Below are 144,179 nucleotides of genomic sequence, written 5' to 3'. Positions count from 1 at the left end.
CTCTTTTGATATTTAAAGAATTTCGGCATTGCTTTTTTACAGCCGCTGTGTAGTCAGGGTATAATGTCACGTTACTTTTGTCTACCCTCAAGGGGGGCGCAATCCGGGCTGCCTGCAGAATCGCATCTCGGTCCCTAAAGTTGAATATTCGGGCCAGAATAGGTCGTGGGGGGCTCCCGGTCTAGGTCTCCCTCCTGGTACTCGGTGGGCTCTCTCCACCTTACTGAGCTCTTTTAATGATGAAGACTATATAACAAAGCAGGAATATTTTTATTCCATTCCAACACAGTCCTCAAAGGTTACAAAAGAAAGAGCAACGGATGCGCAGGCCATTGCATTAACAAAGGACTTAGAATCACATGGCCTAAGAATTCAAAACGGGAGGTACCAACAAGACTCCCTGCCTCAATGAACATATTATTCTTCAAACTCAACCTCGATTTTAAATTATACTGCAGTCACTCTTACACTTGTGAATCAAGTTGACGTTCAAAGTTCCTTTCACAGGAAAACTCCCCCATTATCTGGGGAAATCACCACAACAAACTATTGAAGGCTGAGATGGTCAGAAGAGGCAAACGGAAACATTCAAACCTTGGTGCAAGATATTCATTATATCCAACTGCCAAAAGGTCTCTATTTATTGATAAGTTATCAGATAACCAACAATTAATGAGAAGGCCGCAGGGAAAGAAAAAGGAAATAAATGCGGAAGAGCAAAGAGAATAAGGTCTCAGTAGCTTGCTGAATAATAAGAAATTAGCGTAATCTTCTGTGGAGGAGGATCAAGAAGAACCCGATCAATGCAGAATTACGTAGGTCCTTCAATATATTAAACAGAAACTTCAAGATAGCAGTATGGGAAGAGGTGTGCAATGGAAAACAAGCTTATTGGACAAAGGCTTTTTATCTTGGCAAAAAGAAAAACTCAAGATATTTTCAGCAACTAATCAATGGTATGAACCAATCAAATGTCCCAGTGACTAGTTCAAATCTAACAAAATCCCCCAGGATGAATAATCAGTCTGAGCATCACCAGTCCTCTCTCACTCAGCTCACAGTATATCCGTATAAACAAACACAGACCAGAGGAGCAGAGCCATATTTGCAGGTGTCTTTAGTCAATACTTTTTTGGAGGATCAAGGCCAGCAAGTGACTTAAAAATGCAAGAAAGACGGGCCCCAGGACCAAATGGGCTCGCTCAGGCTTTATTTAAAGTAGATGCAGCATTTTGGGCCGGCAGGTTAACACAGATATATAATTGTGCAATGCAACAGCAGTCTATTCCTGACTCTTGGAGGGGATCAATAATAAACCCTATCTTTAAGGAGGGTAATGGACTTCAACCAGGTAATTATTGATTTATTACCCTCCAAGATATTGAGGCTGAACATTTTGCCAGCCTGCTGCTCTTAGATCTTTTAAAATGGGCAGACGAAAACAAAATTGTCCCCCCAAACCAGAAAGGATTTATCCAGGGTGCAGGAACGGATACCAATCTGCAATGCTTGACCCTAGCAATGGACAAACAGAAGTATAAGAAACAGCCACTGTACTTATGTTAAGTGGATTACAAGTCAGCTTTTGACTGTAAATCGCAACTTGCTATGGCAAAAACTATCATTCTGGGGTATCCCGGCCTATTTACTAAAATAAATCCAGTAACTTTATTCAAAAACCTGGGCAAGGGTGTGAATTGGGGATGGATCTGGGCTTTCAAGAAAAATACAAATAGACCAGGGGCTAAAGCAGTGGTTCCCAAACCTTTTCAACCCGTGGCTCCATTGCCCATGGCTCCCCACTGTTACTTTTTTTGGAGGGTGGGGGGATGAAAGCCCGCCCTCGGGAGCACTTGCATTTTTCGCCCTGAAAATAATTGGGATGAAGCTGATGAAGGTATTATAATCATGTAAACAGGGTGTTTTGTATCACTAAGGCGCCGCCTCCAATAAAATATTCCTAGTTACACTCCTTTGCCCATGTCTTTTTTTAGAGTACCCTCTCCAACTTTTTTATCCCACTTACAGTGCTAGATAGCACCCATATGCATGTTGGCCCCATTGCCAGTGTTTCTGCACGAACAATATTTGCATGCACTTCCATTTCTAACCATGTCTTGTGTGCCAATACACCTGTCTCAGCAGGGTGCCTCGTGATTTTTTAAACCACATAAAGCTTTATTTTTACCGTCTCCTCCCTAAAATTGCCTCCAAATCAATGCAAGTAAAATAAATTCTGCTGGTTTTGTGATTTTCTTTTTTAACGTCCCTCTTTCTTGCTTCCAAATGTTGGCATTATGCTGTATATGGTGTTTTTCTTCCCTGTGCTTAAGGAGAGAGCAGACCTGTCTGCAAATGTGTGTGCACTGAAAGAAATGTGTACTGGAAGTACCTATGATTCAAGTACAAATGTCAATACCTAATAATACTTAGTGTGTTTAATAGACAGGACAACTGTACTTTCCTGATAACTTGCATTGGTGTAAAATGCATTTGGAAAAATACAAAACTACTGACGAGTCTAAGAAAATAAATCAGGCATCTCCCACTTACTGTGGGAGTGTTGGAACACGGGGATCCAGTGAAATATGGAGGTCATCTCCCTCAACATGCCATCAATCAAGCACAACATTTACAGCTTTAGGCATGTCACTTACAAATCATCAACATCATGCGTTTAAGTCTAATTAGTTTAACTGAAGCCAACAGACCCTTCAACAAAGGTGACTGGGTTTGTCAGTCCTACTGTGACAGGATTGCATGGCACTTTAGGTTGTAAAATTGATCAAATCTTTGACCACTCTTGCAATTTTATCTTGCCAGTCTGTCATGGCACAAGGGCTGGTCATCCTGTCAACGATACAGCATTGGCCGTCTTTGACACTTTTCTCCCAGTGACTACAGCTCAAATCAAAGACATTGTATTAACCACTAAGTCAGGCTCCCCAAATGATCCTTGTCCACCTTCAATGTTTAAGCTTGTTCCTGAAATCACTGGATCCAACCTCACCAACATCTTTAACACCGTGTTCAGAACAGGCATCTTTCCATCGATCCGGAAACAAGCTTCCATTCTGCCGCTTTTAAAAAAACACAAAGTTGGACACGGTAGACCCAGCCAACTACCACCCCATCTCCAGACTTCCTCTCCCCGCCAAAATAATCGAAAAGGTTATGAATACCTAATAAAACCAGTTCATCAAAAATAACAACTGCCTTGATCCCACTCAATTTTGGGTTCAGATCGGAACACAGCACCGAGATGGACCTGATCAAGGCTACTGATGAACTTAAGTCTATCTTGGACGACGAAGGATCAGCCGCTTTGATCCTGTTAGATCTATCAGCGGGATTTGACACAGTGGATCACTCTTCTTGATGCATCGTTTGGAAGCAATAGGTATAAAAAAATCTTGCCTTAAAATGACTATCATCCTTCCTTTCTGACCGCGGAAACGCATTTAAAATATCCTCTTTTTCCCCGCATTTTTTTGCCTGCCTTGTTGTGTCTCGCAGGGGTCTTCGCTCAGCCCCACTCTTTTTAACGTGTATGTGGCAGAATTGGGCTGGCTTGTCCAATCCTTCGGCTTTTCACTCACCTCGTATGCGGATGACATGTAAATCGTGCTTTCTGCTTCAAACAATGCTAACGACACCAGTCATCACATCCAGAGCTGTATGAGACACAATAACTCTTGGATGAGCAAGCATTGTCTTAAGCTCAACGCCGGGAAAACCGAGGTGAGCATGTTTGGCAATAACCCTCATTTCTGGTCAGCATCTTGCTGGGCTGCAGAAATGGGACCTCTTCCTGGCCCTACAAATAAGGCCAAGAGTCTGGGGGGTCATTATTGATGACAGTCTAGATCTAGGTAAACAAATAACTTCGGTGGTCTCTTCACCTTACAACACCTTAAGAATACTTAAGACAATACTAATTGTTCTTCCCACCACTGTCAGGAAGACAGTCCCATCTACTTTAATACTTGCCAAAATAGACTATTGCAATGGCTTTTTTTACTGTCTCCAGGCCCAATGTGTTAACAAACTGCAAGTGCTTCAGAACTCAGCAGCCAGACTTCTACTGGGACTGCCTAAGCATCACTCGGTCGGCGTTGAAAGATCTCCACTGGCTGAAGGTAAAGAATAGAATTAACTTTAAGTCTCTCTACATATTAACCCTCCATGGCTCTGTACCTCCCTTCTTGAAGAAAGCCCTCTCGGTATACCCCTACTAGGAACTTAAGATCATCAGGCTCGTTCAAAATAAACACCATTAGATTCAGGAAATCTAAATGGGGAGGAAGCAGTTTCTTGGCTGGAGCCTCCAAATCATGAAATCTCCTCCCATTACACATTAGGTCACCTCCCTCTCTTCTTCAATTCAGGAAGCTCCCGAAAACAAGCATTTGCAATGCAATAGGTCATTTACACAAGTTTAAACTATTGGCATTGTAAATGACAATGCCTTTAATTTATGTTTTAAAAACGAAAACAAAAATAAAAGGCATTGTTTTTGCAATGTCAATAGCTCAAACTCGCGTTAATGCGATACCTATTGCATTGCAAGTGCTTGTTCGATTAGTGAATAGAAACTCTCCCTTTCGGCCTGGGCGATAAATTATTTTTAAAAAAAAATAGTGCTTACCGACTTATGAAGGAGACCATGTAACGCCACAAGTAAAAGATCCAGTCCTCATGCGAGGTAACAAATGGCGACTAACAAGCCTCATTATCAATCGGAAGCCAGCATTTACCAAGGACGATGACACCAGCCAATCAAAAATATGGGAGGAGTGTAGGCGAGGCTTCAACAGCATACTCGACTACTGCATGCCTCGCAGAGCGAGCAGCACATGCACGCTGCCGCTAGGCTCAACCTAAAACAATCGACTCCCATGGGCTGACTCACACTTCAGAATAAACCATATAATGAAAATATGCTATATCGCAATATCACAACACACACAACCAAAGCTTTTTATAAACAGTCAAAGCACACACGAGTAAGGGTACTGTGCTGCAGATTGCTTTCAAGGACAACAAAAAGCATTGGCATAGCCAATAGGTCTCGCCTTTGGAACCTTATAAGTGTTTAGTTATGCAGCCCAATATCCTTGGTGCAACAACATCAACTGTTGCATGACTAAACATTTATAAGGTCCCAAAGGCGAGACCTATTTGCTATTCCATTGCTGGTTTCTTTTGCCCTCTGCATGGCTGATATAAGTTCAGTAAACTGTGTTATTAAAAAAAGAAACCTATTCCTCCCAATTTCATTTTCTAACAGACCTCCTGTACGGAGGCTCAGACTATTATCCGAAAACCATTTCATTTTATTGAGACAAAAAAGAACACAACCTGTTTGAAAAACATGTAGAGACTCGTAGACAAAGAGAGAGAAAGAGAGAACATTAATAACTCTCTGTGTGGCAGACATTTCCGTTCAGGTCCCTGTTAATTGATTTCCTTGTAGCATTCAACGACTCTTCTGCAAGTCTCTACCATCGTATTACCCAGCAGATCAAATGCACTCTGTACCTGATGGGAAAACAGCCTTTACATTTCCATGGAGCTGAAATTGCGATTAAGTTCCCGCGGCGCATCAGCAAACTAGTAGAAAAAGAAAACAAACCGCACTGTAGGATGCCAGAAGAAAACGGAGATTTGATGCCCCAGCAACTGAACTAGAGTACTAAAAACTAAACAATTTCTGGAATTTCCTCACTGCTATATTTTAAAGCCATGTTCATTTTTTAATTCCATATGCTCTCCTTGTATTTTTAGCACTTAAAAGGTTACTGAGGAGTCTGAACAACAAATAAATGACAAGCACGGCCACGAATGCAGCTGCAGCGTCCCACTAGTGGTGAGCGCGTACTCACGAGCCGGTGCGCGTAACAGCAAGCCATAGGCCGGAAGTCAGTCCAGAGCGATTCCAAGAGGTCTTCTTTTCTAGAGCAACGCATGGACGCTGCCTAGGCGAGACCTAAAAAGGTGCTGAAAACATTGCTTTTCAGATTGTAGTCGTGTCAGCATTGTTTTGGTTCTCTGGTTCCATCCTGACTTTTACCCAAAGCGCCGGGACACTCTTTGTGAGTAGCTGTGCACTATTAGAAGTAATTTCATTCATTCATATTGGAGAAAAATCCTTCCCCATTCTTAAAAAGCACATTTATGCTGGATTTCCACTGGAACTTTACTTAGCTCTTTGCTTTACTCCTTATAATTTGTATGCATAGTGAACTAATTGATTGATCGCCCCGCCTATGCACTGCTCAAACTGATATTCTTAGGTAAATCTTTAAATTTTAGAATTGCCTTCTATTCAATATCCATTTGTAAGACTTGACTAATAGAGAGACAAACGCAGCAAGAAGCATCCAAAGTCCAATAAGGACTACACTATTCCCGGTCCAGTTGTCAGCGCATAGAAAAGAGTAAATGAGACACAGGTTTGCCCGCCGACAGATCCATGTGGCACTAGCGGATGGTGCTGGAGAGTTTATGATGGGGGAAACGTTTTTTTGCACACCAGTCTAAAGCCAGGAAGGTGTATTCCTAATGAGTAAAATGTAAAAAAAATTAAAATTAAAATAAATATCAATCAAAATTAAGGTGTTCCGCAATATAAACAAGATGGGCATTAGGCAGTCAAGACAATGGGCACTGAGTTGGAAGTTTGGCTTATGAAAATGTGTGTGCGAGAGAGCCATACAGCAAGATTTGTGTAGCTAACAGTTATCCCTCCTTCTAGAATATACAGTACGTACTTCAAATACACAATATTGGCACTTTGAGGTTCGTGCGAGCCAGTAAGGTAATATAAAAGAATATCTTGCATATTAAAGACTCGTCCAAGCAAGCGCCATGGCTTTATTGGCTTTATTTTGTGTTGTATTAAGATTTTGCTACATAACAGATTGTGATGCATCTCTATAAATGCGAACAAACAAAACTCGCTCTTTCAAATACGTGGGATAATGATTATCACCTGGAAAGGGAAGGAAAAGGGTGCAGTAAAAGTGCTCTACAATTTACTTAGTTATCATTTATGTTAAAAAAACGTGCAGGCACAGTGCAATAATAACAAATGCTTCTGAAGCGATAAAGATCAAGAACTCCAAATCGGAGATGTTTCAGTAGTGCAATGTGACATTTTGGAAACGGCAAATCTTTAAGGCTTTATTTTCATCTCTACAAAAGTTACAAGAACTGCTCGCTGAGTTTTACAAATCATTCTTAAAGCAGTTGGAGATTTTTTTTTAATAAAGCTTTTTGTTCAAACTGGCCATCTGAGGATGTCATGAAGCAAAGTCAGAAACGAGGAGTCTGAACAACAAACTGTTGTGTTGCGCTTTTCCTCCCAACCCCTCTTGTCCCCTGTAGGTTCCCGTACCCCTCCACGCACATCACTGCCCTCGCACTTGCATTGTTTGTCATCAGCTGGCATTCTAGAATGCCAGCTGATTGCCCGTTTTTACAGTTGACAGGCAATTCTGTTCTGGCCGGCAACCTGTTCCTGTTGTGATGAAGGTTATTCTCAAGTCTACTATAGCTTCGGAGTCTACTTAACAATTATGGCGACGAGCTGAACAGAACAGCACACCAAGAAGCCCACGTGTGTACATAGAAAATGCAAAAAGAAGAAGGAGCAAGCTGAAACCTGACCTTAAGAGCAAGCGCGTAGCAGTAAGAGAGAAGGAAGCATCCTCGGAGTTAGAAGCATCTTTAAAGTAGCTGTGGCTGAAAGAAAAAAATACTTAAACTATCTCTGGTGTTGCCGGGTTTTCATCGAAGGAACCCAATGCGAGAAGGACGTCTGCTGTGCAGTGATCTCAACACGACAGGAGAGAATTAGCGTAATGATGGAGAAGTGAGTTGCGCTTCATACCGCGAATGTAAGACACTAAATTTAATGAGGGAAGCCGCAACCGCATTATATTTGCAATCGGAAAATTTCTCCTCTCAACCTGCAGGGCGCTCACAAGCCCTGCATCGTGCTGACGTAGCACGTTGATGAGCGCCATCTTGTAAGTGGATTCTCAGCGGTCAAGTCTTTATCTAGATGCACAGGAAGCGTGCGTGCGACCATTTAAAAACAAGCGCGTCTCAGAAGCGCGTCCACAGATCCCGATCGCTGCACGTGCCCGGTCTGTCTCCCTTGAGAGGCATCACGGCAACAATAGTTCTCGTTGGCAGCAGCGCTTCACGCTGCAACGCCAGCGAGACCTAAAAATGGCTATTTAATCTGTAGGCTTACGATTGCTGAACTAGCGCCAAGACACCTCCAGGTATACACTGCGCTTTATAAGTTCTGTTAACATAACATAACATTAAATGTATTAAAGTGCTTGGTGAGCGGCTCCTCTGGCTAGGCTTGACGGCTCCCCAGGGAGCCACGGCGCACAGTTTGGGAACCACTGGGCTAAAGCAAGGATGTGTGTTGGCCCCATATCTATTTCATTTGTTTTTGGCCGATCTCTCAATCTTGAACTAAATAAAATAACTTCCCACGCACCAAAAATAGGTACTATGCAGATTTTGTATGCTGACGATGTCATCCTGATGAGTCAGACCAAAATTTGGCCTACAATGACTAATCGATAAGTTGTATTCTTACTCTATAATAAATGGCATGACAGTCAACCTAAAGAAATCAATGGTGATGGAAGTTAGCGGTTGAATAAAAAAAAACGGAAGAGTTGGTTCCTATGTGGAAACAACTGGAGCTGACTTCTACCTACAGGTGTCTGGGTGTATTATTCAATGATAGGGCCACATTCCAACAGCACAAGAAATATCTGCAGAGAAAAGCTACTACCTTGACCTTTCAATCTCTACAAAGAACTTTAGCTGGACCAAGCATCACCTCTTTACTGAAAGTCATCTCAGCTACACCGATACACGGCATTACATGTGAAAGTAAGTTTTTCGAGGGAGAGATGCCGTCCGGATTAATACTGGATCGGCAAGAGTGTTTAGATCATTATTTCATCTTCCTCTAAATGCATCTCCAGCTCAGATAAGATTGGAATTCGGATTAGTTAATCAAGTATTGCAAGAAAAGGGGCCTAAATAAAAACGTTGTACAGAATAAAGTAATCTTCCAAAAACCAACAATGCCAAGCCGTGTGGCAGGAATTACAACAGAATAAGGATGCGCCCACCTGTACTTATCTTAATCAATCAATTGAAGACCTAGAAATCCAATCTCTCTGGTAAAATACATTTTCACAATGATGAATACAGGCCCCAGCTAGGCCCGCAAGACACAAGGGTTCGCTCTCCTGTAATGGAATCTATAAGGAAGTTGGCACGGAAACTGCAAAGTACAAAAACAGCATTTATTAACCCTTAAGGGTGGTCCTACAATCCACACAACACTCTTCAGTATTGCATAGAGTAGCACAAAGAACTTGCGTACATGGTCCCCTTTTATACACAATAGAGGGGCTCATAAGTGGGTGGATACAACATGAGGCCGAGGAACATTACCATTTATGGTCATTTTCGATACTGAATCAATACATGGGCGGAGCTAACACACTCCTTGAGCCCGCGAACACATGGTCAAGCAAGGCTAACTGATAACAGATGTGGTCAAGTCTGGGCATGCGCCAGATGGACAAAAGAGCTATTTATAGACTGTTACTGGGCAGATTACAAGAGCAACTAACACAGAGGTTGGACTCTTCTCGTGGTGAACACGTGGCAGCATGACAATACAAAATGGAGCCCAAACTTCGGTCAACATAACGGAGAAAACATGATCTAAAGGGAAGGGATTAATGTCTTTAGTAAATGCTTAATCACATTGCTGTTTCAATTTACAACAGACGACCCTTTCAGCATTTACTGAAGACATCCGGCTTGACAGGATAATCATCATATATGTCAATTGTCATCATTCCTTCGACTTCTTTAGCTAAACGCTTCTGGTGAGCAACATCGGCAATAGCTTTCTTATCTGGGATGCAGAATGAGACGCATACGGAACAGAGCAATGGACCACATTGAACACAGATACAGAAAAGGAACAGAATTGCTATAATGATACAGAGACCAGTTAAGACCTTCCATCCCCAGGCAGTAACCAATGCCCAAAACCATCCAGAAAAGGACCAAGTGCCGTTTTCTGTATGGATTTCAGCTGCAATTTTATGTAGCTTATTAATAGCGTTATAAACTGATGGCGTATGATCAGGGATGAACACACAGCAGCTACTTCCAATAATTTTACAAGCTCCACCTCGATCAGCTAACATGACATCTAATACCATACGATTCTGCAATGCAACAATTCTAGTAATTTGCAATTCTTCCGTAAGATTCCCAAGAGCAGCAGCAGTTTGGTTTGTCACAGCTTCTACCACTCTTGTTAATCTTCGGATCTTCCTACTGTTCAAAGCGGCTCCAACAAAGAAAAACAATCCTAAATTAAAATCAATATACTGTTGCAAACTGGTATCAGTCTGATCCACATCATCAATTGATAGAGTACGCTTATACCTATTTACAGTCACATTATTCAACAATTTCAAATCTTTATGATAAGATGCGGGTGCTAGGAATACAGGAGGTAATAGGAATGATACATAGCATACCCCAGACCACCCAGCCGGCAAACGGTAATAACCTTTATTTCCACACACAAAGTAGGTATTATGGGACGCTAGGAAGGTACTATTATTCAATCCATCAATGTTCAGGACAGTGATGCAATCACTGACACCAACAGGAATAAAACCCACACTCTGGACACACAGGTCCGCTTGAGCTTGTGCCACTTGGATCACAAATTTGTCCTTCCCCACAGTGTCTCTGGTGTTCGTGAAGATATAGGGAATGGATTCATTGTCTGGCCGGTACTCTTCCCATTCCCAAATTGTCCCATTCGCTTGCGGATACCCATTTTTATCCTGATGACATTCTTTATTGAGTCTGAAAAGCAATCGTCCCACTGTCGGTTTCCGAGTGGCAAACAGCAAAGTGTACCATGCTCTACAAGAGCCATTATGAGAGAAAGGTAGTGGTATGAATGGCGTACCTCCTTTCTTCTGATGGGCTGGCATCATCCCACATATCCAACAGTTCGTAGCGTTCGTAGCAATGTGGGTATGATGCAGCATCTGAATGAAAGTGTTATTCAAATAAGACTGTCGATGCTTCAACTCTTGATACGGTAATGTATAAAAGTAGTGCTCCGCAGGCACCGGAGTCGTCAACACAAGTGTTTTCCGAGCAGGAGTTACCTCCTCCACAAACCATGTGGTTATCCCAACAATAGCTACTGTCAGCATGAACCCCGATGCACAAAGGATTGTCTTCTTCTCCATGTCAAAAAGAACAATACCCTGATATCTTCCTGAAACTAAAAGGTCTGTCAGAACTCTTCCCCTTGGGCAGCGGTCGATTTCTTCACCAGCGGGCCAAGACGGGTGTCACTACACTAATGCAGGGCTGATCCCCCCCCCTTGCCTCATCGGCTCTCCGTTTCACTAACCCAAGGGCCGTTCTGACAGTATGTCCCGGTACTGGAAAACTCACTTCCTTGGTCGAAGATGATATCGCCTTCCTCCAGGAGTCACGTGGTCCGGAAAGAGCTCCTCAGTGACGTTTGGCTCCGCAGCACGGCCTCTCTCTGCAGTCAGGATTTCTCGCTGGTCGGTCAGCACGGCAGGCTCCACCAATCCGGGCGGTACCTTTCGACAGTGCAAGGAATGGATCCAATTCTTTCTGTTCGAGACTCGCACAGCCGTCCTCGTCGCGAGGAGGACCTGCTCAGGGCCCACCCATCTCGGCTCCAAACTGTTTGTTCTGTCGAAGACTTTCACCATGACATGGTCACCAGGCCGGAGACCATGTCCTTCACCGGTAGACCGATCAGGGAGCGCCTCTCGGACCTGTTGATGAATAGAAACCAAGTTATCCGTTAACTGTGCCAGATAATCATTCATCATTACACAAGGTACATCATACACAGCCTTAGGTTTTGGTGGACCCCAAATATTCATTGGGCGCCCGAAGACGATTTCATACGGTGTGAGGCCAGTTCGAGAGTGTGGCACTGATCTAATTGACAATAACGCCAGCGGTAGAGCATCTGGCCAAGTCAAAGATGTCGAAGCTTGAATTTTAGCGATCTTAAGCTTCAGTGTACCATTATACTTCTCGACTAGTCCTGCAGACTGAGGGTGAAACACGGCGTGGAACTTCTGAGTGATGCCTAGGCCCTTCAAGACGTACTTTATAACATCCGCTACAAAGTGAGGCCCATTATCACTCCACAGAAGTCTACAGACGCCGTTTCGAGGAAAAAACTCTTTCAGCAGCAGCTTCGCTGTAGTCATTGCAGTATTGTCTTTCGTAGGGTACGCCTCAACCCATTTACTGAAGGCGCAAACCACTACTAGAACATACTTCAAATTGTTACAGCGCTCAAGCTGGATGTAATCCATCTGCAGAACCTCAAAGGGTGCAGTGGGTGTCACAAATCCTCCTGCTGGAGTTCGAGTACCCTTTCCTGGGTTATACCTCAAGCAGATCATACAGGTCTGCACCACCCTCTTTGCCGTGCTAGCAATCTCTGGATGCTCCCAGACTTGGGTAAGCAATTTCACAATTGCGGAAGCTCCAACATGTGCTAGCCCATGTGCCATCTGAACCATAGGTTGTACAAAAGCCGTAGGTAATTTCCATCTATCCATCTGCTTATTTCTCCAGCAGCCTTCATCATCCAATTCCCCCTCTCTAGCCCATTGCTCCCGCTCTTTGTCAGAAGCGGTCCTTTGCATTTCTCGCACTTCCTCCTTCGCATCACGCCATCTTTCCACCTGTGACTTTACTACATACATGGCAGTAGCACCGGGCTGCATCGCAGTCTCCCGTGCTACTCGGTCTGCTAACGCATTCCCTTCTCCAACTTTATCAACTACTTTCCTATGGGCGCTACACTTAACGATGGCAATTTTCTTTGGGTATGTCAATGCGGTTAAAAGATTGTGAACTAACTCTCCATGCATTATCTGTACCCCATGTGACGTTAAAAACCCTCTCTCCTTCCAGAGTAGGCCGAAGTCGTGCGCTACTCCGAAGGCATAGCGACTATCTGTATAAACATTCACACACAATCCTGTACTGAGCTCACATGCTCGTGTTAATGCTATCAGTTCCGCTGCTTGAGCTGATTTCTGTGGTATGCGTGCTGTCTCCACTATCGTTTGTAACGTGGTAATTGCATACGCTGCTGAAGTCGTACCATCTGGTAGCTTCAGGCATGATCCGTCCACCCACAGTTCTCCATCTACATCTGGAAAGGGCGTATCCTGGAGATCAATACGACCCTTTGTTTGTTCCTCAGTCACAAGAATACAATCATGCACTTTCCGCGCCTCAGGCTGGGTCTCGGGGTATGGCAACAATGTGGCCGGGTTTAACGTTACACACCTTTTCAACGTAATATGAGGAGCCAAAAGCGTCAACTCATATCCCGTTAAACGGGCACTATTCAAATGCTGCGTCTTTGTTTGATTAAGCAGGGCATCGACGGCATGGGGGACTAATACCAACAGCTTATGGGATAACACAATTCCTTCACTCTGCCGTATTGACACAGCTGTCGCCGCAACCGAGCGAAAACACCCTGGTAATGCTCGGGCGACAGGGTCAAGTACAGCCGAAAAGTATGCACAAGGGCGCTGCTTATCGCCATGCATCTGCACTAAAACTGATAATGCACATCCATCTTTCTCATGCACATACAACGAAAAGGGTTTTGCATAATCAGGGGTCCCTAACACTGGTGCTGAACAAAGGGCCTGTCGTAGTTGCTGAAAAGCAGCATCACACTCATCTGACCAAGGGATTGGGATAGGCGTGTCCTTTGTCAAGAGAGCTAGCAATGGCTTAGCTATGTGTGAAAACCCCAATATCCACTGTCTACAAAAAGAAACAAGACCCAAAAATGCACGCACATCCTTCTGCGTGGATGGTCTCGGTGTGTCCAAAATTACTTGAATACGATCCGGTGTGAGTGCACGTCCCTCCTTAGACAAAAGGTGACCCAAATAAGTCCCCTTTGGTCTACAGAATTGCAATTTCTTCCTAGATACCTTATGATTGTGGGATGCTAAAAAGGAAAGTAAGGATAACGTGCTTTTTTCACACAACTCCAGGGTGTCAGCCGCCAGCAAGATGTCATCGACATATTGAATGAGGGCGACCCCCTCGAGCAGAACAAAAGAATCCAACTGTCGTTTCAAAGCCTGACTGTAAATACTAGGGCTTTCTGTGTAGCCCTGGGGGATCCTACAAAAACGATAAGATCTATTATTTAAAGTGAACCCAAAAAGATATCGACTATCGGGGTGAATGGGAATGGAAAAGAAGGCATTTTTCAAATCAATCACTGAGAACATGGTCGCCGTAGGCGGGACCAAGGTAAGCAACGTCGTGATATCGGAAACCACTGGGTACTGAGGTATCACGATCTTGTTTACTTCTCTCAAATCAATTATGAACCGATAAACCTTAGCATCCGTGTCCTTTTTCAGAATGGGGAGAATCGGACTGTTACAGATATTATAGGGAACTTCCTCCACTACTCCTACTGCAATCAAATCTTGCACAATCTGTATGAGAGCCTCCTCGCCTTCCTGGGAAATACGGTACTGTGGGAGGCGTGGTAACACCGCCCCCTCCTGGACACTAATGTGGACCGGAGGAATCACCATTTGTCCCACATCTGTGTCCGAAGTTGCCCACAAAGCACGAGGGAGGGTAGCTAACAACGCATCCTCTGATATCGCACACATCCGCTCAGACCGGGGGTAGTTGTCATTTAATATCACCCGCACACCATCAGGGGAGCAGCGGATCGTAGCCCTAAAATGCTTTAACATATCAAGGCCCATAATGTTATCCGGTGTGTACGGGGCAAGCAGAAACGGACAGGGCGCAGAAAAAGAATCAACCTTAAATGTGAGGGGCTGTGAAAGAGGGCTTCGGGAGAGTGTACCGTCAAACCCTACCGATGTAACCATTAAGCCGGATGGGGGAGCCCCCGGAACCAATTGCTTAGACAACGCACTACGTGTCGCTCCTGTATCCACTAGGAACTGATCGGTAGAGCCTAAAACCTCAGCCGATACATAAGGACCCTTCTGATCGACCGGCACCTCAACTGATTCGAACCCCCATCCAACGCATTCCTATGCATGCTGAGAATCATGATATCCCGATCGGTCAATCTCCGACACGTGATACTGATGCTGGCGATCGAAAACATTTGATCTATCTCGGTGCTGCCCAGCAGTGTCGAAACGGACATTATCGTTAGAATTCCCTCTAAAGCTCGAGAAACCCCCTCTACCTCTCGGGCCACCCGGAGTATGCCCCTGACGCGAAGCACGCAACACTGGGCAATCCCTGGCCCAATGGCCCGATTGCTTACAATACGCACACTGGTTCCTATTCAAATCAGAGCGGCCCGAGGGAGGACCATAAGATCCTCCCCTACCTCTGTTAACACCCCGTCGGGGCGGGCCATATACTTGTGCCAACATCACCTTCGTCTTGAGATCTTTCGATTTCTTATCCTCCTGACCCTTTGCTTCTTGCTCCTGACGCTCATAATACTGAGCGATAGTCAGGAGAGCCGTCGGGGTCGCGGAGGACCAAGAACTCTCACTCGCTTTTAAACGGGCCGCAACCGCCGGCAGCAAATTGGCCACATATTTATCCGCGAAAAGGTGGCGGCCCGTTTCGTCAGTAAGCGACTGGCCACTAAAGTCATGAAACGTTTCCTCAAAGCGCGTGAAGAAATCTGCAACTGACTCGTCAGCTGTCTGTTTACATGCAGTTAACATATTCCAGTCAATCTTTTTAGGGGGGATAATTGTCTTCAACTTAGCCACAATAGCAGCAGGGAGATCTAAAATACTCTGAGGTGGTTTCTGTGCGGGCTTCCGTTCCCTATCCTCATCCTCAAGGTCAGACCATCGAGCCTTAAAGGCAACTATATCATCTACCTTTCGGACAGATCGCCACGTATCCGGTGGTAGAATAAGGCCAAAGAACAGGTCTATATCCGCTAAGGTCATAATGCAAGAATTCAAGGCCCCCTCGACTTCTTCGTAGAAGGCCGCTGGATTCTTGCGGGGGTCAGGCAATGCATTCTTTAATGCCATAACATCAGCCCTATGCCACGGAGTATAAACCCAATTATACACAAAATATCCCTTAGCATCGGCGGAGTTAATGTCCGAGCTAGTCCCCGCTCCTTTAGGAGGAACATACAAAGGCGCCGCCTCTCGCATTGGTTTAACATGCACTACGACATCCTTATCTGACTGGGAGGTGGATGGGTGGCCTTCCGCGGTACACGAATCCGACTGCTTCTCTTCCCCTGCTCGGTGGCGCGCTTTTTCTTTAAGGGCCAGCACCTCGTCCCGCAAGGCGAACAGCCGCCGAGCCATATCAGGAGCCTTAGAAGAAGAGAAAACACCATTACGCAATGCTTTAGTATCCGATGACACTTCGTCAGGCTCAAAAACACCAGAACGTTTCCGGAAAGCATCAATCACTTCCTCCGCGAAATGACCCAGAAAATACAATTTATCTCTCTCCTGCCACGACCCCCAAGTATGGAATAATTCCTCTATGGACATCTTGCCCTTAAGTGCACGGAAGGAAGATTGCCGAAGCTCAGCCATTTGCTCGGCCGACAGCATGGACCGGGTATCCACCTTACCCGAAGCCGGGTCGGAATCTTGTGGCCGTGGAGCAGATGCGCCAACATAAGGGGGCGGAGATCGGTCTAGTAAATAAAAATCATCATCAAGATTATTAAGGACAGGATAAAGTGGCTGTCGAACAACATATTGACCCGAAACTTGTAGCCTACGCTCTTTCTCTTGTATGTCCGTCTGCTCTCTGTCCTCCCGACGCTTCGCTTCCTGTGCTCGCACATGATCATTCTTCCGCTGTTCTTTATCAAACAGCGCTTTCTCACTCTTCTCTCGCTCACGCACTTCCTTCACCCATAACCGCACACACTCAAACATATCCTGCCGAGCACGCCGCTTACACATACACTGTTCCACATACTCAATCTTACGTATATCAAACGATCCATACAAAGGCCATCGTAACTCAGGATCTTTTTTCATATATTTCCTCCATACTGTGCTGTACATTATGGAAGAAAGACCATGCTTCACATACATATCCCTATTAGGAGTCCCCTCTGGGGGAGCCGGAGCAGATTCCTCGAGGTTCAACCGGTTTCCAAAGCAGCAACACCACTTACGGAGCGCACTAAAAGCAGGCATGCTCAGGAATAATGCAAAATATGCAATATTATAGAGAAAATGGCACTTAATCGTTGCGCCGTTCAAAGTTACACAGCTCCGGAGAAATCTCTCCACATTACCTGCCTATATGTGTTGCAACGCATATATTTTCACAAAGACAAATACAAAATATGACTAGTCATCACAAATCAAACTCAAATAGCCAGACCAGGCTTCAAAAACTCGGAGCAACGGTTCTTACCAATCAAGAGTCCAGATTCCAACTGCCAAGCTCCAAAATCGCCCAAACGGCTCTCACGGCAGGACCGACAGAAGAGGTCTCAGTCGATGACCGGCGCCACCCAGACGGTCAGCTCGGAAGGGAAGGAAGAAAAACCTCGGGATGCCAGGGCTAAGACGCCGCTGGCAGTGATCACGTCCCCGGCCAAACTCCTCACCTTCGTCGCGACCAGTCCTTCGAGCATCCGAGTCGCCGATGAGCCCCACGTGACGGGCGCCAATTGATGAATACAGGCCCCAGCTAGGCCCGCAAGACACAAGGGTTCGCTCTCCTGTAATGGAATCTATAAGGAAGTTGGCACGGAAACTGCAAAGTACAAAAACAGCATTTATTAACCCTTAAGGGTGGTCCTACAATCCACACAACACTCTTCAGTATTGCATAGAGTAGCACAAAGAACTTGCGTACATGGTCCCCTTTTATACACAATAGAGGGGCTCATAAGTGGGTGGATACAACATGAGGCCGAGGAACATTACCATTTATGGTCATTTTCGATACTGAATCAATACATGGGCGGAGCTAACACACTCCTTGAGCCCGCGAACACATGGTCAAGCAAGGCTAACTGATAACAGATGTGGTCAAGTCTGGGCATGCGCCAGATGGACAAAAGAGCTATTTATAGACTGTTACTGGGCAGATTACAAGAGCAACTAACACAGAGGTTGGACTCTTCTCGTGGTGAACACGTGGCAGCATGACAATACAAAATGGAGCCCAAACTTCGGTCAACATAACGGAGAAAACATGATCTAAAGGGAAGGGATTAATGTCTTTAGTAAATGCTTAATCACATTGCTGTTTCAATTTACAACAACAAGCAATCTTCAAAAGAAAGTGTAAACATCTCTGTAAAGAAATTACCGCTCCTTAAAGATAAAGAAATGTTGGCTTCTAGATCTCACGTCCGGTCTTTGATTAACGGATATAAGACACATAAGCAACAAATGTATTTAGAGGCAGAATGGTCGCGGTTCTTCAAAAATTGATTTTATGCATTACCCTCTTGGTCGCACCCCAGGAGAATGTATTGGAATAAGATGGAATAAGTTAAAATCGGACTTGATCTGCAGACTGTGTAAATCAGGAAATGAAAATATTATACATATTGTACGCCTGGCCTTAACGCAAGAACGACAATCAATGCTGAAAGTTTTATTCAATGAACGGGGTGTACGAACTTGAAGACATGTAATAATATCGACTCCATCAGACTCTATCCTGAACTGAAAGACATAGAAAAAGGCTATGATTTGCTGACAACAAATTATTATTAGCTATACATAACATGAGAAATTGCATAGTATGGCATATTTCTGCACATCAAGTCTAAATATTGGCACATTTGCTTTTTATCTTTTTATTATTTTATATTAAACACTTCTTTTTTAGAATGATGTATTTATATATATATATATATATATATATATATATATATACACACGTAATGAAATTATGCATAAATGAAAATTACTTTACCCCTGTCTGTCTGTGCAATTGTCTTCATCTTCAGACCCATCCGCAACCCCTCAAACCCCATATCTGTACCTGCCCCACTCCAGGCCCGGACGGAGGAGAGAGCCTGGACATGTCTGCACAGGTTTCTACTCTGGTGGGAGATTGTCAGCACCTTCTGCTGTGATTGTAGAAATGGACTGAATAATCTGCGGCGGTTAGTGACATGTAGAAATGGTGCGGCGTCATGCGAACATACATAAAAACGCACTCTACATGTGCACCCTTCTTTTATTGCCGCCTCTGTACAGTCGCCCGATGTACTTGCAATGTAGAAAGTTCTCGGTGACCTGGAGCTCTTAAAGTGTCCTGTGTGCACCATGTGTGTTATTAAGGCGGGATGGGGTGTTGTGCCATACATCGTGTGGGGTAAAGCTTCTGTGCTAGTGCCTTCATACGAGTGCGAAGGAGTCTGAAAACAAGTGCTCAGAGACTCCCCTTCTTCCTGTCTGTGCCCGCCATCTTACAGATTCATTTAATGGATTGGGGGAGAGGCAGTCACTGCTACCGCGGCCCCCACTCAGAGGTTTGCGAGGGGCGCCTCTCAGTGTGGGGCTGAGATAAAGATTTGAGGGATTGGTGGTGTTATATATCCTAGTCCCGCATGAAAGCCTCCCACCACAACACCGGCTGCTCACGCTCCCCAAAACCCTTGCCCATATGTGATGATGGCCAAGCTACTGGTGGCTTAAAAAGAAGAGCTTCCTGGAATATTTTACTTCGTACAAAAACCGCCTCGTCATGATCACAGACAATCAAGGCACACTGGTGGCGACTTCCAGGAGCTCACCTCAAACATGTACCGTGATAGAGGCGACTTGCTGCCTAAACCGTCCCCTATCGCTGTGTACTTCTCTTTGAAAATTTGGTGTTTCTGTGATTTATTGCGTCCATTTCATTTGGAAGTGTCTAAAAGTAAAACTGGATATGGTCTGTGCAGTCTGGTACTCAGCTGCCCAAAATGAATCCACTGTAGACAGTAAACCCACCAGTGGCAAAGACCTTCCAATGACTTGTGACATCATTAGTAACTAAGAATGACGATTCTCCAATTCTTATGCAGAGAGAATTTTGATTTCATTAAAGACATACGGAGGCTAACATTATGCAAATACTTTTATTTGCTGCCCAACATGCAGCCCTTTAAAGAATGTAAGTACATCACAAAGAGTAGAACATTCATAACATAACTAGTAGCCACTGTATATTCCAATCTTCCTCTTGGGCTGCGATGACACAGGCGTAAAAGGAGGAGAAAGAAGTATTCTTAAGCGTTGTTATCTGAGGAGATAAAACCAAAAAACGCACTGTATAGTGAATGAAGTATGAGCAGATGAAACACAAAAGATAATGAGTAATACATCAGAATTGTTATAATATATTTAATAACATTATATTGATGATATACAACAAAATAGACCCGAACCCCTCAGGGAGAGGAGGGTGGGATAATGTTAGCCTCCGTATGTCTTTAATGAAATAAGGATTCTCTCTGCATAAGAATTGGAGAATCGTCATTTCATTACAAGACCGCGGAGGCTACCATTATGCATGTTTAAAGCCATGTAAGACTACATTGCTAACATGCTCTATCGGTCTCAAATAGAATTTTGAGAATGTAGAAGCATTAGACCAATCTGCGGCTCTAAGTATTTCAGGAAGGGAGCCTCCGCCCCAAAATACTTTACTAGTCATAGCTCCTCGAGAGGAGTGAGCTCCCAATCTAGAGAGATCTACACCAGCTTCATGCATAATCAGACATACCCACCTGGCTAAAGTGGCTGAAGAGACAGGTCTAAAGGGTTTAACATAAGACAGGAGAAGTTGATCGCTGTTAGCGGGTCTAAAAGTAGAAATTTTATTATCGTAACATTTCATACAGTTTACAACACAGAGTCTTTCACATTCACGAAAGAAAGGATAAAAGACAGATTCTGACATTGTTTTAGTTCTTCTCCAGATGTCAAAATGAACACCTTCGCACAAATAGAATCTATTAGAAATTTCCAGAGCTTTAATGTCTGATATTCTTCTAAAGGAGATGAGGGTCGCTAATTTCATGGAGGTTCTTTAAAGAGAAAGTAGGTCGTTGGAAGGCCAGGAAATAAATAAATTAAAGATGAGGTTAACATCCCATAGGGATTTGTAACGGGCTTTAGGAGGTCTCCTCAATCTAATACCTTTCATAACTCTCTTGATTAAAGGGTTGCTTCCAATAGCAAGGTTATTTATCAAGGAGTGTCCTGAAGAAATTGCTGATCTGTAGCAATTGATCGTTCTATATGAGAGCCCTGAATCAAAAAGATAAGCAATGTAGTTGGCTATCTGCTGTAAAGAGGCTTGTTCGGGATCCAGATCCCTTTCCAAGCACCAGCAAGACCACTTTCTCAATACACCTGAATACCTCTTCCTTGTTCCAGGTGCCCATGAGTCTTCCAAAAGGCTCTTAGCTTCTCCTGAAAGTTCAGATTATCTTCCTGAATTCCTGATATCTTCCAGACAAGAAGGTTCAATTTTCCTTCTAGAACCAAAGGATGTTCTTCTCCGTCTGGGCCCTGGAGGAGGCCGAGTGATGATGGGATTAAACGTGGGAAATCCACTGTTAACTCCATAACCCCTGGAAACCAAACTTGTGATTTCCAAAACGGTGTTACAAGGATGATTGAGGAGCGCTCGAGTCTTACTTTCCATAATAATCTCTGGATCAATGAGAAAGGGGGAAAAGCGTAAGCATTTATTCCGGTCCAGGATTGGAGAAAGGCATCTACCCCTGATGCATTTGGGTCCGGTCTCCAACTGAAATAAGTCTGAAGTTGATGGGTTAATCTGTTGGCGAAAAGATCTATCTGGAAGGGACCCCACAATTCTTGAATCAAAGAGAAAATCTCTGGATTCAGTTTCCAATAGCTGGAGTCGTGGAGATAACGAGAATTCCAGTCTGCTCTCAGGTTCTGAGTTCCCGGAATGAATTCTGCTCTGAGAATAATTTTGTGATCCCAGCAAAAATACCAGATCTTTTGGGCAATACCTGAAAGATTCTTGGACCTCGATCCCCCTAGGCGATTTATATAAGAGACTGCAGAAAAAATGTCTAGATGGATTAATGTGTTGGAATTCTTTAGAAGTTCTTTGAAGCTCATAAGAGCATTCAGAGCTGCTAACATTTCCAGAGTGTTTATGTGAAGGGATTGTTCTAGTAAGGACCACCTCCCTCCGGTCTCCAAATTGTTTAGGCGAGCACCCCATCCCCGAGTGCTCGCGTCCGATTCTAGAGTGAAGTCTGGAACGTTCACAAAAATCGCTTTTCCGTTCCATGCTTGAAGATTTTTTAACCACCAATGAAGATCCTCTCGAGCGTCCTCCGAGAGGGGAACGGAGTCTTCGTACCAAAGACCTTTTCTTAAGGCTAGAGCTTTTAGTCTTTGTAAACCCCTGTAGTGGAGAGGACCGGGTGAAATAGCTTGGATGGAGGAGGAAAGGAGACCTAGAACCCTGGCTAGGTCTTTGAGATGAATTAAGTCCTTCAAAAGGATAACGGAAATATATTTCTTTATTTTCGTCACCTTCTCCTGTGGAAGTATTAGGGTTGAAAGGAGGGTATTTACTTGAAAACCCAGGAATTCTAACTCCTGTGTAGGTGTCATGATGGATTTCTCTAGATTTATGATGAAGCCCAGGTTCTGAAGTAGGTCTACTGTCATTTTTAGATGTTCTTGGGTAGTCAAAGGATTTTGAGACATAATGAGGATGTCGTCTAGGTAAATTATCAGGCGAACTCCTTTCTCTGAGATAAGAGACCACTGGACGAAGGACCTTCGTGAAACACGAAGGTGCTGAGGAAAGCCCGAAGGGAAGACATTGGAACTGATAAAGAGTCCCTTTCCATGTAAAACGGAGGTACTTGCTAAAGTCCTCGTCCATGGGAATCGTAAAATATGCGTCCTTGAGGTCTAGTTTTACTAGCCAATCCTTTGCTTGTAATATGTCTCTTAATAGATGGATACCTTCCATCTTGAAGTGCCTGTATGTCAGAAAGTTGTTCAAATATTTTAGGTTTATAACGGGACGCCAACCTTTGTCCTTCTTTTTGACTAGGAATATGGTACTTATGAAGCTTTCCTGCATTTCTGATAGAGGGATCCTTACAATGGCACCCTTCTCTAACATTTGGGAAATCTCCAGCTCTATAAGTTTTGAGTTCTCCATGTCTAGAGTCATTTCACTTGGGATTTTTTCCTGAAAGGGTACTTCCCAAAAATCTGTTTTGAACCCAACAATTGTTTCTAATACCCAAGGATCTTGAGTAATTTGCGCCCAATTGTGTGCAAAATATCTCAGTCTCCGTGCCACCTTTAAGGATGAAAGATATTTCTGGCTTACATTGATAAGATTGATTGGTGGATCTGGGTCTGCCACTCCTGGATCTTGATCCCCTTCCTCTTGAGGGGTAAAAATTTGAGTACGAGCGGTAGCCTCTATTGGAGCGGAAGGAGCCTCTTTCGTCTTGGGGATAGAAATGGGACCTGTAGAAACCTCGGCTGATAGACTGTCCCCTCCTATCAGCCCTTCCAAAAACTGCACGGCCACCAAACACTCTTCGCATGTTAGATTGCGCTCTACTGAATGCGTTAAAGTTGAATACGTACTTTCCAAGTGAATGTGCGAAATTTTCCCCAAACAATAACCCTTTAGCATCACATATGTCTTCTTTGGTAGAAAGATCTGCGATATTCGGGTTTATTCTTAAGAGGACAACCTTTCTTCTTTCGCTAATGAGGTTAGAATTAGCGTTGCCAACAAAGCAGATTGCTCGTTGGGACCAACCTCTTAGCAGTTCAACATTTATGGGTGTATTGTTGATCCTAGCCTCTTCCGTCATATCAAGAATCTTTGTTAATGGGCCAAGCACGTCAAGTAGTTTATCTTGACACGGTTTGAGGCATTTTTCTATACCCTTCCTAGGATCTTTTCCAGATTTAAATAGAAAGGTGATGATCTCGGTGTCCAAATTAGGGGTGTTGCAAATCTTGTCCTCTGAGGAGGGACGAGGGCACTCGTTATGCATGTGATTGCGTGCATCTCTGTCTAAAGGTTTCCTTACTCTCTGAGAGAGGTATTTCCCGACGTGGTCCATTGGCCACCATTCTGAACTCCGGGGGTGATGAATACCATTTGGATTAAACATTTCCCCACCAATGGGGTCTTTGACAATGCATGATGAGGTGGAGGGATTATTAACATCCTCATCAAGATCCTCCAAGCTGTCCTGGGGATCAAAAAAGAATTAATCTATATTTTGATTCTCATAGATATGAGATTCCGGATCGTCATCAATTTCATTTGTACCGTAAAGGTTACCTTCATTTTTCATGTCGCTATGGACAACTCTTCTCTCTGTCCCAAGGTAATGGGATCTTTCTTTTGTGCTGCTATGAGCACCAAAATCTATTGTAGCGCGAGGGCTACCAATAACAAATGCACGGGTAGGTGCCTCATTCGTATGCTTCTTTTTTTCGGTAACTTTCCCTCTTTTCTTAGGGTCTGATATAGAAGGGGAGTCTCCATCCGAAAGTGAGAAATAGGTTTCCTCAGTGGGAGGCGTTCTCTTTCTTTTGGTTAGAGCGGCATCGACCGCATCTCTGAGTGAAGACTTGAGTTCTTCACCAATCAGTCTTTTTAAATTATCACCCAGCAATTCCTGAGGGGATTGCATTGGGTTATTGTTTTCATTATTCATTGTAATGATTTTATAAATAAACAATTCTATATCAAATTAAAAATTCTTGAAAGGATTACTTACAGAAGTCTTCCTAATGAAATCTTTCTCTTTCAATAATATAATATTGACTTTTCCTCGTTTTAACAAAGATATATTTGAACTCTCGTAATGAAGAGAGTAAATCAGGTGAAACCCAGGATTAAAGTTAATAAATTAGGCCACAAGGTGGCACTAGCGGTTCAAAGAAGAGGATATCAATCGTCTTTCCGCTATTTTAAAAGAAGAAAAAGGCTTCGTGTGAGGCTCCGGCTCGTAAGTTTACCGTTTTGAAATTCGTAACCAGGGTAACCAATGAGGGGAAATGACGAATTAGTAGGCACGCTCCCGCGTCTCCCAGCGCGTTGCTAAGAGACGCGGGAGTCGAATGCCAACAGAGGTGTTGTAAATGCGGGTTTCTTCTTTCCTTTACTTATTATGATACCGCATCGCGTATTGAGCAATTTTAAGATCGCGGAGTAGGTGCCCCGCCAAGCGGGAGTTGTGGGATTAATGGCAAGACTTACCTGAGGCAAATGCCACGATCGCGAGGCGATCGATGTACATAAAGTGAATTAAACATTGTTCCCCACCATAAATTGGAAAGGGGAAGGCTGAAAAACAAAGTTTGGGTTATAACACATAACACCTGTCTAATTACTGTAAGAAAAAACGTTACAAATAAACAGTATAAGCATAAATGTAAGCATAGGCATAAAGAGGGGTCAATAAATAATACCCTAGACATAAAGGTTACAATAATTTAAACCATTAGATAATTAACATGTCAAGTAATTATATATAGTCAATAAGAAAGGCCATAAATGAAGAGAGTACTTAGCTGTGTCAGAGCAGCGAACAAAAGAGGAAGATTGGAATATACAGTGGCTACTAGTTATGTTATGAGTGTTCTACTCTTTGTGATGTATTTACATTCTTTAAAGGGCTGCATGTTGGGCAGCAAATAAAAGTATTTGCATAATGGTAGCCTCTGGTCTTGTAATGAAATCAAGATTCTCTCTGCATAAGAATTGGAGAATCGTCATTCTTAGTTACTAATGATGTCACAAGTCATTGGAAACTGGATATGGTCTGTGCAGCCTGTTACTCAGCTGCCCAAAATGAATCCACTGTAGACAGTAAACCCACCAGTGGCAAAGACCTTCCAATGACTTGTGACATCATTAGTAACTAAGAATTCACCACTGACGATGACCTCACTAGTTATTTACCTAATTAATTACAGTGAAATCGTCTTTACCACTGAATTCCCTAATCACTGTGATGTCACTAGTGACCGTGATCTCAGCAATTGCTGTGACCTCAAGAACAACTGTGACTTCACCAGTGACTGACATCACTAGTGCATTTGACCTAATTTGTGGCAGCAGCCTCATGGCTGTTACTTCACAAATAACCCTGACTTTAAAATGATTCTAACCTCATCAGGCACTGTGACCTCAGGTACATACATAAGAACAGTAGCAAACTATTAAGAGCTCGCAATAGTCAGCTCACAAAACGTATATAAATCATCAATTTTACCAAACAAACATGATGTGCAAGACAAAATTATGTTATATTACAAAATATTTATTTGATGAGTAAAAGACAAAAACATTTTAAACAAAACTTAGAGGGTCATGGAAAGCAGAGGAGAAAATTGTTCAAGGGAACGTGTAGAAGAGGGGTGCTAAAAAAAGTTAGGAGTCAAGAGGACTCACAGTTTTCAAAACAGAAGATAAGTGGCATATATTTACACAAATGTACAAAAACTGATAATGAATTAACAGTTCAATGCTACCTGGCCATATTTAAAAATCATTTGAATTTTTAAGCTGGAACAGGGGAATTGGGGAGGATGGTCCAGGTGCGAGAAGGGATAGCGTCGACGTTTCGATCTGACTTAATGGCAACCGAGGGAATTTGGTGCCTCAGCCATGCGGATCTTCCTCAGGACAGAGGAAGGAAGGGAGAGTAGACCCTATAGAGTGAAAACAAGGGAACTTAAAATGGGTACCTATGAGGGTTACCATTACTTAATGTCTGCACATCAAGGGAAAAGGACCCACCTCAACAAGAATCATGTGGTGCTCAAGGGGTCCAATGAATGGCACACCGATACCTGAAAATTAAATAATGACATTGGTTCCCAAAAATGTATAGCAAAGGGTCCTTAATTCTAAAGGAAGGGTATGGCGACTTGTCCAGGTTGATGACAATATCCAACTCTGTTTGGGATTCAGTTTGTGGTTGGCGAAGAGATGGCGCTATTGAGATTGAGTTCGTAGTAACCGCGCATATAGCGCGGGTCACATGATTGATTTAAACAATCCAGGACACAGCCTATTTTAATACAGCTAAAAAAGGGGAGAAGAGTGAACTAAGTTAAGGATTCTGTCCTGAATACGTTGTCAAGCTCTTTAACCGAGCCGGTTAGAAGGGTAATTACCTTGTGGTGCTGGGAAGAGTCTCCGTTCGAAAGAGTAAAAATTAAAATAGTGATAAACTGATTTTATTACCATTTTATTTTACATGCTTTCTGCAGCAGTGCATGGGAGTGGTGTAACACTCCTCTGCTCTTATGTACGAACTGCTGCAGTGACTAAGATGCAACACTTTATCACGAGTAGTGCAAATCAGTTTTGTGTTATGGCCACACCATCTTTTTCCACTGGTGTGAACTGTGCCTCCTCCTCCAGGTCTGCCCCCTCCTAACAGCCAGATTCATTCTCCTGTACAAAGGAGGTTTCACGATGACTCCTCTACTCTGCGGCCCGCATTGTACTGTTCCACTCTGTGACTGGCCAAGAGGGCTCTCCTGGGCTGACCTGTCTCTATCCTGTTGCTGCCCATGGGGATCTCTGGGTGACTGAGATTCTAGGCGCTTGATAAGAAATTACACGGCTGAGCCAGATATAACAACTGTGCAGGTTAAGTCCGGGGTCTAAAAGACAAGCCTCTTTCACAATGCTACTCTCTCAAAATTGTCACTAAATGTCCGGGATCCTCTCCTCACGCCAAGAGCTCTCAGTAAGGTCCAGGGCGCTAAATGTATGTGTTTAGTTAAAAAACACTTCACATTGGAGAAGTTGGGACGAAGGAGCCAGAATGATAAAAAAATTATGTACTAAAAGAAGGTGAAATGCTTTTGCAGCCCTAGAAATGTTGCTGAAACCTCACGTTTCTTGATCATTCAAACACTGCAGTGCTGGTTTCATGTGGCAGGTGCTGGGCTCGGTTCCACATGTTCACATGAAGCCTAGCTTCAATGCTGATGGCTGTTGAGGGGCAGGTGGGCTGCGCAGAGCAAGGGGCAGTAACATGGCTGTGGCAGGGGATCTGTGCAGCACAAGGGGGCAGTTACATAGCAGGGGAAGGTGGGCTGTGCAGCACAAGGGGGCAGTAACATGGCAGGAGCAGGTGGGCTGCATAGCACAAGGGGCAATAACATGGCAGAATCAGGTGGGCTTCACAGCACAAGGGGCAGTGATATGGTAGGGGCAAGCGGGCTGTCACATATTGCAAATCTATGTATAGGGAGCAACCTGTGTAGATCACACACTAACAGCGCAGGAGAAGAGCATCATTCCTGTCTGAATTCCTCCGTGTTAGAGCACACGTGCTTTGAATAAAGCTTTTTTCACACTTGTTGCACAGAAAGAACATACTTGAGTGCAGCACTTTTGAGTGCAGCATTTCTCGTACTAAAGAAAACTCTTTTTACAGCCAGGCCCTGAGAGAGCTGCAACCTCCTTGGGGAATGCTCTAGCGATTCTGTAAATACATTTTTTATAAAAGTATTTTCCCATCAGATCAGATAATCTTTATTCTGTATACATTAAATAGTATAACCATAAAAGCATACAATAATATATATTTGAAAAATCCATACAAATTCATAGGAAATTCAAACAAAAAAGTTAAGTATCATATCCCAAGATATGATTAGCAATTAGGGGTGGGCGAAAAATTCCACTACACCGGCGGAGTTTTGCCCAATCCACGTTCTGCACGGACTTCCGAAACACTCTGTGAGGTGACACAGAGCGGAGTTTTCTCTTTGGAGCGTGTCAACACTAAGTTGGTAGGCGCTTATGAGAAAAAAATTGGGCGCTATACCTCCTCTCGGCAAGATTCCTCAACGCAGGTGTTAGCAGCTGGTGGCGGCCGCTCACGTTGAGAAATCTGCCACTCGAGTAGAATGTCTGTTCGAGAGGCAGAAAGCAGCAGCGCCCGCTGCTGTGATGCCTAGGGCCATTCGTGCTGATTTTACAGCGCAGGACAAACTCCCAGCACAAAAAAATCAGTGGTAGCAGTGCGACTCAATAGACTTTGCCGCTTATGGAACTCCGCACAGCGCGGCAGAGTTCTTCTAGCACTTCGCTGACTTCTGCGGAGTGAAACTCCACCCAGGTCTACTAAGCATGGCCTAAAAGAGATGTTCACAGTCCAAATTCATCCTTTTGTGGAAAGATAAGGTTCATATATTTACTGCTGACCACCATAGAAATGACATTAAGTAAGACCCAGGCTAAAAGAAATAACAAAAATATAGAGAAGCACTTAGTTCAGATAAAAACAACAAAGAGTGGACTTTCCTCAATAAGCAAAGTGCAGCCGATCCCTATTGAACAGTTCCAACTACAGGAAATACCAGATGCAGTTATTCCCTTCCACACTAGCTTTCTCAGATAGGTGGCAGTAGGTGAGAATTTATAAACGATCAGGCAAATAAACGTCAACTGAAGAAGCAGTAAATAACACAATGCAGATCTACAACTTATTTTCCCATCACTGGTGTAGGGATTAAACTGTCAATTGATATGAATACTCATTTGAAGTTCAGAATACGTTTTAAAAGTTCAGGCCTCGTGAAAATTCTCTTGTGATGTTGAAGATATCTTTTGTGAAACGATCTTTCAACTTCTAGGGTTCCAACCTGTGTAGACAATCTAGGGTCATAGAATGTCCTTTTTAACAAACTTCTTATTGCATTCTGTGAATGCAAATGGCTTATCACCCATGGAACGTCTGGTGACAGTGAAGATCATTTATTCACCAAGCTCTTCTTGTACTGAGTGCAAGAAAATAGCTTCTCATCCATGTAAACTCTACGATGATACTAAAGGTCTGTTTCATAGATAAAACTCTTCACACATTCAATGCATGAAAATTGTTTCTCACCTGTGTGGATTATATGGCTATGTTTAAAACATGTGCACTGATGAAACATCTTTTCATAATGATTGCATGAAAGTGGCTTCTTCGTGGGTTATCAGGTGATGTCCAAGATTTGACCTTTGAATAAAGCTTTTTCCACACACAGTGCACACAAAGGGCTTCTCACCAGTGTGGATTCTTCGGTGACGTTCTAAATCTGACTTGTAGAGAAATCTCTTCTCACACTCGCTGCAGATAAAGGGTTTCTCAATTGCACCCCTGTGGATTTGCAGGTGGCGTTCAAGTGTTGATTTGAGAGTAAAGCTCTTCCCACATTCAGTGCAGGCAAATGGCTTTTCATCATTTTGAATTCTCTGGTCTTGTTGAAAGTCTAATTTAAACTCAAAGCTCTTCTTAATATGGCTTCTCTGGTGACGCTGAAAATCTGACTTGTACACAAAGCACTCTCCACATTCAGAGCAAGGAAATGGTTTTTTAAACTCACCCTTGTGTATTTTCTGGTGACATATAAGCCCTCCCTGCTGAGTAAAACCTTTCCCACATTCAGTGCAGAGAAAGGGTTTCTCACCTGTGTGAATTCTCTGGTGACGCCGAAGAATTGACGACTGAGTAAAACTCTTCAGACATTCAGTACAGGAAAAGGGCTTCTCACCAGTATGGATTCTCTGGTGACGAAGAAGATAGGACTTGTGAGCAAAACCCTTTCCACAATAGGTACAGGGAAAGCGCTTCTTTAGTCCATGATATTTCTGATAGTGTAGATGATTCTCAATTCTTTTAAATGTATTTTTACCATCAATGGAGAAGGTGTGCTTGTCCTCACTTTGGAGTATTCGATATTGGTTAAGGAGTGTCTTTGGAATAGAGGTCTTGTTTTCATAGCATGTAGTGGACTCCTTCACAAGCATACTTGACATACCTGACATAGAATGAAAAAATAAATTAGGAAGAATATTTTCTTAATTAAACAAAAAACATCTCAGTTGTCCCCTGTGAAAGAGGGACAGTCATAACACAGACAAACAATCAATGATAGTCAAGAAGCAGAAAGATGTCACATTGTTCTCGGATAAGCATGTGCACTGAATGACAAATGTTATTCTGCCCTATTACTGACAAAACTCCATAAGTCCAATGAAAACAAGTGTTGGATACCTTGAGTGACAAACATGTACCAGTCCGAACAATGGCTGGTGTATGCTCAATGGTGCAAAATGGGCATGATTTTAAGCAGGCTAGAGCTGAAAAACCGCCAATCGATTACACAACAACTGAGAACTTCGATCAATCAGATTCTTCAGAGTAGATTACATCTTGGTTGTTAATTTGGGAAAGCCATTGTGTAGTTAATATGTTCTGTTAGTCAGGAGTCTTTTGAATGTTTTAAAACAGGATCGACCTGTATATTTTAAGTGTCTCCCCGGACAGCTTTAGTCCTCTGCCTGATAATAGATTATCAATTTAAAAAAAAGACGACTTTGGTTCAGACACTTCAACTTTGGTTGCTTGCACCAACCACAGTCACCTTCAGCCATAGCTTGTGGAAAAGGTCATTCATACGTAGGGCATTTTTTATGTTTTGGTGGTGATTAGAAAAATAGTCTCTCTCCCAGATAAGGAAGCAGCTTCCCCAAATCACTAGTCTGCAATTACACAAGTCAGACGCTGCAGGAGAGTGTCAGAGTAAGTGGGTTTTTCTTCAATGTATGTGTTAGAGTGAGTGTACTTCTAACCTTAAGGCGTTACAGTGAGATTTATATTAAGTGGTGAACGGGATGGCCAAACTCCTAGATGGCCAACAAGAAGTGTTGCAAGGCTGCCTGGGAGGAGAGTCAAGAGAGCCTGGAGCATGGAAGAAGGGTCCAGGCAGCTGCAAAGAAAGGGAACAGCAGATGGCGTGAGAAACCAGCCTTGGAACGTCCTGCGGTACTGGTAGATGAGGTGCAGGAGGAGGCGGCCGTGGACCTAACCAGGACACTGCCTTTGTAGGAGACCTGCCTGAGCCTGCTGGATGGCAAGTTGAGGGTGGACCTACCGATTGCCTAACCCCAGAGAGGCTGAGGTGGCAGGCCGAAACCCAGGCAACTGATGGCACCTCTGGAGATCACCTTATTTAATGGGAGCCTCCTCTACAGTGAGCCTAAATAGCCTGTGCATGGGGCAACATGTGCTGGTGGTTCACCAATGTTACAGGGCCTTGCTACTGGGTTTGGCTCATGGGATTCCCCGGCAGGACATCTGGGACAGGACAAGGAGCTTTGACAGGTTTGTCACCCACTTTTATTGGCCCTCGATGAGGACAGTCTCAGATGCTTTCTGTAAGACTCGTCTCACATACCAAGCCAGTGGGAAGACAGGGAAGAAGCTCAAGGTTTCCCTGACTCCCATTCCTGTTGGCATTTCCTTTGAGAGGGTGGGCATCAACATTGTTGGTCTCTGGACCCCAAAATTGCCCTGGGCAACAGGTTTACCCAGGAGTTGGTGGACCATGCCACATGCTTTCCATAGATCATCCCTCTGAAAATCATAACTACACCTGCAGTGGCTAGGGCCTTGATGAGTTTCCCCAAGCAAGTGGTGTCAGACAGTGGCATCAACTTCATGCCCATGTACATGAAGTTCATGTGGAAGGAATGTGGGGTAACCTAGATGTTCTTCACAACTTATCACCCCTAGACTAATGGGATTGATGAGAGATTCAACAAGACCCTCAAGGACATGAGTATGGACCTACCGGAGGCCATGTGGTGGAAGTGGGACGTCCTCTTGCCGTGCCTACTCTTTGCATACATAGAATAGTGTAGAAAGGAGTAGGACGGAGCCTTCTTGAACTCCTCCATGGTCACCCAGTAATGGCGCCTCTCAGTTTAGTGAAGAGGAGGTGGGAGCAAGCTCCAGAGAAGCCCTCTCAGGATGTGGTTAGCTACATGCTAACCTGCCGCAACCAAATGCAGACGTTCTGGAAAAAGGCTTCTGATAACTTAGAAGCTAGCCAGAAGTTGACAAAGCAACAATATGACCAGAAGGTCACTCTGGTTGAGTTTTAGCCAGACCAGAAGGTGAGAGTGATGGCGCCAGTTGAGCACAGGGCCCTCCAAGATCATTGGACAGCGCCCTATGAGGTGATTGAAAGGAAGGAGTAGGCTTCATACCTGGTGGATCTCAAGACACTCAGACACCCCCTATGGGTCCTCCTCCTCAATTGCCTGTAGCCCCACCATGGGGCATCTCGAGTGGGCTGCTGCTGCTGAAATTGTAGCGATGGTCTGAAACCAATGGTTGGATATTTGAAGCGGGTTTGTCCCAGTGGGGCCACAGAGCTTTGCAGAAGAGGCCTGGACCTGCCATCTGTGACCTGAGAGGAGCCCTGAAGAAGTGCATCTCCTTTCTCTTCTATCATGGACAAAGAGTTGCACTCTTTCAAGGGCCATTTAGCGGACCTCCTGTGTGGCTTCAGAGACTCGACAGAATTCAAGAGGCCTTTTCTTGGAAGTACCCAGCTCAGCAGAGGCAGCTTACTAAAATTACATTTTCAATATATTCAATAAAAATTCTGACATAGTCATTAGATTTCATTGTTAATAAATATAAAATAGGTGCTTGAAATGTGTCTGTAGCTGGTACAGGGCAAAAGTCACCACGTTTTTAGTGACGGATGATGGAGTAGAGGGAACCTCTCCCTGATCTTATGTCGTCCAAGGAGAGAGATGGGTCAGTGGATGGTGTCAACCTCTCCCCTACTCTGACCCCAGAGCAGCAGAGGGACTGTCGCCAGCTATTGGGACAGTTTCAATCTCTGTTCTCCCTCAGCCCTGGGCTTACTGACTTGTGTACCCACGATACGGACACTGGTGACAGTTCCTCTGTCAAAAACAAATCTAAAGAGGGTCAGACAAGGTGAGGGACAGCACCAAGGAGTGGGTCTCCAAGATGCTGGAGTTGGGACCACTGCAGTAGTCCCTGGTCCAGCCCAGTGATGCTGGTTCCAAAGGCTGCCCCACCGGGCACCAGACCATAACTCCAGTTCTGTCTGGAATACAAGGGGCTCGATTAAGTGACCCATCCCTTCAGATAATGAGCTCATTGATGGGAACTGCCAAGTTCCTGAGAACTTTTGTACTGACTTGAGGCTCCTGGCAGATTGCCCTTACTGAGGTGGCTAAATTGGGTATAGCGTTTTTCCACACCAGAGGCCACTTCGAATTCAAGGTAATGCCCTTTGACCAGAAAAATGCCCCTGCCACCTTCAAGAGGCTGGTGAACCAGGATGTGGCTTTAAGTGGAGGTCTTCAGAGCTCCTTACCTGGATGCCACAGCAGTAGCAGTTGGTAAGACACCCGTTTCAGCTCCAGGAAGTGCTTCAGGTTCTGCAACACGCAGGCCTTAATATCAAGGCCAGTAAGATTCAGATAAGGCAGGGGTCTATAGTGTACTTGGAATGCCTGATGGGCAGGGGTAAGGAGCAGTCCCTCCAGGCCATGATAGAAACCATTATGGCCTGGAAGCCCCCCAAAAGGCAGACAAAAGTGAAGGCATTCCTGGGCCTCACTGGTTACTGCAGGAGGTTTGTCAAGGGGTACGGTACCACTGTTGCACCTTTGAGTGAGTTGACTTTGAAGAAGGAGCCAAGAAAGGTGATCTGGACAGAGGAATGCCAGAAAGCCTTTGACTTCCTCAAACAGGCCATGTGTACATCCCCTGTAATCAAGGCCCCGGACTTTCCCAAAGAATTTATTGTGCAAACTGATGCCTCACAGTATGGCATTGGGGCAGTATTGTCCCAGTTAAATGAGGCAGCCCTAGACTAACTTGTAGACTTCATCAGTAGGGGGATACTTCCCCAGGAACAAAGATGGGATTGCCATTGAGAGAGAAACCTTTGCTGTGATCTGGGTGCTGAAGAAGCTGTGACCATACCTGTTTGCCACTCACTTCCGGGTTTAGACAGATCAGAGGCTCCTCAGATGGTTGATGCAGATGATGAAATTGTTGAGGCAGTCCATCTTCCTACAGGGAATAGAAGTTACGATGGAACACCGTCCCGGGTGAGACCACGTAAATGTGATGGTATCTTTAGGTATTTCTACCTTATTGATGAGATCTCCTGGGAGATTGGGTAGTTCTCTTCGCTTTCAGCTGGGGAATATGTTCAACACTTACATATTATGCACCCAACCTTCTGAGTAACAACACTTAGAGGTGAGTTATTTAATATTTAAAATCGGGTTTTATTACAGGTCAAAACAGTGATTTTGACATGGGTTCATGAGGCGTTTGGTAACCCGCAGGGGATAGTGTGCAGGGCCTGCAGGCAACACCACACCGACACACAGCAAAAGGATTTGTACAGCATGGGTCTTGGCACCCACAGGGTTGGCTGCAGCAGCCAACCCCCGCTGTGCATAGGCAACATTTTTTTAAAGATAAATATGTAAAGTGTGGGGTGGTCGTCCACTAGGGGTTAGGAGCCCATGGGGGGAGTTGGTTGCTGGGCCTGGCCAGAGGCCAGGCCCTGCCGCCATCCCACAACTGCACACGACCAAAAGCTGTGTCCATTAGGGAAGCCGGGAGTATATGATTAAAAAAAAAAACACAGAATTGTATTTGGTTCCGTTGTGGGTGACCCAGAAGACAAGCTAGTGACTCATCTGGCACCTTATATTTCTTGTCCAGTTTAGGAACCACTACTGCAACTGTAGCTGGGGTCTGCCTCAGCTTACTTGTCTCTTTGCATGCCGTCATAGTCATATAGACGGTCATTTTGTCTGACTGCCATAGGAAGCTCAAATCTTTTTACAGTGCTTTCAACCAGGGTATGAGTTACTAATGTTGTCCGGTGTTGAGTCAATCGGTGGAGGTGTTGTTGCATCTAGCACCAGCAGAAACAATCATCCTACTCCTCTCCTCTCTGTATATTTGAGCTAGGCAATTATCCTAACTCGTTCACTCGCCATCCATTGCTAATTACTTCCCGTATTACGTCACGCATGACGTCCTATGACATCATTGATGACAAAACTGTGCATGGCAGGACGCAAGTTATAGTTACTTTAGGGTACGAGTTAGAGTTATTTGTATATTTCAGTGGTTTTGTTTCTTTAAAACGGTACGTCTTAACTGACATTATCAACTAACTGTAACTTCCCTTTAACCATTGTTTTTTCATTGAAAGAAATATAAATATAATATCAAGTCAAAAAAACTTTATTTCGGCTATACAGCCATAAAAGCACAATACATATTACAATCCATAAAATATAATTGATTATTCTTACAGAAGTGATGGAGTCAGCAGAAATATTCAAAACATCATTGAGTTAATAAAGAATAGTATAATGCATTCTTATTATAATATTGGCTCTCGCCACATAATCTATCCGACCCCCCAAGATTGGCATACATAATTATCAGAATATTTCAGGTCACCTTAGTGGGAATTATAAAAGTATTAAAACCTGTTTTTTACAAAAAAATAAGTTAAAAGAAAAACATTAAAATTGTTTCACCTAAACAAAAATGTTATTACAATTCTCTGGATGAAGCTATATAGAAACATAGGACAGTTACTTTATTAGCGAATAAGCAGCATCTAGTTACGCCCCAGCTCTTTCCCCTTTAAGATACCTCCACGTATGCACCACCGCAAATAGAAATTTCGAGGTAGCGACTACAAATAAAGGAAGTGTTTCATATTTAAGTAACCTAAAGACCTCAACATAGTTTCTAAGCCAAAGGTTCCTACAAAGTTGGAGGATCCCCTTCGATCTGGGCCTAATATAAGCAGGACAAACAAGCGTCACGTGGAGTTCTGTTTCTTCGGAGTCAGAGCAGCCAGGGCAATCAGCCTTGGTTGCACCCTTCCATCTATTCGTAAATGCACGGAGCGGTAACGTACCGTGCCGAAATTGTAAATACAATGTTTTAGCCATGAATGGTTGGATGCTATCCAGGGCCAATTCTAATTTGTACTGCTGCTTAAGGTCCAAAAACCTTGATGTCAAACAGCATGAATTTGTACTTTGTGTTCTTTAAAAGCAAGATCTAGGGACTTTTTCGGGATACTGGGGCATGTCTCCTTCGGAGTAAGCCACATATTTGCCCACCCCATAGAGTGGCATAGATTCCTAACATAAAATAGCCATGGTAAATTGGCTGCTCCCAGTATGGACATAACATCCCTCAATTCCTCCCTATAGCTGACCAACTCCAGCGTACTCCATATGCGACGCCAAAAGAGGAGAGGACGCAGGGCAATTAAATCAGCTATAGGGCCAATACCCAGGTCCATCCTCAATGGGATTAGGGGCGTACTTCTTGGTAATCCCAACAACTGCCTTATAAAAATATTCTCTGTAGCCGACAGAGTATAAAATGGGCTATGTCCCCAGAGTTGAGCTCCGTATAAAGAGGCTCCCCTCGCTTGGATTTTATAGATTTCTGCCGGGGGACCAACCACTTTCTGGGTGCAGTTTTTGTGAACTTTCAATATACCACCCATTGACTGTGTTAATTTCAGATTGGCCTTCTTAATTTGAGTCCCCCAATCCATCTTGTCATTAAGTGTAATACACAGGTAATCAAATATGGATACTCTCTCTAGGGACCTACCCTCCATTTGGGGATGCGGACAATTAATGGTTTTGGCGTGGAAAACCATATATTTAGTTTTCTGAACATTTATCTCCAAATTTCTATTCCTGCAGAATGCGCTAAACTCATCCAATACACGCTCCATACCCATTGTTCATTTAGACAGGAGCAGCGTGTAATCAGCAAACATTAAAGCCGGTATTTTACGATTAGCTAGCCTTGGTGAGTCTATGTCCTTTAAAGCCAAGAGGGTCTCAATTAAGCCATTAAAAAAGAGGGAAAAAAAGGGTTGGCGCTAACACGCATCCCTGCCTTACCCCCTTCGCCACAGGAAAAGGAGCAGTCAATTCTCCTTTCTTACCGTATCTTACCATCGCATAGGTGCCTTCATGTAGGCGCTTCAATAATTGGCAAAGATAGACCGGTGCTCCCATATCGGGGAGAAGACCCCATAACTTGTCGCGCTGAACCATATCAAAGGCGGACTTAAGGTCCACGCAAGTTAAATTAAGGCTACCCCCATCCAAAGTTACTGTTTTCCAGTGGATTAATTGCAATCTAAAAATCTGGTCGATGGTCAAAGTTTTAGGCCTAAATCCGGCTTGTAGCGGGGTTAAGACATTCATCTCGTCCATCCAAGATTGAATCGCCCCAGGAGAACACAAGCAAATATCTTTTGTGAAACATCAATAAGGCTTATTGGCCGGTAATTTGCTGGGTTTAGGTGGAGCCTTTTTTTTTTTTAAATTGGGAAAATTTCCGCACCAGCCCAAGTCAAAGGGAGTGCCATACCCTGAATGATAGCATTGAATAGTATCTGTAGATAAGGAGCCCACACCACCTGTTCGTTTCTGAACAGGTCACCAGGAATTCTGTCCAAACCCGGTGCCTTATTAGGAAGTAGTTTGCCCAGCGCCATGTTAACGCCCAAAATTGTACAAAGTGGTGGGTCGCTATTTAGGGGAATTTGATCTATGTCTACTGACCCATGTACTACAGCTTCATCCAGAGGCATAGAATATAAAACTTCAAAATGTGATCTCCACGCTTCTTTCCCCAGATTTGGTTCAATAGCTGAGTTGCCTTCGGAGTGGCCAGTTTTAACCAAATTCCAAAAGCCTCTCCTATCTCTAGTGTCCAAAGCTATCTTAATTGCTTCCCATTTTTCTTTCTCCCAAGCTGCTTTTGCTTCAGTAATGGTATTTTTATAGTGTGACCTGTCAATTCTGGTACGTATAGGGTCCTTATTCTTAACCCCAAGTACTAGTGTACGTTTTGCTTCCCTACACGCTTTATTAAACCAAGGGTGTTTAGGTTTGGGATCGTAATTGTTATTATTTCCATGATTATAAAAGAACTCTGCCAACTTTGAAATCATGTCCCGCTGATTCATAGTTATCATCAACAATGATTCCTGGCCTTGATGATTTTCGGACACACAAAAATCAGTTTCTAAATAAGGAATAGATTGTGTGTACAAAGAAGCCATTTTTTCATTAGATGTAGCAAAACTCCCCCAGCGCACTTTTCTACCCCCTTCTATTGCAATTAGGTTTGGGGGAGGTTGAATTAGCAACCCCTGATCTCTCATGAGTTCGGGGTAGGCTATCACAAGTACCAACGGATTGTGATCACTTTCACATCGAGGATGGACCACAAAACCCTTTTTTTTTTCTTCAAACTTTATTTATTCAGTTACCAATAAACATACACAACTTTCATCATAGGCGTACATTACAAGGAGCAAATAGGCAAAACAGTGTTCACAGCGTTTACAGTGGCATATAATCATCATGTTAGTCCGGATGGGTCTAGAATAGTGTTCCGGCTCTGTATTCACAGGTTGGGGAGGAAACATAACAATACTGAGGCAGTGCATACGTATCTTAACCTTGACTTGTATGGCGCACCCGGGTACCCACATCAGCAGCGCCAGAGCACACCCTCAGCTGTAATTCACCAGACAATGACCTTATTCGAGAAGATTACCATGTCACAAGTAATGGAAAGACGGTTGCAACCCAGGCCCCAAGACACCAGGAGTGCTAATTTCCACCTCCCATAGTCTCCACAAATTATGTTGCGGACTCCATGGTGGCAGCGACGGTGGCGGCGTTCGTATCCAAAGGGTGTGCAAGAAGATACATTTTTAGGGGCTCCCATATATCAGCGGGTTTAGAAGCAGTAGGAAGAAGTTATGCATATCTGAGCAACGTGTTCTGACAGTATAGCATATCCTGTACCCATTCTTTAAACTTTGGAGCTCTGCCCCTCCCCCAACGACAAGCCACACACCTCTTTGCCAAAAGGAGAGCGACAGTTCTGAATTTACGGTAAGGCCTTCCTATTAGTTTGGTATATCCCAATAGCGCTTCGAGTGGAGATGGAGTTAGGGGGGTATCAATCATCTCAGAAAGGGCCGAGTATACCAGCAGCCAGTATCGCGCAACGTCAGGGCACTCCCAAGCCAGATGCAGAAAATCTGCTGTTGGAGCACGACAGTGCTCGCAGAGATCATCCACTCGGAGGCCGAATCTATGCATTTGAACGGGGGTGCAGTAAAGTCTACGAAGAAATTTATAATGAATAATCCTGAATCTACTGCTGGACGAGATCTGCTCAGTTTGCTGGCAGCAAAAAATCCAGTGTGCATCTTCTATGAGTGCGCCCAGCTCTTCCTCCCACATAGCGCGTGCTTTGCAAGGCCCGGAGTCGAGTGAGGTGTGCATAGAGTGATACAATTTAGAGACCGCGTGTGCTGGAGAATCAGCCTTTAGCAGCTGGTGCAGGGGATCCAATGTAGGTGGTTCATCAGGGAACGTCTCAGTCACTGCCTGAATCCCACTTCGGAGACGGATATATAGAAAGGTGTCCAAGGAGGTAGGTGTCTGGTCCCCAAACATATGCGCTAATGAGCGAAATCGACCACCGTTATAAAGATCCCCCCAGGTCTTCACTTTTAATTTGGTCATGACATTTTTAAACAATTGTTCCTGCAGCAGAGGCATGGAAGGGTGGTACACTAGAGGGAGCAGTGGGGAGTAGGCAAATGTCGTCAGGGCTTTTAGTGCAATATAACGCCAAGCTAATATGGAGCAGGATACAGGGGTGTGATATGTAACCTGTGCCTCGGGTTTACTAAATAGTGCCCCTTCAAGCGGGACGGGATCTGCCAGCCAGTGTTCGACCGCACCCTGGGGCATAAGGGGGGGGGGGATGGATCCAGTAGTAGACGAAGTGGGCCTGCGCGCTTCGATAATATAGCTCAAAATCCGGTAAATCAATACCTCTCTGAGCAAATGGGCGGGTCAGGGTGTCCCAACTCAAACGAGGGCGTTTACCTCCCCAAACTAGCCTGATGAGCTCAGTATGTAAGGTTTTAAAGAAAGACTTGCCCGGGTGAAAGGGAACATTTAAAAATAAATAAAGGAGTTTCGGGAAACTGACCATCTTAATGAGGGACGCTCGTCCCGCCATGGAGAGAGGGAGCGTGATCCATCTCGCCACGCTAGTCTGGATATGGCCCATTGCACGTCCATAGTTCAATTGCATTAATTCTTCGCGATCCCGGGAGATCATTATTCCTAGATATCTGACTTCACTGTCACACCATTGCAATGGGTAATCGAGTGGGAAGATTTTTGCCGCCTCAGTAAGAGGTAATATAGTGGATTTACCCCAATTAATATGAACACCAGACAGGGCAGCAAATCGTATTAAATCCCTCAAGAGTGGGTTGAGATTATTGGATGGGTTTCTTACGTAGAGCGTAATGTCATCCGCGTATAGGGATATCAGGACTTGTCTCTGGAAACAGCGCAGAGCTTTATCCCGGTGGTGCTGACGGAGCCTGGCCGCCAGAGGCCCCATGGCCAGGGCGAATAAGAGGGGAGACAGGGGGCAACCCTGACGCGTGCCTTGTGATATTGAAAAGGCCTCAGATACCCTGCCGTTAATACTCACCCTGGCTACTGGTTTATGATAGAGGATTGTGATCCACTGCAGAAACACTGTGGGGAGTCCCATATTGCATAATATACAAAGGAGGTAGTCCCACTCCAGTGAATCAAAGGCTTTGGTGGCGTCTAAAAAGACTGCCGCCATTGGTAATCCAGAGTCGACATTTTGCAGGATCGAGAAGAGGGTACGTAGGTTGTGTGAGGTAGCTCTACTAGGAATAAACCCCGCCTGGTCGGACAACACCAATCCCTCTACCAATAACTTCAGGCGATTAGCCAATACTTTTGCCAAAATCTTGGCATCGCAGTTGATAAGGGAGAGGGGCCGATATGAGTCGCAGGCTTGGGGCGGTTTCCCCGGCTTCAGCAGGGAGGTGATTAGGGCCTCCTGCATCGACGGTGGAAGTGTCCCGGTCTCATGTGCCTCCACAAAAACCTCTCTAAGCACAGGAGCCAATAGATCCACATAAACCTTGTAAAAATCTATGGGCAGGCCGTCTAGGCCAGGCGCCTTCCCGGATGCCATCTGCCCTATTGCATCCCGGATCTCTTCCAGGCCAATGGGCGCTGACAAGAATTCTTGTTGATTGTCTGGTAGCCATCCGAAAGTAATCTCTCTCAGATACTCATCCATTTCCAGGGGAACGTTTCTGGTAGTTGTATAGAGTGATGCATAGTGAGCTGTAAAGGCAGTTATGATCGAGTGTGTGTTGCGCCACGGTGTCCCTCCCTCACCTTCCAGCTCCAAGACATAGTTAGATTGCCTAGGGGGCCTCACAACTCCCGCCAGCATCCTTCCCGGGCGCTCGCCCTCTCCGTATGCCCTAGCCATGAAGTATTTACTCCGGAAGTGAACCTCCCTACCGGCAGTGGATTTGTAATCAGTCAATGCGGTTCTGAACTGGTGTTGTGCATCTGCGTTAGCAGCAAAGTCCGGAAGAGTTTCCAGTGAGCGCAGTGTTTGCCCCAGTTTGTGTAACGTGTCTCGCAGCGCACGTAGTACTCCTGAGCTCTTGGAAATACAAATACCCCGCACGGTGACCTTCAGTGCCTCCCACATAGTTGCCATACAATCCACCGACCCCTTATTATGCATTAAAAATTCTTCAAGCTCTTGACCCAGTTCCTTTCGGAAGAGCTCATCAAGTAGTATGTTGGGTTGCAGTCTCCATGGTGGTGGTCCCCCCACTGTGTCTATTAGCCTGAGCTGAGCCAGGACCGGGGAATGATCGGAAAATGTACGTCCAACATGTTGCGCCGCCACTAAAGAGGGGGCGAGCCCCCGAGAGATCATAATGTAGTCTAGTCTAGCCCAAGAAGCGTGTGCGGCATTCCAATGTGTGCCTTCCGTCAACGTCGGGTGTAAGTGCCGCCATGTGTCTATAATATCCTGGTGATCGCATAGATCACGCTGATATCTGTGCGTGTTAGTGTAATGATGGGCGGAGGGGTTAGATCTATCTACTACTGGGTTAATGACTGCATTAAAATCTCCTCCCCATACCAAATGAGTCGAATCGATATCTTTTATCTTGTTCCAGAGGGCGATGAAACTGCTAGGGTCATCACTGTTAGGGCCGTAGGAGCAGGCCAAAGTAAGAGTTTCATTACCAATCCTGCCCCATGTTAAACAATACCGCCCCTCACGGTCCACAGCATCCCCCAAAGGAATGTATGGGGTATGTTTTTTTATCAGGATGGCAGTACCTCTAGCATAAGAAGAATAAGGAGCAAAAACAGAGTACGCAGCCCATCTAGAAGCAAAACTACCTTTGCGAAGTGGGTCCATGTGGGTCTCTTGTAAGAATACAATGTGCACCTTTAGTCTATCTAGAGCATTAACTATCTGTCTGAGCTTCCTGGGGTCGCCCAGCCCCCTAACGTTCCATGTAAAAGTGGAGATCACTCCCCCCAAGTTAGTATCTGTGTTACCGTCACACATCCTGTCCCCCCAAGGAATTCAAATGACCAATGAGAGCACTGTCAACAGCCAATTCTATTGTGTCTTTTTCACTGACCAATTTGGGTACTAACTCAAAGTTGTGCTTTATATCGCCATCTTCAACATTCACAACAATAACATTTACTGTACCAAAAGTACGCCCTCCCCCACCCACGACGACATCCCAATCATGTCGGGAATGCATCCCCACCCGTCCAAATCCAAGAAACCAAATCGCAACCATAGAGGGGAACACCCATTGTGGGGGACGAAAGGGGTCCAGACCCGCCCTCCATCTCCCCGATATTTCACCCGCTGCACGCCAGTCTCGTCGACTAGCAGCGACTGCGGGATGGGGGGCGGGGTGGGGGGGGAGTGCCAGTGCGAACAGTAAAGGGAGATCAGTGGCAACCCTTAAACAGCCGGAACATTACAATGCTTGGGGGTGCACCTTAAACCAGCATGTACCATAGTCTCCGCCCAGCGGACAGAGTACAGACAGTCGAATGAGGCTAGGGACAGAGCCAACAAAGAAAGACAAAGAGAGGTCCACCCATCAGTCCAATGCAGAGGTAGGAGAGCGGGACCTAGCCCGCCCCGACGGGGACCGGGTAGTTCCAGGGGATCGCCCATTTTCTTTTAAAAAGTTTTCCACTTGCGATGGGTTGTGAAATAGGATCTGTTTGCCCTGGTGGACTATACGCAGCTTGGCAGGATACAGCATCGTGTATTGGATATCATGCTGGAGAAGCCTCTTTTTTACCGCTGCAAACTTTCACCGTGCATCCTGCACCGATCGTGGCGTTTTCAAACTGTACCGGTTGTTTTTCACGGGCTAGTCGTAGTAGAGTGTCCCGGTCCCTGTAATTCAGAAATCTGATGATGACTGGTCTAGGGGGTGCACCAGGTATGGGCCGAGGGCCGAGAGAGCGGTGGGCCCGCTCGACAACCAGTTGCTTAGAGAATGCCTCCAGGCCAAAGATATCAGATAGTAGCTGCTCAATAAAGGTTTCCATTCTGCCCACATTGGTGGATTCGGCCAACCCAATAAGGCGAACATTGTTTCGGCGCGAGCGCGCTTCTAAATCTTCGTTTTTATCTGCGATCACCTTTAGGAGCCTCTCCATTTGCGACATTTTGGTGGTGCTGGCCGTGGCCCCATCCTCCAACCCAGAAACCCTCTGCTCTGCTTCCTTCAATCTCTCTTCTTGTTGATCGAGTCGGTGCACCACGGAGTCAAGGCGTGTGGACATGGTGTCTATCTTAGGTGAGACACCATGAGTGAGTAAGAGCGCCTTCCAGTCTACCTCAGCGTCATCCCCGCCGATTTTTTCTTTTGAGACTCAAACGGGAGCTTAGATTGCACGGTGTCGGTTTTACCCATGTTGGCGGCAGGAGGAGGGCAGGCCGCGGCGACAGGACAGCAAGTTGGGGGCCTTCAGTTCGCCGCACCACCCAGCAGAACCAGCAATTGCACCTCCGCAGACAGCACTATTGGGTACCTCGAGGCACCCACCCCAAACCCCAGTAGGTGGGCGGATTTAATGCAGGGTCGTGTATGCCTCCGATGTACTACAGGCTGGCCCCTGGCAGGTGAAGGGATATGTATAGTGCACGTGTGGCCTCCACGCAAACAGTCTCCTCCTCCCTTACAATCGGTAGGAAATAGCAACCACGATGGCCCAAGCAGCAGCCCCTCAGGTGAGCCAGAATCAAATATTAAATGGGGCGCATGGGATTCAGCACGACAGAGTCTTTGGAGGCATCACCGATTCTCCACCCGCATATGTATCTCTCAGTAATGGCGGATCTCGTCCTCCGTTCCAGTGTCAGGGGGCCGTCGGGTTCTGAGTGTGAATGTTCTCGCCCGCTTGCATCCTCCTCACCTCATTCAAGTCGCGGATCCCGCAGCTCCGTACCTCCGTCACCAAGGCCTCAGGCGACCGCTCCGCGGCCTACTCTGTCCCCGCCTGTGCCTTGCGGCCCGTCGGCTCCAGCAAGTCCACAGTCTTGCGTGCCCGCGCACGCCGTGTCCACAGAGTCCCTGCAGCCCTTCCGGCAAAGAATGCAGCGCTCCGCGCTAAGGATCGGAAGCACGAATCTGTTCAAGCCTTTAACCGATTATGCCTGCACCCAATCCGCTCCAGATTCCCGGACAGAAAGCAGATTTTGGTGCCACAGGATGGAATTAAGGGTATTTTATTCGCCCGGCTGGCGAGAGCCTCACAGGTGTGCGGCCATGTTGGTCTGGCGCCACCTAGCGCCCCCCCATGGACCACAAAATCCTTGATTTTAACCCAATTCTCAACATCTACCAGAATATAAACAATTGTAGAAGCCTGCCCCAATTTATTAAAAGTTGGGCTTCCCAGACTGTCTGAAGAAAATCTACCATTACAAGCCCTTAGCAAATAAGTACGGGTAAGTGAAGTCACTTGAAGAAAAAGCAGGGTCCACCCCCTTGTTGGGTAGATTTTACAGTCTGGAATTGACCACACAGAGTCTTCTTCACTTGCAACGTTGACATTTAAGCCATTAAGAGGTTTGAAGTGGCAATTGAAATCCCCCCCAACTATTGTATGGACAGATTCTGGTATAGTAAGAAGAAAAGAGGCCAATGAATCTATGGTCTGTGAAGTTTGCCCCATCCTCACAGGGCGAGAATATACATTGATAACAGCCAACTTAAATATATCATCAAAGAAAAGGAGAATGCACTGGATATCCAGAGATTCTGTATCTAGAACTTTAATTGTACAACCCAAATGAGTAGCCACCCAGATGCAGAGGCTCCCCGAGGGTGTCCCTCTAGGCCCCTGCAAGGCTGGAATACAATATGCAGCATAACCTATTCTATACAGTGGTTCAATGGACCACGTCTCTTGAAAGAGACAAATCTCATGAGTGTCAATGTATTTCCCCCAATCAGGGAGTTCCAGCTTGGAAGTAAGACCTGCTATATTCCAAGATAGAAGCCTTGTATTCTGCGAATCTTTTTTTTTTTTTTATCAATCTGTATGTGCGGGGATTCCAGCTCCTGCTGTAGCACCTGGCACGGAGTCCTCTCCCATTCCTGTTCTGTTCCCACAACCTCCCCAGATGTTTTTAGCGGAGCACCCGAGCTTCCAGGGGCCACTGCAAGCTCAAGAGTATTCCTAAGAGAGTAGTCCCCAGCCTCAGGACTATCACAATTTTGGGGCACAACTGGCTGGGTGTCTATGTCTTCAATTAATACAGCTGAAAGATCCAGTCATTCGACTAGACCTAAACTGCTGTATCTATTACTGACTGGAATATTAAAGGACGGGGTTGTTTCAGAGTCTCGGCCCATATTTTGCAGGTTACCAGTCTGGGCTCTCATTTCCCACTTTTTATAGACTCCTCCCATTCTTTCAGTCAGGGGACTAGGGGGATAAAAATAACCCAGAGAGAGCGTCTGAATGCCGCTAATCTCCCCGGATTGACCCCAATTCAAAATATATTGGACCACCCTAGTGACCCTAAAATTATTCAGGAAACAATCCCTCGGAATATCTTTCCGCCTCTGTCCCAGCCAACTAACCCGCCTAACAAAGAGAATTTCACACTGTATTAGGGGTGGGAGCGGTCTATGTTTATTTAGCCAAAAAGTAACTTTATTTTTTAATTCTGAATGAGTCTCCCTTCTACCTTTTACTAACTCTGGTACTCCAGATAAAATAACAGTGTAGGGGGTCGAGGCCGGGGGTAGATTGATGCACGTCAGGCTAGGTTTTATTAAACTTCTATTGGATTGCCGATTATTCCCAGGATCACTTCTACAATTACTGGAAAGATTTTGTTCCACTTGCGGTCCTAAGATTGTTGGCAAGGTCATAGGGCCACGAGCAAAGTCCCCCTCCTTATATGCCCCATGATGTAACACAACTGGATCTACAGTTTGTTGAGTAGGGGGCTAGGTTCCATTAAGATTTTAGAGGCTGGAGGGGCAGTGGAGGCAGGTACAATCGCATGATTGCTTTGGTATGTGGGAGCCTGGTCAGAAATTTTAAAGTTATCCAAGATGTTATAAATACTAGCTATTTTGCTCCCCCATATAGCAACCAGCGATGTAATCTTCTCAATTTGGCTCTTAACCACCTCTAACTCAGATCGTATAAGAATTTCAAAATGAGTTTTAAGCTCTTTAGCCAAATTTGAAGCCCACATTGGAGGATCCACTGCAGCCAAGCCATTTCCACCAGTAATATGGCCCTCTGTCTGGGTCTTTGATGTTATTCTCGAAGGGCTATTCACTTGCTTTTCCCCTTATGAGCTTTTTGTTTCTTCTGGCCACCTATCCTGATTCCCCCCCCACCCCCCATGTCATGTTTATTTGAATTTCCAGAAATTACTTTTTCAGGTGAGGGCCTTAAATCAGGAGTGGTCGAAGGATTTGCTATTTGAGAGTAATCAAGATCGTCGATTTCCAAGGTTATTAGGGAGTTTGGAATCCTAGGCGTTAGAGACAGGCGTCTTTCAGTGCGTTCGATCGCATTAGAGACCGCCCCAATTGCCTGCCGTAACATTTTATCAATGGCATGGTTTCCCAATGGGCGTGCGCAGTGGCTTTCTGGCGAGTGTTAGGCCTTGTAGGTGGAGAAGTACTGTCCCCCATACTAAATTATAGCTATACCTCCTTTATATGGGAGTAGTACAAGAATGATTATTTAAGTGAGTCAAAATAACACACTCCCTACAGTTATATGAGTACCAAAAACCCAGACCTTCACTCTTTCCAAAACCCCTCGGCAAAACTCCAAAGTTCAACAACAATAACCCGATGCCCAAACTTTTATCATGTAAACTCACGTAACACAACTTATCAGGGGAATGGCCCAGCCCAGCCTCGATCAGTCTTGGACGGGCTCAGACGGCCCCGCCCTTGGCCCGGGCTTCGCCCGGCACGACCCACGCTGCGGGTGAGGAGGCTGCGCTTTATGCGCTGAGGTGGAGCGGTTCCTCCCCCTCATCAGCTGGTCCCAGAGCAGCTGTGCGAGGCCACGTTGCACCCTGGGAGACGGAGTTCATAGGGTGGTTTGAATGGTCATACAGCGAGCAGCAGCAAAGGGCACGTCCAGGAGAAACGTTGGCAGGTATCAGAACCCGCAGCCAGAGTCCACTCAAACACCGGTAGGAGGGCAGAAAAAGGGTTACAGGGACCCACGCTGCGGGGGTAGAGGCTGCGCTTTATGCGCTGAGGTGGAGCGGTGCCTCCCCCTCGTCAGCGGGTCCCAGAGCAGCTGGGTGAGGCCGCGTTGCAACCTGGGAGATGGAGTTCATAGGGTGGTTTGAACGGTCATACACCGAGCAGCAGCAAAGGGCACGTCCAGGAGAAACGTTGGCAGGTATCAGAACCCGCAGCCAGAGTCCACTCAAACACCGGTAGGAGGGCAGAAAAAGGGTTACAGGGACCCACGCTGCGGGGGTAGAGGCTGCGCTTTATGCGCTGAGGTGGAGCGGTGCCTCCCCCTCGTCAGCGGGTCCCAGAGCAGCTGTGCGAGGCCACGTTGCACCCTGGGAGATGGAGTTCATAGGGTGGTTTGAATGGTCATACAGCGAGCAGCAGCAAAGGGCACATCCAGGAAAAACGTTGGCAGGTATCAGAACCCGCAGCCAGAGTCCACTCAAACACCGGTAGGAGGGCAGAAAAAGGGTTACAGGGACCCGCGCTGCGGGGGTAGAGGCTGCGCTTTATGCGCTGAGGTGGAGCGGTGCCTCCCCCTCGTCAGCGGGTCCCAGAGCAGCTGTGCGAGGCCACGTTGCACCCTGGGAGATGGAGTTCATAGGGTGGTTTGAACGGTCATACAGCGAGCAGCAGCAAAGGGCACGTCCAGGAGAAACGTTGGCAGGTATCAGAACCCGCAGCCAGAGTCCACTCAAACACCGGTAGGAGGGCAGAAAAAGGGTTACAGGGACCCGCGCTGCGGGGGTAGAGGCTGCGCTTTATGCGCTGAGGTGGAGCGGTGCCTCCCCCTCGTCAGCGGGTCCCAGAGCAGCTGTGTGAGGCCGCGTTGCAACCTGGGAGATGGAGTTCATAGGGTGGTTTGAACGGTCATACACCGAGCAGCAGCAAAGGGCACGTCCAGGAGAAACGTTGGCAGGTATCAGAACCCGCAGCCAGATTATAATATCTTACATATCTCTACACATCTACATCTACATATTTGTATATTTTTGTTTTCATCCATTGAAACTTATGTCAAATTTCCGTAAAATCTGCTATGATAATTGCTGTAACAAGCCTCCTTTAAATCCACCCCTTAAGTTTCCATGGATCTGTACAAGGATGCATTAATTCTCAGACACACAAAGCGTGTTACATTCTCTACTAACTTGTAACTAACCACATCTTATCATGCTCACCTGAACTCCTTATTTCAGGTTTTGTTGTCTCCTGAACACATGATTCTTCCTTTGGTCTTGTGCTCAGTGAAAACACTGCTGTTATAAGTGGATCCCCTGAAAAGAGGAGACATACCATATATAATTGCATGATAGAATGACTGAATAAACACAATGAGTTGAGAAATCCATGAAGTATAACCAAAAAGCAACTATCTGAAAAGAGGCCTTAAAAGATGAGCGGTAGAACAGACACACAGGTGAGTGACGCCACGGTGTATACAGTACAAAAAATCCCAAACTCTCTAAGCTAAACTGCACAAACTGCATATACATCGCTGGCAGCCATGGTGGAAACATCATCAGTTTCTTAGAATCATACAAAAATCTGCAAAGGCAATTAATACAAACAAGTAAAATAAACTTACTTTTTGGTAAATGAAGGAAAATTACTTTATTCTTTGGTAATCTATGAAACCCTTTTTCAGAAGCAGGTCATTGGTTATGTGACATTTAGGCCAGGGGGAGAAAGGAGGAACTTAAATTGTGCAGCAAACGTTAGAAGAACTTGAACTTCTGAACACCGTGTTACTGATGCTAGCTAGGAATGCTCTCATTTTTAAGATGACTACTCATGTGGTAAAAGTTGTGGCTTTTACCTTCGCATTTTATTCTTGTACGAGTAAAGCACAACATCTGGGAAACTTCTTTTAAAATGACTAAAGAAATTAGAGGGTTAAAAGATGATCTGCTTGTACGATAACCACAGTGGTAAAACCGTTACCTCCAACTTTGAATTCAGTAGGATTTTTGTTTGCTTTAGTTATGGTATATTTGAACCCTCTCTGAGCCTGAGGTGCAGCAACACACCGTCTAAGACAAGGCTAGACTCAAACTCTCTCTGAGCCCGAGGTGCAGTGACACACTGCCAAACACAAGGGTAGACCTGAACCTTCTCTGAGGTGCAATGACACACTGCCCAACCCAAGGGTAGACCTGAACACTCTCAGAGCCTGAGGTGCAGTTACACACTGTCCAACCCAAATGGAGCACTGGTCTGATACAACAAGTAGGCTGATCCTGACAAAAGTCTGGAGGTCAAAAAGTTCAGAAGGGACTGCCACTTTTGGGAAGAAAAATCCCTTTCGAGTGGGCTGCTGCTGCTGAAATTGCAGCCGTGGTGTGAAACCGAAGGTCGTATACTTGAAGCAGGTTGGTCCCGGTGGTGCCCTGGAGCTATGGAGAAGAGGACTGGACCTGCCATCTGTGACCTGAGAGGAGCACAGAAGAAGTGCATCTCCTTTCTCTTCTATCATGGACAAAGAGTTGCACTCTTTCAAGGGCCATTTAGCGGACCTCTTGTGTGACTTCAGAGACTCGACAGAATTCAAGAGGCCTTTTATGGGAAGTACCCAGCTCAGCAGTGGCAGCTTCCTAAAATTACATTTACAATAGATTTAATAAAAATTCTGACTTAGTCATTAGATTTTATTGTTAATAAATAAAAAAATAGGTGCTTGAAATGTGTCTATGGCTGGTACAGGGCAAAAGTTATAAAGTATGTACGTTTGTTATACCTTGACTTTTCCTATTTACTAGTTATAGTCTGATCAGTGACAATGTTGTTTGGGCCCAGTCACTGGGTGAACATGGCATTTCTAATGTCACACATGTTCAACTCTTACATATTATTCGCCCTACACTGTGAGCTGCAGTCAAGCTACACAGGGCAGGCCTAAAGCTACTTTTCACTTCCACTGTAGCGGATGGCACAACAAGTGCCGTAGTTCAGAGGTGACATGTAACTTTCTTTGCTATTAATGTGCATTTCTGCACCATATACTGGGATCTTATAGGACAGTTAAAAGTGCCAATCAAGTTTTCAGCCACTTTTTACATCTTTTATGGCCTCGGGTGCGTACACTGGGCACCAGGTAGTAGTGTCCCAGAGTTAAAGTGCAAGGTTACCAGGAGGCGAGTCCCAAACAAATGAAATACTGGGAGTGACCACATATTGTCCAACACAAGAAGTGCAACAATGTAGGACTTACCCGCCTCTGGGTCTGCACTGATTTCTTCAATTTCCTGACCAAGATGATCAATAAAAGTTGAAGCTGGCTCTTCTTTTTTCCTCATAAAAATAGCAGAATGACGAAAAGAAAATTAGGTAGAACAAGTTATTGACAGTTACAGATTTATACAAACTGAGTTTCATCTATTACAAACATACAATTTTAGACCAATAATATTCTTTCTATAAGGTTAGGACCATTACCTTTTACAAGTTCAGAAGATCTTGCCATTGCATTTTGTGTTAACTATGTAAACATGGGGGCGTGGCTTGGCAGCCGACGGGCATGGACGCGTGAGCGACGAGCTCCGCACCCAGCCCAGCCATTAATCCTGAATTGAGTGTCCCCCAGACGGCTTGACGCTCCCGGAGGGCTCCCCCTGCCACCTCGGGACCCCAGGAGCAGCCGGATGGTGCAGACCGCGATGTAGGGGGCGGCCACCGCGACGAAAAGGTGACGAAGGCGGGCGACCGTCGGCCATCTTGGGCGGCCTCTGAGGGGACGGGAAGCAGCGGCCCACAGTGCTGGCGGAGCGGGCCGGAAGTGAGGCTGCCTCGGCCGCGACCACCGGAAGTGCCGGCCTGACCCTTCTGGAGAGAGTGGCGGCGGGGACCACCCTCGGGGCGACGATTGGGGCTGAGGTGCCAGCGGTGGAGGGCAGCCTGGAGGCGGTGGCTGCACGACGGAGCAGTGGCAGCGCAGCGGAAGGCCCTGGGCTGGTGTTGGCGAAGGAGGGCCTGGCCTTGGGGCGCCCACAGTGAGACGCCACGTGCGAGGTGGGCCAACACGGTGGGTGCAGTGACCCCTTGGTGGTAGCGGCTTGCTTGCCCGCGAATTGCGGACGGGCGGTTCTGGATCCTGGACGGGGCGACGACCCCGACGCCTCTCGGAGGACGGTGGAGAGGGCCGGACGAGGCCCCGACATCAGCGGCACTAGAGGCAACTGGTGGCCCCTCCGCTGAGAAGCCTGGTGAACGGAGGAAGGGCGCTGGTCTCCCGGGGAACTGCAGGAGCGGTGTGCTGCCCGCTGGACCGGGGAGCGGCCCGGAGGCCGCCTGGGGAGAGCCGCACGGACGGGCCATCTGGTCGGGAGCATGGTCAAGCCACGACTCAAGCCGGGCGGGCAGCCGGTGGAGTCGGTGGGGGACCCTACTGGAGGCGGCAGGGGTGGCGCTGGAGCCGACTCTGCGGCGGGACTACAGCAGCGACAGCTTGACCAGATCTTGCAGGCCATAGCAGACACAAAAACGGCGCTGCAGAATGATATCGCCCAGGTATCCTCGGACCTGGGGCTGCTCCGGGCGGACCATAGGAAGCTGGTGGACAGGGTCAAGATCACGGAGGACAGGATGGACCTGGTGGAGCCAGCGCAGAAGGTATTGGAGGGTCAGACAGCGGATCTCCTCCGGCGAGTGGTGACTCTGGAAAAGAGGGCCGAGGATGCTGAAGGGCGCAACCGCCGCAATAACATTCGCGTAGTTGGACTGCCGGAGAAGATCGAAGGGGGAGACATGATGACCTACCTGGAGACCTGGCTGCAGGAGGTGGTGGTGCCCGAGGGACTTACGCGGTTCTTTACTTTGGAGAGGGCGCATAGGGTACCGGCCCGCCCCCCGGACCCGGGCAGGCCGCCCCGGCCGGTGGTGGCCCGACTGCTGCATTACAAGGACCGGGACATTATCCTACAGAGGGCCAGAACTTCGGGACCCTATCAGGTCGAGAGTGCTCGGGTCTCTATTTACCCGGACTACCCCATGGAGGTTCAGCGCAGACGCACCTCATTCCTGGCGGTGAAGAAAGCACTGCGGGAAGAGGGGCTGCAATATTCCTTGTTGTTCCCGGCCCGTCTCCGAGTGGTGATGGATGGGGAAGCTGTCTTCTTCACTGACCCTGCAGCAGCCTGGAGTTGGTTGGAGTCGGCCAGGCCCCGAGCGACGGCGCATGCTGATGGAGAGGGGCCACGGGGTACTCCGACGAAGAACCGTCGCACCAGACGTAACAGGGCGAGGGCGGCGGGGGCCCGATCTCCGGGTGCATCCCAGACAGCATTGGAGAGGCGAGCCGCGTTGCGGGCGGTCTCTGTGATCTCCGGGGCCACGGCCTCCCAGCCCAGCGTGGATTCGGGATCTAGAAAAGGCACGGAGGACTCCCATTCGGATGGCGCTGTCGACGAAGTGGAGGAGCTGCCAGATGTTACCCCGGGGACAGCGGATGGCATGTTGGACGCTTGAAGGTTTGGGGAGCGCTTGGGGCCCTGAACTAAGGGACCTGGGTTGGGAGGCCTGGGGGCGTGTGGAGCGGGACAATGCTTCGGGCTCGCTGGGGCCCACGGAGAGCCGCACAGCGGGATGCGCCCATGGCTGGCAGGTCTGGAGATTCTGGGGGATCCCGGGGGTGGGGGTGGGGGAGCCCACGGGGGATGGACTGCTGGGGGGGGTGACATTGATGGAGCCTGGGCATGGATGCTTTGAGGAGGACCTTTGTCAACCCGCCTGGCGTAGAGTCACCACCTCAACCTCACGGACATAGTGAGACTCTGGTGGCTACCAGAGTATTTGGTTTCTGTTTGGGGGAGTATTTGGATGGGTGACTGTGGTTTAGAACCTGTTCTGGGGAGGGGTGGGGAATCGGGGAGTTGGGGAGTTTTAGGGAGTCAAGGGACTGTCAGTGTGCCTCGGAGGGATAGGATGGGATGGTTGATCAGACGATGGGATGGGGACCCCCCTTGAATTGAAAATTGTGACTTGGAATGTGAGAGGGCTCACCTCTATGGTGAAGAGACATAAAATCCATGCATACCTAGTGCGGAGAGGGGTCCAGGTAGCCTTCCTTCAGGAGACCCACTTAGACAAAGAGGAGGGGAAGGCATTGCAGCGGCGCTGGCGGGGCCAACTATACTACACCACCTTCTCGAGGTTTGCCCGGGGGGCCCTGATCTGGGTGAGAGCGGGGGTTCCTTTCCAGCCCCAGATGACATTGGTGGACCCGGAGGGTAGGTTTGTGGCAGTGCAGGGGCGACTGGATGGGAGGGACTTGAGCATGTGTAGCATATATGCCCCTAATGTGGACCAGGCGGCGTTTTTCTCTCGGCTGTCAGGGCAGCTGGCGGCGTATCTGGCGGGGCCGGTGGTCTTGGGAGGGGACTTTAATTCTGTAACGGACGTGGAGTTGGATAGGTCCCACCCCCCCCTGGCACAGTCGGCAGTGCGTCGGGTGGCCACTGCTCGGAGTGGCTGGCAGGACACCTGGGGCCTGGTGGATACCTGGCGTGTTCATCACCCGCTGGACAGGGATTACTCATTCTATTCTGCCCCCCATGAGTTGTACGTCAGATTGGATAGTATACTGTGCTCCTCGGACGTCCAGTCGCTGATGCGCCATAGTGAGTATTTAGCGAAAACTCTCTCGGACCATAACCCCTGTCTGGGGGTGTTGCAGTGGACCAGGCAGCGGCAAGCTATTCCGACGTGGCGTCTCAACCCACTGCTCCTGGAGGACCCGGTATTCCGGGCGGAGGTTAGCGACTGCTTAACCCAATATTTCGAGCGAAACTCGGGCTCGACGGCAAGCCGGGCGACGGAATGGGACGCGCTCAAGGCGGTGGTCCGGGGGGTTTGCATCTCATCCACGGCCGGGGTGAGGAAGTCGCTGCTGAAGGAGGTGGCGGGGGCGGAGGCCCTGCTGCGGGCGGCGGAACAGGCGCATCAGTCGGGGGCCGGGGAGCTGGCTGCGGTAGCTGAGGCACGCGAGGCGGTAGCGGTCCAGGTGGAGAGGCTCCGCTGCTTTGACCATAAAGGCTACCTAATGAGAGCGCACGCGGAGCGTGATAAGGTGGGATCCCTTTTGGCTTGGTTGGCGAACCCGGCGGCCCGAGGAGAACCGATACTGGCCCTCGCTGACGCGGGGGGCGCCCCGGTATATTCCCAGAAGGGGATAAATCAGCAGTTCGCTGGCTATTATGCTGGGTTATACGACAGCACCATGGCGGGGGAGCAGGAGGGCCTAGCGGACTTCTTGTTGGAGGCCCACCTGCCTCGCCTAGACCCGGAGGTGGGGAAGGAACTTGGCGGTGCCATCTCGCTGAGCGAAATTCGGGCGGCGATCCGACATATGGCGCGCCGGAAAACCCCGGGGGCGGATGGGCTGCCTGTTGAGTTTTATGCGGCGTTTTCGGACCTGTTGGCCCCGCAGCTGCAGGCCCTCTATGGCGAAGCTTGGCGCCGTGGGTGCCTGCCCGCCTCGGCTCGGGAGGCGATTGTGATTCCCTTGTTAAAGCCTGGAGGGAAGGCCGACGCGCACACGGCCTATCGGCCGCTCTCCATGTTGACGGTGGACTACAAGATATTGAGCAAGGTACTGGCGTCGCGCCTCCTGGGTCACATGGCCGCCTTAGTCCACCCAGACCAGGCGGGCTTCATTCCTCGACGCAGCACTGCCACCTCGGTGAGGAGGTTGCTGCGGGTGATGGAACTGAACCGGGAGGACTTCCCGGAGGCCTGCACGCTGTCGGTCGACATAGAAAAGGCCTTCGACAGTGTGGAATGGCCTTACTTGTACCGAGTGTTGCGGGAGTTCGGTCTGGGGGAGGACTTCGTGCGCTGGACCTCGTTGCTTTATAGCGAAGCCACAGCCCGGGTGAAGACGGGAGTCACCATATCGGCCTCCTACCATGTCCGGAGGGGGACGAGACAGGGGTGTTCCCTCTCCCCCCTGCTATTCGCGCTGGCCATTGAACCGTTGGCGGCTCATGCCCGACGAGGGGGCGCGTATGTAGGGGTGGCCTTGCGGGAGGATACGCATTATATCTCCCTCTATGCGGACGATCTACTGATGTTCTTGGAGGACGCGGCGGGTGCGTTGGAGGGAGCGGTTGCCCTATTGGAGATGTTTGGTCGGTTGTCTGGACTTAAGGTCAATTGGCGTAAAACCTGTTTGTTCCCGCTGTCGCGAGGGGGACAGCCCCCGCAGGCGTTGGGCCAAATCCGCTGGGAGGGCAGCTGTCTCCGTTACCTGGGGGTTAACATCTACCACACCCAGGCGGATCTGTTGGACGGTAATGTAGGTAGGGCGCTTCGTGGCCTAAGGGGCAGCATGGGATTTTGGAGAACGCTCCCGCTCTCGTGTGCAGGGAGGGTGGCGCTGCTGAAAATGGTGGCGCTGCCGCGGCTCCTTTACTACTTCCGCACCCTTCCGATGTGGATCCCGGCGTCGTTCTTTGCGGCGCTGCGGGTACTCTCCACGGGCTTCATTTGGGGTTCGGGTAGGCGTCGAGTGGCGCTGACCACCTTGCGGCGGCCGCGGGCGGAGGGAGGCTTAGCGGCTCCGGACTTCGAATGGTATTATCTGGCGGCCCAGCTCCAGTGGCTCACACAGGCGGTGGCCAGGGAGTACAGGGGCCCGGATGGCCCACAGGGCAGGCTAATCCCGCGCCACGTGCTGGCCTTTATTGTCCTTCACCAGAGGCTGGACCTCGCCCAGCTCACCATGGAGGAGCGGACCCTCCGGTTATGCTGGAATAGATGCCAGAAAAAGGCCGCCATAGTTCACCCCTATGCCCCTGAGATACCCCTGGGGATGTGCACGGCGTTTCCGCATGGCGGAGACTGGTCGGGGTTGGCGGTCTGGGAGGAATTGGGGGTCCAGATGGTGGGGGATCTATTTCGAGAAGGAGTACTGCTGCCTTTCCAAGACTTGCAGGACTCATATGGGCTTCCGCGGGGAGACTTCCTGCTTCATGCGGCCTTGGTGGCGAGCCTCCAAAGGCACTGGAACATGGGGCTGTCGGAGCCCCCGACGGCCACAGGTTGCCAATATGTAGTGATGGCGGCGGGGACGACCAAGGCCATCACATGCCTTTATCGTAGGTTGTCGACTGAGAGCCTCCCTCCATTAGGCGCCTTGAGGGGAAAATGGGAGGCAGACTTGGGGAAGGAGATCCCTGAATCTACATGGTCCACGCTGGTGCGGAGGGCTTGGAAGGGGACGAGGAACGCCAGGTTCCAGCTAGTCCAGTTTTTTACGCTACACAGAGCGTACCTGACGCCGGCTAAGGTCTTACAATATTACGGGGGAGCGCACTCTCAGTGTCCGCGGTGCGGGGTGGACGGAGCAGACTTCAGGCACATGTTTTGGGCCTGTAGGCAGTTGGGGGACTACTGGGAGGCGGTGGTGGAGTGCCTGAACCAGGTTACGGATCGCTCCATTGCCCCGGAGATGGGCACCTGCTTGCTGCTTTGGTTCCCACATACCCGTCGCACAAAGGTCACGAGCAAGTTCTATGATTTAGGGCTGATATTGGCCAAGAGGGAGCTGACGCTGCACTGGAAGTCCCGGGGGGGACCCAGTTTCCTGCGCTGGAGATCAGCCCTGGAGCGCTGGGCGGGGGCTGAGGGCACGCTCCGGGTGCAGCTGGCCCTCCGGCAAGATGACGAAAAAGCGCTAGCGACAGCCCGGGCGTGGGAAGCGTTGGTGGTAGAACTCCAGGGACTGCTGGCCGCGCCGGAGGAGGAAGGGAGCGGGCCGGAGGAGGGAGTGGCAGTGGGGAGCGGGGAGTAGTGGAGGCGACTGGCGGGCTCTGACCGCCTGTACTCTGGATAGGGCTGAGGGGGGAAGGCACTGAGGCTGTGGGGAGAGGTGGGGCTCCTGTATTGCATTGACCGAGGAGTGGGGAAGCATCGAGTGTGGGACAGGGGTAGTAAAAGGGGGCACACTGACAGAGGGTGGGGGGCGGGGGGGGAGGGGGCCGGGCGGGACGGCTGAGTGGAAATGCTGGTATCTGAGGGGTATTTCCGGGCTGGGGCGGGGATTGAGCGTTGGTTGTTGTATTGCTGTGTATGAAAACAATAAAAAATGTTTCAACAAAAAAAAAAAAACTATGTAAACATGGACTTTTCTGCAAGTAGGTGAAACTACTAAAAGAAAGGACATGATGTTCAGAGAATAGATCTTCTCTAAACACCTATTCTGTGAGGTGCCTTACTTTGATTGAATGGCAAGTCTCCTAGAGGCAGTTTTGCAAATCAAAGCTGATTGTTGTGTTTAAACTAACACCCACTAAGACGCAATACAAAACACCCTAGTCTTTTGTTCAATCTTGCCTATCTCTACAAAAGATTTACGCCAGACATTTCAGTTGTTAAATTGTTTTCTGCTGAACTAAATTTGATATGGGTATGGGCTTATATACTAACTTTAATGTTGTTTTGGTGCAACACTACATATGCCAAATGAACTTTTGTTAGAGGAATGCAATTTCTTTTCTCAGACTACAAAAAGAAAGCATAGAATTCTTCACAGTAACCTTGTTTTATGTTTATGCACAAGATTGTTTTCCCCATGCTCGTGTTCAGCCACACCTTATATCAAGAACGGAGGCCCGATAGTCTAACAATCCAGTTTCCTGCAGAGGCACAACCATTTCTGGACAGGTGAATCGGACAAAGGCTTCCTGAATGTCAGAGGTTTGTGGCAGTACAACATCCCAGTGATGGACACTATTCCACATTCTTTGCTAATCTTGCAATTGGAGCGGGCTACAATGGGCAATTTCCCATTACAAGGGTTCGGAAGGGAAGAGATATTTCAATATTTCCAATATTCTTAATTCTGCGAAGACAATCTTTTCTTTCGTCTGCTTCCTAGGGGCTGCTCAGTTGGACATTTCCTCCTCTATGTATGTGCCTCTCAGTGTGTGCTCAATGCTGTGATTGATAATCATAGCCTTGTCTAGTGTGGACATACACCTTATGTGTGCCTCCATGAGTGTGTGGTCACTGCTGAGAAAGGTAAGCAGTGCCTTGTCTACGGAGGACAAGCACCTTATGTGCGCCTCCATGAGTGTGTGGTCACTGCTGAGAAAGGTAAGCAGTACCTTGTCTAAGGAGGACAAGCACCTTATGTGCGCCTCCATGAGTGTGCGGTCCCTGCTGTGATTGGTAAGCAGTGCCTTGTCTAAGGAGGACAAGCACCTTATGTGCGCCTCCATGAGTGTGCGGTCCCTGCTGTGATTGGTAAGCAGTGCCTTGTCTAGTAAGGACATGCAGTTTATGTGTCCCTCCGTGAGTGTATATTCAATGCTGCAGTCAATAAGAAGTGCACTGTCTAGTTGAAACGTACACCTTGTGTGTGCCTCCATGAGTGTGTGGTCACTGCTGCGATGGGTGAGTAGTGCCTGGTCTAGTAAGGCATGCACCTTATGTGTTCCTCCATGAGGGTGGTCACTGCTGTGATGGGTAGGCACGCCTTGTCTGGTAAAGACATAAACGTTGTGTGTGCCTTCGCGAGTGTGCGGTCACTGCTGTGATGGTTAAGCAGTGCCTTGTCTAATGAAGACATACACCTTCTGTGTGCCTCCATGAGTTCGTGGTCATTGCTATGAACGGTAAGCAGTGCCTTGTCTAGTGAGGACATACACCACGTTTGTGCCTTAGTGAGTGTGTGTTCAATGCTGCAGTCAATAAGTAGTGCCTTGTCTAGTGAGAATACACCTTGTGTGTGCCTCCATGAGTGTGCGGTCACTGCTGTGATCGGTAAGCAGTGCCTTGTCTAATGAAGACATACACCTTGTGTGTGCCTCCATGAGTGTGCGGTCCCTGCTGTGATCGGTACGCAGTGCCTTGTCTAAGGAGGACAAGCACCTTATGTGTGCCTCCATGAGTGTGTGGTCACTGCTGTGATCGGTAAGCAGTGCCTTGTCTAATGAAGACATACACCTTGTGTGTGCCTCCATGAGTGTGCGGTCCCTGCTGTGATCGGTAAGCAGTGCCTTGTCTAGTGACAATACACCTTGTGTGTGCCTCCATGAATGTGCGGTCCCTGCTGTGATCGGTAAGCAGTGCCTTGTCTAGTGACAATACACCTTGTGTGTGCCTCCATGAGTGTGCGGTCACTGCTGTGATCGGTAAGCAGTGCCTTGTCTAGTGAGAATACACCTTGTGTGTGCCTCCACGAGTGTGTGGTCATTGCTATGAACGGTAAGCAGTGCCTTGTCTAGTGAGGACATACACCACGTTTGTGCCTTAGTGAGTGTGTGTTCAATGCTGCAGTCAATAAGTAGTGCCTTGTCTAGTGAGAATACACCTTGTGTGTGCCTCCATGAGTGTGTGGTCCCTGCTGTGATCGGTTAGCAGTGCCTTGTCTAGTGAGGATACACCTTGTGTGTGCCTCCATGAGTGTGTGGTCCCTGCTGTGATCGGTTAGCAGTGCTTTGTCTAGTGAGGATACACCTTGTGTGTGCCTCCATGAGTGTGCGGTCCCTGCTGTGATCGGTAAGCAGTGCCTTGTCTAGTGACAATACACCTTGTGTGTGCCTCCATGAGTGTGTGGTCTCTGCTGTGATCGGTTAGCAGTGCCTTGTCTAGAGAGCACACGTGTCCCATATGGACAAGGCCATCTCTCTCATATCCTGGCTAAAGCACCGCTTGCTTACTTGGGGCGCTGACACGGTCTCTTCTCTCGGACTCATCGTTGTCCATAGGATGGAGCAGTTGTGTTTCTTTCGTTGTCAATGAAAAGACAGTACTGGCAATGAGAGGGCCTGTTAAAGAAAGAAATCACAAATAATTAAGTCTGCAAAGGGCAATTTACAATATTGAGCAGTATCTGCTGTTTGAGTCACACCACAGACGTTCATTGGTGGAGCGGATATTGAGCACAGCACGTCAGGCTTAGTCCAGAAATTCAAAGACAAACAAAGTGAAAGATGTGCACACCCATCCAAGGGAGACAATGTGAGAGAAGGACTCATTCCCCTCACAAAACACAATGTGGAAGATGAGCTTCTCTTCAGGAGGGAAAGAGTGAGAGATAGGCATGTGCTTCAAGAGAGACCGCGTGGGAGATGTCATCGCCCTTCAAGAGAGACAATGTGAGACACATCCTCCCCAACATAAGAATCAATGATACGGCTTAAACCCTGAGCAGAGAGAATGTGAGAGATGCCTCCCTCAGGATACACTGTGAGAGATGCATTGTGTCTTGCATGCTTGCATTCTTGGGGTAGGTAAACTGATGCACGATGGGTTAGTGTGGCCTAGAGAATGTGATGATGTCATGGAATGTCAGCCTGTGTAAGCAGATTCTAGATAGGCAGGTTTTGGACAGTTGATGAGAGGATGGAGCCTCGAGAGAAGTTACCAGAGTGTGGTTGTAACATGGAATAAAGAACCTACCTGTACCGAATTGTGATTGTAACATGAAACAAACCTATATGTACCAGAATGCGATTGTAACATGGAATAAACAACCTATATGTATCAGATCATAATTGTAATATGGAATAAAGAAACTACCAGTACCAGATCGCCAGCTTTTGATATATTTGGGGAGTCTCTCCCAAAGAATCAAACTTGATTTTACCCAGAAAATAATTCACCAGATGTTTGCAGCACTCCTTGGAAGGAGGGGCACCTATTCCTGCAACATCTGGGTTCAAAAATGTGCTGACATACATATACATTTCTTTGGCAGGGTATTTTGCCTGGCTAATCTCGTCAGCAAAGTCACTCAATTTGGCACTTCATTTTCCGTACTGTTTTATTGATATCTTATACAACTTTTTATTTTCATCATCATAATGGTGCCTCCATTTCCTTTCTTGTTTTTTACATTCCTTCTTAAAATCCCTTAACCCGGGCGAGAACCAACTGGCCCTTGTTTTGGTGCTGGACGATCTAACGGCACTTATCGGGTCCAGGCTTTCCACCGTATAGTCTATCCAATCCCTTAAAATAAGATAGGATGCACCATCTTCCTCATCGGTCCTATGAGTGGACCTACTCAACGTTGCTGCCAGATTAAAATGTCCAATTTGGACCACTGCCTTGAAGGTCTTCCAAACGCTTTATCAACATTAGGTGATTTCATTTTTAGGATGGTGAATTGTATCAACAGATAATCCGACCATAATATTGGCCAGAGAGTGGATGTCTACGTAGATTTAAGATTTGAAAATAGAGGATCCTGGAGATGGCCCTTGGAGTGCGTAGGGTGGATCACCTACTGTTTGAAATGTAGTCCTAAAAGATCTTGTATAAGATTGTTAGCCGACGTGCAAAGATTATCCTTCAGGTGAATATGTAAGTCCCCTAGTACTGTGAAGGTGGATGATGCAAGACTATGAGCTGCCACAGTTCCAGGCCATTCCTGTACAAATTGGGCTGCAAGCCCTGGAGGGTGGTACAGAGGCATGCCTGAGAAGGGGCAGGCCCTGGAGGGTGGTATAGAGGCATACCTGAGAAGGGGCAGGCCCTGGAGGGTGGTATAGAGGCATACCTGAGAAGGGGCAGGCCCTGGAGGGTGGTATAGAGGCATGCCTGGGAAGGGGCAGACCCTGGAGGGTGGTATAGAGGCATACCTGAGAAGGGGCAGGCCCTGGAGGGTGGTATAGAGGCATACCTGAGAAGGGGCAGGCCCTGGAGGGTGGTATAGAGGCATACCTGAGAAGGGGCAGGCCCTGGAGGGTGGTACAGAGGCATACCTGAGAAGGGGCAGGCCCTGGAGGGTGGTATAGAGGCATGCCTGAGAAGGGGCAGGCCCCGGAGGGTGGTATAGAGGCATGCCTGAGAAGGGGCAGGCCCTGGAGGGTGGTATAGAGGCATACCTGAGAAGGGGCAGGCCCTGGAGGGTGGTATAGAGGCATACCTGAGAAGGGGCAGGCCCTGGAGGGTGGTATAGAGGCATACCTGAGAAGGGGCAGGCCCTGGAGGGTGGTATAGAGGCATGCCTGAGAAGGGGCAGGCCCTGGAGGGTGGTATAGAGGCATACCTGAGAAGGGGCAGGCCCTGGAGGGTGGTATAGAGGCATGCCTGAGAAGGGGCAGGCCCTGGAGGGTGGTATAGAGGCATACCTGAGAAGGGGCAGGCCCTGGAGGGTGGTATAGAGGCATGCCTGAGAAGGGGCAGGCCCTGGAGTGTGGTATAGAGGCATGCCTGAGAAGGGGCAGGCCCCGGAGGGTGGTATAGAGGCATGCCTGAGAAGGGGCAGGCCCCGGAGGGTGGTATAGAGGCATGCCTGAGAAGGGGCAGGCCCCGGAGGGTGGTATAGAGGCATGCCTGAGAAGGGGCAGGCCCCGGAGGGTGGTATAGAGGCATGCCTGAGAAGGGGCAGGCCCTGGAGGGTGGTATAGAGGCATACCTGAGAAGGGGCAGGCCCTGGAGGGTGGTATAGAGGCATGCCTGAGAAGGGGCAGGCCCTGGAGTGTGGTATAGAGGCATGCCTGAGAAGGGGCAGGCCCCGGAGGGTGGTATAGAGGCATGCCTGAGAAGGGGCAGGCCCCGGAGGGTGGTATAGAGGCATGCCTGAGAAGGGGCAGGCCCCGGAGGGTGGTATAGAGGCATGCCTGAGAAGGGGCAGGCCCCGGAGGGTGGTATAGAGGCATGCCTGAGAAGGGGCAGGCCCTGGAGGGTGGTATAGAGGCATACCTGAGAAGGGGCAGGCCCTGGAGGGTGGTATAGAGGCATACCTGAGAAGGGGCAGGCCCTGGAGGGTGGTATAGAGGCATACCTGAGAAGGGGCAGGCCCTGGAGGGTGGTATAGAGGCATACCTGAGAAGGGGCAGACCCTGGAGGGTGGTATAGAGGCATACCTGAGAAGGGGCAGGCCCTGGAGGGTGGTATAGAGGCATACCTGAGAAGGGGCAGGCCCTGGAGGGTGGTATAGAGGCATACCTGAGAAGGTGAATATGGGGGAAAGTTTTCATGAAAACACAAAAGACTTTGGCAGCCTGTAATGGTGATGGGATATGATTTACACTGAAAGTGCTCTTTGAAAATAATAGCTTTGCCTACCCCATTTCTTCCCAGATCGGTCATTTTTGTGATTGCGTAGCCGGGTGGAAGAGCTAATGCAATATCTGACTAGCTGTCCTGCCGTAGCCACGTTTCCGTTAAGAAGAGGGCGTCTGGACTTTGTTCTCCCAGTAGAGTGATATTTCAAACTTATTTTTAGGGAGAGACTGACTGTTTACTAGAAACATTCACCATTCCTGTGTGGACTGAATGGAGGCTGCAAAGTTTGGTAAATTCCTTCCGCCATGAGCTTCCTGGAGTATCATGGTGGGGGTACATTTAAATGAATAATTACAATATGAGCACTTACCTGGCAGTGACATTGGGTTCAGGGAATGAGAGCACACTTCCTTGGATATCAACATAAGGACCTTCCATTCCTTTGAAGTATAATGTGTCCAATTCACCTGCGAAGGATGAGGGTTTCTAGCCCCTTTCCCCTGCCAGGCGCAGGTGGGCTTGCCTTGGGAGCGTGTCCGCTGTGCATCGTTCTTCATTAAATAGAGACCGAGTTCTAAGTGACAAAAAAAAGCTAGACTGCCAATAAAGATGGCGTCCACTCAAGTGCTATTGAGGCGAACTGACACTGCACACGGCCAGGGAGTCCCAATCTCCAACACACCCTAGAGCACTAAATCGAAGCAACAATGCCCAGGTAAGTCTGGACAGAATGCTGATCAATGTCAAACATTCACCCCAGTACAGAGATCCAGGCCCAAATCCATCCATGGTTTGTCTCCCATGCCATTCCAGTTTTAAGCCAGCCATATGTAAATCAGTCTTGACCCTGTTCCCCATGGGAACAGTCTAGCCCGAACTGCCAGAGCAGGTCCTCCCTGGAAAGGAAACAAGCATTTTGGGACTGGTTTCGGGGCTTCGCACCTCATCAGCCAGGCTAGCTTTACTTCAGTAGCATGGAGAGCACGGGTCTGAAAAGTTTCAGCGCTCTGTCCATCATCACCTTGTATTTGCGTTATTCGCCCCAAGTTGGCAGGGTATGCCCAGACGTGGACCCCATGCTCATTTTGCGACTGGATTCAAGCTAGCCTGGCTGATGAGGGGTGTTACCCCGAAGCAGGTCTCAGGATGCTTGTTTCCGGTTCACGAAAGACCTGGCTTGGCTGTTCGGGCTGGACCGTTACCATGAGGCACACGGTCAAGACTGATTTGTATATAGCTGGGTCTAAACTGAGGTGGCGAAGTGAGCTAAAGAACGATGATGGATTCAACCCAGATCTGTGACTGGGGGAGAGTGTCTGAAAAGTTTCAGCGCTCCGACCATTATCTCCTTGTGTTTGCACTGCATCTAACATCATCAAACAATTAGAGCAAAAAATCATTTAAAATACAATAAAAGTACCCCCGGAAAGCATCTAAAAGAGTGAGAGTTCACTTCTAGTGTGTGACTGTAACATGGAATAAAGAACCTACATCATATGGAGTAAAGAACATACCTGTACCAGATTGGGATTGTAATATGGAATACAGAACCTCCCTGTAGCAGAGTCGGATTGTAACCTTAGAATAAAGAACCCACATGTACCAGATTGGGATTGTAACATGGAACAAGGAACCTACCTGTACCAGATTGTGATTGTAACATGGAACAAGGAACCTACCTGTACCAGATTGTGATTGTAACATGGAACAAGGAACCTACCTGTACCAGATTGTGATTGTAACATGGAACAAGGAACCTACCTGTACCAGATTGTGATTGTAACACGGAATAAAGAACATACCTGTATCAGATTATGATTTCAACATAGAATAAACAACCCAGCTGTACCAGATTGCAATTGTAACATGGAATAAAGAACATACCTGTACCAGAGAGTGACTAACATGGAATAAAGAACCGACCTGTACCAGAGTCTGATTGTAACATGGAACAAAATCTACCAGACTGTGATTGTATCATGAAATTGTGGTAAATATTTTAATTACCTGTACTATTTTTTATGCGGTAAAGTCTAGTAAGAATAACTCAGTAAAAATAAGAGGCAGAATCCGCGGTATTAGAGGTTCTGAAAGGCTTTATTCCTTACAAAGGAATTATGGTTCGAACCATGGCATCAAATTCCATCACCACGAAGGTTCAGGAAGGGAAGGCAATACATTATTGACAGGTAAAGATATTTATATGAAAAGCATTACATTAAGACAGATGCAGGAGGCGTACCAGCTGATAATACAGATAAGAATACACATACGTAATGAAAAGAGGCGTAATAGTAGGTGTAGACTAGAAACGTCATTAATCATGATGTCACAAGTGGGTGGATCCATAAGAGAATCCTGCAGTGTCAGCAGAAATACTTGGCAGAGATGCGCGCGCAGCCGCATGACGTGTGATTGACGTGCAACTAGAGGGTGAAGGGGACTTGACATTTAGCTCTACATGTGGAGACAGAAGTCTGGGGGGTCAGGTCAACCTAATCCCAAATCATATCTAATATCTTATGTTTAAAGAACTGTATTATCCAAAAGGAAAGGTCTCTCGGACGGAATCTATTCTATACTGACTGTTAGTGTGTGTACAAGCGTCTAAGTGTCTACATGAGATGCGAGGGGGCAGGAATCTTTCATGGTAACAGGGGCTATGAATTACTTGCATGAGGACAGTGAGACCGGGCCCTTTGCTCGGTAGCTGGAAGAATGTTTACCTAAACTACTAGACAGGAATGCATTGGATGAGGAGCGGAGCAGATAACTTGAAGGTGAAATACAGTTTTTGGCAGACAACAGGCCGGATCAGGCACCGATAGCCGCGCAGGGAGTAGGACAAAGTTCATGGATACAGATGCGAGCTCAGACTGGAGTTTTCAGAGGCAGAAGGCAGGAAAAGGCTTGATGGCAGAATTCAGGGCCTACTCGCCTGAACTGTAAAACGTGGAAAGTGAACCACATAAAGTCGGTGGCCTTTCATACTTAGGAACGGAATATCCGACCCATTCATGGCGGATCTGAAAGAGGACATGTTGCCGGTGGACGCATATGTATTTGCGTCTTTATAACTGGAACTGGAGGGAACATACATGTACTTGTAGCATGTACATGGAGCCCTTGGGGTCTAAGATAGGGGACATAACTGATCATAAAATTCATATTTCCTCATTCCCTCCTTGTCCCCTACGGACCCTTCATGAGATATCGATCTTCATCAATCCATCAATCTGTTCATATAGCATCATTTGTTCTTCTTTCTTCTTCCGGGATTTTGAGCGAAAACTTGAAGGCGGGATACACGATGTGGCACACAGACCACAAATCGCTGGCCCACATTGTAGACATAAGCAGCAACTGAATAGTATGAGAAAGCCAATACCTAGGAAGGATAGAATCCTCCATCCCCAGGCTGACAACACGCTCCAGAACCAACCGGACCAAGTCCAGGTGCCTGGATTCTGGTGTATCTGGCTTACAATCTTGTGAAGGCGAGTTATGGCTTTATATACTGACGGCGAGTTTTCTGGAATTAAAACACAGCAACTTGATCCGATGACCCTACAAGCTCCGCCCCTATCGGCCCGGATGACGTCAAGGACAAGACGATTTTGAAGGACGACAATCCGCATCGCAGACTGCTCCTCTGTTAAGTTGCCTAAGGCGGAAGTAGTTTCATTTACTACTGCTTCAAGGGTTCTAGTTAATCTACGTATCAGCTTACTATTAGTGACTGTACCTATATAGGGAAAGAAACCTTTATTGAAATCTGTGTATTGCTCCCATGCCGTTTCGGTGTAATCGACAATCGGGAGATCTCTCTGTTGTCTATTGTGTACTAAATGGGTATTTCTGTGATAATCAGGAGGGGCTAGGAAAACAGGTGGCAGAAGGAATGCAATGTAACAGGTACCATCCCAATCTAGAGGTAAACGTATATATGCGGTCTGGCCACATATGAAGTAGGAATGACGATAAGCTCTGAATGTAGATTTGCCTTGATCACTGAATACTATTACCGTGGTACATTTACTATGGCCCATGTGTATTGAACCATTCTTTCTTACGCATAATTCACCTTTAACTGGAAATACTGACATAGCTGGCAAGATTGGTGTAGCTTCGGATTCAACATTCAGAATCATGAGGTTAAGTGTAAAGTTACCTAATCCATATACTTCATTTTCTAGATCAGTTCCTGTTCTTTTGGGAAGTCCCTCCTTGTTAGGGTAGCAGACTTTAAGTAAAACTAGGTTCAGGTTTCCCCATACCCAGTTGTCTTGATAAACTACTGAAATTGAATCTAAGGAATTAATCAAACTAAACCATGCTCCACAGGAGCCATTGTGTGTGAACGGATACGGAAAGAGAGGCAGAACTCCCTTGTAGTTCTGATAGGGAGGGAGTCGGCCACATATCCAACAATTTGTAGCATTGCTGGTCTGATGGGAATGATGTAACATACTAATAAAAGTGTTGTTGCGCAGCGCAAATCTATAAGACAACTCATGCGGAGGTAATTCGCTAAAAGAATGTTCAGCAGTAGCATTGTAAGCACGTTTAGAAATAGGGTAATACATGTGTAGCAATATACTAACAGCAATTATCAGAAGACTTAGGAAAAACATAATTAATAATGTCACTATGCAGTGACTACGAAGTGATTTACAGTACGCATGTTTCTTAAGCTTTTTCTGTCTTTTTCTCTCTCTATTTCGGTCTAGAGGATACATGTCAGAGACAAATTCAGCCGATTCACCTTGGAGAGGACTTAAACAATCAAATTGTCTGACTTGCTAGACCTTAGTTTCAGTTTATAAATGTCACTCTCGGTCTTTTCAACCAAAGGAAGTTTTGAATCAGTCTGTGAGGGAATGCAGGGCTGAGTATTCACGTCTGACGGTAGTCCATAAAATTTCTTTATATGGCTCGAGTGCAACCACCCTTTACGTCCCTCAACCTTCACGGCTGTCCTTGTGGTCAATAAGACGAGTTTCGGCGACTGCCACCGAGGCTCCAGCTGGCTCCTTCTGTCAAAGTTCCTCACTAGCACAAGATCCCCTGGAACCACGTCATGGGGCTTCACCTCAGTGTTATCGGGAAAAGCTGCAGCTACCTGTGAACGACAAGATTGTAGTGCAGACATCAAGGAAGCCAGGTAATCTGTCAGCATATTACAGTCAACATCAGTGATTTTACGAGGTATAGGCGTCCCCCACATATTTGGTGGTCTACCAAAGATCACCTCATACGGGGATAGCCCTGTTCGAGAATGTGCTACCATTCTCATGTAAAAGAGCGCAACTGGTAAGGCTACTATCCAATCAACACCTTTTTCTCTACATACTTTGGACAATCTAATTTTCAGAGTTTGATTATGGCGTTCCACGAGACCTGCTGCCTCGGGATGTCGGACACAGTGGAATTTCCATTGGTAACCTAACAGAAGTGAAACGTGTTTCATTAGCTCGGATGAGAATGGCTGGCCGTTATCTGAGTATACAACACGTGGTAAACCATACCGTGGGAAGAATTCTCGAACTAACTGTTTGGCAGTAGTCGGGGCAGTGTAATCTGAAACCGGGTAGGCTTCTGTCCAACGGGAAAGAGCACAGACAACTACGAGAACATATTTGAATCCTCGACATCGTTCCATCTGGATATAATCCATCTGGAGGACTTCAAAAGGATGATCAGGAGGTTGAAATCCACCTTGCTCTACAGGGATGCTTTTACCTGGGTTGAACTGACAACATATCATACAGGTACGTACTTTTTGTTTAGCTGCTGCTCGCAAATGTTTGTTGAACCAGATGTGTTGAATGCTATCTAGCATAGCTTTTTCTCCTAGGTGCGCTGGACTATGTATTGTGTTAATGATGACTTGAACCATGGAGTCGGGGAGAAACCATATAGATTTTCCCTTCGTCATCCATCCTTGATCCGTTTGGATCCCTCCTAATTCAGTCCATTTCTTTATTTCTTCTGGTGTAGCATGTGTCTGTATGTCAATTACATCAAGGGCGGGATCCTTAACTGTCATGCAGTGTGTCGGTGTCGGAACTATTGTCTTTGTCAAGTCAGTTGTATGAGTCTGGTTCTGAGCAGTCTGTTTAGCTGTTCTGTCAGCTAGGTCGTTACCCTGAGAAATGATATCGGTAACTTTCGTATGGGCTTTGCATTTCATAATAGATATTGCAGTAGGTAGATGAATTGCGTCTAATAGAGCTTGAATGAGGGGTCCGTGTTGGATATGGGTACCGTGAGAAGTTAAATAACCTCTCTCTCGCCACAGCACGCCGAAGTCATGGACGACTCCGAATGCATAACGTGAATCTGTGTATATGTTGACTTTCTTATTTGTGGCTTGAATACAGGCTTGTGTCAGAGCGATGAGCTCTGCTGCTTGAGCTGACAAAGTGTTAATACAATTTGTTTCAATGACTTCAGTGTCTGTTGTGACTGCATAAGCGGCCACTAACTCTCCTGTACTTGTTCTCATGCATGAACCATCTACATACAATGTCAGATCTGGATCTGGTAAGGGAATATCTGTCAAGTCTTGTCTGGGTTTCGTCGTGATAGTAATGACTTCAATACAATCATGTGCTAATGGGTCTGTTCCATTTACTGGCAAAAGTGTGGCAGGATTTAGTGTACTACAACGTCTGATTTCTATGTGTGGCTGGAACAATGTCAATTCATAACCGGTAAGTCTTGCTATAGTCAAGTGTTGTGTTTGTGTTCGGTTCAAGAGAACCTCTACTGCGTGTGGTACTTGTACTGTCAATTGATGTCCTAATACTATGGCATCGCTTTGTCTGATTGCTAAAGCTGTTGCTGCCACTGATTTCAGGCACGCAGGGAGAGCCTGAGCTACGGGATCTAATGTACTAGAAAAATAAGCACATGGTTTGTGTGATCCTGCTTGTTCCTGAGTGAGTACTGACAAGGCAGTACCTTCGTGTTCTGTAACAAAAAGTGTAAAATGTTTACTGTAACATGGTGTTGCTAAAACAGGTGCTTGACATAAAGCTTTCTTTAAGCTTTCAAAGGCATGTGTATGTTCTTGAGTCCAAGGGAGGACAGTCGATGTGGCTGCCTCCTGTGTTGTCAACTGAATGAGTGGTTTTGCTAGAAATGCGTATTGAGGGATCCACTGCCTACAGTACGAAGTGAGGCCTATAAAAGCCCGCACCTCCTTTTGCGTCTTGGGTGGTGGCATGTTAGCAATTAACCGGATGCGGTCGGGTGTAAGCTGTCTTCCCTCCTTGGACAGCAAGTGCCCAAGGTAAACAACTTGCTGGACACAGAATTGCAGCTTAGAAGGGGACACCTTGTGCCCCTTGTCGGCTAGAAATTGTAAAACCGTCAGTGATGCTTTTTCACATTCAGGTTCGCTTCGAGCGGTGATCAGCAGATCATCGACATACTGAAGCAAGGCAGTGTTAGCTGGCATGTGGATACTGTCAAGTTCTCGTTTCAGTGCTTGGCTATAGATGCTGGGGCTTTCTGTGAATCCTTGAGGTGCGCGTGTGAATTTAAAACTTCGTCCATTTAAACTGAATCCGAACAAGTATTGACTTTCCGGATCGATTGGGACGCTAAAAAAGGCGTTCTTGAGATCAATTACAGTAAAGAACGTTGCTTCTGAATCAATGGCTGTTAGTAATGAAGAGATATCAGGTACCACGGGGTATTGTGGCACAATACATTTATTCAATTCGCGCAAATCAATGACTAATCGATATACTGGCGGTGCTTTTGGATCCGTTCTTTTAAGAATAGGAATTATCGGGGAATTACATACATTGGAGTCCGTTTCCACGACCACTCCTTGGGCAATAAGCTCGTCAATGATTTGCAGCAAAGCCACTACAGCATCTGGTGGTAACTTGTATTGTCGCATTCGTGGTAGTACCACTCCTGTTTTGAGTGTGACTCGATATGGTGTAATGTGCATGCAACCAACATCAGTAGGGCCTTGTGCCCATAAATGTGTAGGTAAATTCTGTAACCGGTGATCCAGGTCTCTGGACACATAGTGACCTTTGAAGTCACGTAAAAATAATCGTACTCCTTCCGGAGAACAACATATAATGGCTCCTAGAGCTTTCAGTGTTTTTATGCCTAACAAGTTTTCTGGACATGTTTTAGTAAGCAATAAATCTGTAGTTCGTGTCAATGGACCAACCGTAAGTGGAAGAGGTAGTGATACTTCATTAATAATAGGCTTTCCTGAGAATCCAAGGGAAATATTCTGTGAGCCTGAGAGGGGTGCCCCTGGAACTTCACTGCGTCGTATAGTTGTTCTGCTTGCCCCTGTATCAAGTAAAAACTTTCTGTCTTCCCCTAATAGTTCACTATGTACATAAGGTCCCTCTTGATCTACAGGAACCTCGATAAGGGGTAAGCCAACTTCCCTCTCTAGGCTATTTCATGTGTATCGCTGATAATCGGGATAATCTGCTTGTGCATACTGGTACATCTGTTGTGTCGTTGCTTGTGTGGCAGCAATAGGCTGCGGCTGTGATGTTGCTACGGTCTGTTGTTGTGGAACTGGCATAGATTGAGCATGTTGAGGTACTTGTTGTGGGATCTGATCCTGTCTAGGCGGACGTGGTCTCTCCTTGGTCTTACCCGTAGAGATATTATGTTTCAGAACTGCACAATCGTGTATATAATGACCTGGCTGTTTGCAATAGTTGCATGTCCCTTTTACGGGACCTGCTGAATCACTGGACTGTGTCGTACCCTTTCTATGACCGTCAGCTGGAACTGACTGAGCAACAAGCATTTTCATTTTCGTGTCTTTCATACGTCTTTGTTCATGTTCTTGTTCTTCTCTAATTCTATTGTGGTGATATTGTAACATTTGTAACATCTGTGACGGGGTGTTACCTTGCCAGGGACTCTCGAATTTTAATACCCTATTCTTGACTTGGGGCAGGGAATTTTCAACTAATTTTGTCACAAACAGATGTGGATACGACTCACTATTTGCTTTTATGCCACTATTAATACCAAAACATTTTTCAAATCGGGAATAAAAATCACTAGTGTCTTCGTCTTGTTTTTGTTTACAGGCCGAAATTGCACCCCAATCTTCCTTTTTCGTAGTTAACAAGCGTGGCAATACTTGCACTAGTAATCCTGGTAATGCTGTAGTCTTTTCCCCAAGCCCTGAACCTGCAGCTCGGGCCTTTTCTTCGGTTTCTAACGCTGTCCAATCTATCTTCTGATCTCCCACTTCCCAATCCTTTTCTTTGAGTTTCTCGTAAATACCGGCAGGCATTAATACTTTTAATATTTTCATAATGTCAGGGTAGGTATACTCTCCCATGAGTAACATGTATTTTATCTCACGGTGGAAACCTGCTGGATCTTTATCATGGCTAGGTACTACTTTCTTCATTTCTAATAATTCAATTTTAGTTATGGGCGTGTACACAAACACGCGTTTAAAAGTATTGTCGTCACCCTTTATTGGGTGCACTTCGCGTAAGGGATTCTGTCTATCTATGTGATACATTTTTCTTCCCATAGTGGGAACTGGAACATGTTCTGGGCATACGAAGACAATGTACTGGTTCCGATATTCTAGAATTTCTTTAATTAAATCAGTACCTGAACCTCTCCATTTATTCGTGAGTAATTCTATCAATATGTCAGGTAGGGGACTAGGATCGGAGTGTTGGCTTTGATATAATATAATGAGGTGTTGAATCATGTATATACCAGCTAATCGCTGTTCGTCTGGGTTAAGATTCAAAAACGTGTGTGCTAGCGCATCATCACTGTATTTTCCGGGACTGTCAGCTCATTGTACTGCTGACCTGGCTAATTCTTGTTCATCCATAGAATCGAGCATATGATACCCCCTTCGGTCTCGGAGTAATTTATCAGCAGCTTGAAATAGGTGTTCAGGAGACCTTGTATTTAACATAGGGGCTTGAAAATTTCTGTTACATTCTGGACGTATCGGACGTATTGGATCATTGAAGCATCTGGTATTATTAAAAGATCTTCCTTTACCTACATAAGCCATCGTTTCTAATTGTCCTGCAGCCATTTCTGATTCTTCCTCCTCCTCTCCCTCCGATTCAGTTTTGTCTGCTTCTAATCTTTCTTTATGTATTCGTTCTACTTCTTTGCGGATCTTTCGGCACATAGCTACTATACACGTCTGTTTATCATGTCTCCCCTCTGATATATTCTGACCCCATCTGGTAAGTACTTGCATTTCCTCCTGATCTTTCTCAGCCCTGTCTTCGTTCCTGATCACGCAGTTTATGAAAAAGCGTAACAGTTGCCTCTGTACATCCGCTTTCTGGTATTCCATGGCTTCGTTAATACTTTCAGGGCCTCGCCCCGATTGGACAAAGTGATATATATTGTCTAAATGTGCCGTCATTCCTGGTAGCGTCGCTAAATACCTTGAAGCTCGTCGTATACGTAATGATGACAGCAGCATTCCGTCCCGTCTACCGGGCACAGGATCATATCTACAATCCACTAGATGTTCTTTAAAAATGTCGGAAGTTGCTAGTTGGGGTGTACGTTGGAGTGCTAAATCTCTAAGAGATAATTTATTTCCTCGCGGAGGCGTGGCAAAAATGTCTGTCGTACCTCCTGTAGCACCGTCTGAGGTGCTGGGCACGAAAGGATTTGTTGGATGTAAGATAGAAACTGTAGATGCGGGAAAAGCGGTAGAAACAGATGGGCCTGTTGGAATGTGCGTAGGAGTTTGTTGTTGCGGAGGTGGGGGCGGATGATCTTGGCGTTGAGCACCATCGGCAGGCGGTGTGTGTGGCGGAGCATTAGCATATTCGGGAGCTACATCGTCTAAATAGGAAGAAAGGAAAATATCTTTAGCAGTCTTGGGATGTGCCTTTGTCGGAAGTAATGGAGGTGGCAGATCTTTCGGTATTTCCGGGGTGGCCTTAGGTAGACCTTCGGCCAGAAGAGGATACATACCATTCATAAGGGTGTTTCTTTGTCTGTCTACTTGTTCTGCTTTTACTCTGGTACCTTCCTCAATTAATGTATTTTCTCGGGCTTTATTTGAATTCTCCCTACTTTTCTCTTCCTGTCTGAGCGCTTTCTCTGTGCGTCTATACGATTCTTTACGCCATAATTCGATGGCATCTTTCTGTGACTGTCTGGCTTTCTTTTTCCATAATTCTTCTTCTACTCTCATGATGCAATCTGCATCCCATGTCCCAGCTGCGGGCCACCTCTGACTTTCTGGTAAATCCTTGGTGTAGTCCACCCATAAATCAAGAAATAATACGGCATCTAGGCCATGCTTATGGTACATAAAGTACCCTGGAGTGTCCCTAGGTGGAATGGGAACAGCTTCTTCGAGTACCCCTTTTCTAGTTTTGATCTGTCTTAATTTTGAAAAGAGCGGCATCTTTAAACCTTGCTACTTAATCTCGAACACAATTAATACAATAAACACAATAATGAACACTCATTCATACCACAATTTTTAAAACATATTAAAACATTTAACATTTAACATTTAACGAACAATGATAATCAGAAGAAAACTAGTTACTGACATAATACTAACACTAGGTAATACTGAATTATATACAAGACATACTAGATATACTGCTAAACAGTACAGATACACTGCTGAAACAGTGCAGACCGGATTTGTGTACCCAAACCCGTCTTGACCGGCACAAACTATGTGCACGTCTAAATGCCTCCCCGGCAACGGTACTCACCGGGTAGCACGGAACGGAAGGCCTCGGAACTGAACTGGACTGGACCGGACTCGACGCGGAACTTCGGAACCTGGTGGGCCTCTGTATACCTCGGATCTTGCTCTCTCAGCTAGGCTCTGGTCGGGATACTTCGCACTTCTCACCGCCTCGTCTGGGTGTTGATCGCAGCCTCAGTCACCCCCGCTTGGCCGGAGGGAGATACAGGAAATCCTGCGGGTACGCGTTGTTGTCCGTCCAGCTGTGGCAGGAGACCGGGCCTGCAACGCACCTCCGGCGCGTGAGATGAGAAAGTGTCCCGATTCGGGCGCCAATTTATGTGGTAAATATTTTAATTACCTGTACTATTTTTTATGCGGTAACGTCTAGTAAGAATAACTCAGTAAAAATAAGAGGCAGAATCCGTGGTATTAGAGGTTCTGAAAGGCTTTATTCCTTACAAAGGAATTATGGTTCGAACCATGGCATCAAATTCCATCACCACGAAGGTTCAGGAAGGGAAGGCAATACATTATTGACAGGTAAAGATATTTATATGAAAAGCATTACATTAAGACAGATGCAGGAGGCGTAACAGCTGATAATACAGATAAGAATACACATACGTAATGAAAAGAGGCGTAATAGTAGGTGTAGACTAGAAACGTCATTAATCATGATGTCACAAGTGGGTGGATCCATAAGAGAATCCTGCAGTGTCAGCAGAAATACTTGGCAGAGATGCGCGCGCAGCCGCATGACGTGTGATTGCCGTGAAACTAGAGGGTGAAGGGGACTTGACATTTAGCTCTACATGTGGAGACAGAAGTCTGGGGGGTCAGGTCAACCTAATCCCAAATCATATCTAATATCTTATGTTTAAAGAACTGTATTATCCAAAAGGAAAGGTCTCTCGGACGGAATCTATTCTATACTGACTGTTAGTGCGTGTATAAGCGTCTAAGTGTCTACATGAGATGCGAGGGGGCAGGAATCTTTCATGGTAACAGGGGCTATGAATTACTTGCATGAGGACAGTGAGACCGGGCCCTTTGCTCGGTAGCTGGAAGAATGTTTACCTAAACTACTAGACAGGAATGCATTGGATGAGGAGCGGAGCAGATAACTTGAAGGTGAAATACAGTTTTTGGCAGACAACAGGCCGGATCAGGCACCGTTAGCCGCGCAGGGAGTAGGACAAAGTTCATGGATACAGATGCGAGCTCAGACTGGAGTTTTCAGAGGCAGAAGGCAGGAAAAGGCTTGATGACAGAATTCAGGGCCTACTCGCCTGAACTGTAAAACGTGGAAAGTGAACCACATAAAGTCGGTGGCCTTTCATACTTAGGAACGGAATATCCGACCCATTCATGGCGGATCTGAAAGAGGACATGTTGACGGTGGACGCATATGTATTTGCGTCTTTATAACTGGAACTGGAGGGAACATACATGTACTTGTAGCATGTACATGGAGCCGTTGGGGTCTAAGATAGGGGACATAACTGATCATAAAATTCATATTTCCTCAGAATAAAGAACATACCTGTACCAGATTAGGATTTCATTATGAAATAAAGAACACAGCTGTACCAGATTGCAATTGTAACATGGAATAAATAACTGACCTGTATCAGAGTGTGATTGTAACATGGAATAACAAGCATTGGCATAGCCAATAGGTCTCGCCTTTGGGACCTTTTAAGTGTTTAGTTATCCAGCACAATATCCTTGGTGCAACAACATCAAGTGTTGCATGGCTAAACACTTATAAGGTCCCAAAGACGAGACCGATTGGCTATGCCAATGCTTTTGCCAGGGATAAATTGTTAATCAGTTGGTTACTTGCTAGAATGGTAAGTGCTAAGCCGGTTGAGACCTGCTCATCCAAGCTTTTAGGGCTCCCTAATTAAAGGTGAAAGCATCAAGGTTGGGGTCACAGATAATTTGGTGGTTCATATCTACGAACTTCGTAGCTTATATTTTGACTGCATTGAATCCCATTAATGTAGGGTGTGTTGATGACATGCGCTTTGGTTTGTCTATTATAACAGTTTTTTGCCATTAGTCTGTGTGATCTAGATTTTCTCCTAGATAAGTTGTGCAGAGTTCACAAATGTACATCTTATGCCCTTAAAGTTACTATGTTTGTGGACTTCACACAATATTACCAAAAGGAGAGATGTACCCTGAAAAAAACTCTTCATTTTTGATGCTTACCTTGATCGCTTTCTTGGGATGGCATCTTTTCCAAGGCATTTTTAGTTTACTAAAATGATATATTCAATGGTTGTACTTACTGGGACTTTCAGCCAATCCTCTTCATCCATTGGTTTGTCATTCATATCTTACCTTCCGCAAACTGCAGCATGGGACAGTGGGTCATCCCACGTGACCCAGTGACTAACTTCTCCTGGGTGATGTAGTTCTGCTCTTCCACTAGAAGCAAATCTGCACTTCGGTGCTGTGGACCACTAAAGCAATGTGGGTTTTTTAAGACTGCATCTTGCCTTCAGCCATTTTTTTAAATATGTTAATAAGGGCCCAGCAGTGCCTAGAAAATGTTTGCTAAATCCATTACAAAAAACGCATTGACAAAGACGAGGCTGGCAGTCAACACCAGACATTGATTTTTTTTTCTCTTCTTGTTCCTGTTATTCTGAAGTATCCAACTTCGTGAAGTTAATTGTCCGCAAGGTTTTTAAAAATAACGAAGTGAACAGGAATACTGCTGGTTTTTTGAGAGATGTGTTGGCGATGGGTGAAGATGGTAAATGAGGCTTGCCAGGCCTTTTATTCCCCGGGCATTTACCTGCACTGCTTGTGCCCTTGGAGACCACTTTTGAGAGCTCAATGCCACTCATTGTATCTGCCACTTTTCCCCAGCTCCCCGAGGTTAAGTGCAGCAGGCACTGGTAAACTTTGAGAGAGGAAGGGGGAGTTGGAGAGAAATATACCAGAGCAACATTCAAGGTTTAAATCAGAAGCAATCCACGCGTAAAACCACGCGCACAAGAATGCAGTTTAGGAGAAAATATTGCTAATATTACAAAGCAACTAATTTGGCATATGCAGGTGGTTCAGCATTGAGGGTGAACTTGCTAAGTGCAGGCTGCATGCAGGGCTGGAAATGACTGAATTATGTAAACTGCCTTCTGTGGTGCAATAACAGGCCAGCACATTACTGATTTAGAGGGATTAGTGCCTCACAGGAAAGGCCGTTCTGTTGCCTTTGCAGCGCCAAACTTGGGACATGGAGGTGTAATGCATTCGAACAACTGGAACGCGTGAATGACTGACCCGCCTTGACTAGAGGCACTGCCGGTTTTTCACAACTATTAGAACGTAGGTGCCGCTCGGCAAACATAGTAACTTGACGAGGATCACACAGGTTGGTTAATGATAGTTGGGGGATTTTAAACCGGGCTTACCGAGCCTAAAGTGCGCTATGTACAGTACCCCCCAGTCCATACCTCCTTACTCAACTAGTATGAGACAAGCCAGACAGGCTCATTGTCCGGGAGCTGTACAAGGGTCTAACCGCAACTAAAGATCGGTGCTTTGTGGTCGTTTTTTTAAATTTACTTTACGTAAAAGACAGAAGGGTTGGGCAGTAAATGCTGTTTGCGGAGTACAGCGGTCACCGTTGCCCTAGTTCGTGAAACTTTCACAAAATTAAGGTCTGGGTAAATGCAAGCGACGGGTGATTGAACATCAGAACGTGTGAAATGCTTCTCAAATCACCAGAAATTCAGGAATATATTAACCCCCTGCTTCAGCTCTCAAAGTACACATTTGGTGGATTTTGAGATGCCTGACGGTGAGGAAAGCAAGCTGCAGTTTGCCAGATCAGCAAACTAGTGGAGATGAGTGAGTTGGGGGGAAATGGGGGGTGAAATGCGCTGAGGAGCAGGGGGCCAGCTCAACATGACGCCTCCCCGCAGGAGCCCCCCTCACACTGCCCCTGGCTGTTACTAGGAGCTCCGCGGCTGTGAGCGCGCTTTAACCTCCACTTGATTCAGTCTTTGACGCGACTGATTTATTAGGTAATCCTAATTATGAAAAAGTGCCCCCGGCAACTGTAACAAGCAGTAAATTAAAGGAAATTTTGGAAGGGCAGCGTGGCTGAACGCGGGAGGAACCCAAACGTGATATGCACCGTGGAGAAAGTGTCAGCGCATTAAAGTGAGGCAGCGTTGCTGTGGACGGAGACGGAAGAGCGCATATTATAGACTATATTCACAGGGGGAGAAAGAGAAGGCAAAATCTGAAGCAGCTGCCACTGTGAGGCGCAGATCAAAGTGAAAGTAGAGGCGTGACGTGAGGCAAGTGCATGCAGCCACATAGAGCGTTAACTAAAGTAGGATACGGTTTTCTGCTTGTGAGTGCTCTTGTTTTACGAGTGGGCGCTCTCTAGCTAAGACACCGGAGCAACTGTCTCTGAGGCGCACATGGAATGGAATGGTAATGGCAGCCGCGCCGCGCTGCGTGCGTAGCAGAGAAGGTAAAGGCAAAGAAAGAAGCTATTGTCACAGCGAGGCGCAGATAAAAGCGCAGCGTGATTGAAACTGCAGCGTGGCAGAGGAAGTGAGAAGAGTCGCAGATCAAAGTGATGTTTAACTAGCGCAGAGGGCATAGTTGACTACATACACAAAGCCTGTTTTCATAGTTTTGGTAAATTAAAAAAAAAAACACGCATTTAAAAGGCATAACACTACCTTTCCAGAAGAACCCTCACGCTGAAAGTAAAAAGCCGCAGGGGGAGGGGAGGGAGGAGGGGGCCTGCGCATGATTCCCTTGCCTGCTGAGCTGAAAACAATCTGAGGAGGAGCCTCTGTGCCGGTGCATTGTGGACCATGGGTATGGTCACTGCTGCTCTTGTGACTCGACCTTCTCAAAGAAGTTGCAAACATCCGTACCCAACGCTAAATGCAGGGGTATGCAGAGTATGTGAAGAAAAGGTTACATATCTGTAGTCCTGTTTCTGCATAATAATAATGATTCCCCGCTTCGTTTTCGGCACATACCTCCTTTTTGCAAAGTTTTCTTCCATGCAAACAGCATCATAGCGTGTATTTAATTGCAAGTTCGTACTCAGATCTGCAGAAAGGAAGCCTAACAGAGGTCTCATTTGTATCCCCTGAATGTTCAATAAATATAATCTTCCAGGTTAATGTCATAGAACTCCATTGCAGCATCCAAATTCAGAGAAATCCTTACTCGGCGGAGAACAAGGAGGTAAAAATGCAGCCTGATATGCTTACATTGTAAACAGAGTAACAAGAAGACTGTTCCATTAAGAACCTGGGAGGCATCTTTTTAAAGAGTGTTTTGTGACATGAGTTCCCTCTCAGACAATGGCAGCTGGCATCTACAGGATGGGGGAGCAGATACAATTAAACAACCAGGCAGCCGCGGCACTCGCGCTTTACTTTTAACGTTGAATGTAAAGCGCGGGTGCAGTGATTATAACGTCATCGCGATCACGATCGCTGTGAAAGCGAAAGTGATCGCGATGACGCTCTCCTGAGTGCTGCTGGCTGGTCTAGCGCATGGCGGCTGCGCGCGTGCACGCTCACATGCTCGCAAGCGCTAGGCCAGCAAGCAGCACTTAAAAAAGCGCACATACAAAATGTCTCTCCGAGCAAGCGCATGCGCTGGGCTCAGCGAGACCTAAAAAACCTACCTGTACCAGAGACTGATTGCAACATGGAATAAAGAACCCACATGTACAAGACTGTGATTGTAACATGGAATAAAGAACCGGCCTGTATCGGAGTGTGATTTTTTTTTAATAACAAATTTGATTTGGTTTTCCTGATGCAATATGGCTCATAGCCCAACCAGTACCTGTAGGAAACAAGATGAATCAGGAGTACCATAGTATTTAAACAATTGTAACTCCTGCAGGAACTGCAGGCAAAACAATACAAACACAGTGCAGACATTCCTAGATCCCCGTGCTTGCGTAAAAGTTACATATGAGCTAAGGCAGACAGTCACATGATGCGAAATATAACGTGTATCAAACATTGGTGTGAGTGATAAGTTCTATCAGGGGTCTAAAGATGGGAGGGGGGAAGGTCTATCCCTCGGTATGTCACTCAAAGAGTCCATATCTTTCTATGCTTCTGGGGGCATCACTGGCCAGAAACACTGCGATCTCCGCACCCATACATCTATCTAGCTTAGCCTTCCATTTACCCATAGTCGCAGGGGAGACCCCCTTCCACAGCTGGGCTAGGTCACGTTTGGCAATGGTAAGAGCCAAAAAAAGGAAATGTTGTTTTTATTTGTTACCCCGATCCCGTGCGGTGTAAAAGGAAAAGTCTAGGAAAGTATGTCACTAAGGCAAGAAGCCACCCTCCTCCAGAACGGCTGCTAAAGAGAGACACGCCAGACCTTGTGTAAAAATTTACTCTCTTCCCTGTCACATCTCAAACAGGTAAGTGGCTGAATTACCCGTTTTCCAAAGTCAGAATCGGATGTAATAGGCCCGGTGTATGTACTTGAATTGAATGAGGCGGTAGCGTGTAGACACCGCAGCACTCCGGGGGTTGGCTATGGCTTCGGCCCAGTCATCATCTGTCAAATCCGAGATATCGTCTTGCCATGCTCTCCTAGTTTTATCAAGTGTTGTTCGTGTGTGTGTGTGTGTAGTCAGTGTTTGATATACTTGCCTGATTTTATGGAGCCCCAGGTCTCCCATCAGTAGACGGCCCTCAAGTGGATGGCATTCCGGTAGGGTTTCTAGAGCACGTATCAGGGGGTCTAGTGCATGACGTAGTTGAAGATATTGAAGATATTTATAGAATTGTGTCTTGTGTAAGTGTGATTCCTCTTGCAACTGTTGAAAGAATTTCAATGTAGTGCCCTGCATCACATCTCCTAGCGCAGATATTCCCACCAAGTCCCATTGTCAAAACCCCTGCAAGGCCGTCACTGGGCGCAAGTATGTGCTCTGCCACAAGGGGATTGTTTGGGTCAGGGTCCCGCGCCACCCCATTTGCCTCACCTTGTACCGCCAGAGCCGAATCACAGTTCTACTCGCAGGGGTTAGTACACTGAGATTCCTAGAGCTATACAGGAACTGAAGAAGGGGAACTGTACTGCTTGATTTTCCCGGCTTTCCGGTGCTGCAGGGCAATCCATATGACTTCAGTCTATTTCCATCTGAGTCTAAAGACTGGAGTAGTGAGTAGAGCCTGTCTGTTAGACACTTGTGACATCATCCCGTGCTCCTACCCTTAGCTCAGGACCTACACACATAGCCTAGGGGATAGACTCGTTAGCCTTGAGGATAATTTGCCCTATAGTGAGGTTGTTTCATAGAGTTGTGCTGAATTCAGGCCTGGTAGGCCTCAAACGGGAGAGACTCCATCTTTCTTTCTGCTCCGGCAGCCCGGGACCTTTCCAGAGGGAGGGGGATGTTTTAGTTATGAGGTGTTATTCGCTCGGAGAGAACCGGTTCAGGCCGGCCCTTATCGAAGGATTGTATTTTTCTTCATGCCGAAGACACTACATCAGGCCGGCCGGCTGGGAAAGTGTCCTTGGTACGGGGAGGTACAGGAATTTGGTGGGCGGCAGGTTTCGAGCTGGAAATTTCCATGAGGGAATGCACTTCTATATTAGTGAAAGTCTGAGTGAGATAAGACACTTGCTTCTAGACCGTAGGCGGCATCTGGCCGTTAGCAGAAGAGCTATTGCTTATTCCAGGGAAGACTGATGACGAACTTGAATCCAAAGAGAAGAGAGTAGCCAAGGAGGACAAGGTTCTAGTGACTCGGAGAGGGAGAAGGAAGCAGACCCACAACTGCAGAGGGGTGACTTCCAGGCTAACCCGAGGCATAGACGAGAAGGGAACCTAGATGACCATCGAGTACAGCCGATATACTCTTAAGGTGCAGTCGATCCCTTTTTCCTTTGAAGTGTATAACTTAATCTTTTACTTTCCTTGCAGGTTCTATATGTATGATATGTTCCGTAAATGTGCATGTGTCATTTGAATAAAGTATTCAGCTTGTTGTAAGTTAGCATGTGTTATGTGTCTTTACGTAGAAGTATAGTCTAGCCTCCCTGTCAGAGTTAATGCGACATGAACCGGAGTTAATCCAGGTCAGGTAAGTGATAACTGGATAAGAAGGAAATGAGCCCCTTAAACTGGGGAACAGGTTGTGCTCCGCTACTGGTCTCTGTGTGATCTGATATATATATAGTAATCCTAATTCCCCTGTCGTGTACCACAGTAACCATAGGATAAGCTCGTGCTAAGGCTGCCGAATGGGTAGGAGATTCTGGGTCTAACTAAGGCCGCGAGACTTTGTGTGTCGCTGCCGACTGGGTAGGAGATTCTGGGTCTAACTAAGGCCGCGAGACTTTGTGTGTCGCTGCCGACTGGGTAGGAGATTCTGGGTCTAACTAAGGCCGCGAGACTTTGTGTGTCGCTGCCGACTGGGTAGGAGATTCTGGGTCTAACTAAGGCCGCGAGACTTTGTGTGTCGCTGCCGGCTGGGTAGGAGATTCTGGGTCTAACTAAGGCCGCGAGACTTTGTGTGTCGCTGCCGACTGGGTAGGAGATTCTGGGTCTAACTAAGGCCGCGAGACTTTGTGTGTCGCTGCCGACTGGGTAGGAGATTCTGGGTCTAACCAAGGCCGCGAGACTTTGTGTGTCGCTGCCGGCTGGGTAGGAGATTCTGGGTCTAACTAAGGCCGCGAGACTTTGTGTGTCGCTACCGAATGGGTAGGAGATTTTGGGTCTGAGATTGCGAGGCTGTGAGGTCTCTATATATATATATATATAATAGGAATTCCCTGTCCTTAGATGGTACGTATATATGTGGTTATTTAGGTGTAAAAAGGCCCTAGGGAGGGGGTAACGTTCTGTTTTGGGTTAGAAGGGCTCTGTAGAGCAGGTTCCACCCGATCCAAAAACCCAAGCAGAACAGGGAACCTCCTCCATTGCCGCATGCTCTAGCGCAAAAGCAGAGTCCGTTGGGGAGTTATACCACCATTCATTAATTATTAGGAGGTGAGATGAGCTGTAGTATGCATACACGGATCGCTCCCCCATTCCACAGGAATTTAATGTGTACGGCATTGACTTGCGCAAACCAGGACCTCAGTATATTGTAAGGGAAATTTTGAAGTTGGTACAGAATCCTTGGCAGACCACCCGTATAACGATAAGGGGAGGGAGGACCAAATCGCTGTTTCATTGTTCAGACTTGTAAGTACCGGGTTAATATTATGTTCCAAGGAAATCTTTGGACAGGGCGACATAAAAATGCCTAAATATTTAAAACCCCCAGTCGCGTGTGATAGCTGCGTCGCCCAGGTGCCCCGCCCCTGGTTGCCACATACTGGAAAAAGCACGGATTAAGCAGGGTTGGTGTGGAGGCCCGTAGTTTACGCGAACCCTCTGAGGATTTGCAAGAGGTGTGGGCCTGAGAACCACGGGTCCGTTAAAAAGAAGAGGACATAATCCGCATACAGCGCAATACGATCCAATCTCACCTGAGACGACTCAAATCCACGGAAAACTGTGTCACTCCAAACCCACACAGCCAGGGGCTCCACGGCCAAAGCAAATATTAGCGGGGTCATCCCTGCCTCGTGCCCCTGCATATAGGGAAGGCGTGTGAGCGATGATCTGCTATACGCACTGAGGCCGTCAAGTCAGTGTATAGTAAATGGACATACGTTGTAAATAGAGGGCCAAAATTAGCCACTTTGAGTAATTGGAAGAGATAGACCCAGCTAAGAGAATCAAATGCTTTGTATATGTCGGCCAATAATATAGCCGCTGGGCGTCATAATTTTGGGGCTAATGCCACGGCGTTATGTACTCTGTGGATGTTCTGACAGGTGGCTCGGCATGGCATAAAGCCTGATTGGTCTGGATGGATTAAGTCCGCCTCACAGGTCCACAGGCGATCCGCCAGAACCTTCCCTAGGAGTTTTGGTTCGAAGTTAATGAGGGAAATTGGGCAGTATGAAGAGGGCTTCTCCGTCGGGCGACCCGGTTTGAGGAATAAAACAACCTCCGTGTGACGCCACGTCCGGGGTAATATATTCTGTTCATGGGCATCCTGTATTGCTGCCAGTAGATGTGGGCCTGGCATGTGCATGTGCGGTGGCAGGAATTCTATGGGGAATCCGTTGGGTCAAAGGGCCCACCCCAGGCGCATGTCATGCAAGGCCCCGCTCAACTCATCAAGTGTGATGGGGGCTTCTAGTTGCTCCCGTACCTGGTCAGCGAGTCTACGGGGTGGGATATCTCTGAGAAACTCCGCTATTTGGGCTTCTGAGAGTTGCTTGCGACATTCGTATAGTGAGGTAAAGTGCCGTGCGAATTCTTGAGCGACCCACCCCGGAGATGAGCAAAGGCTACCCTCAGCGTCCCGTAAGGTCAGGACTGCAGCGGGGGCTCGGTCTACCAGGCAGAGTCTATGCAGCATTTTACTTGACTTGTCCCCCCACTGATATATTCTGTGTTGCGATGCTTCCCAGATCTCCTTTGCTGCACCCATAAGGTATTATTGTATGGTGTGTTGCACCTGCAGCAAGTTACTCTGAAGCGACCGGAGTGTGATTTTAACATAGAATAAAGAACCTACCTGTACCAGAGTCTGATTGTAACATGGGATAAAGAACCCACATGTACCAGATTGTGATTGTACCATGGAATGTATAACTGACCTGTACCAGAGTGTGATGGTAACATGGAATAAAAACACCACTTGTACAAGATTGTGATTGTAACATGGAATAAGGAGCCTGCCTGTATCAGATTGTGATTGTACCATGGAATAAAGAACCCACATGTAACAGACTGTGATTGTAACATGGAATTAAGAACCCATATGTACAAGACTGTGATTGTGACATGGAATAAAGAACCCACATGTAACAGACTGTGATTGTAACATGGAATTAAGAACCCACATGTACAAGACTGTGATTGTGACATGGAATAAAGAACCCATATGTACAAGACAGTGATTGTAACATGGAATAAAGAACCGACAACGGTACCGGAATGTGATTTTAACATAGAATAAAGAACCTACCTGTAGCAGAGGCTGATTGTAACATGGGATAAAGAACTCACATGTACCAGATTGCGATTGTAACATGGGACCTACCTGTATCAGATTGTGATTGTATCATGGAATAAAGAACAGATCTGTACCAGACTGTCATTGTAAAATGGAGTAAAGAACCTACCTGTACAGGATTGTGATTGTAGCGTGAAATAAAAAAATGACTTCTACCAACCTGTGATTGTAACTTGGAATAAAGAACACACCTGTACCGGAGTGTGATTGTAACATGGAATAAAGAACATACCTGTACCAGAATACGACTGTACCATAGAATAAAGATCTTACCTGTACCAGATCGAGATTGTAACATGGAATAAAGATCCTACCTGTACCAGATCACGGTTGTACCATGGAATATAGATCCTACCTGTACCAGATGACGGTTGTACCAGTGCTAAAGTGCTTGTGCTCACTCCCATAAACATGGTCTAGTAGAGTGAACTACCTGTGCCCAGGGCCTGTAAGTTAAATGCTACTAGTGGACCGCCTACAGCATTGATTGTGCCTCCCAGTTAAGTAGTCCTTTAAACATGTCTCAGGCCTGTGTGTGCAGTTTACACTGCCATGTCAACTTGGCCTTTAAAAACCCTTGCTAAGAGTTGCACTCCCCTTTTATTACATTTAAGACATTTCTCTGGTTGGACCCAGGTAGCCCATAGGGAAGGGTGCTGTGTAACCAAAAGGCAGGACATGTACGTTTAAGTTTTGTGTGTCCTGGTAGTGAAAAACACTTAAATTTGTTTTTCAGTACAGTGAGGCCCATCCCTCTCATAGGAAAATATTGGGGATGCCTTAGTGAAGTGATGGTCGGTACGCTTCGTAGTAAGTCACTAGCTCTTTATTAAGAACAATAATATGAAACAGGTGAGCGCCAGGAAACACCTCCACATCCTCAGCCAGACTAACAGCAACTCCCCGAACCCGAATGTCACAGAGACTATGACATTCCATTCACGCACACACACTCACCTTAGGAACACTCGAAACCACGAGACACACGACACTAAAGTAGGACACAACACATCCCCCCCCTTAACACAACAACAAACAACCAACAAACCAAAACACAAACACAATAAAAAAAAAACAGCTTATATCCCCAAACACAGAAAGAACACCAAACCAAAACAACAGTACTACACGATATACTCCTTAAGCCAACTAGGCAAAATCTTTTTCCTTTTTCCTACCCCCATGCCACCATCACCAGAAACAACCTCCCCCTGTAAAGGTAATGTGACATTTTCCTGTGAAGGTACCCTGCTTGGCTGACACGACATAGACCCTTCCCCCTCTGTAACAGAAGAAGTGTCCTTGGCACCCCCCTGACATAATTCATCCTCCTGAACCACCTCATGTTCCCATACATCTTCCACACCTAACTGTGACCGTAGGTTACTATTCTCAAAATAATCCTCCACCCATTCGAAATCTTCCCTCGGATCCTCCACAAGGTTACCACCATCCTGACCACCAACCACAGCAATGTCTTTCAGATTCCACACCTTCCCATCACTTAACCTAACCGAATTCCTCAAAACCTCCATAACTTGCCGAGGTGACTCAAATTTACTCTCTCCTTTAACAACTTTGAACGGTTTCCTGACCCGTACCCAATCGCCAACCTCAATATCCACCTCCTTGGCACCATGGACCCTATCATACGTCGCCAATTGAAGTGATGGTCGGTACGCTTCGTAGTAAGTCACTAGCTCTTTATTAAGAACAATAATATGAAACAGGTGAGCGCCAGGAAACACCTCCACATCCTCAGCCAGACTAACAGCAACTCCCCGAACCCGAATGTCACAGAGACTATGACATTCCATTCACGCACACACACTCACCTTAGGAACACTCGAAACCACGAGACACACGACACTAAAGTAGGACACAACACTTAGTTCACTTAATTTCTAGATTGAGTGGGAGTAGATCTGTCATGTTTATTAACTCTGGAATGGTAAAAATCCTCTCTACTGGTAAAGTCAAATTTATCACTACACTCTAAAAAAAGGCCACTTTTAGTAAGTTGTACCTAGTTCTCTAGCCTGAGGAGACCCTAAAACAACAGAGGTTGAATTGCGTCGACTGCCAAGCATTTGGATGATATGGAAGTGCTTACCTTGGAGAGGCAACCTGTGTGACTGATTTGGGGCCTCATATTGGCCAAAATAATAAGGTGTACTAACCCCTGATGTTTTATATTTAGTTCAGGAGTATTGGTAATTGAGGGAAATAAATGCAACTCCTTCTGTAACAGAGTTGTGAACTAGTACATTTTAAACTGATTTTCAAACTAGGTAATGTTTCACATTGTTTTCTGTTGGTTTTAGGCACTCATGAATGAGATGTGGGCCACTGAAGTTTATATATTTAACTAATGGTTATGTCATCCAATGGTTATTATTTGTCTTGTAAAATGAACCTATAAATTGTAAAATGAATATAACGCAATGAAGAAGTGGTCATGCTAATTACTTTTCTTGATCACATCGAACCAATTTGTGTGTAAATAATTTCAGACAAGGTACTTTGTGTTTGTAACTTTAAAAAAAGAAGGCATTCTTCTGCTCTTAGACATTTGCACCAACAGCCTGTCTCCAATACAAGCCTGAGGTGGGTGACATCAAATATTTGCTGATGATTTTGTAATACAAGTTCCTCATGAAGAGGGGATAGGGCTACTGCAAATACATTACTCTGGGCTTGGAGATGGAGACAATCAGAGCCTCTCTAGTAGTGTCTAGCTAGGAACCCCATTTCTATGACCCAGAATAAATGGCGGCCAAACAGGATGCCGAGGAGACCACATATGTCTGATAGAATTCCACCAGTAGCCCATACATCCTCAGCATTATACCCCTCGCAAGTTCCTTGATGGCTTCTTTAATTTCAGACTCCATTACTGGCCCACCTAATGTCTCACACTCTTCAACCGCTAACTGTGAAAATGTTACCCTATCCAGAAATGTCTCCATTTCCTCCTCAGGAACCGGGGGTTGTTTGTCACACAGTTCTCAATAATGTTGAATAAAGACCATGTGCAGGTCACACTGACAGAACACAACGTCACCTAGTGATCTATTAATCTCAGTCACTGAGCAGCTAGCTCCTCCCTTCAGGTTATAACAACCAGGCCAGCAGTTTCTGCTCTGCCACTCTCTGCATGTGTGGAGTCCAAGTGTTCTTGATCATTCAGGGCCCTTAACTGTGCCACCACAGTTGCATGTTTCTCATTTTCCTAATATGGGTTTGATCAAGGGGTCTACTGGAAAGCCATTTCCAGCGCATGGATGCTGCCTTCCAGTTTGCTCAATTTGTTTTTTAAGGACTTTTGCACTCCTGTTGTTTGACTGATGCAAAAGCCCCGTACCACAACCTTAAAGACATCCCACTCTAAGTTAATGCGGTGTGTTGTGCCATGATTGATTCAAAAATATTTCCCACCTGCATTGCCCAAGGGATCTCTAAACATATGTTTGTGTAAATGTAAGGGCTTGAGCCTCCATGAAGGAATTGGTGCTAGCGGTCAGCTCCACACAACTCTGAAAATGAAGGGCCCGCGGTCCATTAATGTGCTGGTAGAATACTGTATATGATCTCACTAATTCCGGGAAGCCCATCAGTCTATCCAGTTGGACAAGTAGATCATAAACTGGTTTATAAGAGGAATATACCTTAGTCTCCAGACGTCAGCCAAATCTCAGTTTATCGCATATCCTCGATAGTCTAGAGTTAATTTTACTACTGGTTAGTCAATAAGAGGGGGAACTGACCTAGCCAGGGTCACATTTCCACACAATTATAATCTCCTCCAAGCACCATTGCAATTGGCATGTCTCGTGACAACTGCAGGGCCAGAGACTCGAAAACATGCATCTGGTTCGTGTTCGGGGCATAAATGCTCCCATTCACAAGAGGAACTCTATTTACTCTCAACTGCATCAGAATGCATTAGCACACACTGCCCGAGGGATTTGGATTTTGTCCCCATATAAATAACAGGAACATGCAGTCGTACAACAGGTAATGGGACTGGCGAGGTGATGCAGACACCTGCCAAGTACCCTGATGCATAGTACTTGGCAGTGCTGAATAACACATCTACATGCGGCCTTAGTGATAGATAAAGGTGGCACAACCAAGCTACGGACCAGTGGATTGCTGACTGTTCAGATGAACCGACTGTGGCAGAATGGATGAGGGCATGTGTTGGAAGGTGGATTATTAGTAGGGGTAAGTATGAACCTACCACTATGAATAAGGCTACCAATGCAATGTTAGTTTCAGTCAAGGTCTCAGTAAATTAGCCCATAGCTCAACCCCTGGTAGCTGGCAATGAGCAGGGAGGCTTAACTTAGTAAACAGGTGTGTAAAGCATTTAAAAACACCAATACATTAAATACGTTGGACAACACACAATAAACATTCCACACCATGTTATAAAAATAAGAAATATTTTTATCTTTAAAATAACACCAAATATGGCCCTCACATATTTATTCAATGCTCTGGGGCACCAAGCGAGGGGGGAGGGGGCACCATTGTCCAATCAGGTGCAGGGTGCCACCCAAAAGCATGACAGCTCCTCCAAAGTGTGGCATATTCTTGTACCACAAAGCACTGCACTTTAAAATCCAAGATGAAGGATTCTTCTCCAGCAGAGTAAAACATAGCTAAACCAACCTACTCATGTGGCAGGGCTAAAAAAATCAAACATTTTACTACACCTGCATGTCTAGTAACTTGAATACACTACTCAACCTAACTGTAATGTAGTTGACCCGTGAACGGGTCTCATCCTGACTGTCACGCAGGTCACGTTACAAAATCCTCTAACTTCAGTGACAGAAAGTAAAGTAAATGTAGAGAGACAGGAAGAGGAAAAATGTGACAAGATAACAGATTTTAAAGGCATTTTTATTGGTCATTTACTTTGTGAGCAAGTGGAACACCTTTTGTCAGCTCGCCAGAATGGGCGAGTAGGCCCTAAAGATAGCTTGTCCCGATTTAATCTGGCTCGCTATTGACACTGGACGAGTGGATTTTTCGAGCCCTGTGTGGCTCATTTCCATTAACAATCCCCCACCAGACCTTCTGCAAATTCCATTCCTAGGCTTGCCACCTGGCAGGGCGGCATTCCTTGCTGTCCTGCTGTCTTTGAAGTCCAGTTTGATACTCCCCCTTGTGACCTGTTCCTTGCAGCTGCAGAGCTCTCCACACCAGATAACCTTTGCTCACGCAGGCCACTATCACCTCATCAAAGCGGCTTGGCTAAGCCTGTTAAGGCTGACTAATCAGGAGAGGCTGCTAGAAGACTGGATTTGGGCTCACAAAAAAGGAAGCCCTATAACTTCTATTCTGCATTATTTATGGTAAATTCAACAGTGGCAAGTCATTCGATTTATCATTACCAATTCTTTTGAATCCTTGAATGATATTTTCCTATCATTAGATGTACTAAAATAAAATATTTCAATATTAGCCTTTGAAGCGAAGTGTCTACAATAGGGAAAAGGGAAATTGTTTGTTTTTCACTCACTATGGCATATAAAACACCTTTTTATAATGTCCCTGCATATAACTACATGGCACCCCACCCTTGGGGCACCTAGGGGAGACCTTAGGAGTGACTTATGTAAAAATAAGGTAGATTAGCACTTTGGAAGTACCTTTAATTCCAAAGTCAAATTTGCATGCAATTTACTTTTAAAGACAGTCTGCAAAGCAGGGCTGCCTTTAAAAGTGACAGCAGTCAAAACAACAGTGCACACTCCAGTGTAGGAAGTAAACTGGGCCTCTAAACCTCCCGGCCCTATTATATACTAGGGACTTATAGGTAGTTTGAATCCCTCTTGCCCTATTATATACTAGGGATTTAGAGGAGTCTGTCATTGCCGACTGTAACTATACCTAATTACTATATACCTTTTTAATCAGAGTACTGGCCCAGGGTCTGGTTAGCATAGCCCAGGGCAAACTCACAGTCAGAAAATCAGCATCTAGGAGGTAACAATTGGGGGGAAAAAATAGGGGGGCACTGCAAAAACACATGGTTCCTCACATCATGTGAACGAGTGAAGGCAACATTTTAGCGAGTGTGTTTTCTGCATTTACATTGAACCTACCTGAGGCCAAATAAATTGACTAAGAAATACCCCACCAGGCCCGCAGTTTGCAGCAGATGCAAGCATCCTTCTCTATCAAAATGTGCCTGTTGGGTGCGATGCCAAACGGAAATGCTCCATAATGAAAATCTGAATTTTGGCGCTCAGTATGATGTTGACGAGGAGGCGGATTGCAATACATTGGGTGAGGTCTAAGGCCCGAAGGAAAAGCCTGGTAAGCAGAATTAATAGAGTTGGCAATAGCAGAGTAGCAACTTACCCAGGCCTTGATATCATAGAAACCACATCTAACTGGCTAATATTATTAGCTTAATGTATGGACAGGAAGGTTCTGCGCCCAACCCTTCAAAAGCAGCCAATGCCCGGCCGCACTTTGGCTGTTCGCAGCATACAGTTGGTCAGTACTACCTCTTCTCGGGGAGCCTCTACCCCCACCAGCCAAGCATGACCTTCGTGTCCAAAGTATGCCCTAATTTACTACTGTCCCAGTCCAGTGGCCGCCTTTCCCTTTTTAGGTCGAGCCTAGGCAGCGCATGTGCTGCTCTGAAAGCCATGCTGTATTAAGGTATGGACTTGAAGCCACGCCCAATCTCCATCCATATTTGTCTGTGGCTTGTGTCATTGTCCTTCGTAAATACTGGCTTCTGAATGGTTAATAGACTGGTTAGCCTCTCCTGGGTACCGTCCTGTCTTCATTTGTAACCTCCCATGAGGACTTGCTCTTTTACTTCGGCTGTTACACAGTACGTTTATTTTAGTCTGTAAGCACTCTATTCTTTAATTAATTTCTCGTACTGCAGGCCCGACATGCTTTCCTGCAACATTCAGCGCGCCATGCGCCCTTTCACTTTCATTGTAGCGTGCAGACCGCACTGATTATGTAAAAAGGCAGTCAAAACCATCCATTTCTTATTTTATAACAGTGCGCCATACCGCACTTTCACTTTCATACAGCAGCCCTCTATGCCTACCAGCATTACACCGTCCCGGACTCACATGACACCCCTCCCTCTACCCGCCCCCACTGCTCAGCAGCAGGAGGAGGAGCAGTCGGCAAGCAAGGCAGCCCTGCCAAGTGTCACACACCGCATTTCAGTGAGGTGGTCCGCATCACACCACTCCCTCTACCCGCCCCCACTGCGCAGCAGCAGAAGCCAGGAGCAGCAATGCAGGAGGAGGAGCAGTCGGCAAGCAAGGCAGCCCTGCCAAGTGTCACACACCGCACTTCAGTGAGGTGGTCCGTGTAGAGATGAGGTGGTCTAGTAGCTGCGTGGGCGGAGCAGAGTGGGTGGAGTAAGGGGAGGACTGCCCCGACAGGAAGGGGCGGAGAAGGGGAACAGCCAGGGCAGTAGAGAGTAGGGCCATGCTGGTGTGAGGACAAGAAATAAAGTGTCCTAAGAGAAACCCTTCGTGTCTGTCATTATTAGCGCCGTGAAGACACGACAGCTGGCGACGAGGGTGGGATTGAGCTAGATGCTCTCCCAGAACACCAGCACGCTGACGAGACTGGCGAAGGGCTGGTCACGAAGAAACCAGCAGAAGCGCCGCCACTCGCGACACACACCCGGAGCGTGTGAGAGCCCAGCAGCAGAAGGAGCGAGATCGCGAAACGCGCCCTGCATTGGGAAAGGGCCGGCACCGTGAAAGGCAGGAAAGGAAGCGACGACGCTGACACGCGCGTCCCCAGGCCAGGTCAGAGCAGCGAGCGTAAAGACTCCCTCACCCGCCTACCTGCTGTAAAGCCCTGAGTGAAGCGGACGATGAGAGGGGCCGCCTGAGCAGCGCGCAGTCCTGGAATGAATGAGTTGAGAGCCCGGCACCACGTGTGATGTCTATGCACGTTATCCAGCCGGCGGCCATCTTGAAGTCAGGCGGATTTCCAGACGTCCCATGCGAACAGACCCGGGCGGCCATCTTGAAGTCAGGCAACGCTAAAATTTAAACAAGCACAAGCAAACACACAAAAAAAAAAAGGGAAACTACTTGAAACGGCGCACAAGATTCCCATAGGATTCCCAGGGCCTGTACTGCGCTGAAGCTGCGCTCATTTCACGTGCAACACGATGTCGAACCATGGGTCCCCAGCCCAGTCTCCAACTCGCCAAGAAGCGAAGCCGATCATCATGGGACTATCGCACCTGCGCCCCCCAGAGCCCTTAGCGCTCGTGGTCGGGAGCAGCATGGGCCCTCGCTGGGAAGAGTGGATTGAAGACTTTGAGGACTATATCAAGGGCTCGAAGGTGACAGGGGACGAGGATCAACTGATCGCACTTCGAAACCTCGTGGGTAAGGACGTCAGCAAGATGATAAAGGAACTCCCCGCCGCAGACGCGGGAACGTATGCGAGAGTGCGTGCAGCCCTGGATAGGAAGTTCGTACACAAGAAGAACGTAGATTACGAACGGTACGTGTTCCAGAGAGCGCGACAGGAAAAGGATGAGGTCATGGGCTCATACATCACACGGTTGCGGCGACTGGCGCGCCATTGCGAGTTCGACGAGTTCTCGACGGACGACGCCATACGGCTGCGTGTGATCGACGGCTGTCAGTCGGAGACGCTACGCAGAAAATTACTGAAAAAAAAGTCACACCTTGGATGAAATAGAAGAGATCACGAGGCTCCACGATCAGACTGAAGAGCAAGCCAAGACAATGGAAGCGGGACGCGTGGATCGCAAGGAGTTGGTCTGTCAAGTACGCACCGACCGCCCCCGCCGGGGGTCGAGAGAGCGGGAACGACATGCCCGGCCGCCATCGAGACACCGCCGCCCTGGCCATCGACGGCCTGATTCGGGGAAGAGAAGCAGGCGTCAGGATCATGGGAAGAAGGCGCCACTGAGAAGGTGCTACCGATGCGGGTACGATTTCCCACACATCGGAGCGTGCCCGGCTCTGGGACAGCAATGCCACAAGTGTGGCCGCAACAATCACTTTGAGACCATGTGCGGGGACTACCGCCGGGAGAAAGAAAAAGACTCCACGAGGTTGCCAAGAGGCGAGACGCGCCGCCATCACGCGCGAGCGGTACGCGACCGCCGGAAGTCCTCCTCCAAATCCTCCCAGTCCAGCAGGGAGTCACGGTCTTCAAGGTGGTCCAGAAGATCACCGTCGAGAGACTCTGAATCACCATCTAGTGAACATGAATATTCCGTAGAATATGCCAACATGATTGCCGATCCAGACCAGCTTAAAAAATACCCTCGACTAGACATCAGCGTTGGCACGCATCCCACGAAGTTTGTGATGGACAGCGGGGCATCCCTCAACTACATCCCAGTGACGGAGTATAAGAAGATGAACCCTCGGCCTCGGCTCAATCCCGCACACGTGCGTGTCTACACCTGGATGTCCAGGAAGCCGCTCCCATGTCTTGGGAAGTTCTCGACGACACTGAGGCATCAAACAACATCTATTCCAGCCGTGATTCACGTCATCGAGGGGCCGGAAGCAGACTGTCTCCTCAGCCTACCAACAGCTGAACGGTTGAAGCTGGTAGAGATCCTGTACCGCGTCAACAGTGACAATGACACCATACACAAGTTCCCGAAGCTGTTTTCCGGACTCGGCAAAATGAACAGAGGCCAGATTCGCCTCCACATACATGACCAGGTCCGCCCGGTTGCCCAACACCCGCGGAAGGTACCGTTCCACCTCCAGCAAGCGGTAGAGGATGAGCTGCAAGATCTGCTGGATGCCGACATCATCGAACGGACAGAGGGCGCCACACCGTGGGTATCTCCGGTCGTGATAGTACCGAAGAAAGGAACACCAGGGAAGGTCCGACTCTGTGTGGACATGAGAATGCCCAACACCGCCATTGAGAGAGAGCGTCATCCAGGACCTCACTTAAGTGACATGATCGCCGCCCTCAATGGGGCGAGGGTGTTTTCTAAATTGGACCTAACCAAAGGCTACCACCAGTTGGAACTACACGAGAGCTCCCGATATATCACGACATTTGCAACGCACCTAGGGTTGTTCAGATACAAGAGACTAAACTTCGGCATCTCATCAGACTATGCCACAATCAGCCACCCTCTTCGCACTCTCACCAAACAGGGACAAGTGTTTGAGTGGACATCCGAATGCGAGCAGGCATTCCAAGACATAAAGAAGGCCGTGGGCACGTGGAGAGCCTGGCGTACTTCAGCCTGGATCGTAAGACCGAAATAACCGTGGACGCAAGCCCCGTCGGGCTGGGTGCCATCCTGGCCCAATACGACAAGGACACGGACCAACGACATATTGTGGCTCACGCCAGCCGGAGCCTTTCCGACACGGAGAAGGCCTACTCCCAACCGGAAAAGGAAAGCCTTGCGGTGGTGTGGGCGTGTGAACACTTCCACGTGTTCATCTACGGGAAGCATTTCACCATGGTGACGGACCACCAAGCGCTCGTCACCATCTATGGCAACCCCCGGTCCAAAATGCCGCCCCGCATCGAACGGTGGGGACTCCGTCTGCAGGAATACACGTTCACCATTGTGCACAAGCCGGGGAAGGCAGCCAACCCGGCCGACTACATGTCGCGCCACCCGGAAGACTCACAGCGTCACACACCGTCCATGGCAGACGAATACATCCATTTTGTGGTGGATCAAGCGCGGCCACCAGCAGTCCCCCTAGAGGCCATCCTGGACGCCACCCAGCAAGATACAATGCTGCAACAGGTGATCCGAAGAGTTCGAACGAACCGGTGGCGGCACGAAGAGTCGGAGGACGAGAGGGGTGACACTACAAAGCGCCAGGAGTGGCAAGCATTCCGGAATGTGTGTGAAGAACTATCTGTTACACCGGACGGCCTATTGTTACGAGACAACCGAATTGTAATCCCTCAGCAACTGAGGCAAGGAGTCGTCAACCTGGCACACGAAAGTCATCGAGGAGTGGTCACGACGAAAAGGGCCCTTCGTGAACGTGTCTGGTTCCCTTTCCTAGACAAAATGGTAGAGCACACTCTGAAAGACTGTCTGCAGTGTCAAGTGGTAAGGCAAGGAGACCCGCCATCTCCACTCCAGATGACGCCCCTACCGCCAGGAGTATGGCAAGAACTAGCAATGGATTTCTATGGCCCCATGCCGTCGGGCAAGTATGTATTGGTCATAATAGATGAATACTCGCGATTCCCCATCGCCCGGTTCGTACCATCCACCAATGCGGCCGCCACGCTCACCATCCTGGATGAAGTCTTTGCAGCCTGGGGTATACCCACAGAGGTGAAAACGGACAATGGGCCCCCTTTCAATGGCCGGGAATTCAGTGACTTCCTGACACTCATGAATGTGCGACACCGACGGATAACACCACTATGGCCGCAGGCCAACGGCACAGCGGAAAGATTCATGGCCACTCTCAAAAAGACATTCCAACAGGCAAGCGGCACTCAATGATGTACTCCGAGCATATCGGACGACACCGCATGCCACCACAGGCAAATGCCCGGCTACACTCATGCTGGGACGCCCAGTCAGGACCCGGATACCCACCTGGGAGGGAGCACTACGACCCATTTCCCCCAGCCGCGTCCATCGGGAAGTGGAAGCCACCGACAAAGCTCGCAAAGAAAGCATGAAGGCGTACGCGGATGGCAGAAGACGTGCTCGTTCCCTCTCATTCCACGAAGGAGATTGCGTGGTCGTCAAGCAGGAGCAATGCAAGAAGACGGATAGCAAATTCAGAGCGGAACCTCTAACGGTCACTCGACAGAAAGGCACCATGCTGACAGCGGAGTCAGACAGCAGGCGCGTAACCAGAAACGTGTCCCACTTTCAGAAGTGCAGCCCAGTTCTACAAGAGACGCTTGAGTCGCGAATGACACCTTCAAGAACTCGACAGTTCGAAGCACAGAGCGACGGTGACAGCCACCCGGGACAGATACCCGGCGCCGGCACCACTGCAGTGCCTGAAGGACGCACACTCAGACCACGACAAACAATCCGCCAGCCCAAGCGGCTGATTGAAGAGATGTAATTCCTGGTGACTCATTTAATTTGCTAACAAAGGGGGAGATGTAGAGATGAGGTGGTCTAGTAGCTGCGTGGGCGGAGCAGAGTGGGTGGAGTAAGGGGAGGACTGCCCCGACAGGAAGGGGCGGAGAAGGGGAACAGCCAGGGCAGTAGAGAGTAGGGCCATGCTGGTGTGAGGACAAGAAGGAATATGCTACTTACCAGTATGCATCTGTTCTTGGCATGTAGAGCTGCAGAGTCACACACTGAGGATAAGATCGCCATCTGGTGTTGGGCTCGGATGATTGCAGGTTGTTGTTGTCTTCGGAGAAGCCTTTGGTCACGAGGTTGGTGACTCCTCCCCTGGACAACAGTGCGCATGGGCATCCACTCCATCGGCAGATTGTTTTTCGCCATGTTGGGAAAAGATGGAGTATATAGAAAAGAAAGAAAGGATGTCCATGTGTAATGTCTAAGTAAGACGGATGCTGGAACAGATACAGGTCCCGGGGAGGCGGGCGGGCGTGTGTGACTCTGCAGCTCTACATGCCAAGAACAGATGCATACTGGTAAGTAGCATATTCCGTTCGAGGCATATGAGCTGCAGATCACACACTGAGGATAGATTATATAGCAGTGCTCCCCTTAGCGGTGGTCGCCTGTATCCGTTGCAGCAGTTTGAAATAAAGTTTTTAGGACAGCCTGGCCCACGGAGGCCTGTTGTTTGGCCTGTACGTCAACACAATAGTGTTTAGTGAAGGTATGCGTGGTAGACCATGTGGCTGCCTTGCAAATGTCTTCTAAGGGAATATTGCCTAAGAAGGCCATAGAAGCCCCTATTTTACGCGTGGAGTGCGCCCTAGGGGGAACTGTGAGTGTACGTTTAGCCTTGAGGTAGCATATTTGGATGCATTTAACTATCCACCTGGCTATTCCTGATTTGGAGATCGGGTTGCCTTTGTGTGGTGGCGCGAAAGCAACAAAGAGTTGTTTTGTCTTTCGAAAAGGTTTTGTTCTGTCGATGTAATAAAGCAAAGCTCTTTTAACATCTAAGGTATGTAGGGCCCTTTCAGCTACCGAGTCTGGATTTGGGAAAAAGACCGGTAGTTCTACTGATTGGTTAAGGTGGAAAGGGGAAATCACTTTTGGAAGAAATTTAGGGTTTGTCCTAAGAACCACTTTGTTACGGTGTAGTTGTAAGAAAGGTTCTTCAAGTGTAAGGGCTTGTATTTCACTTACTCTGCGCAGGGAAGTGATTGCGATAAGGAAGGCTACCTTCCATGTTAGGAATTGCAATTCACATTTGTGCATAGGTTCAAATGGGGGGCCCATGAGTCTTGTTAGAACCACATTGAGATTCCACACTGGGGCAGGTGGCAATCTTGGGGGAAGAATCCTTTTGAGACCTTCCATAAACGCTTTGATGGCTGGTACCTTAAAAAGGGACAGGTGTTGCCTATTTTGCAAGTAGGCTGCCAAGGCTGCTAGGTGTAATCGTATAGAGGAATACGCTAGGTTGCATCTTTGCAAGTGTAGTAAATAGCAAATGATGTTTTGGATGGAAGCATCCAATGGGTGTATGTCATTATTAGCGCAGTAGATGGCAAATCGTTTCCATTTAGCGGCATAACACGCTCTAGTAGTAGGTCGTCTGGCTTCTTTTATGATATTCATACAGTCTGGAGGGAGATTGAGGTAACCGAACTCTAGGACCTCAGGAGCCAGATCGCTAGGTTCAGTGTTTGAGGATCTGGGTGTCTGATTTCTCCATGGTTCTGGGTTAATAGATCCGGGGAGAGGCGTAGCTTTTGATGTGGAACTAAAGATAGTTCCAGAAGTGTGGTGAACCACGGTTGACGTGCCCAAGTGGGAGCCACTAGTATTAGTGTTAGTGACTGTTGTTTCAGTTTGCGTACCACAAATGGAACTAGTGGGAGAGGCGGAAAGGCGTACGCAAATCTGCCTGACCAGTTCATCCATAGGGCATTGCCCTTCGACTGTGGGTGTGGAAACCTGGCGGCGAAGGTTGGGCATTTTGTGTTTTCGGCGGTGGCGAACAGGTCTATGTCTGGTTGTCCCCACTTTTGGAAGAAGGGGAGTAGAACTTTGGGGTGTAGTTCCCATTCGTGGATCTGTTGTGTGTGGCGACTTAGGAGGTCGGCCACTTGATTGTGGATCCCTGGGAGATGTTCTGCTAACAGGTAGATGTTTTGGGGAATTGCCCATCTCCAGATTTGCTGTGCCAGTTGGGACAGTTGGAGAGAGTGTGTCCCTCCCTGTTTCTGTATATAATACATTGTCGTCATGTTGTCTGTGCGTATGAGGACAGTTTTGTTCTTTAGGTGAATTTGAAAGGATTTTAGTGCTAGGAACACTGCTAAGAGTTCCAGGTGGTTGATGTGGAGCAGTTTTTGTTGGCTGGTCCATCTGCCCTGAGTGGTATGGTGGAGGAGGTGGGCTCCCCACCCCGTGAGAGATGCGTCTGTAGTTAGCACAACTTGTGGAAGAGGCTCTAAGAACGGTCTCCCTTTGGACAGGTTGATGGTGTTCCACCATTTCAGTGATCGAAGTGAGCGACTGTCCACCAACACCAGATCGGTAAGTTGTCCGTGAGCTTGGTTCCACTGTTGTGCTAAGCATTCTTGTAAGGGACGCATTTGAAGTCGTGCGTGTGGGACTATGGAGATGCACGACGCCATCATGCCTAGGAGCTGCATGAACACTCTTGCTGGAAGAGATGGATGAGTTTGAAATTGAGAGATGAGATTTTGTATACTGGCTATCCTGGCTGTGCTGGGATAGGCAATGGCTTTGGATGTATCTATGGTTGCTCCTAGATACTGATGTAAGTGGGAAGGTTGTAGGTGGGATTTGGGGTAGTTGATAGTGAATCCCAAATCGTGGAGAGTTTGAATCGTGCGATGAGTGTGGAGAACGCATTTTTGGTATGTATTGGCTTTTATGAGCCAATCGTCCAGATAGGGGAAGACATGGATCTGTTGTCTTCTGAGATGCGCCGCCACGACTGCTAGGCACTTGGTGAACACTCTGGGTGCTGTTGTTACTCCGAATGGGAGAACTGTAAATTGATAGTGTTGCCCATCTACCACAAATCGTAGATATTTTCTGTGAGCGGGATGCATAGGGATGTGAAAGTATGCGTCCTTGAGGTCCAATGTGGCGAGGAAGTCTCCCTGTTGTAAAAGTGGGAGGACTTGTTGGAGAGTGGTCATGTGAAAATGATCCGAATGTATATACTGGTTTAGTAGTCTGAGATCCAGTATGGGCCTTAGTGTTTTGTCCTTTTTGGGAATGAGGAAGTATAGAGAATATACCCCTTTTCCCTGATGTTGAAGGGGAACTGGTTCTATCGCATGTTTTTGTAACAGGGATTGAACTTCTTGTTTGAGGAGAGAGAGATGATGCGAGGACATTGGACGTTGTTTGGGCGGTATGTTTGGGGGGGATTGTATGAGTTCGAGGCAGTAGCCAGACTGGATAATTTGTCTTACCCACCTGTCTGTGGTGATGGAAGTCCAGACAGGCAGGAATTGTTGGAGTCGTCCCCCGACCGGAGTGGAATGGTCTGGGGGGAGTGGTGGCAAGTCACTGTTTGGTGGCTGGTGAGGTGCGGGTGTTGTTGTTATTGCCCCGTCCTCGACCTTTGTTATTGTTTCCCCTATAACCTCCCCGGAAGTAACCTCTGTTGGGGGATGTTTGTCCAGAATTTTTAAAGGTGGACGTGGTCTCAGTTGATGTGTTTTTGGAGCCTCCTCTATAAAAGGAGCGACGAAAGGAACCCCGGTTCTGTTGAGACTGCAGTGCTCCCATAGACTTGGCAGTTTCATTATCCTTTTTCATTTTTTCTAATGCAGTATCCACTGCAGGGCCAAATAGCTGCTCTTGGTTGAAAGGTTGAGCAAGAATTGCGGTTTGAACCTCCGGTTTGAAACCGGAAATACGGAGCCAGGCATGTCGTCTGAGTAAGACGCCAGTATTGACCGCTCTAGAAGCAGTGTCTGCTGCATCTAAGGCGCATTTAATGGAGGCATTAGATATTAATTTGCCTTCTTGGATGAGGTCAGAGGCCTGGGACTTAAAAGGTTCAGGCAGATGCTGCATAAGGTCCTCAAGTTGGTCATAATGCGCTCTATCATACCTGGCTAACAGGGCCTGGGTATTCGCAATACGCCAATGGTTAGCCGCCTGCGCGGCGACCCGTTTGCCCGAGGCTTCTAAAAGCTTAGACTCCTTGTCTGGGGGAGGCGTTTCTCCAGTTGTCTGAGAGTTAGCGCGCTTCCTGGCATTTGATACGACTAGGGAGTCTAAAGGGAGCTGGGCCTTAATGTATGCAGGGTCTTGCGGGGCTGGTCGGTACTTTTTTTCGATGCGTGGGTTGAGCACCCTAGCTCGAACAGGGTCCTTAAAGACTTCAGTAGCATGCTTTATAACCCCTTTGATCATGGGCAGTATGTGGACAGTCTTTTGTGACTGCTCAAAGGTATCAAGGAGGAAGTCCTCTTCAATGGCGTCTGTGTGCATTGTAACGCCGTGGAATGTTGCTGCCCTATTTATAAGTTGGCCGTACCCTAGGTGGTCATCAGGAGGGGAGGGCTTGGAAGGGTAGGTAGTGGGGTCAGGCATGTCAGGTATAGGATAAGACCAGTCATCCATGGGTGCTGGGTCTGGGAACGTAAAAGGGTCGTTTGGATCAGCAGGATCATCAAATAAATCAGGGTCCGCCCCTCCCCCTAAGTCATCATTATCATCCTGTGGAGGAGGTGAATGATAGGGAGATGGTAAAGGTAAAGGTAAAGGTAAAGGAGAAGCAGGAGGAGGAGGGGGGGACGGGTTAGGAGGTAAAACAGGAGAGGAAGGACGAAGTGGTGAAGTAGCACAGTCCTTTTTCCGTATGGGAGCTGGGGGAGGTGTAGTGTCCAGCTTCCGCTTTTTATATGGGATGGCAGTCACATGTCCCGTTTTAGGATTGATGTAGATCCGCTTCTGAGTAGGATCTGGTCGAAAAAGATCATCTGGCTCCGAAGGTGGTGTCTGTGACGTCCGCTTCGGGTCTTTATGAGCTTGTTTCGGCGGGGACGCAGTTTTCGGCTCCGATGATTTTTTCGGGTCCGATGGATTTTTCGGTGCCGACTGATGTTTCGGTGCCGACTGATGTTTCGGTGCCGACTGATGTTTCGGTGCCGACTGATGTTTCGGTGCCGACTGATGTTTCGGTGCCGACTGATGTTTCGGTGCCGACTGATGTTTCGGTGCCGACTGAGGTTTCGGTGCCGATTGAGGTTTCGGTGCCGAATGAGTTTTCGGTGCCGATGGACTTTTAGGCATCGATGTTGAAGAACGTTTCGGTGCCGGTGGAGACTTCGGTGCCGAGGAACGTTTTTGTGCCGAAGGAGATTTCGGTCTTGGAGCCTGTTTCGGTGCCAACAATGAGTGTTTGGGTGCCGAGGGTGTTAAAGGCACAATTAGGTGAGGTTTGCTCGAGCCCGAGCCACCCACAGGCTTAGATGTCTTCGGAGCCGGGCCCGAGGGCGGGGCTTCTGAAGAGGATTTCCGGTCGCGACTGGGCCCAACTGGCGGAGTCTTGACCACTGCTTTTTTGGATGGGGCAGGGGCAGGGGGGGTGGTACTCACACGCTGCCCTGGAGTGATGAGGTCATCGGAATCGTCGGCTTCGGACACGATCTCGAGATCTTCGGTGTCGTCTTCGGGAACATCTTGAGCAAAGATGTCCTCCGGTTCTGGAGCTGGTTTGGCCATAATATGGCGTCGAGCCCTTCGGTCCCGGAGGGTCTTCTTCGAACGGAAAGCGGAACAAGCTGGACAGGTGGACTCGTTGTGTTCCGGCGACAGGCAGAGGTTGCAAACCTCGTGGTGGTCACTGTGGGGGAACTTCGCTCCACACTGGGGGCATTTTTTGAAGGGTGTCCTGTCCATCAGCCGCTTCCGGAACCGGTCCGAGTTGATGTCGACGTCGATGGAATACAAATCAAAGAGTTAAATCGATTGCTGGAAGTTTTCTGCTGGAGCGGAAAAAAGTTCATCCGAACCCAATGGCGGAAAAAAACAATCTGCCGATGGAGTGGATGCCCATGCGCACTGTTGTCCAGGGGAGGAGTCACCAACCTCGTGACCAAAGGCTTCTCCGAAGACAACAACAACCTGCAATCATCCGAGCCCAACACCAGATGGCGATCTTATCCTCAGTGTGTGATCTGCAGCTCATATGCCTCGAACATAAAGTGTCCTAAGAGAAACCCTTCGTGTCTGTCATTATTAGCGCCGTGAAGACACGACAGTCCGCATCACACAACTCCCTCTACCCGCCCCCACTGCGCAGCAGCAGAAGTCAGGAGCAGCAATGCAGGAGGAGGAGCAGTCGGCAAGCAAGGCAGCCCTGCCAAGTGTCACACACCGCATTTCAGTGAGGTGGTCCGCATCACGGCACTGAAATGCGATGTCACGCATTTAAAGCGCCTCCTCAACTGTCAAGCGGACAGCTTTAATTAGCATTTAGCACCACTGTGTTACCGAATTAGCAAACTAGTGGAAGCTGCGATCTGCTGCTTGGAGCTGGGGGTCTGACTCAGCTGAGCGAGGTTTGTCTACAATGTTACACCACGGCATTCAGCACGGACGTCATGAGAGTCAGTCTGATTTTGCACAATTACTTCTGCCTCGACGAGGGATAGTCACGTGACCTGCAGCGCGCGAGCAGTGCACAACTTAAAGTTTCAACCAGCGCGGGCAGACGCTCCTGCTGGTGCTGTGCCGTTACATTATGGGTTCCTATCTTGGTAGAAACCGGAAATAAAGCTGTCCGCTCCTCATTCAACCCCATTGCACTGCTAGCCTCCCCTTCCTGCCCCGTCAGCCTGGAAAGCTGTCTGAGGTGCACCTAATGCCGCTGCCCGGGTTCGCAGTCACAACGCCTGGGACAGGAGGCGTATTTCATATGCATCGCGGAGTAGCAGTCCATCACAAAAGCCATATCCCTCCTCGCTCAATGATGGGGGGCCAGTGCAGAGCCCAGCCGTTGCCAGGGGTTAGCTATGGCCAAGCGTCTAAAACTAGAAACCCCGATGCGGCAGAGAAGCTGTCCCAGGAGGCGCATGGAGACCCTGGGTGCAGCGCTGCACCGTGACAGGTAGTACAGACCAGGCCTCAGAGTAATGGACAAAGTCGGGCCCCGAGGAGGGGTCGAGACAGGGCAGAGAGCAGGGGCTGCTGATTAGACGCTCCAGTGCCTGCCCTGAACCATTCCAGGGAGCTAGACAGTTTGAAGTCCGCTTTCCAGCAATAAATCTGACTGCTTTAAGATTTGCGACTCTCTAACTTTGTGAAGTGCTTGGTTGTGTGTCTAGTAAACAATGTCTTTTTTTGTGACTTTTTGTGGCATAATTATCTAGTGACTTTGGGTGAACATCAGCCTCGAGAGTGCTGCATGATGATTAAAAAACGTGTTACTGGTCCTGTCCAATAAATAGTCTTGCAGTTGATTTTGGCATCATGTTGTCACTTTTCACAACCCCCACAAGGTCACATTAATTATTTAAGCCTTATATTCCGTTTTCAGTCTCTCTAAGTTTCTCAAAGCTTCAGTTTCTATCTTTGCATTGTTTGTAATTAATTGTCAGTGCCAATTCACTCTTTCCTGTATGCCCCATTAATGTCTCCCTACGTTTTGGTGTGAGTGCCCGGTGCCTTTCTACCCTGTGTCTGCATAAAGTTGTAGCGGAAGTCTACCCATGTCTTTATGCTCCTCTGTCTATCTCTATAAATCCCAGTGTCTGTAAATACGCGTCTGTTACTGTGTCTGTGTCCTAGTGTCGCTCAATCCATGTCTTTCCACCTCCTTGTCTCGCTCAGTTGGAGTGGGCACAGTAGCGCTGCCAACGGGCCTTTCACTGCCTTCAGAAGCTCCCATTCAAACTTCACCGATGTCCACCTCTCACAGTGTAGTAAATGCCTGCCAGACATTTCACCTCCTCCAACACAGGGATGCACCAAGAGGCTAGTATAGTGTCTCATTGTGCAAATAGTTGTAATTTGTGATATTTATAGATCTCCCTCATCTCCATTTCCTTCATTTTGCTCATGAAAAGTGTCGCTCATTCTCGTCCAAATATAGTATTTCTGCTGCTGCCTCGAGTCTAAACTACCACCTTGTGGCAGTTCGGAAGTTAAAAAAAAAATAAAGTCCTGAATCGATTGTTTAATTAAGGGACTGGCAAGAAATGATCAAGTTGGCAGCACCCAAACCCCATATAATGTGTTCTTCATGGACATCCCTGATTCGAAAGATTGATATAAGTTTATCTCCCTTTTTGACAAACTCCGACTGATTGAGTATCTCTCCTTTACATCCAATCTCCTTATTAATCTCTTTTCCTCCCATCTTTTTGTTCTGAACGGGGAATCTGTTTTATAGGTGTGGGGCTCTCGGTAGGGGGGGACCTGTGATGGGCAGTACAGGATACACCCCCTAAAACCTTAGGTGGAAATTCCACTCCTTCCCTTCTACTCATTTATTCCCGCTATCCAAACAGAGCCCTGGCTCCTCTCCCAGGTTGCCCTTGGCTAAGTGTAATCGCGTTGTAAGTCTGTTGGGGTCTGCCATGTGATTGTTGCGGGTTTGGTGACTCTAGGGTTCCTCAGAAATATTGACGGACAGCGATAATGCCAAACCACCACTATGTAGAGTATACAGTCCCCTTGTCTTAGTGTATAAAGTCAAAATTGTTTTTTTATTTTAGTATCTGTTTTTTGGGCTGGAGATGGAAGTCCTTTTTACATCGCGTCATCCTGTATTGTATTGTAAATAACAATAACTTGTATTTATGTTTTAAAACCCAAAACATAAATAGAAGGCATTGTCATTTACAATGCCAATACCTCAAAATCGTGTGAATGCGAGACCAATTGCATTGCAAATGCGTGTTTCAAACGCTCTGTGCAGGAAAAGGGAATGTGTGCGAACGAGGGGTATGTGCAACCGTTGGCCCCACAGAGAAGTCTGCCCGCCCCTTTTCACTTGTTTTACATCTGTAGATGGTTGATAATGTCCAATTATTTTTCTAATTTCACCAACATAGCTGCTACTAACAAACTCTATAACCAGATGAAAGTCAGAAACAAACCTGGGGGCGGCTTACTCCACCAGCGACCAAGGCATGCTGGGAAGCGCAATGTAATTTTAGTACCGCTCACAAACAGACTGAACCGATTAAGAAACCCCATCCTGCCTCGCAAGCAGCATACTTTGACTACTGTAACGTATTCCTCAGGGCCGTATTTACAGGCTGCACACAGTGTCCCAGATTTCTGGTCATATAAAGGGAAGCAATTCGGACATTGTCTGAGCACACACGCCATTCGGTTACTTGGGTGGGAGGGTGGAGAAAGATGTAGAGGTCGATTAAAAAAAGATCTGCTCTGTTCCCGTGTGAAATTGTATTGCACCACTTATATTTTTTTTCAAGAAAAGTATTTCTTGTATTGTTTGACATTGCAGTAACATGAAGTAACAGTTTCCACAGCCTCCGAGGAATAGAGGGCATTTGCAAAACTACGCAGAAATTACATTTGAAGGGAAGCCATTTCAGCCTGCCCACTCCTTGCGTTCTTTGAAAACACAGACTCTACGTGGTATGCAACTTTATCTTTGCTTACTCAAACTCCCTATGTCTGTACCAGGCCTTTCTGAACTCATTTATGATGCCAGTTTCCCCCTAGGTATTATTTTATCCCTGAGCTATCCCCCGCCAACCTTCATCCACTCCTACTGAGTTTCTGTCGTCATAGCCGGTCGCTTACTTCTATGGTAAATGTTCCACTGATAAATGTTATAGTAAAACTATAGCTATCTCATCCCAAAGGAATCACTGAAAAGGAGGTAACTATGTCCACTAGATCGATAACTATAGTTTCAATACTACAGTATGGGTTTCTCTTGATTGGTACCTATGGGTCTATCCTTTGCATATCTTTGTTGTGTCTTTGATTTTACAATTATATTTTATCCAGAAGATATTCACAAGTGATTCTGATTTAATGATTGTTTTGTTTATTTATCTCATTCATTACCTTTTTCTTGTCTTTCCTTGTATCTGGTTATGATCACTGTCTGTTTTGACATTAACTTTTACTTTGTAGCCCATTGTATGGCCCTGATGAAGAGACCTTGATGTCGTGAAACATGTGTTGGCCAGTTTTTGTTCAAAAAATTAAAAAAAAAGATTTGATTGAAAACAATTATTTTTTTAAACGACCAATTTGTCTGTAGACCTCAAACTAAGTCTGTCTTCTCATTGATTATCTGTGGCGGCTAATGGGAAGCGATGCTCACTTTTGAGGTCTTACCCGTCTGATGATTAAAACCTCCAATTTCCCCTTTGTCTTAGTTATTTATTTGCAAATGATTGGCTCTCAGTTCAAAATGAAAGCGCAGCATGGGGAGATTTTTCAAAAATAGCATTTGCAATGCAATGGGACTTGCATTTGCAAAAGTTTAAGCTATTGGCGTTGTCATTTACAATGCCAATAGCTCAAACTCTTGTAAATGCGTGACCTATTGCATTGCAAATGCTTGTTACCACTAGCAATCTTTAAGCATGCATCATAACCACTGCTGCCTGTTTTTCAGGAGTACCCACTCCACCTCGACACACCCACAACATTACTGCTGGAAGAATGAAAGTGATAGAACAAAGACAGAACTTCAAAGCAAGAATACATACATGCAGTATCCGGATGACAGCAACGTTTCATATTAATGATCAATACTGCAACTTTACCCAGCGAGATCAGCGCCCGGTGAATTTCTTTCATCACGTTCCCATAGAGCTCCTTCTGCCATTCTTGTAAAAGATTCCAATCGTCCACTGAGAAACAGCAAGAAGCATTGCCAAAGGGAACCTGTGTCTGGAACAAAAACTGTTATGTTTCTATCTTGGCTGCTACACTCGGTGTCCCTGTGTGCATCTTAAATAGATTGATCTTAATGTTAACTTTCCACCACATTCTTCCTCTTCTTTTTAATGAAAGCAGAGATGGATACACTTAAGACTGTTTCTGACATTAAAAAGGCGTAATGAATAAACTGACTGGGAGGGGCTGAAGACCACTTTAAATATGAAACAATTGATTAAATAATAGTTTTAACACTCAGTGCCTGATTACAAGTGGGTCATTAAAAGACAATCCCCTCACACACATCTATAAACAATGAGGTGTTTATTGCATGCAGTAATTACAGTGGGCGATAAGGTTTTGCTCCATTAAATTTTGCAGATTCAATTTGCAGGGAGTTAATAGGGAACATGAATTGCTATTCATCCGGGCATGTTAATGCATGTGTGTATGTGTATGTGCTTTGTATTTATATGGTACTTGTACAGCACCAAACGGCAGAAGAGTTGTGTAAAGGGTCAAAGGCAAGAATAAGGTCACCGAGTGATAAAAGCTGAGATAGTTTGTGTCTTGCTTCTATACTGTGATGTAGTGTTCTTAGTCTCCAGCCTGATGGTGTCCAGGCTGTGGGTGTGCCGAGTGACACCAGAGTTGGTGAGCTTGTCTGTAAAGTAAGCAGGGGTGTCATTCATGATGGCTTTGTAAATGATGCATCTGGTTTGAAGATGTTGAGGCCTGGCAAGTGGAGCCAATGTAATTCCATCTGGATGAGCTTGATACGGTTATGCTAGGTTACAAGTATTTGTAGAGCGCGCTATCAACCTTGAGGGTATCCTAACGCTATACGAGTACTGGAGTCTAAACTGTCTATAGCGAGGTTACTCCAAAAGACAAGTCTTCAGCCTACTACGGAACTCAAGAAGCGAGAAGGAGGCTCAGATGTGAGGAGGTAAGTCATTCTGGGCTTTAGTAGCATCGTGCACGAACGCCCGGCCCTTGGCTTTGTTTCTGTGCATGCATGGGATATGTGCAAGTAGGAGTTGGACAGAACGGAGGTGTCTGTGTGGTTGGCAGAAGAGGATTCAGGTAAGGGGGAATAAAGATTTGTAGTCTTGAATGTATGTGTAAGGAGTCGGAAGTGAGGGCATATGTGTACAGGGACCCAGTGGAGCTCCCTGAGGTGTGGTGTGTGTGTGGGTCCTGAGTAGGAGTTTGAGTATCAGTCTTGCTGCTTAGTTCCGGATGGAATAAAGCCTTCTGGTTGGTTGTTTAGAGATCCCGGCAGTGAGGGTGTTTTCGCAGTATAGTTTGATGGTGACGAAGGTGTAGCTGACAGTCTTTCTGGTGTGGTAGGGGAGCACTTGTAGATCTTCATTACCATTTTCAGGGTGTGGGAGCACGATGCTGTGACGTCATTGACTTCACTCTCTATGCTCAGTTAGTTGTCTATGATGATCCAGAGTTCCCTGGTGTAGTTTTTGGTTGAGGATGTAGGTCCCAGTTCAACGGTTACAAGTTGGAATTCCAAGTTAAGGTGCTGCGGCCGAAGATTACTACATCTGAACTGTCGGTGTTCAGCTTCAGATAGTTGGACTGCTTCCATTCGTCATGCAGGTGGTGATCTTGCTTCTTGTTTTAGGGGTCCTGTCTGAGAGGGAGATTATCAGTTGCATTTCATTGGCGTAGGAGAGAATGTTGATGTTGTGGGTTTGCATGACTTTGTCCAGTGGGATCATGTATGCGTTGAAAAGCGTGTGGCTGAGGGAACAGCCTTGTGCTACTCAATCAATCAATCAATCAATCAAGAAATTTGTATAGCGCGCTACTCACCCGGGGGGTCTCAAGGCGCTTGGGGGGGGGGGGGGGGAGGGGGGTCCGCTACTGCTCGAACAGCCAGGTCTTGAGTGGTTTCCTGAAGGAGAGGTGGTCTTGGGTGATCCGGAGGTGGATGGGGAGGGAATTCCAGGTCTTGGCTGCCAGGTAGGAGAAGGATCTTCCTCCCATGGTGGCTCTTCGGATGCGTGGGACGGCGGCGAGGGCGTGGCTGGTCGATCGTAGTTGGCGGGTGGGAGTGTAGAAGGTCAAGCGGTTGTTGAGGTACCTGGGGCCCAGGTCGTGGAGGGCTTTGTGTGCGTGGGTGAGGAGGCGGAACGCGATTCTTTTGCTGACGGGGAGCCAGTGCAGGTCTTCCAGGTGTCCGGAGATGTGGCTGTGGCGGGGGATGTGCAGGATGCGTTGGAGTCTTTGTTGCAGTTTGGCTGTGGTTCCGGTGTAGAGGGTGTTTCCGTAGTCCAGTCGGCTGGTGACAAGTGCCTGGGTGACCGTCTTCCTGGTTTCGGTGGGGATCCATCGGAAGATCTTTCGGAGCATGCGAAGGATGTTGAAACATGAAGACGAGACGGCGTTGACTTGTCTGGTCATGGACAGGGAGGAGTCCAGGATGAAGCCCAGGTTGCGTGCGTGGTCCGTTGGTTTGGGTGCGCTGCCTAGGGCCGGGGGCCACCAGGAGTCGTCCCAGGCAGATGGTGGTGATCCGAGGATGAGGACTTCCGTCTTGTCTGAGTTCAGTATCAGGCGGCTGTTCTTCATCCACTCGGCTACTTTTCTCATCCCTTCATGTAGGTTGGTTCTGGCGGTAGCGGGGTCGTTGGTGAGGGAGAGGATCAGCTGGGTGTCATCGGCGTAGGAGATGATGTTGAGGCTGTGTTGGCGTGCGATGGCTGCGAGGGGGCTCATGTACACGTTGAAGAGGGTGGGGCTGAGTGATGATCCTTGTGGTACGCCGCAGATGACTTCGGTGGCCTCAGATCTGAACGGGGGGAGGTGGACTCTCTGGGTTCTTCCGGCGAGGAACGAGATGATCCACTCCAGTGCCTTCTCTTGGATTCCGACGTTGCTGAGGCGTTGTACTAGGGTGCGGTGGCAGACAGTATTGAACGCTGCGGAGAGGTCCAGGAGGATGAGGGCCGCTGTTTCCCCATTGTCGAGCAGGGTTCGGATGTCGTCGGTGGCTGCGATGAGGGCGGTCTCGGTGCAGTGATTGGCTCGGAAGCCGGACTGTGAGTGGTCGAGGGATCCGTTCGTCTCGTGGAAGGCGGCCAGCTGTCTGTTGACGGTCTTCTCGATGACTTTGGCAGGAAACGGGAGGAGCGAGATGGGGCGGTAGTTCTTGAGGTCGGCGGGGTCTGGTGATGGTTTCTTTAGGATGGCGCTGAGTTCGGCGTGTTTCCAGCTCTCCGGGAAGGTGGCAGTATTGAAGGAGCAGTTGATGATGTCCCGTAGATGGGGCGCGATGACGGAGTCGGCCTTGTTGAAGACGTGGTGAGGGCATGGGTCGGTTGGCGATCCGGAGTGGATGGTGTTCATCGTGTGGATGGTGTCTTCGGTGTTGACTGGGGTCCAGTCGCGAGGGTGGTGGTGGGGGGGGCGTTGGTTCAGTGGTGGGGTGCGTGGTCTGTTCGCCGAAGCTGTTGTGTATGTCTGCGATCTTGCTGTGGAAGAACGTGGCGAGTGAGTCGCAGAGGTCTTGTGAGGGAGTGATGTCGTTGTTTCCGGCGCTGGGGTTGGAGAGCTCTTTGACGATACTGAAGAGCTCCTTGCAGTTGTGTGCGTTGTTGTCTAGTCGTTCCTTGAATGCTGTCTTCTTGGTGGTGTGGATCAGCTGGTGGTGTTTGCGGGTGGCGTGCTTGAGGGCGGTCATGTTGTCTGTGGTCGGATTCTTTCGCCAGGCTTTCTCGAGGGGGCGGCAGTTCTTCTTGGAGTTCTTGAGGTCGCCGTTGAACCACGGGGCTTTCATGCTTCCGGGCCTGCTGGGATGGGTTTTCAGGGGTGCGAGGTCGTCGGCGAAGTTGGTGATCCACTGCGCGAGTTTGTGGGCTGCTTGGTTGGGGTCCGTTGATCTGGCGGGAGGGTTGTGGTTCAGTGATGTGGTGAGCTGGTCGGTGGTGATCTTGTTCCAGTTCCTGCGGGGGACCTGTTGCGGGAGGTGGTGAGTGGTGGTCTTTCTGAAGCTGAAGTGGACGCAGCTGTGGTCTGTCCAGTGGAATCCGGTGGAGTGGCTGAAGGAGATGTACTTGCTGGAGGAGAAGATTGGGTCGAGCGTGTGTCCGGCGTAGTGGGTGGGGGTGTTCACCAGTTGCTTGAGTCCGAGGTTGGCGAGGTTGTCCAGTAGGGTGGTGTGTTGTTGTCGTTCTCCAGGTGGAAGTTGAGGTCCCCTAGGAGGATGTAGTCAGCGGAGGGGAGGGCTGATGAAGTCTGCGATGTCTTCGCTGAAATGTGTGCGGGGTCCTGGGGGTCTGTAGATGAGGGTGCCTCTGAGTGTGGTCTTGGGGTCGGTGTGTATCTGGAAGTGAAGATGTTCGGCGGCTGTGAGGGTGTCTTCGGAGTTGGTCGTGATGCGGATGGTGTTCTTGTGGACGATGGCGATGCCTCCTCCCGTCTGGTTGACGCGGTCCATCCGGGTGATCTTGTAACCGTCCGGGATGGCTATGGCGATGTCGGGTGCTGAGGAGGCGTTCATCCAGGTCTCCGTGAGGAAGGCGACGTCCGGAGATGTGGTGTCGAGCAGGTTCCATAGTTCCACGGCGTGTTTGTGGACGGAGCGGGTGTTGAGTAGGATGCACTTCAGGTGGTTGCTGTTGGTGCTTGGCTTGGCGGGTGCGGGTCGGTTGCAGGTCCGGATGCAGGGGAACTTGCAGGATTGGCAGGTGAAGGGTCCGTTGGTGCGTCCTGGGGTGGCTTGGTGGCAGCCGAGGGGGCGTGCGGTGTTGAGTGCGCTGAGGGTGGTGGCGTCGTACATCTGGCGGGTGGGATGGCATCTGCGGGGGCCAGGGGGTCTGGCGCTGGGCGCGGTCCAGGCGTGGATGGGCGCAGACGGGCTTGCCTTTGGCGCACCTTCGGTGCACCATTGGCGCACCCGCTGCGCGTGAACGCTGCGCGTACGTGCGGACTCTGCCATAAATGGAGAGTGGAGGGGGCGGAGCGAGGGAGGAGCAGCTGGGAGGCGGGAGCGGGGTGGCGAGTGGGGAGGGGAGCGATGCGAGGTGAAGCTGAAGGAACGGGGGTGGGGCCGCGGGGGAGCAGCGGCAGGGAGCGGGGAGCGGGGTGGATCAGCGGGAGAACGGAGAGAACAGAAATGCAATCAGGGGCACGACAGTGGCAATCAGGGGGAGGAAAACGGCGATAGCAGGCAAACAGTCAGGGGCACAGCAGCGGGAGAAACAGAGTACTGGCACAATACAATAAAATAAAATACAATAACAATCCAAGAAACAATAACAATCCAAGAAACAGTTACTGGCAGTGGCGGCGGCAAACGGGGACTAGGCACCCGCAGGTGGGCCACGCGGCGGGTGGAGCGACCGGCACTGACCAGGTCAGGTTGTGGAAATTTAGCTTGTAACTGAACATTATCTGCGCCATCTTGCCCCTCCCCAGCGCCACGCACAGCGAACGCACGGCCGCCATTTTAGGCACCCCACTCTCTCCCCGCTCATTGTCGATCGCCAGCACGTTCCCCTGGCGCTGCAAGCATCCCCCACGCGCCGGCCACCCCCGCTCTCTCATACACGGGCCATAAACCCTCTCCTTCTGCGCGACCCTGCCATGGAACCGCATCCCACGCCCGACCGACATCCCATACATGGTCATGCCGCTCTTTGATAACCCCCTTCCTCTGCGCCCCATTGTCCGAACTGATCCCAGGCCATCACCTAGCCCTGCGGATGCAGTTTATTGCCCCTACTGTAAGGGAAACACCCCACATCAAAGGGATTACAGTGGATCAAAGCCCCTACCCCCTGAGACCCGGCCGGTTGCACACATCCCCGGGAATTGGCGGAATGTCCAGCTGCGTGATAGCCATCTCCTACTGCGGGTGAGGTGGGAACTTCTACTGTAGCTATGTGTGGGATCGGATCTGAGCCGGGGCTTCAGGGGATATTCTTTCATACATCAAGGCGATCTCAAGAATGTGCCATGTACAATAATCCTGTAATAAAGTCATAAACCTGTGTATAAGAGGCCAGGCCTCAGAGATGCAGTTAGAGCACCTCGTGACGATACCTTGCTGTCTGATCTGATGTGTTCTGCTCCGATGGAATAAAAACCTTGTTTCCTGCCTTCCAGTCTCCGGCGCCTGCCTCTTTCATTGGTAAATTATCGAGTGGTATGAGAGGCGATTACCGCCGGGCAATATTTGAAAGGTTATCGACTGAAACTGCCGCTACCATTTAACAATTGGCGTCCCAAGCGTGGGGCCCATCAGCGACACGTGGATCCAGTGGGAGAGGTCCCGACGACAGAGTGAACGACTGCAACGATCGGGAGAGCTCCTGCTCAATAGACCCTCGTCTGGCAGCCGATCATCCGAACTTCACTGGTTCCGAGCAAACCTCTCTCGAGTGATCTACGGTCCTGACTGGGAACCATCAGGAGTGCCGCAGCAAATACGGAGAGTAGAGGACGATCGGGCGCTGGAGGCGGAAGACGAGAAACTGTCCACGCGGTCCGGGTAAGGTCGTGATACACGACAAATTGCGAAATAATTGATTGATTGTTTGAAGTTTTGAAATACTAGTATTGCTCATTGATTGTTCTCTTTGAGATATTCGCTGTCTACAAACGGGGAGGAGTAGAAATACTATCTCTCTCTCCCTTTGCAGATAGTGAAGGGTAGGTAACGCAGACTTTTGTCCCCGTTGTAACCCGTCGTGCCTATCTTTATCTCCCCACTGATTGATTGTCCGAACATTGATTGTTTTGAAGAATAGTGCTCTTTGAGATATTCTCTGTTTGCAAATAACGTAGAATAGAAATATTCTGTCTAGTCTTTGCAAATAGTGAAGGGTAGGTAACGCAGACTTTTGTCCCCGTTGTAACCCGTCGTGCCTATCTTTATCTCCCCATTGATTGATTGATTGATTGTCCGAACACTAGTTGTTCGATATTGGTTCTTTTTGGAGGTATTCTCTGCTTACAAATAACGAGGAATAGAGATATTCTGTCTAGTCTTTGCAAGCAGTGAAAAGATAGGTAGTGCTGACTTTTGTCCCCGTTGAAACCAGTCATGCCTATCTTCTCCCCACTGATTGGTAGTTGGTTCTGCCCGGACCGCTTATTAGAGGTGAACCATCCGGCTCCACTGGAAGGCACCCCTAATAAGGACATGTTCACTAAATATGGACTAGTCGCCGTAGCTTATAGCAAGCTGTGGCATAAATATACCAAGAAGGACCCCGAGAGTCAGTGGCCACTGATGGGATCCTTCGACGACCATAAGATAGAAGTGCTAGAAATAGCTCTGCGTAACAATAAGACGACGCCTACTATGCTTGACAGTATCGGCATGTGGCGCAAAGAAGCAACGCAACGGAAAAAGAGGGAAGAAGTAAAAGCAGAAAAGGAATTACGAAAGGCAGCTCACCTTGCCGCTAGAAAGTTAGAAGAAGAAATAAAGGAGAGAAGGGAAACTAAACTAAGACAGGAGCCCGAAACATCAGGCCAGTGCGCTGTTAGGACCCCTTCTTTGCTCTACCCTGAGTTGTCCTCTAAGCAACGAACGAATGATGAATTACTATTAGGTCCCCCGATCATTTACATGCCCCCTCCTTACGCACCCTCCCTATCAGTAGTGCAACACCCACAACCCCCAAACACGAGCGAAAGCAGTACAGGGGCCTCGGCCCTCACGGCCTCCGCGCCGGCCGAGCCTCTTGTACTGAACACAACGTCGGCAATGACGTTGGATGACCCTGAGATAAGAAAGAAAGATTCCACCAGAATGAATCGACTAACGAAGGACGAACGAGCAGGAATCGACAAGATAGTAAAGACACTAGTGGAGCGTAAGGAAAGTGAGGAGTATATAACAGACGTATATAACTCGTATGCAGACAGCCGCAGACGACACTTTGTCGTGCGACTTTGTTATCACGCTCTGAATACATATGAGGATAGGTACCACGATAAAGGTCCCGAAGGCTTAGCGGCTCTATATAGGAAAGTAGACATTGGGGAAGAAGGAGAGGGCGATGTAACGAACCTCTTCACTCGTACACTCGAGGTTTATCGACACCTTAGAGACCACAAGCAGACTACCAAAGCAGAAACCCCCATAGCGACTAAGCCCCAGGAAGGAAGGACTGATACCATGATGCCCATCAAAGAGGCTGCCCCCTACTGGGTCCCCCCACGAGGTCAGGGAACACATGACGACATCAACCACCAAGATGCGAAGGGGAGGGTTGTATATAATTGGGTCTACCAGCCATGGGACCGACAAGATATTTTGACCTTTAGAAAAACTCTACCCGACTTAAGAAAGAACCCGACTGCCTTCTACACCGAACTAGGTACAGCCTTAGGCTCAACAATAATGACTTTAGCAGATATCGACTTGTTCTTCGGATTATGTCTGCCAGCTGATGTGTGGAAACAAATCCGGAAAGTTGACCACGCTGAGCCGTTTGGGTATACCTGGGTACAACTCGATACCATAGATAAGCAGCGAGAACCGGGACAGAAACCCCCGAAAGCCATATTGGAGCTCCCAGACAAGATTGTACAGAAGTTGAAGACTCTAATCCCAGAAAGAAAGGTAGACTGGTCGATAGTGACGGCTTGTCGCCAGAAACCCCAGGAGGATGTGTCTGAATACTTCTCTCGCTTCGAGACTGTGTTCTCCGATTATAGTGGCCAGGACATGACCACTGCAACCGGACATCACCTCTTTGTCCAGAATTATGTGAAGGGTCTGTCACAAGAAGTCTCCCAGAAGCTACAGACCAGCGAGAGTAGTTGGGCAGCCTCCAAACCCGCAGCAATTCTCCAGATGGCCCAATACTACGAAAACCAAAAGAATGAGAACGATAGGGCGTCTGAGAGAAAGAAAAAGGAACTGAAGGAGAGGGTAATGATAGCACAGTTGCAAGGGGTGACCATAGGAAGGGAACCCCCGAAAGGGAATTACCAACCAACCGCCCCTAGAAAGCTACCCCCTAGAGATCATACACCTGCACCCTACAACGGACGGAGAGACTTAGATGGGAACCAATGTGCGTTCTGTAGAGGGTTCGGACACTGGAAATCCCAGTGCCCGGTCCTTCTGGAACTGAACAAAAATAGGGATCCCAGAGACACAGCATATGACCCTAGAAATAGAGGACAGGGACGAGGGCACACGAACGACGCCATCAACGACAGGCCAGGCAGACCAAACACCTTTGATCGCCCCCGACAAAACCAGTGTCAGCAGTCCGACTACGAAAGCACCCATGACTTCGCATAGGACCGCCAGGGGCAAGGGAGGGATCCAGTCGAACTCCGTGTTGACCCCTAAGGTCCTTACGTCACTGCTAAGGTCTTGGGCACAAAATCTCCATTCCTGGTAGATACTGGGGCGACACGTAGTGCGCTATCTAAACGACTGATTCCTAGGGCACCCTTGTCTGGCTCACACGTAACCTCAATAGGCTTCAATGGAACGCCCTCCACTAACCCCTTATCAGCACCAATCTCCTTTGACTTAGACGATAACGTCACTGACACGACCTTTCTGCTCTCCTCCAACACCCCCGATGCTATTATGGGACTTGACTTACTAAAACATTTTCGAGCTACCATCAGATGCTCCCCAGACGGAGTTCGGGTCATCCTGCACGATAACCCAGATCTGTTCAGACCTGGTCACACACGACGTATGCTCTCTATAACCGATGCTGACCTGTCCCTACTCGACACATTACCTTCACATCTATGGGCTAAAACCGACTCAGATGTAGGGCGCATGGTGATCGACCCAGTACACATAACCGTCCGACCGGACGCAGTGCTCCCAAAGCTTCCACAGTATCGGATATCACCCGAAGGCGAGAAGGCATTGGTGGAAATCATCGAGTCCCTAGTCGACGCAGGAGTGGTAGAAGAAGTAGTCAGTAATGTTTGCAACAGCCCTATCCTACCCATTGTCAAAAAGCAAGGCGAGGGGGATGAGAAAGCATACCGCTTTATTGTTGACTTACGAGAAGTTAACAAAGTAGTCATACCTCAGTACCCCGTGGTCTCAGACATCACCACCATTCTCACCCTGATTCCGTCCACTGCCACCACCTTTACCGTTATTGATCTCAAGAACGCATTCTTTTCCATCCCCATCCACCCAGACAGCCGCTACCTTTTCGGCTTCACCTTAAAAGCCCGTTCGTACAGATTCTGTAGGGCACCCCAAGGCTACACTGAGAGTCCCAGCATTTATAGCCAAGCCCTCAAGAGACAACTAGATGCAGTCCAACTACCCGATGGAGTAGTGTTAATACAGTACGTCGAAGACATTCTTTTGGCGGCCGACACCACTCCACTTGCCATCACAGCCACCATTCACCTCCTCCACTTCCTCGCGGAGAACGGTCACAAGGTCTCCAGGAAGAAATTGCAATTCTGCCAACCCCAAGTAACATATCTAGGCCACCTACTATCCAAAGACGGGAGAAAACTTACCCCTGACCGAATTCAGACCATCCTAGAAACCCCTGTTCCCAAAACTCAGAAGCAAGTGCGGTCCCTAGTAGGCCTCACCTCCTTTTGTCGACAATGGTTGCCAAACTTCAGTCTTATCGTAAAACCTCTGCTTTCCCTGCTGGCTAAAGATGTCCCCTTCCCCCTCCCCTGGACACCCGAATGTCAATCCTCCTTCAAAGAATTACGAGACGCCCTCTGCTCAGCCCCAGTCCTAGGAACCCCAGACTACACTAAACCTTTTTCCCTCTACACCCACGAAAGGGAGGGATGCGCGGTCTGTCCTAACCCAGTCCATAGGCCCTAAACAACGCCCTTGTGCCTACTTCTCTGCCACTCTTGACCCCGTAGCCAGAGCTTTGCCCGCCTGCCTTCGAGCAGTAGCCGCCGCCGCTGTCTCTATCCGGCAAAGTGAGGGGATCGTGCTTTCGAACCCCCTCACTGTATTGGTACCCCATGCGGTTGACACCCTCCTGAACCAAACCAAGACTCAACACCTGACTAGCGCACGACTTACCGGTTACGAACTGACTCTGCTTGCACCCCACATCACATTGAAACGATGCACCACTCTGAATCCAGCTACTCTACTACCTCTCCCTGACACTGACCCCAAAGCGTCCCCTATACATGACTGCGTGACCCTCACCGACGAACAGACCAAGAGTAGGGTCGACCTCCGAGATACTGCCTTCCCGGACCCTGACGGAGAACTGTGGGTGGATGGCTCATGTATCAAGCTCCCCGATGGCACCACCTCAGCTGCCTATGCAGTCACCACAGCCCGAACAGTTGTTGAGACAGCCCGCATCACACAGCGATCCGCACAGGCGGCGGAACTAATTGCTCTCACACGAGCATGCATTCTGGCAGCAGGGACAACCGCAAACATTTACACAGACAGTCAGTACGCCTTCGGGGTAGTTCACCACTTTGGGCTCTTATGGAAAGAGAGGGGATTCCTGACCTCTCATGGCACACCCATCCTGCATGGAGATCTAGTCTCTGCCCTGACCGAAGCAGTCCTCCTCCCCACACGGCTGGCCGTGATCAAATGCCAGGCACACAAGAAGGTGACAGACATTATAGGACAAGGAAATGCACTAGCTGACATTACCGCCCGAACCACAGCCGAGAATAGGTCCACGACCCATATGTACGTGACCAGGTCACAAACTGAGAAATGGAAGGATGCTAGGGAAACGATTAGGGACATCCAATTAGCCGGCACACCACACGAATTAACTGAATGGGCACGGGTGGGATTGAAGGACGATGACGGTTGCTGGCGGACTAAAGACTCGAACAAATGGTTGCTACCTGACTCATACCTGATTCCCATGCTGACCATGGCACACTCCCCCGCACACATAGGGTCTGCCCCCATGATCGAACTCATCTCCAAAGTCTGGCACAACGACAAAATCCCAGACTCAGCCAAACGTCTGGTCCAACAATGCCTAGTATGCCTCCAACACAACCCTGGGAAAGGAACTGCTGTACCCCGGGGAGGGTTTGGGGTCCCCAATCACCCCTTTGAAGTCCTACAAATGGACTATGTCCAGTTAGAAAGGTGCCAAGGTTTGAAGTACGTACTTGTCGTTGTATGTGCCTTCAGCAAGTGGGTGGAAGCCTACCCAACCCATGACAACACCGCTATGACTACTGCAAAAGTACTACTGAAGGAATTCTTCCCCCGATACGGCCTTTGTCGAATTTTGTGGAGCGACAACGGCCCCCACTTCGTAGCCGAAGTTATCCAACTCATCTTAAAAGGGTTGGGTGTAAAACAGAAATTCCATGCGGTCTTCCATCCCCAATCTGCAGGCTTGGTTGAGCGACACAATGCCACATTGAAGCTTAAGATAGCAAAAATAGTCGCCACCACAGGACTGAGATGGCCAGACGCTCTCCCGCTAGCATTGCTATCAATGAGTTCCACCCCCACCAAACACCACTTAACCCCCTACGAGGTCGTCTTCGGGCGGCCCATGAACCTTTGGACTGCACCGAAACCAACATCCATCCACGACGTCCCGGACGTCCTCATGTCTGACTATCTGTACAATCTAACTAAAACGTTGTCTGTTATCCATCAGCAGGTGCTGCACGCCATTCCCGATGTTTCCAGGGGCCCCGGACACGACATCCAACCCGGTGACTTCGTCTTAGTGCGTAACTTCCAGCGCACCAAGAGTCTGGAGCCCCGGTGGACGGGCCCCCTGCAAGTCCTGATCACCACCCGAAGAGCTCTTCGAGTGGAGGGGAAACGCAATTGGCTGCATGCACACCACTGCAAGAAGGTATCACCGACCCTGACGACCACGGACAACATCACCGCCCAAGAGGAACTTCTGGACAAAGACCGACCATCCCTGAGCCGCTGCCCAGATACAGAGACACTTGAATTGACTGAATATCCCGATCCCACTGTGCCATCCAAGGAAGGGTATAACTTGCGACGAAAGGAGAGAACTTCGGCTAAGCAGACCACAAACTAAGTTGAAATCTCAGAGCGGTTGCCTAGTCACCTCAAAGGCCATCAGGAGAGAAACTAAACAAAGTCTGTGGTTCTGCCCGCTACCGAGTTCCTTGAAGGTGATGGAAGCGCCCGACATGAAGATGATGGAAGCAACCGGACGTCCGAAGACCCACTACAAAAACCCAAAGACTGACAGAATGCACAGCTCGAAGACTATTATACTTTTTGTTACCCTTCTCTTTTGCCTTCTCCTCATGGTCACCTTCTGGATCATGGAGGAGAGCACCCCTGCTCATAGGACATTGCTGACCACCGTTCAACCTACCACCATGAAAGAACACCATCTGATCTCACTTTCACCCCAACTCCGAGAAAGACGTAAGGAGTTCTGGAATAACTCTTTTGTGCAGTTGCTCCACCAACACAATCTTGCCGCCAACGCCACTAACTGCTGGATCTGTGGATTGCTACCACATGCCACTGGACACTCAATCCCTTTCATCCCTTCACCTTTTTCTGTCCATGGTTCCTGCCTCGCCTGGCTAATCCTCCTGCAGGAGAGCTACAAGAACAATGCCACTTCCGGCAAAACTGTGTCACACTTCTACCATGGGTTCTGGCTGAACAAAACTGGAAAAACCTCTGCCCTCTTCTGCCCTCTGAGGTCAAACACTTCCTTTCACATTGACATCCCTGCCAAAGAACGAGTTGAAATGCAAGTGTTCAACAACCCAGCCAGACCTACCTTCTCTTACCTCCGGAAACGAACGGCCGCCACCCTGACAGTGGCCCTAACCGTCATCAACATCACTGGATTTGTGTGCCTCGAAGGCCTGGGGGCGCAGCTGGTGGGCCACAGCTCCTGCCTCATCACCCGAACATTGGACTCAGTCGATCCACCCTCCTTTGTTGCCTCCCCGAATATGTACTTCATCTGTGGTACTAAGGCCTACACCTGGCTCCCGAAAGGTTGGGGAGGCACCTGCTACATCGCTTTTGTCCTTCCCCCGACATATGTGGCTCCAGCAAACCATCACCGACAGAAACGTGCCAAAGACATTGTACAAGCCGACTCCACCGGAGCACAGTTCCTGGACGCAGTAAAGGGACTTGTTCCACTCTGGGGTCCAATGGTAAACAGCCGTGCCATCCGCCACTTAACCCAGGCAGTTGAAACAGCAATGAACATTACAGCTGGCGCCCTCGCCAACAACACCGCCGAGCTTCAGGCTGTCCGCCTGGTGGCTCTTCAGAACCGCCTTGTTCTAGATGTGGTTCTGGCTGATCGTGGAGGAGCATGCCGCATCATTGGGCCCAGCTGTTGTACCAACGTACCGGATAACTCACCCTCAGTCTACAAAGTATTTGAACACCTCCACAGACTTTCCGCAGAGGTCCATCAGGAGCAGGAAGGATGGTCACTTGGGAGCTGGTTTTGGGACACTATTAAAAGTTGGGGATGGAGGCTGTTTTCATTTATCCTAATACCGGTTGTGATACTATGTGGATGTTGCTTGGGGATTCAGTGTCTGCCACCTTTATGTTCGCTTTTTATGAACTGCATCTGCCCTAAGACTTTGAACTTTGAAGCAGAGCGGATGAAAGCTCTTTATGAGGTGGAAGTTCGTAGCATTATGGGGATAAATCCGAACTAGACAAGCTGGCGAGATATGTTAAAAGGGAGGACTGTGGAAATTTAGCTTGTAACTGAACATTATCTGCGCCATCTTGCCCCTCCCCAGCGCCACGCACAGCGAACGCACGGCCGCCATTTTAGGCACCCCACTCTCTCCCCGCTCATTGTCGATCGCCAGCACATTCCCCTGGCGCTGCAAGCATCCCCCACGCGCCGGCCACCCCCGCTCTCTCATACACGGGCCATAAACCCTCTCCTTCTGCGCGACCCTGCCATGGAACCGCATCCCACGCCCGACCGACATCCCATACATGGTCATGCCTCTCTTTGATAATCCCCTTCCTCTGCGCCCCATTGTCCGAACTGATCCCAGGCCATCACCTAGCCCTGCGGATGCAGTTTATTGCCCCTACTGTAAGGGAAACACCCCACATCAAAGGGATTACAGTGGATCAAAGCCCCTACCCCCTGAGACCCGGCCGGTTGCACACATCCCCGGGAATTGGCGGAATGTCCAGCTGCGTGATAGCCATCTCCTACTGCGGGTGAGGTGGGAACTTCTACTGTAGCTATGTGTGGGATCGGATCTGAGCCGGGGCTTCAGGGGATATTCTTTCATACATCAAGGCGATCTCAAGAATGTGCCATGTACAATAATCCTGTAATAAAGTCATAAACCTGTGTATAAGAGGCCAGGCCTCAGAGATGCAGTTAGAGCACCTTGTGACGATACCTTGCTGTCTGATCTGATGTGTTCTGCTCCGACGGGATAAAAACCTTGTTTCCTGCCTTCCAGTCTCCGGCGCCTGCCTCTTTCATTGGTAAATTATCGAGTGGTATGAGAGGCGATTACCGCCGGGCAATATTTGAAAGGTTATCGACTGAAACTGCCGCTACCATTTAACAAGGTCAGGTCACAGCTCCCCGCCTCGCGGACACCACCTTAAGTACTCAGTGGGAGGGAGGAGTAGCTGGGAGGCGGGAGCGGGGTGGCGAGTGGGGAGGGGTGCGATGCGAGGTGAGGCTGAAGGAATGGGGGTGGGGCCGTGGGGGAGCAGCGGCAGGGAGCGGGGAGGATCAGTGGGAGAACGGAGAGAACAGAAATGCAATCAGGGGCATGACAGTGGCAAACAGGGGGAGGAAAACGGCGATAGCAGGCAAACAGTCAGGGGCACAACAGCGGGAGAAACAGAGTACTGGCACAATACAATAAAATAAAATACAATAATAATCCAAGAAACAGTTACTGGCAGTGGAGGCAGTGGCGGCGGCAAACGGGGACTAGGCACACGCAGGTGGGCCACGCGGCGGGTGGAGCGACCGGCACTGACCAGGTCAGGTCAGGCCACAGCTCCCCGCCTCGCGGACACCACCTTAAGTACTCAGTGGGAGGGAGGAGCAGCTGGGAGGCGGGAGCGGGGTGGCGAGTGGGGAGGGGAGCGATGCGAGGTGAGGCTTAAGGAACGGGGGTGGGGCCGCGGGGGAGCAGCGGCAGGGAGCGGGGTGGATCAGCGGGAGAACCGAGAGAACAGAAATGCAATCAGGGGCACGCACGACAGTGACAAACAGGGGGAGGAAAACGGCGATAGCAGGCAAACAGTCAGGGGCACAACAGCGGGAGAAACAGAGTACTGGCACAATACAATTAAATAAAATACAATAACAATCCAAGAAACAGTTACTGGCAGTGGCGGCAGTGGCGGCGGCAAACGGGGACTAGGCACACGCAGGTGGGCCACGCGGCGGGTGGAGCGACCGGCACTGACCAGGTCACACTCCACAGATTAGTTTGCAGGCTACTGAGAAATACAGTGCCAGACTGCCAACTTGTGTTTTCTCAGTTTAGAAGGAGCAGATCCAGTGGAGGGTGGTCTTTGGACACTGAAGTCATGCAGATGCATGATGAGGATAGGGTGTGAGATGTTGCTGAGGGCTGTCAAAAGATACAGGACGATGAGGGACACAGATTCCCCTATCTAGAATCATGCGGATGTTGTCTGTGGGGGCAATGAGTGCCAGTTCCATGCTTTGGTTGAGCCTAAAACATTATTGAGTGATGTCAAAGGGTTGATGGTTATTGAGGTGGTCAATGAGGAATAGATTGATTACCTTCTCTGAGACCTTGGCTGGGTATGGTAGGAGGGAGATGAGGCTGTAGTTGGAGAGTGTGGCAGATGGCTTCTTGAGCAGGGGAGTGACGGTTTGCAGGTGTCTGGGATATCGGCTAAGTCAGTGGAGGCACTGAGGTTGGTAGTTAGAACTTCGCTGTTAGGAAGGAGTCATTTGGTGAAGATGTGGTCTGGGCAGGAGTCGGCAGGAGCCCGAGTAGTCTGTCATTATGGTAGTAGTTATTGAGTCTGGGTGATGGTGATCCAGGCAGTCAGTATTTGGTCCCCAGTCTCAGTGAGGAGTTGGGCGACCTGGGTGATGGGGTCTGGTTGCCGGCCAAAGTTTCCATAGATGGTGGCAATGTTGTTGCTGGAGTATTCAGAGTTTGTCACAGAGGTCTTGTGAGGGGATTACAGCTGTAGACACGTGGCAGGGCGGTGAACTCCTTGACAGTGGTGAAAATCTCCTTTCTCTTGTTTGTGCAGGCGTTGATATGGTCTGTGGTAGTTGTACTTTTGTCAATTGGCATCAGCTATTGTCTTTGTATGCGATGTCTTGGGTGAATTGACACCCATTCTCCAGTTGCTTGCAGTGTCTCTTGTCAGCCTGAGATCTGCTGTGTACCAGCTTGCGTTGGGTTGGGTCTTGGGGTGATGCCTTTCTGCTCAAGAATTAAGAGGGCCAGAACGTTGGCCCAGGAAGTTAATCATCTTTTGAACCTTCTGATGGCAGTAGGTAGGCTGCTGGCATGTTCAGGTTGAGCGTGGTGAGTATGGTGGTCCAGTCGGGTTCTGTGACTTTGTTCCAGATCCGGCAGGCAGTTCCAATGAAGTGAGGTTTTGGGTGTTATAGGATGCGAACACTGAAGATGATGAGTCCGTGGTCTGTCCAGGTCAATGGTACTGTATTGTTGACTGTGATGTAGCTGAGGGAAGTGTAAATTGGGTCCAGGAGATGACCAGCGGCATAGATCAGTCTGGTAATATGCTTGGGGAGCCCTAGGTTTCTGAGGGTCTGTAAGAGAGCTGTGGAGTATGGGTCAGTGGGGTCTTCTAGGTGAAAGTTGAGATCTCTGAGGCGGATGAATGTGCTGGCATCGATGATGAGGGGCACAATGAAGTTTGTGAAATTGCACATGTAGTTGGAGCGGGTCTCAGAGGTCTGCATATAAGGGTTCCTAATAGGCTGAGGTTGGCTATGGTGTGAAGCTTGAAAGTGAAGTGTTCCATATAGTTGGCGGTGGAGTCCGTGGTGGTGAAGCAGAGGATTGTGTTCTTGAGTATGATGGCGCCTCTGCCTCTGGGCTTGCTCTGGAGGTCCTGTCTAACAATCTTGTAGTCGTCTGAGATTGCTGTGGCAATGTCTGGTGCAAAGGTTCATTCATGTTTCCTTGAAAAAAATAAGAATGCCCAGCAAATGTTCATGTAGTAGGTCTCAGATCTCAGTAGTGTGCTTGGTGAGTGAAGGAGTGTTGAGGCTGTGTGATGAGATATCTTTGTGTTGCGCAGAGCCTCAAGTATCAAGGCCCTACTCACATTGCAGGAAATACCCTGGATCCAATTTTCACTATCAGTGATTTGATCACCTAAAACACCACCTCACTGCGTACAGGGACTGACCACCCCATCATAAACTTTGTAATCACCACAGCGCAAGACAATGCACCCACAAGCATCAACCTACCCAGCCGTAGCTGGAACAAAGTAACAGAGGCAGACTGGCTCATCGTCCTCCAAACAGACTAACTCAACACCAACAATAACCTCGACACGGACATCAACAATTTCATCAAATGGATCAAGAACTTTTCAGACTCTCTTGTGCCCATCAAAAGCAACAAACAAAGAAGAACCAACAAACAAGCCAGCTGGTAAACAGAGGACCTCCAAGAATCTAAACGCTACTCAAGCAGCTAGAAAGAAAATGAAGAACCAACGACAATGCAGATCCACCTACAAGGCCACACTGAGATGCTCACACCAACTTCTGAGTCACCAAAAGAAGGCCACTAACCCAACGATTAGAGGCAAGCTCCAACAGCTGCAAGGAGATTGTCACAATCATCAAAAGTTCACCACCCTGAGGTCAAAGCCAGCACCATCACTTTTTCACTGGAATTCGACGACAAGTTATCAAACTTCTTCCACAGCAAAACAGAAAAGTTCTACAGCAACTCCGAACAAAAATCAGACCCCAAATATCTGATCATCCACCTGAGCACCACAAAAAGAGACGAATGACTGAATGAATGGAAAACTCTCACCAAAGAAGATACTGCAGCAATCATGAAAACATAACGCTCCGGGGCACCTACGGACCCATCTCTCCACCACATATACAATGTGGGATGTCCACCAATCAGCAGTGCTGTCGCTCACATCATCAACATCTCCATCAAATCTGCCACCTTCCCAGAAGTCTGGAAACATGCATCAGTCAATGCCCACCTTAATAAAATTTTATTTGTAATCAGCCAACCTCAGTGAGCTGAACAACATCCATTCCTTCTCTCTGCTTTATTACAGGCCAAAGTGATGGAGAAGGCCATCAACAGACAACTCACCAGCCACCTCGAACACTACAACCTACTGAACCACACCGAATCAGGATTTAGGACAACCACAGCACAGAAACAGCACTCATAGACAACATCTGCACTATGCTGGACTTAGGAGAAGCCATAGCCCTTATCCTACTCAACCTCTCCGCAGTCTTCGATATAGTCTCCAACCACACACTCATCAGAAGACTCTACAAGATAGGCATTCAAGGACCAGCCCTCAACTGGATAGGATCCTTTCTCACAGAAAGAATAAAGAAATTCAGACTACCACCGTACAAATCAGAATCCAAGGAGCTGATCTGTGAAGGCTCTCTAGATTCTTCACTCAGCCCAACCCTGTTCAACAGCTACATGACCCTGGTCACCAACATCATAGCTCTAAAGGCATCACCATCATATCCTACACCAATGACATCCAACTTCTCCTGTCTGTGACAGACAAGTCCACCATCATCAGAAGCAACTTCTCCAACTGCATGATCAACGCAGCAGACTGGATGACAACTCCGACAAGACGGAAGTGCTGATCTTTGGGAACAAGAACTCTCCACAGGGCTCCAGGTGGTGGTCTTCGCAGTTTGGATAAACTTCTACCTTGACTGACCGTGTCAGAAACCTAGGAAGCATCCTGGATGACAAGCTCAACATGGCATCGCAGGTCAATGCGGTCAGCTCCTCCTTCTTCCACATTCTTCTCAGGACTTCAAGATATTCAGATGGCTATCTCTTAACACCAGGCACACTATCATGCAATCCCTCATCACTAGCACATTACAGCACAGCAACGCACTCTACGCCAGGAGCTCCAACCACCTCCTACACTGCCTCCAGAATGCCAAAGCAAAACGAATCCTTGACCTCTCACGGTGTACCCACATCTTACCACGCCTCAAAGAGCTCTACTAGCTCCTCATCCACAAACGCAGCCAATTCAAACTCCTCATGCATACATACAAAGTGCTGCACAACATCAGACCTGCATACCTGAATAAAAGCCTGCACTTCTACCAACCCACAAAACACCTGCACTCAGCCACATTCTCCCTCGCAAACTTCCCAACACATCCGGGCCTACTCCTCACTTCTTGAATTCCACAAGAAGCTAAAGACATGGCTCTTCAACTAATTTCTGCAGGGTCTGACACCCAACATCTACACGCTTACTCCACCACCTGGAAACCCTTACAAGCGATTATCTGAGCCATACAAACTCTACCTAACATAATGGGGGAAGTAGCGATGAACAAAGAGACCTGCTCCTATAAGCGTAAAGAGTGCTCTTTCAGCAACACTCACATAGCCGAGGGAAGACAAGTCATATCAGACTGACTTTCATTAAAATTATGTTCCTATTGACACCATCGGGTGCCAGGGGGATTTGTTTATGCTCTCCCAACCAGCATAGCTACCACATGAGGACTTAGCCTCATTTTTTGTCGAAAAGGTGGAGGCTATCTATAAGTCATTCGCCCAGCTTCCTATTGCGGAGACTAGCCCTACGTCACTGGTTCATAAACCATTACTGATTATTCCTAGTCCGACCTTGGATGAATTCTCTGCCTTGACGACTAAAGTTCAATCCGGCTCCCCGGATGACCCCATGAGACCCTTTCAATTCCGGGAATTCGCTGAAGGCTGCTTCCCTGCTCTTCATGGCCTTATTAATTTGTCCTTCAGCACGGGCAGTGTTCCTAAAGCTTGGAAACAGGCGACGGTTATTCCAATTCTTAAAAAACCCGCCCTTGATCCCACCAAGCCCGAACACTACCGACCTATTTCCCTTCTTCCTTGGCCAGCCAAATTAGCAGAAGCTCATGCGAATGCTATTCTATCCTCTCACCTGCAGGAAGCAAATATATTGGACAACTCCCAAAATGGGTTTCGTGCAGGCCACAGCACAGAAACTGCCCTCCTGGCTGTGGTGGAACACATCAGGCATCTGTTGGATCTGGGTCAGACGGCGGCACTGATCCTTTTGGATCTCAGTGCCGCCTTCGATACGGTGTCTCACCAGATTCTGTTACATCGCCTGATGGAAGCAGGAGTCGGAGAGGTGGCACTTGAGTGGTTTCGCTCCTTTCTTAAGGATCGAGCCTTCAAGGTTTCCACACCCCCTTTTGTTTCTGCTTCACGCCCCATACTCCAGGGTGTTCCCCAAGGGTCGGCCCTGAGCCCTACCTTGTTTAACCTATACGTTCAGCCATTAGCGGAGGTAGCCCACAGTTTTGGTCTCTCCTTAGTGTCATACGCCGATGACACGCAGTTGGCGGTGGCTCTTAATGGCGACTCCAATATGGATGCCCCCACCTTTCAGTCAGCTCTAAAAGCTGTGGCTGGCTGGATGGCGAACAATCGGCTCCAACTTAATGCCTCTAAGACCGAGGTCATTATTTTTGGTAGGGAAAGTGAATTATGGGGAGATCAGTGGTGGCCCTGTGATCTTGGCCCCGTCCCCTCCCCTGTGACTGAGGTTAGAAACCTTGGGGTGTGGTTCGACCATAAGCTATCCTTCACTTCCCACACAAAACGTGTGGCCGGCACTTGCTATGGTACCCTGCAGTGTCTCCGACCAATCTTTAAGTTCTTCGATGCGGAGACCAGACAGATTATTGTCCAAGCCCTGGTTCTTACCAGACTAGATTATGCTAGCTCCCTGTTTCTGGGCCTTAATCAGGCCGAGTTATCTCGTCTTCAGAGAGTTCAGAATGCGGCAGCTAGGATGCTTGTTGGCCTTCCGAAGTTTGTCTCGGCCCGTCGGACTATTCAGGATCTCCATTGGCTTCCGGTGGGGCAGAGAATTAAGTTTAAAGCTCTTTGCTTAACTTTTAAGATTCTCAAAGCAGCCTCCCCTCCCATCCTTGCACAGACTATCCAGCACTATGTCCCTGCCAGAGCTCTTCGCTCTGCTGGATCTAATTTGGCCATTGTGCCACGTTTCAAAAAATCTAGGATGGGCGGTCGCTCTTTCTCAGTGATGGCGGCTACTCTCTGGAATTCGTTGCCTGCCCCTTTGCGCTCCATTCCTGAGTTGCTTCCTTCAGAAAGGCACTCAAAACCTTCCTTTTTACCACTATTTAGGCCCATCTCTTCCACCTTTTTCTGTTGTGTTGTGTTATTTCTTTCCAAAGCGCCGGGACGCCACTTTGCTGCGGCATCCGTGCGCTATACAAAAATCATATAACATAACATAGGTAGAGAATTTTTCTCCGAGCCCAGAAGCGAGAATAACATCACCTACGCTGGTGGAAGTCGACTTCAGAATTCCCTGCCTTGCATCTGCAGGACAGGTAACAAAACAGGAAGCGCTGAGGGAATGGTACTTTATTGTAGCCCCTGGCTCCTGGGACTGGATAGGCACCTCATAGTTCAAGGAGTGGGTCGAGGACAAGCGACCTAGAGGTAATGGGGAACCTAGAGGTAATGGTGGAGACAGCCATAACAGCCTCAACTCCCAGCCTCAAATGTTTAAAAAGTTAGCCTCTTGCCATCTACCTCCACCGCCTTCTGTGCATCTCCCGGCCTGCTCCTCGTGAGCCTCTGCTCCCAAACGGAAACTAAAGCCAGCACTGCACTGACAGGCTATTTGAGAGTGCTGATAGAGACGCCTGGAACGCCTCCCCCTGTTCCTATATTACCATAGTGAATAACTAGATTTAGACTCTGCTACTCGTGATGGAGGCTGACAATGGCAGTCATACATAACAAAAAGGCAAGTTATCCTGAGCACCATTCAGTATGTATTGTGAAATCGAAGTCCAGTCCATCTTCTTTCAACTCCGATGTTGATTCCTGAGATATTTCCAGCACTATTCATCCTTCCTTTACATGTACAATCTTCTCCAGGTAGCAAAATAGCCAACACGTGTTTCGTCAGATATGATGCGTCCGTCAGGGCTTGTAAAATATCTCTCTATTCCAGAAATCTACTGCTTGAGATAGACTTCTATACAATCACTAATCTTCTTTAGTCCTCCTTCCAGGGTATACAAAAACCACAATATGATTTCTCTGACCCGAGTGGCAGAGAGTACTCCTCACTCGTCTTCCCGGCGTTTCCTCTGCGCCACGTTAGTGTACTCCGCAAACTCTCAGGACAGTCATTGGATGTTAGAGGAGGATACCATATTCATGTTGCAAACAACATTTTTCCAAAGTACGAAAGAGTGTACAGTGTAGGTGCACCGGTGATCAAGGCACAAGCTTTGGAGGAAGAGGAGGAGGAGAAACATGCTGCAGTTATGTGTCTTACTGGGGTTAAAAAAGCTGAATCAGTGAATTGTAACAGGAGTGAGTGTGAAATCATCTGTTAAAGAATACACCATTCAGGTGTGTGTGTGTTAAGAACACTGGTGTGGGCAGTGCAATCACGAAGAGGTGCAGAGGTAAGGGAGTGTGTAGAGCTTCAGGAATAGGAATATATAGAATATGAGCGCTTAAGGGGGAGTTAAACCCTACCTGAAGTGACACGGGAATGGGGGGGGGGTAACCCTAATGAAGTGACACTGGAGTGAGGGTTAACTCTACCTGAAGTGACACTGGAGTGGGGGTTAACTCTACCTGAAGTGACACTGGAAGTGGGGTATCCCTACCTGTACTGACTCTGGATGAGGCTAACCCTACCTGAAGCGTTAACCCTACCTGAAGCGACACTGGAGGGGGACGGGGGGGGGGGGGGGGTGATGACCCTACCTGAAGTGACACTAGGGTCGGGGGGGTTAAGCCTACCTGAAGTGACACTGTAGAGGGGGTAACCCTATCTGAGGTGACACTTGAGGGGGGTTAACCTTACCTGAAGTGGCACTGGCAGGGGGCTTAACCCTACCAGAAGTGACATGAGTGGGGAGATTAACCCTACCTGAAGTGAATCCGGGGGAGAGGGAGTTAACCCTACCTGAAGTGACACTGGGGAGTCAACCGTACCTGAAGGGGGTTTAACATACCTGAAGTGACACTGAAGGGGGAGCGGGTTTAACATCCTTGAAGTGAAACTGGGGGGCGTTTAACCCTACCAGAAGTGACACTGGAGGGAGGAGGTTTAACATACCTGAAGTGACACTGGAGGGGGGTTAATCCTACCTGATGTGACACCGGAAGGGGGTTAACCCTACCTAAAGCGACACTGGAGGGGGGTTAACCCTACCTAAAGCGACACTAGAGGAAGAGGGGGGGTTTAACCCCACACGAAGAGACACTGGAGGGGGGTTAACCCTACCTGAAGTGACACTGGAGGGGGGGTAACAGTACCTGAAGTGACACTGGAGGGGGTTAACCCTACCTAAAGTGACACTGGGGAGTCAACCGTACCTGAAGTGACACTGAAGGTAGGGGGGGTTAACATACCTGAAGTGACACTAAAGGGAGGGGAGTTAACATACCTGAAGTCACACTGGGTGGCCTTTAACCCTACCTGAAGTGACACTGGAGGGAGGGGGTTAACCCTACCTGAAGTGACACTGGGGGCAGAGGTAAGCTGTCAGAGGGGCACAGACAGTGATGAGCCCTAAGTACCGACAAACTATATCAAGCCGATCTCACCTCCATGGTATCTCGTGGGCGGCTCTTCACTGGGATCTTGCGATTACCGGCTGAATAAAAGCGAGTAAGTGATTGGAGAGAGGAGCCTGGAAGTTCATTAAAACCTCTCCCTGCTGGGCACTGTGGCACTTACTGCTGCCTATAGAGATCTACTTACTGCGCATGTCCAGAAGATAAGTATCGTGTATCACTACTACGCATGCTCGCAAGTTAACTGCTATGTCTCACTGCGCATGCCCGAAAGCCACGTGTCGTGTCTCACTGCGCATGCCCTGACAATAAGTGACATGCTTACTACGCATGCCCGGGATATGTCGCTTCTTACTGCGCGTGCTCAGAGAGCAAGGTCACTTTTTGGGAAATAGATCATTTAAGGGGCAGTAGCATCAAGGGATCAAAGTACCTGAGCTGAAAGATTCAAAACGGAGTCAGACATGAGATTTTCCTTTATTCTGAGTGATTGATATGTCACGTGTGTAGCGCCTAGTGGTATTAAAGCGCCTCCGGGCCAGCCACAGTCCTGAACGGTTGTTTACAGTGCTGCCGCGGGAAGCTCAGAAATACATTTTTTGGATAACAAAATGCGTAAAGGGACCACAAACAGAGTGGGAGGTCTGAGCGAGAGCGCGGCATGTTTATTCAGGGAGAGCGCTTTCTCCTCGCATGGTCCACCGTTCATTCCCGTTCATACCGCTGTCAGCACGTAGGAAGCGCAGCGCGCGGCAGCATAGAGCGGGCTCAGTGTCAGTGACCTGTTTAGGAGCTGCCTTCAGCATGAGGCATGTGCAGGGCGGAGAGAGAGCGGGCAGTGTAAACGGCTCTGGGGCGCTTCTTTCAGCTACCGAGCGATCTGGAATTTCTCATTATGATGGAAGGAGAGGCGGTGTGTTTATTTCCTTTCTTCAGCCACTGCAAGTTTTTGAGACCGAGGCTTTACCGTTTAGTTAGGGTCTTGGTTGGAGGTCCTTCTTTATCTTTCCGTGAACAGTAGGCACCTGCCCATTGTCATGATCTGGGGATTATTCACTGGATTTCATGGGCGCAATAAGGGAGAAGTCTTCCTATGCATTTCAAGGGGATCTTGAAGGGTTTCCCTTACGGATATCTCTTCATTCTGTAGGAATCTGTGTTCATGTTGAAGACTTTCCCCTTACCACTGTTTCACAGTGTGGACATCTGTTTTTCTCTCTCCTGTAGTATACCTGAGAGAATGGGTGTGTGGGCACAACACGAAGCACTAATATCAGGGATCTCGATCTAGTTTGGATAATTTTTTCCCTCGGTGGTTGTCATCTTATCACCGTTGGCAGTGGTTTCTTTGTCCTTGTGCCCAGACTTAGAGGTAAGATTTGGTTTGTCTAATCTCTCTAATTAAGTAATATACACGTTTTTATATTTCTAATTGGCCTTTCTCCTCTATCCCATTGGGTGCTCTGCTGGTATTGGGTCAGTTTGGTTGACCCACCGTCACCCCTTCCCGTTAGCCCCTCCACTACGCCTGACCTGGGACATTATTTTGCAACCCAACTAGTTACACCCCTGCAAACTTAATTCAGCAAATATGGGTAGGATTTTTAGGTCGTTCAATGTCTTAGCGTAAAGGTGTTTAGTGCTAGTCTATTTATTAGTTACTTACGTTTACAATCTTTATTTCTCTAAGACTGTAGGGGAGCACTAGAAAACTATTGGATTGTTATTCGAACCTGACATAATCTTTGGTTTCCCACACACTTGGGTCATTTCTTTCTGTAAGGCCATATAGAGTTTGGATATGGGCACTTATTTGTGTAGGTCGTAACCTTTTTTGTTTTTCAACCTCTATCCTACCCATGTATCGAAGACACACTCTCTATTGCATATGAGTTTATTGTAGTCATGTCAGCCCTTCCTTTGTTAAAGATTTTATATTTTCTCTAGTTCCCCTGCCCTCCCTTACTTTTAACCTTTTTGCGCCGTGAAGAAGGTGGTAGATTACATTTGGATTTCACACCGAAACTTGTGTTGATGACTCAAGACTTGAACCCGGTGATACCACTTCTGAACTGGATTTGTTGCCTGTGCTGTCACAGAGACAGTAGGCCTGCTCCAGGCATACCCTACACAATAGACATAAGAAAAGTTTCCACATTTTATCATCTTTGCAGGCTATCGATTGGTCTACCATAGCTTTTGGCTAGCAGGAGGCTTCATTTTTTGCTGCACCTTATTTTTGCCGGCTACAGAACTCTTGTGCCTTTTGCCCCAGCCAGCCAGTAGTAAAGTGATTGTACTCCTCCTTTGGGCACTGTAAAATTGGTATACAACTGATTGGTTTGTTTAATTCCCTATAGGTCCCTAGTGAATGGTACAAAGTATACCCCCGGCCTGTAAATTGAATGCTACCATTGGACTGCAGCAGACATTGTGTCAACCACTACAGTTGCACTATTAAGCAGGTCTCCAGGTTTAGCATTGTAGTCTGGGGTGACATGGTGAGCAAAGAAATGATGGACTTAACCCATATCTCTTGACTGGGGGTCAATGTTTTGATTTGTTCTGCATTCCGTCCATCAATTGTGTCTTTTACCATTGTAGTCTGGCCGCGTAGTTTTAAACTAGAAATGCGTCTTGTCAAAATAACTCCTTTCGACCGACCTAATCTTTTTTTATAAATATTAATAAGACCCCTCCACGTAGGCCTTATCATCAATAAGACCCCTCCACATAGGCCTTATCATCCATAAGGCACTGTACACCATATTTAAAAGTAGGACAGGTAAAGGTTTACTGTTCAACATGTCAGTACAGTGAAAAAGGTCCTACACCTATTTTCACTGTAGCACGGCTGGTTGCTCCATAGTAAAACACTGGGTTACATTATTACATCTAATAAGGCTAATTGCTGTTTGGGAGCAGATAGCAAAACAATTCAAGAACTCTTTGTAAGAGACATTCAAACTCCAATTTAATGATAAAATCACATTTTGTATAACTATTAAGGAAAAGGTACTTTTAGAAAGTTCGGGCTGGACTGTTCCCATGAGGCACAGGGTCAAGACTGATTTGCATATGGCTGGGTTCAAACTGGAATGGCATGGTGAGCAAAAAAACGATGGATTTAGGCCCAGATCTCTGTACTGGGGTGAATGTATGACATTGTTCTGCATTCTGTCTATCAATTGTTGTTTTTGCACTTTTAGAAAGTTGCCTTTTTCCTGCCTGAGTAGATCCCTAGAGGACTGGGCCTGCTCTCTCTTCTACCAAGAACAAAGATGTGGACTGCAAGGGTTATAAAGCTGACCTGTTCAAGCAACAAGAAACCTTTCTGAAACTGCCCAGTTGATCAGTGGCAACTATGCCTGGACTGGACTCTGCCTGACACCCAGTTTGTCTCTAATGCCTCCTCTGAGATCCTGGGGGGAGGGGCTTTAAAATTGTACTCTTGTGGTTAATTGAAACTTAAAGGACTAAAGTCAGGAGGTAAAATCATTGACAAACCTGGTTAGTGTATCTGACCTGCGCTCCATAGCGGTTCTACAGCGATAATTACTATCCTTGGTACTTTGTGCTTTCTGGCGCTTTATCAAAAAAAAAAAAAGATTAATATGCAGGCTGTGACGATTTGTCAAGTAAATAAATAATTGGTTGTCATAGATTCTCTATTATAAGACCTTAATGATTGATATTGTTAATTTAAATTAAATTATGAATCAGTTTGTTTGCCTTATCTGTGCGCATATTGTAAAAGCGGGACATTATAATGAGCCCCTCATTCTGCTTTACAAAAAATCCCTGTCCAGAAAGGAGCTGCAGCTTGAAATGCAACAAGGTCTGACGTTTATCTACTTTAGGGAGAACTAAAGAATCTCTTCTTTATAATGTGTGCAAGCCAGAGTGAGTCCCTGCAAGATGTGCTAGTTTTAGGGAGGTGAACAAATGTTATGGCTAAACGAAATCCACCTCAATGCACAATAATGCATCAGTCTTTTAAGTTGTAAGATACCAGAAATGCTTGAACCAACCCCATGGGGGCAGGGAGAGTGGTAAAGGTTACTTAACAAAAAGCAAGGAAAAGACACAAGTTGGCACTTGAGCTAACCCAAAGTGAGCAGAAAAGCACACCTTATATGCTTCCTGAAGAGTTACCTTTGTTATTCACTTCCTGAAACTTAAGTATCAGCAGCACATCCTGCTCAGCCTTTTTTCTTCAATCTGTTCTTTCTTAAATTAAATTTTGACAATGTGCATCTTCCTAAAGCTCTACCTGTAGCATGTGGGTGCTCTGTGAGCACCCGTTCTTCACGAAGTTACTCTGTGAACACTGGTAAATCACCTCCTTTTCTGAAGTAAATACAATGTGACTTACTCAACAGAACTTTTAGTTAAATATCTGTATATGGTGAAATGTCCTTTGATAAGTTTCAAAGATAGCAAACAGATGTCTTTTACAGCCAGATAAATATTGTGTATTCACATTATATTACATTTGCATTTAGTAATTATGAATCTCTTTACATTCAATAGAAAACGCCTTGAATGCACAAAATTATTATAATAATTAAGATAATACTTTGAATTTGCATAACAACTGTCTGAAGTATTGTGTAACAGTATTCTGTAACCTGAACAAAAACTGACAGATCGTGGAAGAAACAGTCAAGAGGAATTCAGTGAATGCAAGAGTCTGAGCTCTGCACCTTCACGGCACAAGACTGAGAAATGACGTCCAGAAAATTAAGGTAACACCATTGATGAACCACTTCCTGTGTAAGCCAGTGTCCAATACAAGCTTTGATCATGGGATCAATATGATGTGATTACCGTAGTGCTCTTGATTCCTAAAATGATAATAGATCATCATTCAGCGCCCTAGGTGTATTGTAAACTCTTCCTGACTATACCACAGCAACCAATCAAAAAAAAAATACAACAGAGTGTTTACAATCGATAGAAGGATAAAGGAAAGAGAAGTTCTGCTGTCTAAAATATATAGTACAGTCCCAATTTGTATTCACCAGGAGGAAGAATAATCTTTATCTGCAAACGTCAAAAGCTGCTATCCAGTCTCAAGACACACACACAAAGAATTTTGTGACAGCTGCAGTGAATTTGGAAGTAGTTTTAGTGAAGCTTCTGCTTTACAGAATCATCAGCGAGCACACACAGGAAACGCCGTTCAAGTGCAGTGAATGTGTGGAGAGCTGTAGTTGGTTATCATGCTTGCAAAGACATCAGCGAATTACAGATAATAAAATTACAATTATGTGGGACATTCAAAAGCCAGAGGATAATTAGTAGATTATATAAGACCAAATTACCAGACAAGAAAAAAACAAATATTTGTAGAATCATAATACTACAACAACTGAAAAAAACATAAAATGTTACATATGTATCACTCAATTTGAGCCATGAAGGTCAATACTGAGCAGGTCTTACTGACCTTTTGGAATGTGACCGAGTTTGTGCTGCGTGATATATTGTTTTGAATTGGTCAAAATATTGGAATGAATGGGTGGAGCTCGGATTTTCAATAGTTATGATAGTGGAAATTTAAAAATGCAGGTGAAACCGGTGTGCTTGCATATAAAACAAGCATTGGAAATGCACTTGGTTTCACCTATATGATTAATAATATTTTCATTTTTGCTGTGTTTGGTGGAGTAGAAGAGGGTGTAATGAGGAGTGAAGATGGACTTCAGGGAATGAATTCAAGTGATTGCCCAGAAATTAGATTTAGGACCAGAGAAGAAGCGAGGGAAAAGAGAATAATAAAAGCACCATGGAATGTAAAAGTTTCATTAATAAGAGTGGGAAGTACTGTAAATTCACTTATGGTAAAATGGCGCCAACAATAAATTATTGTTGGAGAGTTGGAAAACACGGAAGAATGTTGTAGTGGTTTGCTCCTCATACTTTACTTGTTGAAATGCTCGCGCCATAATGTTCTGGCCGTGAGTATTCCACTAGAGAATTTAGAACTTTGCCGGCCTCTGCACAGCACCTGAATCTACAATAAAGAATAATTTCAACAATTGTGCTCCGCCAACGTCTTACTCACCACAAAATTGATGGCTACAATCTTCAGGTGACTGCTGAACCCACGGTCTCCGTCTGAGCCTCTGTCCTGCTGTATGGTCCTGCGACGCTGTCACATATGTCTTAAGAACGACGACAGTTGAAGGAAGATTTGTGAGGACCACATACTCTCTTGTTGGGGACTGTGAGGTACTGTTAAATGTTTATTTAAAATAGCGGCACCGGCATTGCGAAGGTCTAAGCGACGCACTCGTGACGTCAGGGTGTGAAACCTTTCGTATAATCTGCGCACCAGTCGTTTCATGCACGCAAATTCTAAGCGCCATTTTGGAAGTATTTTATGTATGGTTACGTCTTCGCTGTGTAGTTGCCATTTTGGTTTTAGTATTCCACTAGAGAATTAAGAACCTTGGTATGAATATGTTGGTACAGTTGCTGCCTGATGTTTCCTTCTGCCGGCTGCTGCGCAGCACCTTAATCTACAATAAAGAATAACTTCAACAATTGTGCTTCGCCCAACGTCTTACTCACTACATATGTGTTTAAAGAAGGATGTCTGTTATCTCTGCACAGCACATGTGCGGTTTAATGTAATAAATGTGACGAAGTTAGATAAATATATGAAATAAAGAAAGGGAATGTGTTATATAGATTTCTAGTGATTTATGGACCCCAAATATATTTTGTGAAATGTGTTCTCCAAAAAATGCTCACATATTGTATGCCGGCAGGAAAAGTTTGATGATATTGTGTTTTAGAAAGAAGGAGAAGATTAGTATGAAGTATAGGCTTGTAAAAGAAATATTCATCAAGCTAAAAAAATTTGGAGCAGTGTTTTAATCCTAAAATATACTATTTGCAATGTGTTTCTGTGTGGCGATTTTACTGTTGGGCATAAGAGGATGTGTGTAATGTATCAGTAGCCAATATATTTCCCTGTTAGAATTGTAACAACGAGTTAGTGCGCCCCCAAAATGAAGAAATGCAATAGCTCTCAAAAACTTATACAGTGTGTGCTGCTAGTATAAAATGAGATAGCATAAATTGTTGTTTAAACCACAGCATACTTTAAATGCGCACAGCTGTGCAAATATTATTTAGAAAGACCCATGTTTAAAAGAAAGCAGTCAATTTTTTTGTTTCACATTTTCGTTGTCTGGCGGGCGTATGGATGATTAATAGCAGCACCCACAGGCAAATGTTCACTTTGGATAAGGTATATATTACAGGAACAAATACTCTGCTAGCCCCGCCCACCACCAACCGCTAGAGCGCTCGATGAGAATCAGAAAGGAGCGCCGGATGAAGTCAACAGCCCTCACAAATTCAAGTTCCTCGCTTTGCTCTCCCCATGTAAACACCACTCATACGAAATAAAAAGAAAAAGCCAGGAAGAACCTGAATTATTGCTCGAGATTGAAAGTAAAATCCCATAAGTGAGATTAAAAACTCCGCTTTGCATAAAAAAAGCTATCTGTGCAAAAAACCACAACAGCGATTTAATAAAAGATCAATAAAAAAAATAAGTAAAAATCACTGTTTTAGCACCAAAGACATACGTCCTTATTCTTGTTTTAACGCTCGTCTGCAGGCAGTGTCTGCATTTAAAGGGCTGGAAAGCGTTGCTAGCCCCACCCACCACTGACTGCTAGATCACTCGATAAGAAGCAGAAACAAGTCAACAACCCTCACAAATTCAAGTCCCCCGCCTTGCTCACCCCATGTACACACCACACATATGAAATAAGTCAACAACACGCACAACTGGAAAAGTGCCTCTTGCTCAATAAATTTAGTACAGTACGAGCTGAACATGCAAATATGTGGCGTACCGGCTATAGGGGGCCAAATTTGAAGCTGGGGAACTGGGTTCAGGCCTCAAAAGGAGGCTCACTTAAATGTCTCATTGCCAAAAAATGAATGTGTCCATTTGTAATGCAACTGATGCTTGTGTAAAGTGTTGCAATCGGGTTTGCATTATATTTAATTGCAAAAAATATAGAAAACAAATGCGGGCGTCTGATGGAGTGCTATACTTCAAAATAATAAAAAGGACAGTTGGAGGCGGCTACCGGAGGAAAGAGAGAAGAGGCGACAGGAGTGAGGTGGTGGGAGGGCTGGGCAAGCCTCGAAATGGAATGCGAAAGCAAATGGAAACCGTAATTTGGTGACGGGAAACTGATAAAAGAAGCACAGGATGAGGAAACAGTGTGCTACAGCCAATAGAAACAGAGTAAAAGTAAGTCGCAAGCACACAAACCAATGAAAAGCAATGAAAGCAATAGAGTGGGCGGTAAGTCCCTTTTAAGATATATTTAATACAAGTGATGTCACTGGCCATGTCATGAATGATGTAATATGTGACGTCATCTGCAGTGCATTGCGGGGGCGTGAGTTATAGCTAGCTGAACTAACTATAACGGCCGAATTTCTCTGGTTTTGTGCGAGTGAAATGTCCAACTAACTATAACGTCCCTGAAACCTGTGTTTTTTGTAGTGTATTTCTATGGTTTTTAAATGCCAATTTCTAACTGTACTTTCCCTCAAACCTATGGTTTTTTCATTCAATTTCAAAGGTTTTTTAAATGCTAATTTCTAACTATAACGTCCCTAAAACCTGTGGCTTTTTCAGTGAATTTAGTTTGTTTAAATGCTAATTTCTAACTATATCGTCCCTGAAACCTAAGGTTATTTTCAGTGGAAAAAAAAAAATATATATATATATATATATATTTGAGATAAGGGAGACTGAGGGGCCCGTCGTCACATTTCGGGGCAGGAGGGGGTCAGTT

General features: G+C 47.4%; 1 protein-coding gene across 2 annotated transcripts; it reads right to left on the bottom strand.

Moving 5' to 3' along the window:
• Positions 1–26,445: 26,445 nt before the first annotated feature.
• Positions 26,446–135,536, bottom strand: LOC146869405 (uncharacterized). Of its 2 annotated transcripts, none has more exons than XM_085599756.1 (6): positions 135,370–135,536; positions 110,418–110,544; positions 61,406–61,513; positions 51,958–52,029; positions 49,928–50,023; positions 26,446–30,971 (listed from the first exon to the last, which is right to left on the bottom strand). In XM_085599756.1, exons 1-6 carry the CDS (start codon positions 135,373–135,375, stop codon positions 30,109–30,111), a joined length of 1,272 nt encoding a protein of 423 aa, XP_085455882.1. In that variant the 5' UTR covers positions 135,376–135,536; the 3' UTR covers positions 26,446–30,108. The 2 variants fall into 2 exon arrangements, with proteins under 2 accessions (XP_085455882.1, XP_085455884.1); XM_085599758.1 differs by having other exon boundaries at positions 51,958–52,026; positions 135,370–135,533.
• Between the last annotated feature and the right edge of the window lie 8,643 nt (positions 135,537–144,179).

Source organism: Triturus cristatus, chromosome 1_1, assembly GCF_964204655.1.
Source record: "Triturus cristatus chromosome 1_1, aTriCri1.1, whole genome shotgun sequence".
NCBI lineage: Eukaryota > Metazoa > Chordata > Amphibia > Caudata > Salamandridae > Triturus > Triturus cristatus.
The sequence above is the reverse complement of the archived record's forward strand: the minus strand, read 5'-3'. Positions and strand labels throughout refer to the sequence as shown.

Bases quoted from the DNA above. Each gene is read 5' to 3' on its own strand.
- LOC146869405 (XM_085599756.1), bottom strand. The intron at 61,514-110,417 runs GTAAAGTTGCAG...TTTCTTTAACAG, and splicing joins CCGGGCGCTGATCTCGCTGG to GCCCTCTCATTGCCAGTACT. The intron at 30,972-49,927 runs GTGAGCATGATA...ATTCTATGTCAG, and splicing joins ACCTGAAATAAGGAGTTCAG to GTATGTCAAGTATGCTTGTG.